This window comes from Misgurnus anguillicaudatus, chromosome 25 (assembly GCF_027580225.2).
Source record: "Misgurnus anguillicaudatus chromosome 25, ASM2758022v2, whole genome shotgun sequence".
In the NCBI taxonomy this organism is placed as follows: Eukaryota; Metazoa; Chordata; class Actinopteri; order Cypriniformes; family Cobitidae; genus Misgurnus; species Misgurnus anguillicaudatus.
In genome coordinates this window covers 23,396,808-23,512,918 of record NC_073361.2, presented here as the reverse complement: position 1 = coordinate 23,512,918, position 116,111 = coordinate 23,396,808, and the positions used below count along the sequence as shown (strand labels likewise).

General features: G+C 37.6%; 2 protein-coding genes and 1 long non-coding RNA gene across 6 annotated transcripts; 1 reads left to right on the top strand and 2 right to left on the bottom strand.

Moving 5' to 3' along the window:
- Positions 1-5,242: 5,242 nt before the first annotated feature.
- map3k15 (mitogen-activated protein kinase kinase kinase 15) lies at positions 5,243-48,186 on the bottom strand. Of its 4 annotated transcripts, none has more exons than XM_073863848.1 (30): positions 47,264-48,186; positions 45,727-45,866; positions 43,683-43,706; positions 41,351-41,428; positions 40,201-40,394; positions 38,622-38,790; positions 38,435-38,541; positions 38,133-38,303; positions 34,316-34,428; positions 34,076-34,235; positions 33,850-34,000; positions 33,648-33,755; positions 33,500-33,546; positions 32,574-32,669; positions 32,409-32,496; positions 32,204-32,337; positions 31,992-32,119; positions 28,708-28,838; positions 28,529-28,627; positions 25,446-25,610; positions 24,498-24,681; positions 21,709-21,886; positions 17,836-18,010; positions 17,377-17,562; positions 15,393-15,498; positions 14,595-14,826; positions 11,687-11,799; positions 10,738-10,856; positions 10,543-10,619; positions 5,243-6,404 (listed from the first exon to the last, which is right to left on the bottom strand). In XM_073863848.1, the coding sequence occupies exons 1-30, from the start codon at positions 47,568-47,570 to the stop codon at positions 6,308-6,310; spliced, it is 4,077 nt and encodes a 1,358-aa protein (XP_073719949.1). In that variant the 5' UTR covers positions 47,571-48,186; the 3' UTR covers positions 5,243-6,307. The 4 variants fall into 4 exon arrangements, with proteins under 4 accessions (XP_073719949.1, XP_073719948.1, XP_073719950.1 ...); XM_073863847.1 differs by having other exon boundaries at positions 33,500-33,549; positions 47,264-48,184; XM_073863849.1 differs by lacking the exon at positions 41,351-41,428 and having other exon boundaries at positions 33,500-33,549; positions 47,264-48,182.
- A 1,707-nt stretch (positions 48,187-49,893) lies between these two features.
- LOC141362176 (uncharacterized) lies at positions 49,894-58,019 on the top strand. Its single transcript, XR_012368184.1, has 2 exons — positions 49,894-49,967; positions 57,783-58,019. It is a non-coding gene; the product is annotated as an uncharacterized lncRNA (long non-coding RNA).
- Positions 53,128-115,125, bottom strand: sh3kbp1 (SH3-domain kinase binding protein 1). The gene is made up of 18 exons (XM_055181591.2): positions 114,794-115,125; positions 102,052-102,209; positions 77,298-77,421; positions 75,584-75,690; positions 75,349-75,478; positions 74,572-74,765; positions 70,101-70,176; positions 69,887-69,981; positions 68,596-68,697; positions 68,185-68,236; positions 60,436-60,507; positions 60,056-60,209; positions 59,136-59,206; positions 58,791-58,900; positions 58,233-58,370; positions 57,822-58,033; positions 57,635-57,698; positions 53,128-53,876 (listed from the first exon to the last, which is right to left on the bottom strand). Exons 1-18 carry the CDS (start codon positions 114,795-114,797, stop codon positions 53,838-53,840), a joined length of 1,902 nt encoding a protein of 633 aa, XP_055037566.2. The 5' UTR covers positions 114,798-115,125; the 3' UTR covers positions 53,128-53,837.
- Between the last annotated feature and the right edge of the window lie 986 nt (positions 115,126-116,111).

Below are 116,111 nucleotides of genomic sequence, written 5' to 3'. Positions count from 1 at the left end.
TCAACCCACCGGCTGCACTGTAAAAAAATTCTGTAGAAATTACAGTGTGACTTGCAGCTGGTTGCCGGTAACTTACCGTAGATTTAAATAGATGTTATTTACTGGCAACATTTTGTTCAAAGTTAAATGAACATTAAACATTTACAAGTCTTTGTCTTTACATACACTGTAAAAAAAATTCAGTAGAAATTACAATGTTATTGCAGCTGGGTTGCCGGTAATTAACCGTATAGATTTACATTTATGTTATTTACTGGCAAGAGTTTGTTCAAAGTTAAATAAATTTTAACAAGTCTTTATCTTTACAAAATAAAGCTATACAATAACAGCCTCATGCAAAGCATTCTGGGAACCAGAAATCATCATCAACCTTTTTCTGTTTTTTGCTTCTGATTTTGTTTCCCAGAATGTTTTGCTTGATGCTGTTTTTCTAGTTTTACTCTGTAAAGACTTGTAAATGTTTAATCTTCATTTAACTTTGAACAAAATGTTGCCAGTAAAAAACATATATTTAAATCTACGGTAAGTTACCGGCAACCCAGCTGCAATTTCTATGGAATTTTTTTACAGTAAAATAACAGCATCAAGCAAAGCATTCTGGGAAACAAAATCTGAAGCAAAAAACAGAAAAAGGTCGATGATGATGGTTCCCAGAATGCTTATTGTATAGTTTTATTTGATTTCATTCGTTTTTATAGTTTTATTTATTTTATTCTGTAAAATGACATAAATTTAAATCTACGGTAAGTTACTGGCAACCAGCTGCAAGTAAAAAACTGAATTTTTTTACAGTGTGGGCTCCTCCCTTTTTGACCCCTTGCTAGGTTGAAAATTACCCAGCATTTTTTAGAATGTAGCAAGTGATTTCTATATGATTTTATTAAATTCATCTTATTTAAGGGCCGATATTCCAAAGTAATTCGTATCACCTGACATTAAACGAAATCAGGGTTTTTACAAAGCTGCGGGGATTTAATGACTGACTGGATGTTTTTAAGTAACTTTAAACCTGTAATGAAATATAACACCTCAAACGATTCGGAAAGAATCTGACAAAGTAAACTTTAGGTTAAGAGAGCAGGAACTAAAGACACTTGTTGAGATCTGCAGGCCAGGTACTTTTGTGGAAATAACTCGAATGCCACAGAATCACATCCATAACAACTGCAAAAATACCAGAGATACTTTTACATCCCTTAGATACTTGTGTATTGATAGCACAATCTGTCCTGTAGATGATTTTTGGTTAACTCTGGTATGTTTGCATTTTTTTAATACTTTCATAGGCTCTACTATGTGCATCAGTGGCGAGATAAGGGCCAGAACTCAGATTTACGGTTGGCCTACCCAGTCAAAAGAAACAGAAGAAATCACACATAAATGATAATAATCTCTTTAATAATCCACATTATTCGGAAATAAATAACTATTTATCATTTGCATGTGTTTATAAACCATGCAAATGTTAACATTCAAGTCATTTTGAACAATTTAAGCGCAAAATGTTAAAGTGAGCTGTTTTCTTTGCGAACAGATGCGCATACACCTAATGAACACACTTATAAGCGCACGCACAGAGACGTGCTGTTAAAAAGCACGCCAACACAGAATCTCTATGGGCTTGACAGGACACATACACAAAAAAATTTCTTAAAATATCAGTCTTGGCAAGTATTCTCATAAAAACAGTCAGTTATGTCTTAAAGTGAACGCAAACAGTTCAGAAAAAAACTGATTTGTGTGTCAGTATACAGGTACACTATAAAAAATGGTGCTAAATGGCAAAAAAAGTTCGTAATCATAGGGAAACCATTTTCAGTGCTATAAAGCACCTATGAAGAACCATATGGGATGATATAGCACCACTTATGGTTCTACAGAGCACAATATGGATCTACACTGGTGCTACATATGGCACTAAAAATGGTTCAGATATTACAAGCCAGTGAATCACTTTTAGTGCTATTTAGCACTGTTTGTTTTTAGTGTGTATAGGTTTGTGCTAATATTTGGCCTTAAACTGGCAGAAATTTGAAAAATCACTTCTGTAGCTTTAAAAATATTTATTATATTTAATGTATAGAAAGAAGATGACATGTTATTGACTTTTTTATACTTTGATGGTCGTGGATGAATGGCAGAACATTTGGTCTCAGGATCTCGTCACGGTATCTCTTCAAAATGCAATCAATAAAATGCACCTGTGTTCGTTGTTCATAACATGTGCCCGCCCATAGCCTATAACCCGCACCCCACCACGGGCCATTCGATCCACAACGTTGACATCAGGATACTGCTTAGGCCTACCCACAGGACGTCATACATGTTGTCTGTCATCTGTCCTGAACAGTGAAAACACGCTCCCTCAAAACCGTGGCATCTGTGGCATTGTGTTGATGTGATAAAACTGCAGCTTTTAGAGTGGCCTTTTTTGTGGCTAACCTAAGGCACACATGTGCAATAATCGTGTTTTCTGATCAGCATCCTGACATGCCACACTTCTGAGGTATATGGGTTATCTCTGCAAAGGGGAGGTGCTCGCTAACACAGATTTATGAAAAATATTTGAGAGAAATAGGCCTTTTGTGTACATGGAAAAAGTCTTGAAAATGGGGCAAAAACAAAAGGGTTGAGTTTACAATTCTGTTCTGTGTATTTCAAAAGTTTTACACGCAGTGAGACGTACAACATAAATTCATGCTTTCTGCATTTTTGACTCGATGACAGAAATAAAACCATTATTGACGTGGATCTGACTGTCATGTGTCTGTAAACACGTCATTTTCACTGTACATGTAAATGAAAATCGTATCCTCATTGTAGTTTATGAATAAGGCTTTATGATGTGTATTTTGGCTAACACGTATGAATCCCTGGCATCCGTGAGTTAATGACTTTTTATCTTATCTCTTTATCTTAAGACCTCATCACTTGCACTCATATCATAACCCAACCAAACCTTACTGGAGCGCGAATGATCCCCCCTCCCTACTCCCTTCCTACTCCAGAAGCATGCATCCACAATTGACCGATTCGAGCCTGCGCACACTTTCGTCATTGGGAAGCGATTGTTTTAAAGAAAACAGAAAGTAAAACGCTTTTTTAACACTATCTTAATGTTGAGTTTGTTTGTTTTTTTATTCTGAATCATTTGGTGCGCACTGCCTTCTCACATGCCTATCATTTTAGTTAATCTGTCGCGTGTGCAGCTTAGATATTCACTTAACCCAATCAGAAGGTTTGGCAGAAGTGAGTGGTCACGCAATTGACGTCCCAGCTAACAATTTTTGGTTCCCAAAACGTTTTCCTAACGTTAGATTTTTGTTTTAAAAATGTTCCCCTAACGTTAGTTTTTGGTTCCCATAACGTAATTTTTTTAAGGTTTGTTTTTGGTTAGCCAGGAAAGCCTTCGATACAGAACGATATTTTGTGTGTTAGTTTAACGTTCCCCTAACGTTATTCTAATGTTATGATAACGTTATTTTTAGATTAGTTTAACATTCCCCTAATGTTATTCTAACGTTATGATAAAGTTATTTAATTTTAGGAGAACGTTATTTTTTTTTAGGTTCGTTTAACCTTCCCCTAATGTTATTTTAACGTTATGATAACGTTATTCTAATGTTATTCTATCGTTAGGAGAACATTATTTTTAGGCAAGTTTAACGTTTTTCTAACGTTACAGTAACGTTAGGGGAACGTTATTTTTAGGTTAGTTTAATGTTCCCCTAATGTTATTCTAACGTTAGAGTAACGTTATTTTTAGGTTAGTTTAACGCTTTTTCTAACGTTACAGTAAGTTTGAATAACATAACGTTCCCCTAACGTAATTCTAACGTTACTTGCAGAGGTGGTTCTTTGTGAACCACCTAAGCTGGCCAGGGCACGATTACTCAAACAAACCTCAAAAAACAACGTTATGAGAACCAAAAACCAACACCAGGGTAAAGTTCTGTATTTGCTGGGGTCTCTCTTTTTGAACCACCTCTGCAAGCCGGCCAGGGCGCGATTGCCCAAACTGCACACGGGCACAGAGTGATCACACTAATCAAACAAACCAGTTTGGTTGAGATAATGTGAGCGTGCCTTGAATAAAGGGGAACGTTATTTTTAGAGTAACGTTATTTTTAGGTTAGTTTAACGTTAACGTTATTTTTAGGTTAGTTTAACGTTCCCCCAATGTTATTCTAACATTAGAGTAACGTTATTTTTAGGTTAGTTTAACGTTCCCCTAATGTTATTCTAACATTAGAGTAAAGTTATTTTAAGGTTAGTTTAACGTTTTTTCTAACATTACAGTAAGTTTGAATAACATTAGGGAATAACGTTCCCCTAACGTTATTCTAACGTTACTTGCAGAGGTGGTTCTTTTTGAACCACCTAAGCCGGCCAGGGCACGATTACTCAAACTGCGCCCGGGCACAGTATAGACCAATCACACTAATCAAACAAACCAACACAATACTTTACAGTAACGTTAGAACAACGTTAGGGGAATAATGTTCCCCTAATGTTATTCTAACGTTACCGTAATGTTAGAATAACATTGAAAAAATGTTAAACTAACCTAAAATACCGTTCTATTTCTGTAAAGAAAACTTTCCTGGCTAACCAAAAACAAACCTTAAAAAATAACGTTATGAGAACCAAAAACTAACGTTAGGGTAACGTTCTGTGTTTGCTGGGGTCTCTCTTTTTGAACCACCTCTGCAAGCCGGCCAGGGCGCGATTGCCCAAACTGCGCACGGGCACAGTATAGAGCGATCACACTAATCAAACAAATCAGTTGGTTGGGATAATGTGAGCGTGCCTTGAATAAAGACCAGTTATGTACTGTTCAAATGCATTCAGTTTTCCACAACATGATAGTTTCCATTAAGAAGTTGCAAAATATTGAGAAAATCTATGCAAAACGTGTTTTGTGTGACTCTTTTTTCCAGCATGCATCATTGCGTCCTAAACACGCAAACTATCCTGAACGTTTAAAGGAAAAATACTTTCCAAATGCTTGCATAACTAGGTGGATTAAGATGAAATGTTAGAGCTTTTTTACTGTAGATCTTTTTGTTATAGTCTGATCCTAAAAAATGTATATTTCCGTTTTGACAGTGAAATCTTTCACAACTCAAACTATTTTAAACACCTGAATGGCGTCAAAATACTTGTCTGTCATGTGAGACAGTTCATGGATAAGCAATTTGCATGTTCTCATCTATTTAGATCAGATCAGGTGTACACGATGTTGCAAGTCTGAACTTTATTCACCCTGAAAGTTTTGCAGTTGAGTGAATCGAGTTGGCATTTCATTTTAGACACAGCCTGAATATCCTGTTCATGAAATCGTTTTTTTCCCAAAGTGAATCAGAGATAAGATATCCATCATCGTCAACATCACTTTCACACTGACATCAATACAAATTATAGAAATAACTTAAATAGCTTTGACAGAACAGTGGTGCTCTGAGTACAATCTTTCTTTGAAAAAAAAAACATTTCTTGAAATTTAAAAACATCACAGAAAAAAATCACAAATGAGAATGAAGTAAATCTGCAGAAGTGGGTCAAGCACATCCGAGTCTTTGGTCTATTATCGATCTTCAATTCATACCCCTGGGGCCAGTATCGTTTATACCAATTGCAAAAAAAAACAACATAATAGACTATTTCATTTTTAAGAGAATGACATGTCTGAGGAACATAAGTTATGGTGTATTAACCACAGCTATTTGTCTTCTTCAAGACTGGTCTTGCACAGATCTGTGACTGGTATGCGACGGTTAAACTACTGTTAAGCAGCTACTTCTGTTAGTAGCAAATTTGCAGATGTTTTTACGAATATTGTTGTACTCAAAAGCAAACCCCTCAAAAGGCGTATCTAAAACAATCTCCACGGTTCTGGTCCAAGAGGTCTGTGCTGACTTCTTCAGAAGTGTCACATAAATCATTTAAAACATATTTCCATATTCTCCATCATTTAAAACAGTTTGTCTGACAATAAGTCAGGTCGGTTCTGCGCGGCCTATTCCCAAATCGCTCTATGTCAGTTATAAGGGAAAGTACGGGAAAGCCTTTTCCTGGATCGAGCTGTTGACATCCTTGTTGGTTTTTCAAACGAGGTTAAATGGAAATGAGATGGAAATCTGAAACGGCATACTGAAAATGACACAAAAGCAACAGATGAGAGAATTAGGCAGAGTGCGTCAGAATTGTAAAGGTTTACACCATTACAGGCGTTTATATTTAGCCTCTCGTTACAGGGCAGTGTGTTTTATGTTGGCTCGGGTATCCGTAAGTATCTCGGATACTTTCATCCTTCCGAATGTCCCTCATCATTCTTAAGTTTTTTAAGTCCTCGGTTGCGATGTCTTTGAATGGCTCTCCAGATGCGGCACAGCACACCACCCCTGTTGTGCAGACATAGACACAAACATGTTAGACACTGATTGTGAATAAGTATGCAGTGTTAGGGTACACTGGTCGTTTTTGTCATCGAAGCCACAAAACTAATTTCACAGCATCACATAAAATATTAAAGGAAAACACCACCGTTTTTCAATATTTTATTATGTTCTCACCTCAACTTAGATGTATTAATACATACCTATATTTTACCACTGCGTGCATTCAATCCTTGTACAGCTCTTCTTATATGTGTTAGCATTTAGCCTAGCCCCATTCATTCCTATGGCTCCAAACAAAGTTTTATTTTGTGCCACCATACTTACTTGTGTAACTACTCATGGAAGTGTTTGGTGGCTTCTAAATTCATCCCTGTTTGAAGCCATAGGAATGAATGGGGCTAGACTAAATGCTAACACATTCACAACCAGCTATACAAAGATTAAAAGTGCACGCATTGAAAAAAGATAGGTATGTATTAATTTGTTTAGTTAACTATTACTTTGACACAAAATGAGGTTTGTAAACCACTGGTGGTTCGTGAGGGGAAAAAATATCATTTTTAATTACATCATAAAGTGTAAAAAAATAAAGGTAAAATAATAAAACCGAAACACAAAAATCGAAAACACGTATGAATAAAAATAGAAATTTTATTTGTTAATGTGCATGCCATGTGACAACACAACACTACATGAAATTAGCCTATATCAGAAAACTGAGAACTCATGCGACATGTACAGATAGGTTTTATGTACCAATAAAAGAAAATTACCAGATGATGGGCCAATAACAGGAGATAATAGCAATAAATATGTAAATTACTACTGATAAAAATGGATAAAAACTAGGGCTGTCAATAGATTAAAATATTTAATCGCGATTAATCGCATGATTCCATGAGTTAACTCGCGATTAATCGCAAATTAATCGCACATTTTTATCTGTTCTAAATTTACCTAAATGTAACACTTTTTAAGTTTTTAATGCTCTAATCAGCATGTATTTGGATAATATATATGCTATATGCAAATGTATGTCTACAACAGCCTGTTTACATTTTCAACAGAACCATCAGCCATAGTTTTATAAATGTTTTTTCCTTTAGAAGACCTTGTTCTTTCTCCATTTCTGTTTGCTGCTGCATCATTTTTGACCTGTGCTGGCAAATTGAGTTGGGATGAGCAAATTTTCAAACATGTGTCATTTATATTTTAACATTCTCTATTAAAAAACTTCAAAACAATTGGAACAATTGTTGGAATCTGACAACGCATGACAGAACTATACCTGTTAATGCAGAGCAAAAACAATATCAATATACATATATGTTTTTCTTTTATTGTTTAATTTTGACATTGAGACAGACCACTTTAAGATGGATAATGCAAGGGTTTAATATAATGACACAACAGATACTTTTCCTTAACAGTTAACCAAACATTCACTTCAGATTATAGGTCATGCCTGCGTGAATTCTTGTCAAAACAGATATTTTTAAACCTGTAATTTTGTGTTAGATGTCTATATATATCAGGGTCACGCACTCGCGTGTTTGTGTGCATGCGCTTCAGACGTCTGCGTCAGACATCGCTTTTGAGTCTTGTCACTCTTAATAACTCTTTTAACATCAATCAGATCCCGAACTTTATCTCTCTTAATAATTATTTTAACATCAAGAAAGTCCTGCAGTCTATTTTCTATAATTTCTGAATGCTTTTTAAAACGAAACTAAAAAGTGAAAGAAGACGCATCTTTATATGGATTTGGGACGGTACACCTCACAGAAAACGTGCAGATAAAGAAAACTGCATGTGCAGAAAACGTGCATTTTAGATGTTTAATGACCATTTAGAGCAGGGGTGACCAACCCTGTTCCTGGAGGGCTAGCGTCCTGCAGATTTTAGCTCCAACCCCAATCAAACACAGCTGAAGCAGCTAATCAAGGTGTTCAGGGTTGCTTGATAATTACAGACAGGTGTGTTGGAGCTGGGTTGGAACCGAAGTCTGCAGGACGGCAGCCCTCCAGGAGCAGGGTTGGGCACCCCTGATTTAGAGCATTGGATTCGCTAGACGAGGGCTTAATGTTCTTATTTTTATGAAAAGCTCCGACTCATCTAGACAGCGCTGGTCACTTGCTGCGTCTCAATTCATCCAGCTGTGGGTCAAACTGAAATTGCGTGTTGCGTTAATCGCACGTTAATAAAATTAGTGCCGTTAAAATGAATTTGCGTTAACGCGTTATTAACGCGTTTATTTTGACAGCCCTAATAAAAACATAAATGTTTAAAAAAATATATTTCAATATTTCAGGGGGTACTTCAAGAATAATAATTTAGGTCAAGGGGGTTCAACAAAACAACCAAAAACAGATTTTTTCTAATAAAGCCATAGGTCATTATTAGTGGATGTGTCCACTATAGATAACATAAACGTAGTTATGGTTTGCAAATGTGAGCTCACAATCTGGTTTAAAGGCATAGTTCACCCAAAAATTTAAATACTTTTATCATTTACTCATCCTCGTGTTGTTTTAAACATGTATGAGTGTTTTTATTTCGATGAACACAAATTAAGATAATTTTGTTGAAGGTACCACTTGAATTCCATCGTATTTGTTTTTCCTACTATGGAAGTCAATGGTTACAATCAGCTGTGTGCTTACCATCAAAATATCTTCTTTTGTGTTCATCATAAAAAAATAAATTCATACAGGTTTAGAACAACATGAGGATGAGAAGACAGAATTTTTATTTTTGGGGGTGAATTATCCCTTAAAGGGACACTCCACTTTTTTTGAAAATATGCCGTTTTCCAGCTCCCCTAGAGTTAAACATTTAATTTGTACCTTTTTGGAATCCATTCAGCAGATCTCCGGGTCTGGCGGTACCACTTTTAGCATAACTTAGCATAATCCATTGAATCTGATCAGACCAAACCAAAGACTTTTGATATTCTTCCTATTTAAAACTTGGCTCTTCTGTAGCTACATCGTGTAATTAGGCCGACGAAAAATTAAAAGTTGTTATCTTCTAGGCTAGGACTATACTCTCATTCTGGCGTAATAATCAAGGATATGGCTACAGCAGGCTTAGTGATATTACGCTCTGCCCGAAAATAGTCCCCTTGGTTACTTTCAATAGCAGTGGACTATTTCGGTCACTGCGCATTATCACCGCGCCCCCTGCAGCCATGTTACGGCAACAAAGTCCTTGATTATTGCACCAAAATGAGATCGTAGCCATATCGGCCTAGAAAATTACAACTTTTAATTTTCCGTCAGTCTTAGTACACGATGTAACAACAGAAGAGTCAAGTTTTAAATAGAAAAACTCTTGAAACTCTTTGGTTATTTTTTAGCGCAATGCTAATGGTCTAATCAGATTCAATGGATTATGCTAAGCTATGCTAAAAATGGTAGTGCCAGACCCCGAGATCAGCTGAATGGATTCCACAACGGTAAAAATCAAATGTTTAACTCTAGGGGAGCTGGAAAATTAGCCTATTTTTTTAAAAAGTGGAGTGTCCCTTTAAGTATGGGAAATTACTTTATACACCGCAACAAATATTAACGACAGAATATGATTTAAATATGCAAAACCCAGATAAGGAAAATATTATAAAAACTATACATATTTGATATATTGTAATAATTTATGATAATTGATCGTCTATTAGTATTAAGTCTGTTCAATATGCACAATTAACAAACTTGATCCTTTCACAGTTAAAGGCAAAACTTGTCCTTCTGCTTTACAGAGGTTACAAATGTGTGAAAAGAACTGAAAGGAATGTGAATTGGCATCATGTGACTGTGAATGTGATGTGTGACCGTAAAAGTGTCAAAATACTTTCGGTCAAAATTATTATTATCTTTGGCTTCTGCTTGAAAACAATCTGCTTAAAGGCATGCATGTCTTTAAAAAAACTGCATGTTTTGATATTATGCAATTGTGTAAAAAACCCTTTTATACTTTTTATATTATTTTATATTATTATTTTATATTTATATTATTTTATATTATTTTTTTTACATTCCTAAAAATATTTTCTGATTTTCATACAGTGTGATAAGGATGTTTTGCAAAGATTTACTAAATACAAATAAAGAGGATACTGTTAAAGATCTCATTAAACCCTCACCTGAGCCTGAGGCAGCGAAGGTCTTCCTTGGTAATATCACAAAGAACGTCGTTAAGTGTATAGTCTTCCAAAACAAACTGGCAGGGATAAAAACCACGAAAACTTGGCATGAATCTCTAGTCATTATTATTTAAAGAAATGAGTCAATTAGCATGATGTGAGAATGACAAGTTGTGAATAGATGATGTGTTTCACCTTGTCTATAGTCTCTGAGTCAGCACCCTGTTCCTTTAGCCAATCGTTGAGCTGCTTGTCAGGCTCAGGTTGTGTGGCAATCTGAAATATGGAAGGACCGGTCGTGTCTGGTACGAGAACTGGATGTTCAAATGACAAAATAAACATACAATTAAAACTCATTTTCACGACCGTTGGAGCTGTCTACCTAGACAGCAGCATCATAAAAGCATGTGGCGACACACAGGCTGTTCCCAAGGGTCCAGCTTGTTTTAACCAAATTCTGCAAATGTATCTGTCATGGATAAGGCAATCCCAGAATGCTTTGCAGCAAGCTTGTATAATTAAATATAACTAATTGAAACTGGAAGAGCTCAGTTGCAAAAGCTGCATAACACCACCTCCGTCAAAAAAATTTATAATGATATTGCGCAAATGCTCTTGGCACGTAATATACGTTCATGAAATACCTTCGCTTCAACTCTGCTTACTCCCGGCCCATAGAATACTAAGAAATATTGCTTTGTTGCCAGAACCCATTTAACCACTTTGATCACATTCAACTTGGGTCCTATGAGAGTACTTTTACCTAAATACAACCAGCTCCCTTTAAGGTATGCTTCAGTTCCTTCATTTTTACATTATTTGCAACGTTTCTAGTCGCGTATTTGGTGATTTTGCAACTATTTACTATGTCTTGTCAAAAGAAGTGGAGATTTTTGCCAAAAAACTTGCATGCACTTAAAGGGTTTTGCAGCGAAATCTGTTCAGGGTTCCCACACCTTAGTTAACTTCAAATTCAAGGACCTTTCAAGGACTTTCCAGGTCTAATACCTTCAAATTCAAGGACTAAATGTGGGGACACATTTTAAGTGAGAGGAAGGTTACATCATGTTACCTTTTAAGATACACTCTTACAGTTCCCTTTCATTTATGTGACTATGCTGGTTTTGCATTCAACACAACTGACCTGTGGGCTGATGTCTGATCCTGGTAAGCTCGATGTCATGCGCCCGCTGTTGGAGAGTTTGTCTCAGAACCTGCTGATACTCTCTCTCTTTCTGGATCAGTTCTTCAAGCAGCCTGCAGGGGGCAACATAACACTGTAACAGTCTCTTTTAAAAGGTGTTTTGTGTACATTTTTAGCGGCATCTAGTGGTAAGATTGTGAATTGCAATGAACGGCTCAGCCTACAGCTCACCCCTCCCTTCCAAAACGCATAGGAAAGCTATCGTAGCTGCCACAGGCCAAACACGTCATCGTCTGATACAACATAGTGCCAAAACGCACTCTATAAAACATTTTGTCCGTTCAGGGCTACTGTAGAAACATGACTGCGGCTTTGATGTAAGGAGAACCGCGGTGTATGTAGATTAAAATGGCACATACTGAGGTAATAATAACAATACATTTCATTATGTGAGGTCGTTATACACCACTGATAATATAGTTGTGTATATTATATTGCATTTCTGTCAAAAGATCCTTCTAAAAGTTACACAATGCACCATTAAATCATCCAAAGTATCATCAAAGACCCTTTACTAAATAACAATACAAGTAGGGCAACAATAGGACATGCACCAAGAAATCTATTTAAGATAAAAAATATATATACAAACTGCCTACAAAATAATTTTTAGCTTAGTGGAAAATTTCCCATTGAATACATACAATCTGGTACATTTACACTCACAGTTATAAATTTGGCAGAGCCTTTCCAAAGTGACCTGTGCATTACAAGTTAAAGGGGCCATAATACAAGACTTTTTAAAGATGTCAAATAAATCTTTGGTGTCCCCAGAGCACATATGTAAAGTTTTAGCTCAAAATACCATATAGATAATTTATTATAACATGTTAAAATTGACACTTTGTAGGTGTGTGCAAAAATGTGCCGTTTTGGGTGTGTCCTTTAAAATGCAAATGAGCTGATGAAATTCAAACACTGATCACAATGATGGTGGTTTGTTGCAATTAAAACTCAATTGTGCTTTTCTCTGCACTAAATGGCAGTCCTGTGGTTGGATAGTGCAGATTAAGGGGTGGTATTATTATAATATATGACACCAAATATCAACTTCCTATTTTTTCATGTGCTTGTAGAGAATGGTTTACCAAAACTAAGTTACTGGGTTAATCTTTTTCACATTTCTAGGTTGATAGAAGCACTAGGGACCCAATCATAGCACTTAAACATGGAAAAAGTCAGATTTTCATGCCATGGCCCCTTTAATACATTGATTTTATCAGTATCAGTGTGTTCCCGGGTTCAATCCTATGAATTTTTGCGTTACTACAGAATGCTCTAACAGTAGCATCACACGTACATTTTTCCTCATATCACACCATCAAAACAAAAATAAACGTGTGGTTACATATTTTGTTTTATCTTTCATCATTGTAGACTCAAAAACAATCGGCTACCTCTTGTGCAGGTATCTAAATATTCATGCAGCCAAACATGTGGCTGCAAAGCACTTCACAGAAATAAAAACATCAGGGACAGGAACTAATGTGATCTCTGTGGTTTTTACTTGTCTTGATTTGTTGGTGCCAGACCGACTAGTAAAATAAGTAAAAATACACTGTCAGAAAAAATTGGTACAAAAGTCACTGGGGCGGCACCTTTTCAAAAAGTACACTTTTGCACCTAGAAGTGCATATGGGTACCTCAAAAGTACACATTCGTACCAAAACGGACCTTTGTACCTTTATTTCTGAGATTGTCACAATTATAAAAAAAAACAACTTGTAATACTTTTTTTAGAAATCCGGATTAGCACATTCAGGCCTTGTCTACATTTAAAGGATATTTCACCAGAAAATTAAAATGCCACCTTAAAGGGATAGTTCACCCAAAAATGAAAATAATGTCATTAATGACTCACCCTCATGTCGTTCCAAACTCGTAAGACCTCCGTTCATCTTCGGAACACAGTTTAAGATGTTTTAGATTTAGTCCGAGAGCTTGTTGACCCTTTAATGAAAATCTACATATGGTATACTGTCCATGTCCAGAAAGGTAATAAAAACATCATCAAAGTAGTCCATGTGACATCAGTGGGTCAGTTAGAATGTGTTGAAGCATAGAAAATACATTTTGGTCCAAAAATTAAAAAAATACGACTTTATTTAGCATTGTCTTCTCTTCCGCATCTTTTGTGAAGTGCATGCGCGAGTATGACGTAACTGACGTGTTATTTGGTGCGCCCCAGCTGTTTTTTTTGTGTACTCGAGCTTCGTTTACAGTCTGAGGGAGCCACACGCTGTAAGTTTGAAGGAAAAAAACTACGCAAACATGTCTGAGGATAACACGTCATCTGAATCATTTGAATTTAGTCTCGCGCATGCGCTTCACAACAGATGCGGAAGAGAAGACAATGCTGAATAAAGTTGTAATTTTGTTATTTTTGGACCGAAATGTATTTTCGATGCTTCAACACATTCTAACTGACTCACTGATGTCACATTAACTACTTTGATGGACTTTTTATTTCCTTTCTGACATGGACAGTATACTGTACATAGATTTTTTAATAAAGGGTCAACAAGCTCTCGGACTAAATTTAAAACATCTTAAACTGTGTTCCGAAGATGAACGGAGGTCTTACGAGTTTGAAACAAAATGAGGGTGAGTCATTAATGAAATTATTTTCTATTCTATATTTTTGGGTAAGCTATCCCTTTAATGTCATCCTATGTGTATATGACTTCCATCTTTCAGACGTGTTTTATAATGTTTTAAGCATATTTAATTTAGTGCTTTATACATTGCATTTCATTGTTGGCACATCTAGATTAAAAATGGTGGCACACCGGCTTTATTTTTTGATACTGAACTGCTTAAAATGTAGAGTGTATACGTTCATATGTACCTGCTGGTTTCTTGTTTGAGGCGTCCGAGCTGGGCTCCCATTGGGTGCGGTGGGCGCTGAACCTCTTGGGATACGACCGAGCTGAGGGTGCTGACCCCAGAGGTGAGTGCTTGATCTTCTTGCGTCGCACGTGCCACGTTTGCAAAATCGCCGTCGTCTTCTACGTCGACTTCATCTGCGTCTTTATCTGCACCCTCGCTTTCGGAGGCTGGACCAAAATGCGTCTGTAGCTCTAAAAGATAGACAATGAAAAATTGGCTGGTTGCACATGGGTCCCATTTTGGATTTCCAGTGTAGCGGGTGTATGCATAAATACTTCCTGTTTAATTATAAGTATGTACAATACAGAGGTTGATAAAAGATATCAAAAGAAATTCACAAGCACAAACAAAAAGGGTAAACATCATTCCAGCAAAGTTAGGAGTTAGGAAATAACCTGATGTTAAAACGAATGCAAGGCGAGATGAAGCGATATGAATTTCTGACGTGATGACAAACATGACACAGTTTATGTATTTTCCCACGTTTTTCTCTTTAAGAATGAGTGCACTTCCATTGTAACGTGCGGTGTAACCCGGGCTTTACCATCGTCTTGTAGCAAAGCTTGTCTGCACTTAAATTTCTAGACGCTACAAGTGCCATCTTGTGGTGTATCCAATTAACATAAATTGATAGCTAATTAAAGTGTTTTTATTAATTAAATATTGCATTTAATATATTTTATATCAGAGCACACAAAATTGTTGTTGTTTAACAGAGTCTAGGTCCCTTAGTTTGTGTTTCCTTGTTGGCACAGACCTGGAATTAAAATCGTGACAGCAGCCTGCACAGCCCGTCTGATGATGTTGTCCATGGCAAACATCCAGTGTGGTTTAATGTGATGGTTTCTCAACACTTTATTTACCTAAGATACAAACAGTGATAACAGATGAGAATTTTAACATTGTCATCTAAAAACTAAACACAAGGGGGAGACAGAGAGCCACATGAGAAAGACATCAACATGATATTACACTGCAAAAAATGACTTTCTTACTTAGTATTTTTGTCTTGTTTTCAGAAGAAATATCTCAAAATTCTTAAATTAAGATGCTTTTTCTTGATGAGCAAAACGACCTAAGAAAATAAGTCTAGTTTTTAGACAAAAACTATACAATTTAAGTGAATTTTTGCAAAATTATCTGCCAATGGGGTGAGAAAATGTTGCTTAAATTAAGAAAACTTATTTTTAGATTTTTTTTCTCATCCCCTTGGCTTATTTTTTTGTTTGTTTTAAGTTTAAATTTACTCAAATTGTATATTTTTTTCTATAAACATGACTTATTTTCTTAGGTCATTTTGCTCATCAAGAAAAACCATCTTAGTTTAATAATTTTTAGATATTTCTACTGAAAACAAGACAAAAATACTAAGTAAGAAAGTAAGAATTTTTTTTTCATTGCAAAAATGATTTTCAAGAAAAAACTTTCTTAGTATTTTTGTCTTGTTTCAGTAAAAAATATCTAAAAATTCTTAAATTAAGATGCTTTTTCTTGATGAGCAAAACGACCTAAGAAAATAAGTCTAGTTTTTAGACAAAAACTATACAATTTAAGTGAATTTTTGCAAAATTATCTGCCAATGGGGTGAGAAAATTTTGCTTAAATTAGATTTTTTTCTCATCCCCTTGGCATATATTTTTGCTTGTTTTAAGTTTAAATTTACTTAAATTGTATATTTTTTTCTATAAACAAGACTTATTTTCTTGGGTCATTTTGCTCATCAAGAAAAAGCATCTTAATTTAATAATTTTTAGATATTTCTACTGAAAACAAGACAAAAATACTAAGTAAGAAAGTAAGAATTTTTTTTTTATTGCAAAAATTATTTTCAAGAAAAAACTTTTTTTTTAAACCAAAAATATCAAATTTAAGTGATTTTGTGCATAAAACAAGCAAAAAAAGTCTGCCAATGGGGTAAGCAAAAAAATATTGAACATTTTTCTTAAACACACTGCAAAAAATTATTTTCAAGAAAAAAATTCTTAGTATTTTTTCTTGTTTTCAGTAAAAATATCTACAAATTCTTAAATTAAGATGCTTTTCTTGATGAGCAAAATGACCCAAGAAAATAAGTCTAGTTTTTAGAACAAAAATATCAAATTTAAGTGATTTTGTGCATAAAACAAGCAAAAAATCTGCCAATAGAGTAAGCAAAAAAATCTTGAAAATTTTTCTTAAACACTAAATTCAAGAAAAATTAAAGAAAAATTTGCTTACCCCATTGGCAGATTTTTTTTGCTTGTTTAATGCACAAAATCACTTAAATTTGATATTTTTGGTCTATAAACAAAAAAAAACAAGAAAAAGCATCTTACTTTAAGAATTTTTAGTATTTTTGTCTTGTTTTCAGTAAAATATCTAAGAATTTTTTTTCTTGAAAATCATTTTTTGCAGTGCACTAAATAAATAAAAAAATCAAGAAAAATTTGCTAACCCCATTGGCATATTTTTTGCTTGCTTTAAGCACAAAATCACTTAAATTTGAAATTTTTGGTCTAAAAACTAGACTTATTTTCTTGGGTGGTTTTGCTCATCAAGAAAAAGCATCTTAATTTAAGAATTTTTAAATATTTTTTTACTGAAAACAAGACAAAAACACTAAGAAAATTTATTTTTTTTGTTTTTGCAGTGTTGCAGTGTAGATCAATAGCACCACACGGTTAGAGAAATTGCGGTTTTCTAGACATAATATATAAAAATAAACACAGAGAAGTAATAATGTAGTTAAACTGTTGACTCACAGAATCTTGAAAGCCGAACAAAACCAGCTGGATCTGATTGATGGAGGTGCTGTCGAAGTCCAGGTCCAGTTTGAGTTTTGAGATTGTGGTCGCCATGACGCGTCGCTCCGGGCATCGTATGAAGTCCCGCAGGATGCAGATGATCTGTTTAATGTGATCTACTGATAACTTCAGCTCTTCCTGGCCCTAAAATACAGACACAAGCCTCCATGTTAAATTCACTATCCACTATACCAGGTTTCCCCAAATCTTACCCTGGAGGGCCGGAGCACTGCAGAGTTTAGCTCCAACCCGGATCAAACACACCTGAGCAAGCTAATCAGGGATCACTAGAAAATCACAGAAGTTTGATTAGGGTTGAAGCTAAACCCTGTAGTGCTCTGGCCCTCCAGGGTAAGATTTGGGGAACCCTGCACTATACTGTGTAAACATACTGTAAACACAACGTGTCACACACACCTGGATGTGGTTTTCCATTAGGTTGGAGGTGACTTTATCTTGGTCCTCATTGAGGACTTTATAAAGAATGGCTCGTCTTTCACTGTCTTTCTTGAGGAGAAAGAGTCCAGAGTCACTGTTTTCAGAAGAGGCCGGAGAACTGCGATCTTCTGTTGTAGGACTCTCATCTGGAACACTGACACAACATAAACATGAATCTAAAAGTAGTTTTATGCAAATGTGACATTATGTATATTTAAAGACATACCATGGTTTTGGACAGCGCTTCTATGTTTTTTTTTTTTTTTTTTGTTATGTACTCTTTCAAGTTTTACTGAAGTTATATAAAAATGGTAATCAGTGAGTACCGTGGTAAGATGATATCATCATTTTACCACAGTATTGTTTTTTACAAGGTAGGACTGACAATAGCAGTACTCCATTTACTTCAATACAGATTATATAAACAGGCAATTGTTTTCGATTACCATTAGTTTGTTTAAAAGTAGACATTTCAGGCTTTCTTTAGATGTATCATGTTTGTATTCGTGGAGTTTACATTTTTTTGTAACATGTTTTGAAAGACAGCTGGCGGAGACAGAGATTCTGAATGTGCACCCTGTTTATTTTCTTTATTTGACAAAAACACAAAGATTTGTTGTTATTTTGAATGTTCACAAATTAAAGAAGACCCTTCACAGTTTCAAATGATGTCTAAAGCCAGGTGCACACTGAGATTTCAACCATGATTTAGCTGTCTGGGACAATTTTTGAAATCCTAAAATATTCTTGGAATCCTAGGCTAAAATTGGGTGTGCCTCATAAGTCTTGAAAAGTGAAGCCTCTGGATCTTTGATAGCCCCCTGGTGGCTGGCTGCAGTACAAGTCATAAACCCCACCCTCTCCATTCAAACGAATATGACTCTGCTCTAAATAAAAAATAATTTACACTTCCAATAAAAGCTTCCGAAAGATGGTTTTGGTTCTATCAGGTAGTTGATATAACGCTCATAAATGTTCAATTGTTATATTTTGTGATCAGTTTCATTTTAGCTAGTAATTTGATGCTATAGAAACGAGGAGTGTTGTTATGATTGGCGTGTTTGAATAGAGATAGAGCTCAGCGCATCATAACCTAAAAACCACGCCCACCGGAAGGATAACAATCCATCCGTCTCCATTGACTTTGTATTGCGAGAGGCTGCCACCTTGTCATTTCTGGCTTATAACAAAAAACATAATAATGCCTAAAAGCTGCTGTGTGACAAGATGTACAGCTAACAAGCAAAAAAAAACAGAAATACATTTTTATAAGCTGTCGACTCCAAAAAACAAGCGTTTAAAGACACAAAAGTGGAATCAGGCACTTTTCATAGTATTGCTATTAATAGAACTGCGTCCACTAGGGGGAAACGTAGTTGGCTATCCACTTTTTTCTCCTTAAAGGCTGGGTTTTACGGCTGGACAGCTTATAAAAATGTATTTCTGGGTTTTTTGGCTTGTTAGCTGTACATATTGTCACACAGCAGCTTTTAGGCATTATTCAGTTTTTTGTTATTAGCAAGAAATGACAAGGAGGCGGCCTCTCGCAATACAAAGTCCATGGAGATGGTTGGATTGTTTCCCCCCTGGTGGGCGTGTTTTTCAAATTTGCATAACTGCGCTCTGTCTCTATAGGTCGCGCGAGTGTTTGGGTGGAAGTTTGATACTGCGGCTCCGCCCGCTGGCTCCACGGACGATTTCTTCTGCGCATACCTTGGCTCCAAACTGACGTTTTTACGTAACACGGTGGTGACCATGGTCGAACATTTTTGGCTTCAATTCATTACAATGGAGGGAGGCGATGTCGTGTCGTCCATCTTTTTTTACAGTCTATGGCTAAAATCAGCTGTCTTTGATCGCTAGTTTAACATGTTCACAGACAGCCGACTAATGACGTTGCGACCAAAATTATCCTCCGACAAAATTCTGGCAGTGTCAGAAATTTTGAGACACAATCCTTTAAACTCGTACAGCCTGACATTGATTGAAACTGAGATCATACTGTGTGACATGGACTTAACTACGATCTTGGCAAGCAACAATCCTAAAGCACTATTTAAAATTGCGCAGTGTATGATTATTTATGAGGGTGTATTTTAAGTCGATTCTGCTATGATAAGCAGAAAACACGTCAAAACGCAGCGCCACATTTTTGGGCCCCAGGGAGATAAATCAATCGCTATTAATCGCATGAATTTTTGCCATTTTGACTCTTTCCCCGCCAGCATTTTTTTCAAGTTGCCAGACAGTGCCAGCATTGTTGATAATTTTCACAAAACTTGAAATATTTTGTCCTATGAATATTTAAACATACATTGATATGTTAAATGAAAGAACAGAGCATCTGCTCTGTTAATATTTTTCTAATATTTTAAGCAAAAAGCTAAGAAAATAGCATTTTTGTCAGACTTTGTCTATTGTACATGTGACCCTGGACTATACACTGTATGGGTCAAAATTATTGATTTTTCTTTTACGCCAAAAATGATGATAGGATCAAATATGATAAAATAATATTATAAAACTAAATAGGATATTATGTAAAGATCATGTTTCATGAAGATATGTAGTATATTTCCCACCATAAATATAGAAAAACTTTATTTTTGTGAGTGGATGCAGTTGTTAATGACTTTATTTGGACAACTTCAAAGGAAATTTTCTCAAATTTCTTTTGCACCCTCAGATTCCAGATTTTCAAATATATTTGTATCTCGGACAAATATTTTCCTATCCTAACAATCCATACATCAATGGAAAGCTTATTTATTTAAAACATTTTATATAATTTTTTTTTTATATTTTATATTAAAAAAAATACCCTTATGACTGATTTTGTGGTACACATATGATTCACAACAACAAAAATATTTGTATTTACTTGCTTTTGGATGTGGAGATATATATTCTGTACAACAGTGAAAGCATAAAGAGGCAGAAATCTCCATCAATGGCAGGGAAGGGTTAAAAAGAGTTTACTTGTGCTCCTGTATAGCTCAGTGTATATTAGCAGCAACAAACATCATGGGTTTGAACCCATGCAAATACACATACTGATAAAAATATACCTATACGTATACCTTGTAACGCACTGTAAGTTGCTCAGGATAAAAGTGTCTGCCAAATGCATAAATGTAAATTTAATTATTATGTAATCCCCTAGCTATGTTAAATGATTTAAATTGTGTTAAATAAATGAAAGATTTTGTTAATTTGATGTTAATGCGTTAAGTATCTATAAAGTCTGTAATGATAAACAAACCTAATGCATTTATCTTACATCACAGGTCCAGATAATTTATACAGAAACACAGGTGGATGTTTATGAATGTACAGCCTCTTTCAGCCTTGACAGGTGTGTGCGTGTGTTAAAACGGGGGTTAAGAAGTGGTCGGTAAAGTGTTCGTGGGATTATTTTATTAGCAGTCAGAGAGTACCTGCTGTAAAAGACATTATCTCATTACGCACACGTACATACACCTGCACAGCGCACCTGTCCTTTCATTCCTCTGTGTTAATTAAACAGCGTTTCCAAGGAGTCGAGCAGCCGTCAGGACGGACCCTGGAGAGCTTCATACCCGGAGAGTTGATTTACAGGTGGGCTGAGTGCCGTACAGACGGCGGACGCTCGTCTTCGTAAACACAGTCACGTCATTAACATTCCAGACACCGATTCAACAATCGCACAATTACACACTTAGTACCGCACGTGCCAGGGAGTACAACTATCAATGCAGATGAGGCCAATTTGGGTCTCAAGCTTGTCTAGACTGGTTTGAGAGCATTCATGTGGGAATTTTATAGCTACCGAAAGATCGGATTTATGAGAACTGCATCGTATGTTAAGCTCACCTCAGAAATGTTGAGCTGGTTGGTTTGATGAGGTTTTCAGAGCTTGACCGTTTCTTCTTATCGAAGAAAATGTCTTGCTTGGAGTCGCAGTCTGGAGACACGGAGCCTGGTTCACTGCTGCTGCTTCCCGTGGCCTCGGTTTGCAGCTGAACTGGCAGTGAAACACTGCGGATGTAGTCTGAACAGAGTAAAACACAAACACACATGGTCAAATCCAAGCAAGCAATAGCTGTCATTTTAGACCCGGCTATGTGTAACCCACTTCTAGCCAAAATAAACCTGAATCTGGTCGCTTTTCCAAAATAAACTTGTGAGGTGTACTGTATGATATTTCATCATGTACACTCCGGTCAACATTTTTGAAACAGTTGACTGAAATGTTAACAATTATCTTAAAAATCGTTTAATCCAAAGGTGTATACTTTTGAATTATAAATGATAAATAAATTATAAACTATAAATAAATTACATAAATATAACTATATTTATATAATTATAAATTGCAATTATATACAAAAATATACCTGTGCCAAACAGATTAATTTCTGTTATTGGAAAATATTAAATTAAATATTAAAAAATAATTTGTACAAATATTTTGTCAAATAAATGACTTACAATGCAAAAAATGATTTTCAAAAAAAAACATTTCTTATTATTTTTGTCTTGTTTTCAATAAAAATATTTAATAAATAAGAAAATAAGTCTAGTTTTTAGACCAAAAATATAAAATGTAAGTGATTTTGTGCATAAAACATTTCGTTTTGCTCATCAAGGAAAAGCATCTTAATTTAAGAATTTTTAGATATTTTTACTGAAAACAAGACAAAAATACTAAGAAGTATAGAAGTGCAGTGTAAGCTAATTTTTCTTGAATTTTCTTGAATTTAATGTTTAAGAAAAATGTTCAAGATTTTTTGCTTACTCCATTGGCAGATTATTTTGCTTGTTTTATTCACAAAATCACTTAAATTTAATATTTTTGATCTAAAAACTAAACTTATTTTCTTGGGTCGTTTTGCTCATCAAGAAAAAGCATCTTAATTTAAGAATTTTTTGATATTTTAATTGAAAACAAGACAAAAATATTAAGAAGTGTAGAAGTGCAGTGTAAGCTAATTTTTCTTGAATTTAGTGTTTAAGAAAAATGTTCAAGATTTTTTTGCTTACCCCATTGGCAGATTATTTTGCTTGTTTTATGCACAAAATCACTAAAATTTGATATTTTTGGTCTAAAAACTAGATTTATTTTTAGATATTTTTTTACTGAAACGAGACAAAAATATTAAGAAGTGTAGAAGTGAAGAATTTTTTTTCTTGAAAATAATTTTTGTAGTGTAGACTGAATATTAAAGAAAAAGCAGCCAATAAGAGCCCAGATTAAATGTAAACACCTTCAATGTTCAAATCATCATCAGGTGAAACACCAAGCCCTTTGGTTAAATTTTCCTTTTTTATGTATTTTTTTAGTCCAAGTTTCAGTCTAAGTAATTTGTTTTAAAAATATTTTTTGAATTTTAAAAAAAAAATTATTAACTAAAAATGTATCTGTTTGGCGAAGAAATAGTGTTGTCTACGAAATTTTTAAGATCATTGTTAACATTTCTGTATTTTTAAACATTTGACCAGTGGTGTAGGTAAAGTCAACAGTGATTACAAAGTGTTTTCATTTACTTCATTTATTTCATTTTATTTAAGATTAAAGGTCTATGGTATTAGGGCGGTTTCCCGGACAGGGATTAGACTAGTCCTAGACTAAAATAAATGTAAGAGCTGTCCAAACTAAAAAACAACTTGCATTGACATATCTTAAAATCAATCAGTGCCCTTTGTTTTGCCTCAAAATGCACACCAGTAATGTTTTTAGTAAGGCAAGTTTTTCTTAAAACTAGTTATATTTCCTAATTAAACTGAGGTCTAGACCTTGCTTAAGATAATCCCTATCCGGGAAACCACCCATAGATGTCTACTCAATTTTCATTGACAGCCCCAACATTGCCTTGTTTTAAGCTAGACGTCTGGACTACGTTTGGGCGGCTACTGGATGTCTTTTAAACGCAAAATTGCTTGCTTCTTTCACTGGGAAAAGAAAAATGAAAAAAGCAGAGTATGAGGAAAGATAAAAGACACAAATGGACCAAATCACAATCACCAAACACACGAGGAGACGAACTTTGTGACACAAACCTTGCCACACTGTAACAGAGAATCCAATCCAAAATGAGCCAATCGGATGACGTGAAGGGAAAAGGAAACGTGGAATTGTTAGTATCTGAGCATGCAAAAAAACGGGGCAAAAATTGCAAAGTTATAACAATATTTTTGACACACATTAGGTTATAATAAACAGCTTATGTCCTAATACAAAATTTTTGCGATCAACGGGAGAGAAATTTGGAGAAATTATTTGAAACTTAGTCAACATTTAAACTGTGGTTAGGTGAAGCTGTGCTTTTGAGATGTTTCTCATGCTAGCTGTTGACTCTTCTCATGCCCCTCCTCTGCTTCACCACCTGATGTTCCTAACATTGGTTGTATAAGTCCTATCTTGGCGACCGGCTGAGAGCAGTTTGGACCTGTTGCGAGTAATCCAGACAGCGGCGAGATGCAGGAATGTTGTGCTATGGGGGGTTTTGGCAGCTCTTGTGTGTTTGCCAGAGTGAAAACGCTCTGTGTGCATTCACAAGACCCAAACTGCCATGCGCACCATGGATATGAGCAAAAGGGTCACGCCAGGTCAATATTATCACAGCTGCGGAAAGCACGTTAGACTCGGTCGCAAATGTTACCTGAGGGTTTGAATGCGATCTTGTTCTTTTTGCCTTTGATGTTTTGACGCAAAAACTGGTCCTTGAGCAGGTCTCCGGCCATCGCGCGTTTATTGGGGTCCGGCTCGAAGCAGGAGAGGATGAAAGATTTTGCCTCACCCGAAAGAGACTCCGGGATCTCAGGGTGAATTTTAAACATCCCCACCTGGTACAAAAAGAGGACAAATGAGTGGAGAGTTAGCATAGCTTAGCATAATCCATTGAATCTGATTAGACCATTAGCATCCCGCTAAAAATAACCAAAGAGTTTCGATATTTTTCCGGTTTAAAACTTGACTCTTCTGTAATTACATCATGTACTAAGACCGACAGATAATTAAAAGTTGCGATTTTTTAGGCCGATATAGCTAGGAACTATACTTTCATTTTGGCGTAATAATCAAGGACTTTGCTGCCGTAACATGGCTGCAGCAGGCACAATGATATTACGTAGCGCCTGAAAAGAGTCCCCTTGTTAACTTTCAATAGCAGGGGACTATTTTCGGGTAGTGCGTAATATCACTACACCTGCTGCAGCCATGTTACGGCAGCAAAGTCCTTGATTATTACGCCAAAATGAAAGTATAGTTCCTAGCCATATCTGCCTAAAAAAATCGCAACTTTTAATTTTCTGTCAGTCTTAGTACACGATGTAACTACAGAAGGGTCAAGTTTTAAATAGGAAAAATATCGAAACTCTTTGGGTATTTTTTTGCGCTATGCTAATGGTCTAATCAGATTCAATGGATTATGCTAAGCTATGCTAAAAGTGGTACTGCCAGACCCAGAGATCAGCTGAATGGATTCCAAAACGGTAAAAATCTAATTATTAACTCTAGGGGATCTGGTGAAGTGGAGTGTCCCTTTAAAAGATCACATTAAACGTGGTGTAAACTAAATTTAATATCTATAAATGAATACGCTCTTCACCTTAAACATGGCAGCCTGTGGCTCTCCCAGCTCATGGAACGGAGGTTTGCCAGTGGCCATCTCTATGATGGTGCATCCCAGAGACCAGATATCAGCCGGAGCCCCGTAACCTCTGGGGCCTTTATCGATGATCTCGGGGGCCATGTACTGCAATGTGCCGGTAAACAGAGGTTTACCAGGGAAGAACTTAATAAGATAAGAATGTGCTGTCGCAAGATGTTACACAAAGGAGACATACAGAACCATGAAGTGATGATGATGAAGGTGGTGGAGGATGAGACGGTGAATGGATGACTGCACCTGTTCTGATGCTTCAGCAGGCACTAATGAAACACAAACAAACTCCCGTCTCAGACACTATGCTAATCTAATTACTCTTCCAAGGAAGACATTCTCACGTTACCAGTGACGGGACTCATTACTTTCACTTACCGCGGTGCAAGGTATGCTGTTTTGAGACGGGTAAAACAAGTTGTCAATGCCCTGGAAAGGTGACCTAGTAAACACCATTGGTTTGGTTGGCGAAAACCAAAAGTGTAGCAAAGTTGGTAGAGCATTGCATTAGCAGTGCAAAAGGTAATGGGTTCGATTTCCAAGGAACGCACATTTATGCATTTGGCAGGCGCTTTTATCCATCAATGTAAATGTAAAAACTCAAGACCGCATATTTGTTTAGGGTTGTGACTAGGTTTCAGTTTACAGATCAAAACAGATAGGGATGTTCCTGCTGAGAGGGCCTGGATATGAACAATATTACCTTTAGATTTAGTTGATAATTTTATCACTTAGAACTTATCTTTAAAGGATTAGTCCATTTTCCCAAAAGAAAAATCCAGATAATTTACTCACCACCATGTCATCCAAAATGTTGATGTCTTTCTTTGTTCAGTCGAGAAGAAATTATGTTTTTTGAGGAAAACATTGCAGGATTTTTCTAATTTTAATGGACTTCAATAGAGCCCAACACCCAATACTTAACTCAACACTCAACAGCCTTGTTCAACGGAGCCTCAAAGGACTACAAACGATCTCCAAACGAGGCACAAGGGTCCCATCCAGCGAAACGACTGTCATCCTTGACAAGAAAAACAACAAATATACACTTTTAAACCACAACTTCTCGTCTAGATCTGGTCGTGATGCGCCAGCGCGACCCCACCCAATACGTCATGACGTCAAGAGGTCACAGAGGATGATGGAAACTCCGCCCCAGTGTTTACAAATGTGTTGAAAGAGGACCGTTCCTACATTGTTGTATGTCAACTGATACTAATTAATGTCTTTGTGTCAGTTTATTGTTTACAATGGTCCGCAAATGTGCATTTTATATATGTAACACGTGACCTCCCTACGTCACTACGCATTTACGTTAGGTCGCGCTGGACCGGACCTAGACAAAAAGTTGTGGTTTAAAAGTACATATTTTTAATTTTCTTGTCAAAAATGACAATCGTTTCGCTAGATAAGACACTTATGCCTCGTTTGGGATTGTTTATAGTCCTTTGAAACTCCGTTGAAAAAAACTGTTAAGTGTTGAGTTAAGTATTAAATGTTGGGCTCTATTAAAGTCCATTAAAATTTAAAAAATCCTGCAATGTTTTCCTCAAAAAACATAATTTCTTCTCGACTTAACAAAGAAAGACATAAACATTTTGGATGACATGGTGGTGAGTAAATTATCTGGATTTTTCTTTTAAGAAAATTGACTAATCCTTTAACGTCTTTCCAGCATCTATGGCTATATTCACGGTGACAACTAGTTAATCCATACACATTACAAATTGATCCATACGTGTTAATCCAGAAACAAGTTGGGTGATGGGCAATTTGGCATCTTCAATTCACCTAATCTGCATGTTTTTGGCCTGTGGGAGAAAACCAGAGTACCTACGCTGACACAGGAAAAACATGCAAACTTCACACAGAAAGGTCACCTGACCTCAAACCTGCTGCCCCCATTTTATCACTTAAAGGGATAGTTCACCTTAAAATTAATGTTCTGTCATTATTAACTCATCCTCGTGTTGTTTTAAACCTGTATGAATTTATTTTTTCTGATGAACACAAAAGAAGATATTTTGAGAAATGATGGTAAACACAGCAGAGAGTGTCCATTGACTTCCATAGTAGGAATAAAAAAATATGATGGAATTTAATGGGTACCGACAAATGTGTGCTTACCGTCATTTATCAAAATATTTTCTTCATCATTTCTCACAATACTTCCAAAATATTTTTTTCCTACTATGGAAGTCAATGGACACTATGCTGTGTGTTTACCATAATTTCTCGAAATATCTTCTTTTGTGTTCATCAGAAAAAAGAAATTCATACAGGTTTAGAACAACATGAGGATGAGTAAATGATGACAGAATTTTCCTTTTAAAGTGAACTATCCCTTTAACAATGACAGTGATTTATTCATGCTTTAAAATAACCTGAATATAACTCTACATCCCTGTCCTCATCTACTATTCATGGGTCTATGCATAGGTCAATTAGTCCCTGCCCACAGCTTGGACTATAGATATGAATATGTGAATCAGTCCCTTCCTCCACTATTTCGCACCACCTTAGACCACCATAGATATATATGTACATAGATTCTTCATTCAGCAGTTGAGACATAGCTGCTAAGTCACATACGGTGGGAACAGCGTCTCCAAAACATTGCACATTTAATATTAAATCAATGTTGAAAAACCATCTTAAAGGCCCTCACATGTTTCTGTGCCACTTGCATCACTAAATTGTGTTAATCAAGTTTATGAATACTGAAGTCCCACAACCTTTCCTCGTCTTCCATTTGTCAAACAAAAAGATACAGATAGTCCCGCCCCAAACGCACATCATTGGTTGTGCCAGCTTTAAGGTATCTACACATTGTTTTGATGGTGGGGGTTGCCTGACATACGCACAGGATAAACAGAACTCCCTCAGATCCTGTTTGGTGAGTGACTGAACATTAACAAAACTAAAACTGTGACCTGTTAAGACCACCAGGATGCATGATGTATGACACACGACACAGGTCAAATGGAAAGCTGATGAAAGACAAAAGAAAAAAAAGATATACCGGTAAATGTCTCTGTGCAGGGATTGACTCCGGCTAGCCTCTTAGATGTTCCGAAATCGGAGATCTTCAACACGCCACTGTAGGTGTTGACCAACACATTGTCCCCCTGTGGACAGACACATGGTCAATGATTGGCCACCAAATAAACATGCAGAAGATTCGTCAAGGTTTAACAGTTATTCGTACCTTGATGTCCCGATGAACGATTTGGTTCTCATGCAAATAGCGGAGTCCTTCCAAGATTTGTCGGGTGTAGAAGATGATGGTGGCTTCTTTCAGCGGACCCCACTTTGAACGGAGCAATGCTGACAGACTTCCTGTGAAAGAGTGAAAGACATTAAAAGTCACGTTCTTCCTGATCCCATTTTTTAAACCCTAGTTAGTGTGTAATGTTGCAGTTATAGCATAAATAATACCAGTAAAATGATAAAGCTCAAAGTTCACTGCCAGGCGATATATTTTCTTTAACAGAATTCGCCTTTCAAAGCCTACAGCGAACGACCGATTTGGACTACAGCCCTCTATTTCCTGCTTTAATGACGTTAGTAGAACAGTTTTTTGACTAAACTCTGCTCACAGGAATACGTCAGTCGCCAGCTAAGCTAACGGGAAGCTAAGCTGCTATCGAATCAAAATGCACTAAACAAATTACACAATCAGAACTCGATACGTATTTCGTGTTTTGAGGACAGTGAAAACAGTGCTATACAGATAAGTAAATTGTGTAAACTATACCGCGTTTTTTCTTACACGTGAAACATGAACACATGTTATATTGCGCACTATAAACACCTTTAAGGGGCGGTTTCCCGGACAGGGCTGATCCTAGTCCCAGACTGAAATGTATGTTTGATATCATATCTTAAAATATATTGTTTTGTCTCAAGATGCACATCAGTATTGTTTTTTGTAAGATTTGTGTTTGTAAAAAACACTTAAATGTCGTAATATAACTTAGGCTAAAGCTCATTATAGTTGTGTGTACGTGTAGAATACGCGTCGGTTTTCATATATACTTCTGCTTTGTCGTCCACGTCGACGTGCAAACACACATGCAGTTTGAGGTAAATCACTCCTCAACATGGCCCATTTTGGTTCTCACCATCGCAAATGGAAATTTTTTTACCTGACGGGAGTGGTTCTAGTGGACCAATCAAAATGCTTGCGGTCCGTGTATAACTGACGCGCTGTTAAAAATTTGGTGAGGTGCACGTCGAGCTACGCAGAGCTACACAGAGGCTACTTATAACCTATGGCGTAGACCTTACGCACGACTATAAATTGGACTTTATTGCTGGATTCATCTAAACCCTGTCCGGGAAACTGCACCTTAATGTTAAAATAAAAAACTTTTCCTACGCTCATGTATGTGTAATACCATACAGGTTTTTCACACTTCTTATAACAATATAATGATCTTTAATCTTGTGTTTTGCGCTATTGTTTTGTTTATTAATCAATTGTCATTCTTGCTTGGGCTCACGACAAAAATTCGACAACAGAAAATTTTCTCTATTCGGCATTCAGTTGTATTAAAATACTGCATTTAATGCTACGCACAAACCAAACACGGGGCATCGCATTACTCGCTCTAGATTACTCGCAGGATTTAACTTCGTGTAATGCTAATTATTCGCTAGAGTTGAATATTTTCAACTTGAGCGAAGGCGCGTTTGAGGCGAACAGCGCATGTTTTCGCGGCAAACGCGCCACCCATATCGCGTCATTCGCATCGCCCCATGCGAGGATGCGTCTAATCGCGCCTTTGCATTGACTTTGTGTGTAATCTACTCGCGCAAAACGTTGAACTCTCGTCTGGTGTGAACCCACAGTAAGAGTTTAGAAAGTTAATTAGGCAATGACGTAATGTAGAGCCCTGCGCGGGACTGTTTTTTTAAACCCGCGCCCGCCCGCACCCGCTGAATTTATGGCCAGTCCCGCCCGCTCCCGCAACCTGCGTGTTCCACTCCCGCCCGCGCCTGCAATATTTGTGTCCACTCCCGCCCGCTCCCGCGGATTTTCTCGGAGCTTGTGAAAACGACACAAATGCATGTTCTTCATCGGTTCAGATTAACATCCAGAATAACAGACTTTCAACACTATTGTGTTTAAAATTAGGGATGTGCACGAATGGTCGAATATTTGATCTAAAATAATAATTATAATGGAAAAGATGCTATTGGAATGTTAGTTTGTTTGTTTTTAATGCGCCACCGCAGGGTGAATGCTACTATTCATTTAATGTTTCCACTTCATGTATTGTCTTTTACAGTCTTGTAAATATACATCAAATATAAATTATATATACATGAAAATGTATTTGTGTGTATATCTGATTGTTTTGGCAATTCAGATCGCAGACTAATTTAAGTATTTAGAGTTTTAACACCGGGTTGTTTGTTTTGTCCACCGGCTCAGGTTTAATTTTGACGTGCTTCTCCGCCGCATCAGCGCGCATCATGAGAGATTTGTTAGCGTCTTGTTATGGCTTATTTTATTTTGTTATTACAGCTAAACGGGACAGACATGGAAAACGAAATGGAGAACATTTATTAGCTATATGCGGTGCTCTATGTGGGAAATGAAACAGAACTGCAAATGCCTGTTTAAGCAGAGTTTTCTCCGCTGGCATTAAGAACAGGCTTTTTTTACCGGAGCAAGTAGGCTAAATATGGTTGTCTTTCTTCATAAAAACATGTCAAACCAAATAAAGAAAAAGATATTCATATGCCGACCGTGCAGTCTGTTATAGCCTATGTTTTTTCGTTTGCTCCGGGCTCTTACTTGGTGTTTCGAGTCTGGTTGATAGCGTACTTTGTCATGTCCTCAAACTTTAAACTTTGCTTGCGTTTGGTGTTAGAGTATAATAGTTGCTATATACTATAATTTCTATAAGATCAAACAGTACTGAATTCGTACTAATGACCGCATTGAAACCAATGATTTGACTCAGCCTTCGCTCTGCGTTGGGTTTTACGCAGTTAAAATGACATAATTTTTTAAGCAGTGTTTTGTAACATTAACCGTTAAAACAAAACCTCAGTTTTCAAATGTATACTGCATAATACACATGCATCAAATGATTAATTAAACAAACAAACAAACAGTTTAACTGTTAACAACCGGATTTGTCACTAGTGCTCACCAGTTCTTCCAGACGCGAGGCATATAGTGTATAACAGCATTGGGCATGTGCTCCCCGAAGTTGCCACGGTATGTCCCACATAATGTTTAGCTTAATTTTCTTTTCAACTTCATGTGTTGACCCCATTTCTATTACATGCAAAATCCCACCGGGACCTGCGGGTCTCCCGCAAAAAAATTCTGACCGCCCACTCCCGCCCGCAGCAAAGGTGAACCCGCCCGCCCCCGCGAGATTTGCGTTGGGTCCCGCGGGAGTCCAATCCCAATGCAGCCCTCTAACGTAATGTGACAACATATTTGTGGGAATCACTCCAATATGCACATACCTCCAGGCACCTGTTCCATGAAGATTTTGATATATCCATCCTCTGACACCGAACCCAGGTACTGAACGATGTTCCTGTGTTTCAGATACTTATGTAGAGCGATCTCCTCGTGCAAAGGCTGAGAGTATCTGTAAGCATCATTTACAGTTATGCATTTCGGAAATGCTTTTATCCAAAGCGACTTTGTTTTTGTTTTTTTAAGAGTTTTTTACCTGCTGTCCCTCTCTGGAATTTCTTTGATGGCAATGCGAACTTGGTTGCTCAGGTCTCGCCCTGCATACACAACTCCATAAGTACCCCTTCCGAGAACGACCCTGTCGCCATTCTCATTGTAGTCGTATTCGTACTCCAGAACAATACAGGATTTAATTTCAACAATCCATATACGAACTGAACATGAGACTGTGAAGTTCTCACCTCCAGGGTGTCTCCATCTCCCTCACCCTCGAGCTCGACTACATTTCCAGACCCGTCTGTGATTAACTCCTTCACCATCGAGCAAAACCTTTGAAGATCATGTAGGTTTCAACCATGAACAAATCAGTAAACAGAGTGCAGGATGCAAACTTTAGGAACACCAACCTGCCACACTGGTCCTCCGTGGAGAAGTAGATCTGGAAATCGTCCGAGTTATCATGCACATACAGAAAGCAGCAGCGTTCATCGAATTTTGAGATGCTGTGGTTTGAAAGGACATTTTGAGGATTTATTTATGAACAAATTTTTATTTAAATGTGATATTTAGTTGTGAACTTGGTAAGACAGAAGGTAGAAGCAGCTTTCTCTACAGATAGGGCTTTAAAGGGACACTCTACTTTTTTTGAAAATATGTTCATTTTCCAGCTCTCCTAGAGTTAAACATTTGATTTTTACCGGTTTGGCATCCATTCAGCAGATCTCCGGGTCTGGCGTTACCACTTTTAGCATAGCTTAGCATAATCCATTGAATCTGATTAGACCATTAGCATCGCGCAAAAAATAACTCCAAATAAGAGTTTGGATATTTTTCCTATTTAAAACTTGACTCTTCTGTAGTTACATCGTGTACTAAGACAAATGGATTTTTTTTTATTTTAGTGCGATTCTAATGGTCTAATTAGATTCAATGGATTATGCTAAGCTATGCTAAAAGTGGTACCGCCAGACCCGGAAATCAGCTGAATGGATTCCAAAACGATAAAAATCAAATGTTTAAGTGTATGAGTGTCCCTTTAAGCGACTAAAGGTGGGTTTCTGGTCTTTGATGTGTTAAGCTGGTTTAGATGTTCTCCCACTCTCCCCATGCTTGTCTGATTTGAAGATTTTAGAGGTGTTTTGCGAAATTAAACACCAGCTTGACTTGCTGGGAGTTTTTTCTTGCAGGGTTAGCATTAGATTTCCCACTGTTAGATGAGTGTTGACATTCAGTAAGAGATCAATGTGTTTTTGAACCATCGGACAGTCTTTTATCTCAGTAGGGAGCGAAAGAGAAAGTAAGAAAGAGAGAGAGAAGAGAGAGAGGGGCGCACCTGATGCCTTTGATGGATGATGCGGTGAAGTTCCACTCGTGTATACCCTTCTGTGCACAAACCGATTAGGAAAAGCTCATTAAAAAACACACTACAGTAACTACCTGTACAATATGTATCGTTACTTTATGGTATTGAGATCACTGACCGTCTCAGCAGGAGATACGTGCCATATAGAAACATTTTTCTCATCAGCTTCGCTGTTAATTGACACATATGAGGGCTGGTACACTTTAGTGGGCTCTAAGATCAACACCTACACAAGAAAAATTAATTGATGAGATTTCTAGAATGAATGGTGCTTGAATCCTTGAATAATACACTAAATGTGAGGTGTTGTACAGTATTACCGGAAACCGCAGGCCATTGGTTGTTCCCTGGGTGGCCTCCACAATGATGTCCATCCAGAAGTTAAGTCTCTCTCTCTGGGGTGAATGCTCAGTGTTTTGCTTCTTAAAATGCTGAATTAATTGAAGGTTCTGGACCACCGATCGCAGGTACCTGAATGTTAAAATCAATGCATGTGAGTAAGAATATAGGCAAAGGGATTTTTTTCTGCATTCTTTGTACATTTACCATATAGGTGGCTTGAGTTTGAAGAGTTTTTCTGCTGCCTGCACAGCTTTAGGAATGTCATTTGCCAGCATGCTGACGGTAAAGAACTGCCCCACATCCCAATAGTTATTCATCTTCTCCAAACTGCCTTTACGGCCCAGAAGACTATTTAACCTAACACCTATGAGAAATTGAAAGAGTTTCTTTAATGAAGTGAATGGACAAAGAGTAACAGTAGAAAGGAAACATGTTTCCCCTCACCGATCTTCCTGAGTTCCATAGAGGTCTCAAACTGCTGTCCGGAAACTATAAGCAGAACTGCCAAGTTAATACCTGAATAGAGAGTGGCCTGGAGCTCAAAGCCCTTTCTGTACCTGCAACACACATTCAATCAAAAATATACAGTGAAAAAGTTTCCACAAGATGGATGATGTCAGGGTGTTGCTACTACATATGTCATGCTACACAGCTACTGTCTCGTACATTTAAGGGGGGCACTTACACGACACAGTTTTTGAATAGCATAGTGTTTTATTAAGTCTAACACACCCTTCGACATTTAGAAAATAACGCTAACGTTTTGCACAAATGTATGGAAACACAGCTACTGTCTCTGCACATTTGGGGGGCGCTTACACAACACAGTTTTCGGATAGCGCAGTGCTGTATGAAGTCGAAGACACCAATCGACATTTAGAAAATAACGCTAACGTTTTGTTCAAATCTTTAATGAAAACACATCTACTGTCTCTGCACATTTGGGGGGTGCTTACACAACACAGTTTTCAAATAGCGCAGTGGCATATGAAGTCAAACACACCCCTCGACATTTAGAAAATAACGCTTACGTTTTGTGCAAATCTTTAATGAAAACACATCTACTGTCTCTGCACATTTGGGGGCGCTTACACGACACAGTTTTCAAATAGCACAGTGGCGTATTAAGTCGGACACACTCCTCGACAATTAGGAAATTACGCTAACGTTTTGCGCAAGTCTTTAATGGAAACACATCTACTGTCTCTGCACATTTGGGGGGCACTTACACGACACAGTTTTCAAATAGCACAGTGGCGTATTAAGTCGGACACACTCCTCGACAATTAGGAAATTACGCTAACGTTTTGCGCAAATCTTTAATGGAAACACATCTACTGTCTCTGCACATTTGGGGGCGCTTACACAACACAGTTTTCAAATAGCACAGTGGCGTATTAAGTCGGACACACTCCTCGACAATTAGGAAATTACGGTAACGTTTTGCGCAAATCTTTAATGAAAACACATCTACTGTCTCTGCATATTTGGGGGGCACTTACACGACACAGTTTTCAAATAGCGCAGTGGCGTATTTAGTCTGACACACTCCTCGACAATTAGGAAATTACGCTAACGTTTTGCGCAAGTCTTTAATGGAAACACATCTACTGTCTCTGCACATTTGGGGGGCACTTACACGACACAGTTTTCAAATAGCACAGTGGCGTATTAAGTCGGACACACTCCTCGACAATTAGGAAATTACGCTAACGTTTTGCGCAAATCTTTAATGGAAACACATCTACTGTCTCTGCACATTTGGGGGGCACTTACACAACACAGTTTTCGGATAGCGCAGTGGCGTATTAAGTCGGACACACTCCTCGACAATTAGAAAATAACGCTAACATTTTGTGCAAATGTTTGATGGAAACACAGCTACTGTCTCTGCACATTTGGGGGGCGCTTACAAAACACAGTTTTCGGATAGTGCAGTATGAAGTCGAACACACCACTCGACATTTAGAAAATGATGCTAACGTTTTGCGCAAATGTTTAATGGAAACACAGCTACTGTCTCTGCACATTTGGGGGGCACTTACACAACATAGTTTTCGGATAGCGCAGTGCTGTATGAAGTCGGACACACCCCTCAAACATTAGGAAATTACGCTAACGTTTTGCGCAAATCTTTAATGAAAACACATCTACTGTCTCTGCACATTTGGGGGTCCCTTACACAACACAGTTTTCGGATAGCGCAGTGCTGTATGAAGTCGAACACACCCCTCGACATTTAGAAAATAACGCAAATGTTTTGCGCAAATGTTTAATGGAAACACAGCTACTGTCTCTGCACATTTGGGGGGCACTTACACGACATAGTTTTCGGATAGCGCAGTGCTGTATGAAGTCGAACACACCCCTCGACATTTAGAAAATAACGCAAATGTTTTGCGCAAATGTTTAATGGAAACACAGCTACTGTCTCTGCACATTTGGGGGTCACTTACACGACATAGTTTTCGGATAGCGCAGTGCTGTATGAAGTCGAACACACCCCTCGACATTTAGAAAATAACGCAAATGTTTTTTTTGCAAATCTTTAATGGAAACACATCTACTGTCTCTGCACATTTGGGGGGCGCTTACACAACACAGTTTTCGGATAGCGCAGTGCTGTATGAAGTCGAACACACCCCTCGACATTTAGAAAATAACGCTAACATTTTGTGCAAATGTTTAATGGAAACACAGCTACTGTCTCTGCACATTTGGGGGGCACTTACACGACATAGTTTTCGGATAGCGCAGTGCGGTATGAAGTCGAACACACCCCTCGACATTTAGAAAATAACGCAAATGTTTTGCGCAAATGTTTAATGGAAACACAGCTACTGTCTCTGCACATTTGGGGGGCACTTACACGACATAGTTTTCGGATAGCGCAGTGCTGTATGAAGTCGAACACACCCCTCGACATTTAGAAAATAACGCAAATGTTTTGCGCAAATGTTTAATGGAAACACATCTACTGTCTCTGCACATTTGGGGGGCGCTTACACAACACAGTTTTCGGATAGCGCAGTGCTGTATGAAGTCGAACACACCCCTCGACATTTAGAAAATAACGCTAACATTTTGTGCAAATGTTTAATGGAAACACAGCTACTGTCTCTGCACATTTGGGGGGCACTTACACGACATAGTTTTCGGATAGCGCAGTGCTGTATGAAGTCGAACACACCCCTCGACATTTAGAAAATAACGCAAATGTTTTGCGCAAATGTTTAATGGAAACACAGCTACTGTCTCTGCACATTTGGGGGGCACTTACACGACATAGTTTTCGGATAGCGCAGTGCGGTATGAAGTCGAACACACCCCTCGACATTTAGAAAATAACGCAAATGTTTTGCACAAATGTTTAATGGAAACACAGCTACTGTCTCTGCACATTTGGGGGGCACTTACACGACATAGTTTTCGGATAGCGCAGTGCTGTATGAAGTCGAACACACCCCTCGACATTTAGAAAATAACGCAAATGTTTTGCGCAAATCTTTAATGGAAACACATCTACTGTCTCTGCACATTTGGGGGGCGCTTACACAACACAGTTTTCGGATAGCGCAGTGCTGTATGGAGTCGAACACACCCCTCGACATTTAGAAAATAACGCTAACATTTTGTGCAAATGTTTAATGGAAACACAGCTACTGTCTCTGCACATTTGGGGGTCTCTTACACAACACCGTTTTCGGATAGCACAGTGCTGTATTAAGTCAGACACACTCCTCGACAATTAGGAAATTGTTTTGCCTGTTAATTTAGATAACAGCAGCATTTTGGGGGCTTAAAAATGCTAAATCAGTGCTTGAAATAACATTTTAGTTATTAGGTTTGCGATACAGTTATCATAAGCTACAAAAATGTGAATTTGAACTAAAAATAAAAAAGTTTTATGCGTTTTGGCCGTTCAACAGCGTTTTTGGGACCTGAAAAGCCAACTTATTAAAACAGGTTTCAAAGTGCAAGTTTTTAAAAATGACACCATTATCCTCTCCATGTAAACTACAAAAATGTGAATTTTTACACAGGTGATGTCATGCATATGTCACGCATCCATATTACTCGTTCAGACATCATGTGACATTGCCAACTACTGGCCAACTACTTATTTGTTTTCATAGATCTGTGTCAACAGAGATTGTTATGACAATGTTGTCTGTCTGCAACTTTGCATCTTTGTCATGTAAACATGCCCTTAGATGATCTTAAAGACGTGAGATTCTGGTAACACCTTCACCACGCTTACCACTGGATGGCGTTGTCTCTGTTCTTAGTGTCCTTGCAGTCTGAGTCGAGGAAGATGTCTTTGTAGATGCGGCCGCACAGGCAGAACATGTCGGGTGCGGGATGTTCACAAGACTGAAGAACCTGCAACATCACACGTAAAGCCTGCTCTCTGTCCCCGGGACTGTTTCGCCTGTACACAAACACACAAATCCATTTGTTCTTCAGATCAAAAGGCTGCACTAAAAATAGCACCAAGCCTAATGTTTGTTTGCCAAGCATATGAATAGCAGAATATACCACACAATGCAGATTTGTGGTCACCTATTAAGAGCAAATGCATAGTGAAACTGGATCATGGGCTGGTTGGCCAAGTCACAGGTGGGCAACATCTCAATCGTCTGTACCAGTTTAACCATGGCGTCGTAGTCCTACAAGACATACCATTAATACATTAGACCAAAATAGAGCTTTGTAAATCAAGAATCATCTACTATGCTTTGCACTGTACCTGTATATCTCTGTAGGAGAAAAGCAAATTCATCACAATGTCCTGAGTCAAAACCTCTGTGTTGTCGATGCGAAGTTTGATACGGGAAAGCTCCTTGGCCAGTTCCTCACCCTGGTATTTGTCTCGAGCTTTCCGGATGTCGTTCAAGAGCGTGTCCTTGTATGAAGCACTATCAAGACAAGAAAAAGTTTAATAATTTGGTTTATGGAAACGTACGTTCGTGGTTTGTTTAGCAGACTTTCCCTGGTGCACCACCTGGTAACCAAGTTGTGTTTACAAGGCACTGGCTTGATACCCTAATATATTGTCCTTAAAGGGACACTACACTTTTTCGAAAATTTGCTCATTTTCCAGCTCCCCTAGAGTTAAACATTTGATTTTTACCGTTTTGGGATCCATTCCGCCGATCTCCGGGTCTGGCAGTACCACTTTTAGCATAGCTTAGCATAATCCATTGAATATGATTAGACCATTAGCATCGCTCTAAAAAAATAACCAAAGAGTTTCGATATTTTTCCTACTTAAAACTTGACTCTTTTGTAATTACACTGTGTACTAAGACTGACAGAAAATTAAAAGTTGCGATTTTCTAGGCAGATATGGTTAGGAACTATACTCTCATTCTGGCGTAATAATAATCAAGGACTTTGCTGCTGTAACATGGCTGCAGGACGTGCTATAATATTACGCAGCAGACGAAAATAGTCCCCTTAGTAACGTTCATGTAGGGGACTATTTTTGGGCAGTGCGTAATATCACTACGCCTGCTACAGCCATGTTACAGCAGCAAAGTCCTTGATTATTATTACGCCAGAATGAGAGTATAGTTCCTAGCCATATCTGCCTAGAAAATCATAACTTTTAATTTTCTGTCAGTCTTAGTACACGATATAACTACAAAAGGGTCAAGTTTTAAATAGGAAAAATATCCAAACTCTTTGGTTATTTTTAGCGCAATGCTAATGGTCCAATCAGATTCAATGGATTATGCTAAGCTATGCTAATAGTGGTAGTGCCAGACAGGGGTTCGGCTGAATGGATTCCAAAAGGATAAAAATCAAATGTTTTACTCTAGGAGAGCTGGAAAATGAGTATATTTTCAAAAAAAGTGGAGTGTCCCTTTAAAGTCTGTACATATTGTCTGCCTGTTTTCTGTGCAATTCTTGGAAAAAAGGCTGCAAGCCTGTTTTTAGGTTACTGAGTGTGCAAATCATTGCGCTACAATCTGTATTGGTTCTTTTCTAGCATGAAATCTGAGCTTTATGTGAAAGGACACTCTGACACTTGTTAGAAGATACAGGAGTTCGCAATAAATCCCACATGCACTTGTGTGTGTCTGTCTTGATGACATAATCTAACCTCTGATCTTCAATGCTGCCCATCCAACCTAAATCTAATTACGCCCTAACAGAGAAGAGATGCACTCTTGACCATCATTTGACAGTACAGATATCTGATGCAATAACAAACACAAGCTACAGAATTTCATAGCGCTTCGAATGACTTGAATGTGTGTTTATAAAACCATGATAACTCTGCATCCTGCCAAGAATGATCATAAAATGCAGTCATACAGTACCATGACGTGACGTGAATGTCTTTGAGCAGGTTGACGAAGCGATCCACCAGCGGGACACAGAGTGGACCCAGAAGGTTGTCCCAGTTGGGCTGCATGTACTCTGATGCTCTACGCTGGGCCACGTTTTCACAGCACAAGTACTCATTGTTGGGAGTCATCAGATATGGGATGAAATAATAGTTGCCGCTGGAGGCCTGAGGAAGAGGGAGAAACGTATTAGATCTAATTAAGTGTATTCTTCATTTGGCCTACTTTTTAACACAATAGTATATACTGTACATGTGGCGGCCGGTGACTTCTTTTTTCGTGGGCGCTCGATGCGAAGTTCGTCACAACATGTATGTAGCCCGTCATGTGTGCGCATCAAGTGATCTGTGCATCACGTGTTTTGTTAAAATAAGTGCCTGCTGCATATGCGTCTAAAGGGTTTATGATAAAAGAGACGCTCGCGTTTGCCAAATACTCGTATAATCTAATGCGTAATCAGAGTTTACTGTTAAGGGAGTGTCTTGCGTGTATTTTGTGAACGTGAGCGTCTCTTTTATCATAAACGGTTTTGACGCGTGTGCAGCAGGCACTTATTTTGACAAAACACACGATGCACACGGTTCACATGACGCAATAAACATATTTTGAAAACGCAAGCAACACACATGACACTCCAAACACTTATTTTGAATTTGCGCCCCTCGGATGAGCAGTCACAAGCCGCCACTAGTACATACTGTGTATTACTTCAACAATATTACTGTACTTAGCTGGCTGGCACTCTGCTGGCACCATACAAATTGTGTTAACACCTTTGAACATATGCTGTCCCAGAATTCCACAGTGGCAGGAGCGCCACATCAACACTTCAAATGTAAAAGGTCACCTGCCTGCACCTTAATTCAAGTCTCCGCTAGACTATTAAAATGATTGTGGTCTAATCATAAATGCAAAGCGCAATTTTAGTCGTGGGATTCTATGTCTCCAACCAAAGCCTGATATGTATTGAAACCCATCACGGGAGAAAAAATTAATTAAATCATAATGACTATAACCGTACCAACATGTCTGTCAGAATGACAGGATCTGAGTCAGTAGTCACTCTGATTGCCAAAAACATGCAAGTGGATTTTCCCAGCATGCACCAGCACGCAGCACCTACTTTGTTCCTTAGGCCGGAGCCTCTGTATTGAGGAGGCAACTGGACCCATGGGAAGCCGATTTTAACCGGCCTTGCAGCCTACTCCAGATAACACAGAACAGAGAGAGAAAGAGAAAGAAATGAAAGCAAAAGAATGAAAAGAAAAACAAGAAGAGAAAAAAGTGACAGATATAGAAGTACACTATAAATGGAAACAGAGAAGAAAGTATCGAGTAAACAAGACTACAGCATGTCAACATGAAACAGTAATCTATTAAACTGCTATAATGAGGTATACCAAACTTCAATGGATCATGGGTGTCATTGGATACATGGGTGTTTCATAATGGAGACATTATGCGAGAATGCAATAGATTGGTGAGAATTTTACATTTACCCTTAGGCACTTAGCAGACGATTTATTCGTTGTTATTGCTGAAATATTTCTTACATTAAGGTTTGATGCATTAACCACTGGAAGGGCTGGATTACATACAACAATAACATAAAAATGAAAAAAAGCCATAAAGCTATTTGGCTCTTATTTAACAATAACCAATACTTATACTGTTACTACAAAACCGAAAGTTATTCAGATATTAAAGGGACACTCCACTTTTTTTAAATATGCTCATTTTCCAGCTCCCCTAGAGTTAAACATTTGATTTTTACAGTTTTGGAATCCATTCAGCTGATCTCCAGGTCTGGCGCTACCACTTTTAGCATAGCATTAGCATAATCCATTGAATCTGATTAGACCATTAGCATCATGCTCATAAATAGCCAAAGAGTTTTGATATTTTTCATATGGAAAACTTGACTCTTCTGTAGTTACATTTTGTACTAAGGGACCTGAAAGGAGCAATGATATTACACAGTGCCCAAAAAATAGTCCTCTGCCATTGAAAGTTACTAAGGGGACTATATTCGGGTGTTGCGTAATATCATTGCGCCTGCTGCAGCCATGTTACAGCAGCAAAGTCCTTGATTATTACGCCAGAATGAGAGTATAGTTCCTAGCATATCAGCTAAGAAAATCGCAACTTTTAATTTTCCATCAGTCTTAGTACACGGTGTAACTACAAAAGAGTTAAGTTTTAAATAGGAAAAATATCGAAACTCTTTGGTTATTTTTGAGAGCAATGCTAATGGTCTAATCAGATTCAATAGATTGTGCTAAGCTATGCTAAAAGCGCGATGCTAATGGTCTAATCAGATTCAATGGATTGTGCTAAGCTATGCTAAAAACGGTACCACCAGACGCCGAGATCGGCTAAATGGATTCCAAAACGGCAAAAATCAAATGTTTAATTCTAGGGGAGCTGGAAAATGAGAATATTTTCAAAAACATTGGACATTATGACATACTTTTTTAGTGAATCTTGCACATTGATAAATCACAAACATTTAAACTATATCATATATAAAGGAAATGAATAGGGTTGATTTTGATTTCATGTGGACATAAAGTTGAGAAACCACAGAGAAGAGTTCAGTTTAGTGATCAGAAGACGGGTCAATGGAGGATTTAGGGCGACGTATGGTCCACTTTTTACCCGAGGGTCCGCGTACAGTGTGTGTGTGTGACGCAATTTTCGTCATCAGAAGAGTGTGCACGTTTTAAAAACCCTGCGTACATGGTACACGTAGGTCTTGCATGCGTGTACATGAGACTGTAGTATGTAGAGATGCATTGCATTCGCAATTCGCATGCGGCGAACGTCTACTGTATGTTCAAGTCAAATAAACTATCCTGTGCAAGGCTGTGCGTTCGACTGTGCACGTATATGTAAAAAAAAACAGACAATACTCCGGGCTTTATAATCCAAGACTCACTTCCTAAAGAATATCATAGTACTGTCTCCATTATAATTCAACAAAACTGATAACATATTTGTGATAAAACTGAATCAGAATTATTTCAATGTTTCATGTTGCTCCTCCGCAGACATCTATTTACAGACCAGTGACCAGGACGCAGATACCAACGGCCAGCTCTTTTATTACAAACCACTTACTGATTTTCTAAATGGGTTGATCAGAATCATCAATGGCCTTTCAGCTGACATCTCAGAACCTTGTGTCCACACATAACAGACTAGTTGTACGGTATGTGCATAAAGGAGAGTTCAGGAAGCAAACTACACACCATGTAATATGTGATAGATGTATTTTAAGGCCCTGGCATGGATTAGCATGTAAACCAAAGCATGGTGTGTCATAAGAACTCCGAAAATACACAAAGCCCCTGGCACACAAGAGAAGACACAGAGCCTACTTGCACTGCAGGCAATGTCCTAAAACCTCATCACATTACCAATCTTTCAAAGAGAGACACTGATTTAATACTTACTGTGTTTTTCTGTGACACCATGTCCTGGATAAAAAGAGAAGAAAGGATTATTTTACTACTGGATGATGAAATACATGTATATACCAATGCAATACTGAAGTATATTATAAGTTGAAGTGTTTAAAAATCTTTAACAGGGACACTCCACTTTTTTTGAATCCATTCAGCTGATCTCCCGGTCTGGCGCTACCACGTTTAGCATAGCTTAGCACAATCCATTGAATCTGATTAGACCATTAGCATCGCGCTAAAAAATAACCAAAGAGTTTCAATATTTTTCTTATTTAAAACTTGACACTTCTGTAGTTACATCGTGTAATAAGACCGCCGGAAAATTAAAAGTTGTGATTTTCTACGCAGATATGGCTAGGAACTATACTCGCATTCTGGCATAATAATCAAGGACTTTGCTGGCCTAATATGGCTCCAGGAGGCGCAATGATATTACGCAGCAGCCGAAAATTGTCCCCTTATTATCTTTTAATAGCAGGGGACTATTTTTGGGCACTACGTAATATCATTGCGCCTCCTGCAGCTATGTTACAGCACCAAAGTCCTTGATTATTATGCCAAAATGAGAGTATAGTATATTTTTGAGCACGATGCTAATGGTCTAATCAGATTCAATGGATTGTGCTAAGCTATGCTAAAAGTGGTAGCGCCAGACCAGGAGATCGGCTGAATGGATTCCAAAATGGTAAAAATCAAAACTCTAGGAGAGCTGGAAAATGAGCATATTTTCAAAAAAGTGTTTCTTTAAAAGGTGTTATTTTTAAGATTTCCTTATAGATATTTAGCACTGGGTAGCTGATAGGTGGATGTGTATTGGGGTAAATCAAAATCTTTTCTAGTCCCCGAAATGTCTAAAATATTTTGGAATTTAGTCCATAAATCTCAGGTTTAAAAAAATATGAGGATTAAATTTGTTTCATAATTAATTTCAACATGATGCAATAACTTTTCTAATGACACAATCACAGTTGCACAAACGCAACTTGTGACGCCCCTCCCAATGTGCGACTGTTGCTGCGTCCAACAGTCTTTAGCTGTGTCCCAATTCAAAGGCTGCGACCTCCGAAGGCTGCAAGACCGATTGCGTCACAGCAGCACGACTGAAGGCTGTAAAAAGTTGGTTTAATCTAAACTTACTTCAATTTTATTGAAGGTTATTCAACTTACATTTTTCACCTTAATTGAAGCTAAAGTGAAATTTTAAGTTGAAAAAAATATTTTTTTAGGTGTGTTACCAATTGAAGTATTTTTTTAAGTTGTTCAAACTTAAGGCCGTCCCAATTCGAAGAATGCTTAAAATTCAGCCTCAAAATGCTTCTTTCTTTCCTCGAGCAGCGAAGGACAAAACATATCGATCCTTCACATCGGCATACAGTAGATTAACTGCGCTCTCATTGCCTTCGAATTAAGGACACGACCTTCGAAGGATTCAGCCTTTAAATTGGCACCCAGCTATGATCTCAGTGCACTAAAGCACACATGACTTCCAATGTCTCCTTGTCGACACAGCTATGTACAGCTGTCCCGATCACATGCCTGAGCTGTAATACAGTGCGTGTTGTCTTGGCAGCCACCGTTCAGTACCCAGAAAAGAGAACTGCTTCCTAGGCTAAAAATAGCAGGCCGACCCTGATAGTGGGCGACCCCTTGTTCAGATGACAAAGACGCTAAATGTAAATCAAAGAGCCTACGGGCCACAAAGTCTAACCTTACATAACCTTTGCTACTAGCGTTCATAGGCGGAGCTTAGAATAAGGCAAATTAGCCAATCGGGAGCTCTGTTAGGAACCTATGCAATTCGGAAGTATCTGTTTGTGTTGTTTCCAAGTTAACAAAAATAAAGAATAAAAAATCACTGCTTTCAATTTGATAGTCCCCACCCCGAAACTAATACCATTGGTTGAGCTTTAAAAGCATTTTATAACCTTATATTTGATATTTTTAATCAATCAATGGTCCATAATTAGATCATGAGATCTAACAGACAGGGTCACTTATATTTTGTGTGTGATTTTAAGACTTGGAGTCTTACCTTTAGGGACTGTGCTGTGTCAGGGTCTACGTCGTGGTATAGGATGACATTGTTGGCCATGTCGAAGCTCTCACGCACACCAAGGTGATAAAACAAGGAGGGCTGTCTGAACACATCGCTCATGTCCACTACTGCAATATCTGCAATGGGTCAGGGACAAAGTGAGCACGCTCAAAACAAAAATATAAACTGTATATATCACAAATGCCGTGCAAAGTGCTGCATTTACAAAAGTCATCACGTCTTTATGCAGATCCAAAGCAACGTCGTGTGCATTTATTTCAAGCTGTACATTTTAGCAGTATGCATGTTCCCTGTCATCGAATAACCTTTTGCACAACTATCAAAATGATCTACCAAGTGAGCAACAGGAACGCCATTCCTTACGCAGACCAGTTGACAGATGGCTTAGTTTTGCATTCCAAGCATTTTAGGAAAAACTAACACAGGGCCTGCTCATTGAAAAGCATGCTTTGTTTGTTTAGCATTACTTGCCATGACATCACGGTATATATTTTTTTTACATATATAACCTTTATCAGTTTTGAATACTATTTATTAGCATAGGTATATTTGCTTTGATCTATTCAAACACAATTTTCACATTCAGTATTATACAGCTGTTTGCACAAGCTGCTGAAAGAGTTAAAGCGCAAACATGCAATAGTGCAAAATACAAGACCAGACTTGTGATGTGACTAGAATCTGATCACAGAGGCTTACTGCAAATGTATGTGGGCGTATATACGTCTTTTCTACAGATAGATTGTATTGTTTAAAACAAATTGCTTAACCTTGAAATTTTAAATTAAACATGCTTTTCTATTGAGATATTTTAACGCTCACTGCACAAATATGCAAATTCAGATTCTGCATAGGCTACACACAAAAACAAGTATAGGACAAGTACAGAATCCCTCCCCAATCAAAGTAACTCACATGTGTAGGTGTGCAGGCACGCCTGCAGGCCATACACTTCATACTAAACCTAACCTACAATTTCCGAGAAGGGAATGTGCTTGAGGCAAATATCCCAACTGCACTGAACTTCTTTAAAGGATCCTATCCTATGGGAATGTATTGGCAACACTTCACACCCTTAACTTAAGAAATATTATCTGAAAAGGACAATAAGGTATAACTTTATCTCTAAACCATCATCAAGTAAAATGTTCCATGATCCATCCTTAAAACTACACTTTGAATGGTAGCTCAATGATAAAAAATGGTGTTAGCAGTGTAAAGGGTTGTGGGTTCAATCTCATGAAACACACATACTGAAAAAAAATGTATTTTGTAATGCACTCTTTGGATAAGTGTTGGCCAAATGCATGAATATAATGGATGGGTCAAATATATATTTTTTTTAATTAATTTAATCCAACATGCTTGTCCACAACCATGCATTTTAGCGTAACATGTCAAATACATTTTGCCAAACCCCTGGATAGATGCATCCTGCAGATAATGCATAAGGTATTTGGCTCAAGCATGGTCAAATGTGGATTAAAGAGACTTGCGCATCCGTCTAACTCACCTGCGTCATAAAAAGTATCAAGAACTGATGTCTCTCCAAAGTCTAATCGTCCAAAAGTAACAGTGGTTAATATTGCGCTCTCCGCGTCGCAGGCGCGCTGGAGACACTGCAGCGCGCCGGACTCCGGGCTGTTCGCAGCAACCGCCTTCAGTCCATCATTCAACACATAAACTGCGCGCAGGGACCTCTGTTTGGTCACCGGACTCGGACTGGCCACATCGGCTCTGTCCACTCCCGCAGACATAGAAACTGCGGTAGTGTGATCTCCACCGGCCTCTCCAGTAGGTTGGCTGTGCATGATCTCCATAGCGCGAGTAACTGTCCTCCCCTGTGCGCGTCCCCTCTTTTCTTTCCGAAGTTAATCAATAATGAATAACCAAAGTTTAGCGCGCACCTGTGGCGAGGAGAGACGCGCGCCTCTGACGTCCAGCGTCTTACAATGCATTAAAGCAGCGCACATCACTGCATATTATAATAGAGCGATGCCAATCGACGAGTCCCAGTCCAGTTTTATCTCGTTTGCGAATGCAGTTATGCAATTTAACGAAACGTAATCCCCCTGAAAACAAAGTCAAACAACAAACTTTACGTTGAAGAAGCGCTGCAAGACCTCTCGCCAAGGCAACGCGTAAAATCCTATTTGAGGAAGTTATTCCCCTCCTTCTCCCCTCTCAGAAAACGACACAATCCGATCATTTCCTCAAACGCGTGTCCTTCCGTTGTATCGTGGGTATACAGAAGTGTCGGTGTGTTTCAGAAATTGTGCAAATTGAGGGGAGTTCTGCCTTTTCTTCAGCTTTCTGCGTCATGCCGCTTCATGTGCAAACGCTATTCATCTGAGGTAAATGTCTAAATATAAAACGTGATGCTAATGGGCGCCTGGCAAATACAGTTACACGGAGGACAGGCTCGTCAAACATTTTACTGCTAAAAAAATGTGATTTTAAATTAATTGGAAGATAAGTAAACAATGTATACTTCGCATACACGTACACCTCTGCAGAGATTTTTGGCTCATATTCGCGTACAATGCAATAATCCGGGTCATATTACAAGATGGATGCCTCTTGTGTACCTCAGGTGTGAATGCAGAATAGCTGATTAGTGTACGTAGATACATTTGTCTAAATACTCAGCCGAAATTTAAAACATTTATTTTAAAATGTAAGAATGCATTGCATTTTATTTTATTTTATTTTATTTTATTTTATTGGGTTTTTCACAAACCAGATGTTTGTAAGTTCAAACAAATTGTAAGAAATCAAATTGGCTATGAAAGTCATCAAGTTTCTATAACTTATAAAAGAAAATTGTTAAAGGGGACTGACTTTTTATGTTTAAGTGCTATAATTGGATCTCCAGTGCTTTTGTCAACCTAGAAAATGTAAAAAAGATCAACCCATTAACTTAGTTTTGGTAAACCATTCTATGCAGGCATGTGAAAAAATAGCTCATTTAAATTTGGCTCCCCTTGTGATGTCAGAAGGAGATAATACAGCCACTTACTCTGCACTACCACGTCACTCCCATTTAGTGCAAAAATCAGCTCATTTGCATTTAACAGGACACACCCAAAACAGCACATTTTTGCTCACACCTACGAAAGTGACAATTTTAACATTATAATAAATTATCTAGATGATATTTTGAGCTAGAACTTCACATGTGTACTCTGGAGACACCAAAGATTTATTCGACATCTTAAAAAAGTCTTGTGAAATGTCCCCTTTAAGTTAAAGCAGTGTTTCTCAAAATGTGGGGCGAGCCCCACTGTGGGGAATAGGAACATTACAAGTGGGGCATGAAATTTTTTCATTTTTGTGCTTATCTCTATTAATTTCTTTATTTATTGACCATACACTCAAAACAACATAAGCCTAACTTAAAACAATATCAGGAACCATAGCCTACAAGAATTAATTAACGGGGGAATGTTAATTGAAGCAGAACAAACATTTTAATGTGGAGAGGCGGTATATGCAGTAGCAGGTATAAAAGTTATCAATGGATAAGTTTGTGACACGGAATGGAAAGAAAAATAGAGATTCGGCATCAGTAGAAAAAAACAAGAGAGACAGTGTAACCAACCAAAAAGCCAGCCGAAAAGAAAGTATGATGACTTTTGTCAGAGAAAAAATGCAAGCAAAGTTACATTATTATTATTTACTTTTGAACAAAGTCGTATTATTCATGCAAAGTGATAATATAGACGGTTTCAGCAGTAACGACATAAACAAGCGGCTGTCGCGGTCCGCAGTAACTTCCGGTAAACTCCGCTAATAATTAATAACAACAAAATACTTTAAACGTAGTTTATTTATATAACAAGCAAAACAACAACACATAGATTACATAGGAAGCCAAAACATTTGTTATTTTTGACGAGGCATTTGTTCAAGAGATCAGTTTAGCAACTACTTAGACCATTAAAAAAACGAAACCGGAAGTAAGGTTCGGATCCAGACGTGTATCACGTGCGTCCGATGAAACCGTCTATATGCAAGTTTATTTTCTCTATTGAAAGTGTTTAATGCTTTTATGTTTTCAAATACAGTATGATGTGATTAAATACATTTCAAAAGTTAAACTTAAAGCCTACTTGATAACCATTTTGTTATGGCCATTGGGGACAGGTGGGGCTCTGAACCCGTATACCTCCAAAGTGGAGAATGGCAGAAAAAGGCTGAGAAACACCTGAGTTAAAGTAATGTATATTTGTCTATTCAAACAAATCATTTTTTCAGCATGTGCCCTTTCTTTGTCAGCATCTAAACTGCCTTTGTCTTTCTGCTTTTGCTTCTGCGATATCTGACATATGATGCCTGGACACTAACATCTAAAACAATTTTGAGTTTTCATGATTTTATTAAGAATATACAGAAATCATGAGCATTTCATTCATCACACCCTCACTGAAAATACTACACCTATTAAATATTAATAAAACGTATGACATAACATTTTCCTTCATCTGCATCACACTGTTGATAAGAGCTGAATGATGTCACATATGGGTGGGGTTTAGATTTTTATGGGTGGAAAATGGTCTGGGTGGCGGGGTTGAGTTTAAACTCAGGGAAAAATAATGTATTGCCCAGGGGTGGGCATTTTCTGGTCCTGGAGGACCACTGCCCCTGCAAAGTTTAGTTTCAACCCAAATCAAACACACCTGAAAAACCTAATCAAATACTTGGTATGACGTGTGTTTGCACTGCAAAAAATGACTTTCTTACTTAGTATTTTTGTCTTGTTTTCAGTTTAAATAAAAAAATCTGAAATCAAGATGCATTTTCTTGATAAGCAAAATGACCTTAGAAAATATGTCTTGTCTTTAGACCAAATATATTCAATTTGTGCTTAAAACAAACAAAAAATCTGCCAATTGGGTGAGAAAATTTTTCTTGAATTAATTGTTTAAGAAAAAAAGTCAACTTATTTCAAGATTTTTTTTCTTACCCCATTGGCAGGTTTATTTACTCGTTAAGCACAAATTTACTTAAATTGTATATTTTTTGTCTAAAAAACTAGAATTATTCTCTTAGGGAATTTTGCTCATCAAGAAAATGCATCTTGATTTAAGAATTTTTAGATATTTGTACTGAAAACATGACAAAAATATTAAGTAAAAAAAAATTTTTTTTCATTGTGATTGGAGCTAAACTTTGCAGGACAGTGGCCCTTTAGGATCAGGAATGCCCACCCCTGTTAGCCGGTTTTGTATAAAATAATTTTAGTTTTCTTTTGTTTACAAGAAAAGACCACAAAGAAATGCTTAAATTATTGCCAAAAATTTCAGTTAAGTGCCTCTGGGACATGACATAATACCTGGATTTAAGGCAACACTATAAAAAATACTTTGCTGCCTTAAAATTTCTTGTTTATTCAACTCAGACTTACAAGTCATGTCAACAGAAGAGAAAAGTCAACTTAATTGTATAAGTTATAATAACTCCCTTGTAGTTATAACAACTAATCTCTAGTCAAGATAAATAATAGTAAGTTGAAATGACTTGTAAATCCGAGTTGATTCAACAAAAAAATTTAAGGGAGCAAAGTATTTTTACAGTAAAAGATTAGACATTTTTATGATAAAAAATTATCTAAATCCAATAATTATTACACTGTAAAAAATACTTTGCTGCCTTAAAAATTTTTGTTGAATCAACTTGGATTTACAAGTCATTTCAACTTACTATTATTTATCTTGACTAGAGATGAGTTGTTATAACTACAGGTGAGTTGTTATAACTTATAAATTTAAGTTGACTTTTCTCAACTAAGTTGTGACAATTCATCTTTGTTGACATGACTTGTAAATCTGAGTTGATTTAACAAAAAAATGTTAAGGCAGCATTGTTTTTTTACAGTGTATTAAACGTTATAATGGATATACAAAAGTATTGTAAAAAGCTTTTAACCTCTCATTTTGATTAACTACAACTTTTAAAAAACTGCAGCATGACAATTAAACAACTTAATTATGTAAGTCAATTCAACTTCCTTTTTTAAGTTTTAACCTGTGATAAGTTGATATAACTTTAATTTTTTTTAAGTTAAAGTATTTTAACTTAAGTTAAAAAAAATTAAGTTAATATATCTGTAACATGTTTATGATTTAGTATGTATGTAAAACAGACATCTTACAGATGAACCTGTGCTATCTGGGATATGTTGCAACTGGAAAAAATATTTTTAAGGTTTATTTACCTACATTACAATTAAAAGGCAACTTTTATATAAAGACCTCTTGAAACATGATCATTACAGATACCAACGATGAAGTTAGAGATACCACAGACAGACATTTATGTTGTCACAATGACACCATGAAATATTCAAATGAGTAATTTCTTCAGACATCTTTGTCAACTTACTGGCATCATCGACGGGGTTTGAATCTGAAATGATGTAGGTGTTACACTGTGGTTTCTTCGTGGTCAGATCCCGTGTAGTGGCGTAATACTGCATTGACTTAAGCTTGCAGTAGTTCCTCATTCATACGAGTTTATGCAAACATCTCAAAGATGCCCACGTGACTCATTGTGCCTGGTTTTACTACTGTGTAAAGCATTCGGAAATTCTCATCTCTCATTCTGCAAGTGTACCAGGCCTTCCCGAGAGACTGAGCCATCCGGTAGAGACGGCACTCAGGAGACCTCGTACTCAATTACCAGATCAAATACCATAAGAAGGACGGATTTTAGTGAATGTCTTGAGATGCGTCCATAAGTACATTAGTACCAGACAGTGTTTATTTATAAGTGTGTATTTTTGTTGGGGTTAACCAAGGGATGGTGGATCCCAGTGGTTTTCAAACTGGGGGCCGCGAGATGGTGCCAGGGGCGCCCCAGTTTTATGACATTTTATGAAATACATTAATTTATCATGAATTATGTGTAATTAAACCTAAAAAAAAAATAGGCTACTTACCAAAAGCACTACTTTTTTGTATAATTTAATGTTTTTTTATTAAAATGTTAAGTTTTAGAACAGTTTTTGTCACAAATTTTCTTTGGGGGACCGCATAGGAATGCACCGTACACAAGGGGGGCCGCACGCTGAAAAAATTTGGGAACCACTGGTGTATCCTATACCCTGTCTATGAGTTACATCTAAAATGACCATCTCATAAAACATCCTACAAATATCTGACCTTTATCCTTTATAGCATTATGTAACAATTGCTTTGCACCCGCAAACATATTTCTAAGTATTTGAAATATGATCATATATCAAACTACATAATATGAAAGGATTTTAGCATTCACTTCTTTCAAAAATGTGTACTAGATCCATACAATGAGCTTTGAGTAAATGTTTATAATGATGCGCCACCTTGTGGTCAAGAAAAAAAGCACTGCAGCAACTTTTTCAATGATTTTTTTTAATAAAATCTGCACACATAATTGCATTTAGTACATTAAAATATAAAAGTATATATAGATTTCGAAGAAAAGAAAATGTGAGTTTTCTCATTGTCATGATGACCAACATAAGTGAAACAGAAACGAAAGAAAAGTTTGGAACGTTCCAAATAAACAAGGCCTCAGTGTTGGGTTGCTTTGAAATCCGCAAAAGGTGTGAATTTAAACGCACCTTTGCATATAATAAAATAACAGAAGGCCTCATAGGCTAAAGAAACGAAATTAAGGTGAACAGTATTTGAAATGCACCGATCTCTCTTCATTTGATTCGATCTCTTCATTAGACGTTTTCTCTGATTTACGTTCAGAGGCAGTACCAGAGAGAGTACTGGGGTAACTGAGTCATTGTTGTGCAGAAGACCAGCTAATCCCCACGGCAACCAACATCACCTGTCTTCAGGTGCGGGCCCTCATCACCTTTGAGTCACATGACCCACAGTAAGGCCACATCCAGGCAATGGGTCAGCGAATCAGTGCCCGGTTCGAGCATAACGCGCAAAAAAACAAGCTTCTTTAAACACAAGCACACAAACAAAAGTAAAAGTGAAATGGGGGTTGTTTTTAAGCAGTTGTTCTGATAAATGTTTGTTCTTTTTTGGCACAGTCAGAGATCTCAGCCCAATCCTTCATGTCATTTCTTCATCCAGAGTTCATTTGGACAGGGATTTCTTAATCTGCTCCACTTCCATCTGCAACAGAATAAGCATTGTATGAATAATAGTGCTGTCAAAATGGCACATTGACTGATATGGGTTTTTGTAATGGCCAATGCTGACACAGACAGCTAGAGAGTACAATACACAACATGAATAATTTACTATAAACTAAAAGATTAGTAAAATGTTAACATTAAACAGCTCCAGCTAAAATGAATGCACATGCTGTAATGTGATATTCACATCAAAATATGAGGTTTATGGTACAAACACTAAACTTTAAGGAATTTATAGACAAAACCATTTGCAAGAAAGGCAAACCATCAGTTTTTTTATATACAAAAGAACCAAAAAATCTCACAGGTTATGCAGAATACATTAAGTCTCATTCACTAATAATTGCGTACGTTTTCGTATTTATATGCACACTTGAACTTCTCGCGAAAACGTTCCGCCTAATTCACAACACGTGCGTACGGACATGAGTGTGTTCTTATACTCGTTCTTACGTTAGTGAATTTGAAGTGTTTTACATGAGCGGCCACATGCACAAGGTTGAGAATTTGCATAAAACACGACCAACCAGTCCATATAAGGGTTTTACGCAGCGCAGCGATGGTCCATAGAAAATTTTAGAGCAATTTTTCATAGAAGCAAAAGAGCTTGAAAAGAAATCCATAATCATATTTATTATCGATAAAAATCTGCTTTGCATTTTTTATTTGGGAGGTTTTGGTGTTGCTGGAGGAAGCCAGTGCTGTAACATTAAAGAAGTATTGGATGCGTTAACAAATATGACATTTAATTAATATGACATAGATGCGCATCTGTATCTAAAATAAAACAGACAGGAGATCAAGTGATTGATGTTTGGACTTCTCATTACTTTTAGATGACGTTTACATGAGGCATTACGCAGACGCTTTTATATAGAGATTTAAAAAGTAAGGAATGAAAGCGTGAATATTTGTGATTACGTGCATCTTCTTTATATGTGTAGATAAATAAGTAGGCTATAATATAATGTATATAATAATAATATAGATCATGCACTGCATAAAATGATTTCCAAGAAAAAAAAATTCTAGTTAGTTTTGTCTTGTTTTCAGTAAGAATATCTAAAAATACTTAAATTAAGATGCTTTTTCTTGATGAGCAAAACGACCCAAGAAAATAAGTCTAGTTTTTAGACCAAACATATCAAATTTAAGTGATTTTGTGCATAAACAAGCAAAAAATCTGCCAATGGAGTAAGCACATTTTTCTTGAAATTTTCTTGAATTTAGTGTTTAAGAAAAATGTTAAAGATTTTTTGCTTACCCCATTGGCAGATTTCTTTGCTTGTTTTATGCACAAAATCACTTAAAAAATATTTTTTTAATCTAAAAACTAGACTTATTTTCTTGGGTCGTTTTGCTCATCAAGAAAATACATCTTAATTTAAGAATTTTAAGATATTTTTACTGAAAACAAGACAAAAATACTAAGAATTTTTTTCTTGAAAATCATTTTTTGCAGTGTGTATAATATATATAATACAGAAAATATTACAATATAAAATATAATCATGTAAATTTTATATATCAACATTATTATAAACGTTAAATTATAGCCTGGTATGTGGTTTAGTGTGAGTGTTTTACATTTTGTTGAATTTTTGTGTACATTTTGAAGAAATTTTGATACGAAAGTTTTTGTTGAATCACGATTTGTTCGTGAAAACATCCGTTTTCATGCTTAGTGATTGAGACCCATTGACTACAATGTAATCTATTGTCGGTTATTAATATTTATTGATGCTCTTTTGTGGTAACATTTCATAGTCATTGTCCTGTGCTATGTCTTAAACTTTGCATACATGTTAGGGGTGTGGACGAGATCTTGTGCGACGAAATTAAATGTGTCTCGCGAGATTAAATGTGTCCCACGAGATTTTTTGTGGAGGTGAAATGCTGGCCGTTTCTCAAATAAAAGACTGCATCCTTCGGAGGTCGCATTTTTAAACTGCATTTACTTCATAAAGACTGTCTTATTAGAGACTACTAACAATTATAAAGTTTACTACTTATTTAGTTAATCGCAAATTGTTGTAATATGCTCACGACTTGCGAATGTAATGCTCAGTTAATGATCTGAAATAAAACTTGAAGTATGCAGCCTGCATATGCGACCTCCGGAGGATACAGCTTTCTGTTTGAACCTTTGTGCATGCATTATATTTGTCTTTTACTGCGTTTGCTTTTTTTGTTTGGGTTTCCAATAATGTTCGTTTGGGAGCTCGTGTGAAGTCTGAGACGCGTTGTGTTTGTCTGTTGATCAGTGTCAGATGTGAAGTCTCAGCAGATTAAACCCTCACACAGAGTTTACATGATTTAATGTCGGCATGTTCTCAAAAATGACAGTGGCTGTATCATTTCTAGTGTAAAGAAATTGACATATATTAAATATTAAAATGGATTTAAACATTGTTTGGCTAAAAATAAGCGTTTCTCTCAGTTTAAAGTGAAAGTGAAGATAGCGTCCGCGAGACGAGTCCTCTATCGCCCCCTGCAGGCATTTGTTATAATACATACATAATGCTTTTTATTTATAGGCCACAAATGTAATGTGTTTGTTAATGTTGTTTAATGTAACTTGGTTTTAATACTTTATTTGAACCAATTATTATTGCATCTTCGTTATTATGTAATTTTAAATGCTACTGCACACTTGGGTCTATTTTTATTACCCCAAAATATCAAATTACTTCATTATCAGTTAGCAAAATAATTGTTAGGGACAGTCCTTTATTAGTTAAAAATATTTTTAAATATTTAAACATTTTAAATATTTATCATTTAAAAATAACGTGATTTCAGTTTCTTATTAATTTATTTAATCATTGAGGATTTCTTAAAAAGTGTAAAAATCTCGTCTTGTCTCGTTCTCGTGAACCCAATCTCGTATCTCGTCTTGTCTCGTGGATTAAGTGTCTCGTCACACACCTAATACATGTTGTAAGTTTTTTGCCAAGCCTTTTAAAATTCTCTTTAAATTCTTTAATAAAATATTTGAATAAAGGGCAAAGATGTCGAATTGTTCAAAGTTGGACATCACTTTTGACCACTGCTGTATTCGTTTTAATCGAGGGGCAACCTTCCAATCTCTCCGATGAAGCCAATACAGAAGTGACTTACTGTAAACTACTAATTAATTTCAATTCCCGTAGACCCCCATGTTAAAATACCCAGCTTTACAGTAGAAAATAATATGTTTACAGCCTGGTACAAAAAGTGTTTTTGGTCTATATAGCAATTTTGCTCTAACTGTGAGGGTGTGAATTTTTTGTAACTCATCTTGTTTAAATTATATTAAGCCTTAAAGTTCTGCATAATTAAGGGCGTGGCCACTTGAGTGACACTGCTGTCACTACCGTCGAGCTAGGTGGGCGTGGTTTCAGCCACCTTAGCTTCCCCACGTCCCCCCTCTTTACTTATTTTCGGTTATTCGGAGTGATGCGTGACCAAAATGGCGATGGCAGGCTTCACCAACTATTGGCTTCAAAAAAGCGCTTTACAAACCTATGGGTGATGTCTGGGCCACTACGTCCATTTTTCTTTACAGTGTATGGTTTAATACTTAAGACTGTTTAGACTGAATAAAAGTACCAGCACACACACAGCGTACTGAATAGTTTTCAGTGCCATTCACCTTTTTTCCCAGCATGCACCTGGGCATGAATAAGTAATACAGTTGCTTTTTACTGTGCAGCACACTGTGTTCTATATGTGACAGGTCAAATGTCTCCTCACCTGCAGTGATATACGAATCCTCTTTTCTTCATCCAGCTCACTAACCAGCTGCTTGATTTCTTGTCTGAAAAAAAAACAGGTTTGAGAATTACACACATTTAAAATCCATCAGCAAATATTAATAACAGTCTCTTCTGTGTCTTTTCAGTCTATCTATCTTTCAGTCAACCCGCCACCCGGTTCATACTTGTGCTGGCTCTTCATCAGCTCCACGGTTCCTCTCAGCTCTCGTAATTGTGCTTTGAGTTCCTCCAGTGTGGCGGCGCCCTGTTCGTTTTTCCCTCTGGCATCAGGAGAATGGGGCCGTAGACTAGCGATGCCCTGTTGGAGAGAAGGACCACTGGAACCGGATGAGGATGGAACGGTGGGCTTGGGAGGCAGAGGTGTTTTCTCGCGTGCCTGTGAAAACCCCCACAATCTATCAGTATCAAGTTTGTCAAAACACCATACAGTTTTGGCCTCACAATCCAGTTTGGGCCTCAGTCTCCTTGTATGTGTATGTTAGTGTGCATATGTATGTCAAATTCTTGACTAGGGTGCTCTCTTGTGGTAGGACAAGGATATGCATGCAAGGGTGACAGGGAGGGGCGGGGCTTACTGTAATGACTGGCACTGCCTTGGGCATCTTCTTGGAGTTGTCAATAGTTTTAGGAGTGAATGGGTCATGTTCCTCCTTGTCTCTCCTCTCCTCCTCTGGAGATGGGGAGTCCAGGAGGTCAGGACTAGAGAGAGAGGACTATGAAGAAGAAAGAGCTTTAAATAATTGAGGCCGGACTCACAGATCACCCACAGACAGGCAGAGCGGGATAAGCCCACGTGACGCAGGTCACACATAGCAAATACAACAATCAGATCTGAAAATATATCAATGTTGCCAGTTGATTGCATTTGATAGGTGTGAAATCAATCAAATGTGATTGGCTCAGCACTGACTGGATAAAGTAAAAGTTAACTTAAAAAATATTAAAAAAAAAACAAGTTCTCATGTTGTCCCATATGTGAAAACTATTGTCCATTTTTCTATGTATTTTTATTTATTAATTTGATTTAATTCAAAGACTTCAGATATAGAACAACATAAGGGTGATTAAATAAATGTTATTAATTAAATAAAAAAAAAAAACGTGGTGCCCATGCCCGTGTTTGAATGACTCACAGACGCGAAGACCTGCGACCGTGGCCGTCGGTCCGTCACACGCGGACGCGATGCCGTCGGATGGCTCAGCTTCTCTGTGGACAAGATGATGGAGTCGAAGTCTTCTACATCTTCATCCGAGCACAACACAGATACAAACATAAACACACGGGACCACGTATATATGACACAGATATGACATCACAAACATTGTTCTCAGCACATCAGACATCTCCAGAAATACAGCGAATGGTACTGAATGAAGCGTGAGATGGACAGAGGGCTCTCAGTCATGTTTCAATCTTATTAGAAATGGATTATGTCTTATTAGACATGGTAAGGTTGTCGTGTATTAAAGGGACTCACCAATATCTATGGGTTTATCTGTGGAGCCTCGGTCAGCGGTTACACTGCTTTCAGACTTTGGACTGTCACATCTGTACAAGAAAACCAAAGAAGAGTTTTTTAAAGCAAATGTATCACGTTGGTGTCCCTAACTGATATTTCATTTAGCCCATGCTTAATTTTTTGAGGAAACTCCACTTTTTTTTAAATACTCTCATTTTCCAGCTTCCCTAAAGTTAAACATTTGATTTTTACAGTTTTGGAATCCATTCAGCTGATCTCTGGGTCTGGCGGCACCACCCTTAGCATAGCCCAGCACAATCCACTAAATCGGAGACCACTAGCATCGCGCTAAAAAATAACCAAAAAGTTTCGATATTTTTCCTATTTAAAACTTGACTCTTCTGTAGTTACATCATGTGCTAAGGCCGACGAAAAATTAAACGTTTCGATTTTCTAGGCCGATATGGCTACGAACTATACTCTCATTCTGGCGTAATAATCAAGGACTTTGCTGCCGTAACATGGCTGCAGGAGGCGCAATGATATTACGCAGTCCCCTGCTATTGAAAGTCACTAAGGGGACTATTTTCGGCTGTTACGTAATATCATTGCGCCTCCTGCAATATCGAAACTATTTTATTATATCTTTTGTTATTTTTGGGCGCAGTGCTAGTGATCTAGTCGGATTCGGTGAATTGTGCTGAGCTATGCCCTGGGGTGGTGCCGCCAGACCAAAACAGTAAAAATCAAATATTTAACTCTAGGGGAGCTAGAAAATGAGATTATTTTCAAAAAAGTGGAGTGTCCATTTAAGTTTCAAGCATGGCTAGACTGGATATGAGACCCTAGATATGAAGTACAAGACCACTGTCATACAAACATAAACAACTGTGTTATAACTGTGCGAGATTGCATGTGTGTTTGCGTGTGACACTGACGGTATATTGGGCACTGCTGGTCTCTCCGGGCGTTTGGGCGGCAGAGATGCCGGTCGATTGGTAGAGTTGTTGTTGTTCTTCGGTGGGAGGGGCTTCTTTGGAAGGACAGCTGGAAGGGAGGGCTTCGCAATCTCTGGCAACTTCGTCTCATCACCTGCGTGTGAAAATGATCATCATTAAAGGTTATAAAATGTCAAGAGCCGTCATATGTAGTTGTTAAAAGGAATGGGGAGAAAATAAGCAGAAAAAGCAGGAAGCGCTAAGCCAAACTAAACCTTTCAGAGAAAGGCAGCACAGAAAGACTGGGTTAGAAGTGAAAGGTCAACATAACAAAATTAGAAGCAAATGCAGAACCAGAGATCATAAGAAATGCCATTTACTTTTATCTTCGGATCTGTGTGGGAGAAATTCGGGCCGTTCTGGTGGGACCTTTTTCGCCTCTGTCTTTTTGTCTGTGAACAAAGACACAGAATATGAAGGTTAAGTCGAGCTCAGCTGATGCAATGCTAAGCTTTCAGCTGCACTGACATAGTGACAAGGTTAAGGGGATTTGCCGCAGCCACTGAATTCAGAGCTAGCTATGATCTATATTAGCTTCTCAATGGTCATGCTGAAAGCAATATTATGAGACCACAGCACCTAATGGATGAGATAATGATCATTTATCCTTTAGACCACAAGAAGAGATGTGGCAAACAGCAGTAGACAATCATACAGACTATATTTTACAGTTAAAGGGATAGTTCACCCAAAATTGAAAATTATTTCATCATTTTCTCATCCTCATGTTGTTCTAAACCTGTATGAATTTCTTTTATTTTTGATGAACACAAAAGAAGATATTTTGATAAATGATGGTAAGCACACAGCTGATGGTAACCGTTGACTTCCATAGTAGGAAAAACAAATATGATGGAATTTGATGGGTACCATCAACTGTGTGCTTACCATCATTTATCAAAATATCTTCTTCATCATTTATCACAATACTTCCATAATATTTGTTTTTTCTACTATGGAAGTCAATGGTTACGGTAGCTGTGTGCTTACCATCATTTTTCAAAATATCTTGTGTGTTCATTAAAATAAAACTAAACCAGGAGTCTTCAACGTTTTTCGGGGCGGGGACCCCTTAGATGAGAGAAGCATGGAGCATAAAAAATGTGTAAAACTGAGATATTTAAAGGAATAGTCTACTTATTTTCAATATTAAAATATGTTATTACCTTAACTGAGAACTGTTGATACATCCCTCTATCATCTGTGTGTGTGCATGTAAGCGCTGGAGCGCGCTGCAACGCTTTGATAGCATTTAGCTTAGCCCCATTCATTCAATGGTACCATTTAGAGATAAAGTTAGAAGTGACCAAACACATTTTTCCTATTTAAGACGAGTAGTTATACGAGCAAGTTTGGTGGTACAAAATAAAACGTAGCGCTTTTCTAAGCGGATTTAAAAGAGGAACTATATTTTATGGCGTAATAGCACTTTTGGGAGTACTTCGACTCGCCTGAAAAGTCCGCTACCCTTCTCACTCTCATAATGGGAGAGGGAGGGTGTTACTGCGCCGAGTCGAAGTACTCCCAAAAGTGCTATTACGCCATACAATATAGTTCCTCTTTTAAATCCGCTTAGAAAAGCGCTACGTTTTATTTTGTACCACCAAACTTGCTCGTATAACTACTCGTCTTAAATAGGAAAAACGTTGATGTGTTTGGTCACTTCTAACTTTATCTCTAAATGGTACCATTGAATGAATGGGGCTAAGCTAAATGCTATCGAAGCGTCGCAGCGCGCTCCAGCGCTTACGTGCACGCACATAGATGATAGAGGGATGTATCAATAGTTCTTAGTTAAGGTAATAACATATTTTAATATTGAAAATGAGTAGACTATTCCTTTAAGTAAGCAGTAAGGTACAAGATGCCGCTTTTTCGTATAAAGCACAACGCAAAGTGAAGTAAAGTATAACTATTGACCAATCAGAATCAAGGACTGGAACTGGTTTTATAAATAGAAACAAACCATATTGTCCCACAGCCATACTATATTAAGACAATACATTAACACTATTATATAAACTGAAAAAAATTATTCATTCAATTCATACACTTTATTTTAGCTACATTTAAACAAAAAATATTAGTAAAGTAAAATAAAATAAAAAACTTTTGTTTAAATGTAGCTTAAATAAATTGATTGCAACCACTTACCTTAAAAAATTGAGTAAACTGAATGAATCATTTTTTTCAGTGTTGTTTTTGTACATGCATCATTTAACTAGATTTAGTTTAATTATTATTTTAAGGTATTTGCAGTGTAATACATTTTAATTTTACTGTAAAATGGACAATTACACATTTACCTGAACCTGGGCTTTCAGTTTATAAAGATGATGGGGATAGGGGTTGTGCTACTTTATAATTCAGAGGTTTGTTGCACTTCTCGTGGATCATCATTGTCACGAGTTCGAGTAACGCAGATTTTTATTTTCTTCAGATCATCATAATATCAGACTCAGGAGAACAACATGCAACAAGTCCACGCGCATCTCTTTGGGGCAACTTTTTGAGAGGCGAGTTTCAACCTGACTGCATCTTGCACCAAGCACCATCACGACGTGCGTTTTATTAATTTTTGAAATCCCAGCGATATTTTTGTCACAGTTTTTTAATATTAACATTCTGAAAGAAAGACACACATGCCTATAAGATTTACCTGTTTTATGATGCCTTTTCTGTCGCTACTGCTGCTTCCTGAGTGGACATTTATAATCTTTAGATATTTTATTTTGGTCCTCTGGCTAAACTGAACGTGCGGCTTCAAGCCTATGCGACTATGCACGTGCACAACTTAAAAGGGACATGTAATGCTCTGTAATGTTTTTAGCAAAAATAGCTTGTGGTTAAACATCATTTGGCGGACCCCCTGACCCCGGTTGAAGACCCATGGACTAAACTATCCCTTTAATATTTATAATATACACCTTATGAAAAATTTGACTTGTTTTTTTTACATTAATAGCACTATGAAGTTAAAGGCACAATATGCATGATTTGATTTTTGCATTAAAATAACCTAAAACCACTAGCACAGTGTTTCGTTCACTTGTGTACTTAAAGTACATTATCCCAAATGTTTTCAACAACTTTGAATCCATAGAGTTTAAGGTTTAAGCAAGAGCAACTGATTGATCGATCTGCGCAGAGACGTATAGACGGTTTCAGTAGTAACAACATAAACAAATGGCTTTCATTAAACAAAACTCTGCAAAGAATCAATAACAATAGAGTCCTTTTTTAAAGGAACAGTGTGTAAAAATTTATATCAATTAGTAATAAATGGCCCTGATATGTCACTATACATTAAGAAATCATTTTCATTTCAAATACTTGTATCACTGATAGCAGTGGTCTGGCCAGGATATTGTCATTTAAAAAATGGAGTTGCAGTCCTCAACTGAAGTTTATGTTGTGATTTTGTGTATTGGCCACCAGATGTGTGATTGCAGTACCAGTTTTAGCCACAATTTTTGTGATTGCAATATCAGTTTTGGCCACAATCCTACATACTGTTTATTTAAAGTACTTTATTTCTGATAACAAGCAACATAAACAAGGTAGTAGAATACCTTAGTAACTTCAATTCATAGTTCAAATCATAGCTAAAGCATATCAAAAACTACACTAAGCATACATACAAACCTACTGTATAGACAACTATTTAATAGTTAGTACTGCTATGAAAAATGTAATACACATGCTTGTTTAAAGGTCACGTTATTCCTGATTCCATTTTCTAAACCCTAGTTAGTGTGTAATGTTGCTATAATAGCATAAATAATACCTGTAACAGGGCTTGACATTAACTTTTTGAGGAACTTGTCCTTCGGACAAGCAAATCTATGTTTCACTTGTCCATGCACAAAAGTCACTTGTCCGGGTAAAGATTTATAATATAATTTATTTTTTGTGTTTTGCTAATCAGTGGCGGAGCAAGGGATTTTTCATAGGGGTGGCCAGGCAGGGGCCTGCAGTTACTCTGGGGTGGCACATAAAATCTCTATCATCCAACCTTAAAATACTACCTTAAAAGTATTATAGGTGCATTAATCACAATGATATATAACATACAATTGCTAGAATACTTGAATTTTAACTAAAATGAATTGAGATTAACATACAATTTATAGTCATAATTCAACCTCATGTTTTTTTAAAGGGGCCATGGCATGAAAATCTGACTTTTTCCATGTTTAAGTGCTATTATTGGGTTCCCAGTGCTTCTATCAACCAAAAATTTTTGAAAAAAATCAACCCAGTAACTTAGTTTTGGTAAACCATTCTCTACAAGCACATGAAAAAATAGGTCGTTAAAATTTGGCTCTCCTTATGATGTCATAAGGAGCTCTTATTATAATAAAGGGCGATTTATAGTCGTGCGTAGGTCCTACGGCGTAGCTACGGCGTAGGCTATCCGTAGCCTGTGCGTAGCCTGACGCGCACCTCACAAATTTTCTAACAGCGCGTCGGCTCTACGCGGACCGTAAGCGCTGTGATTGGTCCACCAGAACCCCTCCCGTCAGGTAAAAAAACTGCGTCATAGGTATTTCCGTTTGAGACGGTGAAAACAAAGACGAGCCAAGTTGAGGAGTGATTTAACTCAAACTGAAACATAAGTCGCTGTTTATTTACTTCCATCATTGCTGGTCTTCTCAAATTATACACAACAAGTTGCTATTTCTTCTTCGTTTGTGGGTTTACTTGCTTAGCTTCTTCTTCTGTGACGACTTCTGCTGCTACTGTGGTTACACGCGTGATTACTGCCAACCAGCGGTTTCGCGTGTGTTTGCACGTCGACGCGGACGGCGACACACAAGTATAAATGAAAACCGACGCGGAACCTACGCCGTCGCTGCTACGCCGTAGGACCTACGCACGACTATAAATCGCCCTTTATACCACCCCTTAATCTGCACCATCCAACCACAACACTGCCATTTAGTGCAGAGAAAAGCACAACTGAGTTTTAATTGCGACAAACCACCATCATTGTGATCAGTGTTTGAATTTCATCAGCTCATTTGCATTTTAAAGGACACACCCAAAACGGCACATTTTTGCACATACCTACAAAGTGGCAATTTTAACATGCTATAATTAATTATTTGTATGGTATTTTGAGCTAAAACTTCACATATGTGCTCTGGGGACACCAAATATTTATTTGACATCTTAAAGTCTTGTGGCATGGCCCCTTTAACTATTTATTCAAATAAAACTTTTGAAATTTACTTTGAAACCAGAATTTATATCTCCCATTGCTGGAAAAAAAACTATAGAGACCAGAAAATCATGTGAATTTTGTAGGCTAGTCCCTGAAATGTATTTTACTAAGATTCATTTGGCTGCTTCTTGCTACTCTTTCTGAAGAATGATGTTATATCTGCTGCCTTTCTCTTAATTTTTCCTACATTTTAATGATTGTCTGACATTAAAACACTAAAGCAAAACATTAAAACATTACCATGTTTTAAAAAACTTATTAGGGTAAATGTATCTAGATTATCTGTTATATATAAAATCAAATTATATATAAAATATATAATTTCTTAATATATTAATTTCTTTATATATAAAATCTTAATCCTAGCATTTAAGCTGTAATGTTCAGAGGTGGAAAAAGTACTAAAATATTGTACTCAAGTAAAAGTAAAGTTACTTTAATAATATTTTACTTAAGTAAAAGTTAAGTTACTTGTCTAAAAATCTACTCAAGTAAAAGTAAAAAGTAAGTCATTTTAACTTTACTCAGAGTAAAAGTTACTTTTTTTTACAGCGGGGAGAGGTGGAGGATTCTGGTATAGTTCAAAAACGACAAGGGAATATAAATCTCAAACTAGTTTTTTTTAATTGTAGGAACATCTTTACAATTAAAGTGCAATAACAAAAAGTTAATAAAATAAAAAGCTTTTTTAAAGTAAGAAACATTTATGGAATTATTTAATGATTTTTACATGTGAGTTATGCACTTTTGAAGGTGGTCAGCAGCTTGTAAATACAATCACTATAGTAAGGTTGTAATTGATGTATTGCTGGTAACATACATTATTTTATTAAACTATATATCTAGTTTAAATGAGCATATAATGAGATGAGTGCCATGTCTATATACATTTGACACGTTTATTATCTTCTTACTTCCCTGACCTGGGTACCTGATGACATTTATTCTTCTCTCTCTCTCTCTCTTGCTCTCTCTCTCTCTCTCTTGCTCTCTCTCTCTCGCGCGCGCGCTCTCTCTCTCTCTCTCTCTGCAATGTCTAATGACCTGCGCATTCGAGGACGTTTTGAAGTTGTGTTTGACTTGACGCGAAGCTGCTAGACCTCGGAAGATAATGCGCATGGTATTAAAAACGCGTCGTGCAAGTTCGTATTTAAGAGCATGAATCCTACCTTTCATAGAAACGAAACACTCGCTTCGCGTCAGTGGTCGCTTAAATATGACCAGGGGTTTCTTTCATAAGATTTGAACTGAGGCGGGCTGCATTAGCGCGCGCCTGTCTCGTCCGTCTCCATCTTTTTGCGCGTTCCCCGGGCCCCGCCCATTTACATCCGTTTCGCGTCTTTATCACTTTGCTTTTTAAAATATTTTTTTACTCAGTAACGGATATGATTTAAAATGTAGCGAAGTACAATACTTTAAATAAAACATACTTAAGTAAAAGTAAAAGTACAGATTTTAAAAACTACTCAAAAAAGTAAAAATACACAAAAAAACTACTCAATTACAGTAACGTGAGTAAATGTAATTCGTTACTTTCCACCTCTGGTAATGTTTGTGTGAGATTTTTCAATATACAGTGACGAACTCTGTCAGATTCAAATCGGCTGTCGTGCAATGCGCACACACAAATAAGCGAGAGATTCTCATTATAAAACAGATTCTTAAACAAGATTTTAAGCCCATTTTGTGTTTTTACCAAACTTTAGAAGAGAAAAAATACTGACTATAATCGGCTTTTTTGAAACACACTGATGAAAACGCGGTTGAAGTGTCTGTCATTTATATTAACGCCGGAACATGAAGAAACATCACCCTCCACTCCTGTCTTTTTTGGCATCGTTTTAATAACTTCCAGTTGCAGCTACCGAAAAGGCAGAAAATATGACGACTCTCCACTCCGTGTTCGGTGATCAGTTTCATGCGCACGCATCTTGTTTAGTAACAATAACAGTGAGGTGTAAACGTTTGTGTGTGTGTGTGTGTGTGTCGGCGCGCTGCGCTCTCTGTTCAATTTTCAGCTCGGTTTTGCGATGCGCGTTCTGCTCTGTCATTAACGGCACATAACGTTAAGTTACATGCCATTTTATTTTGTTTGAAATTTAACTTGTTCAGTCGGACAACTAATTTTCTCTTACACTTGTCCTACAAAAAATCAACTTGTCCCGGACAAGCGGACAAGCCTTAATGTCGAGCCCTGCCTGTAAAATGATAAAGCTCAAACTAAGTTCACTCCCAGTCGATATATTTTCTTTAAAAGAATTTGCCTTTCAAAGCCTACAGCGAACGGCTGGTTTGGACTACAGCCCTCTACTTCCCGCTTTAATGACGTCACTAGAAAAGTTTTTTGACTAAACTCCGCCCACAGGAATACGTCAGTCGCCAGCTAAGCTAACGGCAAGCTAATCTGCTATCACAACACACAAAACAAGCTACACAATCAGAACTCGTTACGTATTTCTGAAGGAGGGACTTCATAGAACAAGGAAGACATCAGACCGTTTTGAGGACAGTGAAAACAGCACTATACAGATAAGTAAATTTGTGAAAAATAATGTGTTTTTACACGTGAAACATGTTATATTGCGCACTGTAAACACAATCAAAGCTTCAAAAACACAGAAAGAACGGGACCTTTAATAGCACTATGAATTAACAGCATGACTATTTCTGCAGTTCGTATTGTTAATTTATGTATTTTGCACTATTCCATACATTACATTTGCATTTTTTTTTCATAAAGCTGCTTTGCTACAATGCAAAATTGTGAAAAGCGCTATAGACATAAAGTTTAATTAAATTCATAAAACCATTATAAAATGAGATTAGAAAAGAAGAGATTTACCTGTGATGTGTTTAGTGGTCGGTGCCGCTGGTGGAGGGGGTTTCTTAGGTCTCTGTAAGCACAAATAAAGTTAAAACACAGTCCACCTATTAAAACACCTAGTCATGAACACACAGTTGGGCTATTAAAACGAACACTGAAACACACAGCTAACCACACACATTATTAAAAACACAATCCCTGTAGGACAAACAACACTATAACATCAAAAGATCTGTTGTCTAATAAAGCAAAGGGTTAAATGGGAGGTAAAGGTACACAGAGGGGAGTGTTTTTGCGTGTTTTTGTGTGCGTGTTTGTTTCACCACCTTCCGTCCAATCAGAGACTGAGGCCCTCCGTCACACAGACAGGAAGCATCCTGCTGACAAAAGCTGAAGTTTGCGTCAGAGCGAGAGAAATAAACAACTCACCTCTTTCTCTACTTCAGGAATAAATAACTTCACAAAGTTGTCCGGAAAAACTCCCTGTTTGCCGTTCAGCTCTCCAAGCCACCAACCGGCATCTGCGCAATCCTACACACATACAGAAGCTGTGATTGATATTGATCAAAACGTAATGGTCAATGTTACACTAGGGTGACCGGACGTCCATGTTTTCCCAAAAAAAAGGGGAAGTAAGGAACCTTTAAAACGGAAGTATAAATTAAGCGAAATGCTAAAAGCAGCTTCCTCGGGCGAAAACAACACAACCATTGACCAAATGTTCCCATGTATTTGATTAATGAAAATAAAGATGAATCTTAACTATTTTTTTATTTATTTTGTCAAAATATTTATTTATACTCATTGTTCACCTCCCCTAGAGTTAAACATTTGATTTTTACCATTTTGGAATCCATTGAGCCGATCACCGGGTATTGCGGTACCACTTTTAGCATAGCTTAGCATAATCCATTGAATCTGATTAGACCATTAGCATCGCGCTAAAAAATAACTAAAGTTTCAATATTTTTCCTCTTCAAAACTCCACTCCTCTGCAGTTACATCGTGTACCAAGACCAACAGAAAATTTAAAGTTATGATTTTCTAGGCAGATGTGGCTAGTGACTATACTCACATTCTGGCGTAATAATCAAGGACTTTGCTGCCGTAACATGGCTGCAGCAGGCACAATGATATTACGCAGCGCATGAAAATAGTCCCCTGCTATTAAAAGATAATAAGGGGACAATTTTCGTCTGCTGCGTAATATCATTGCGCCTCCTGCAGCCATAATCCCCTTGGTTAATCCAAGGGGATTATTTTCGGGCAGTGCGTAATATCACGGCGCATCCTGCAGCCATGTTACAGCTGCAAAGTCACTGATTATTACACCAGAATGAGAGTATAGTTCATAGCCATATCTGCCTAGAAGATCGCAGCTTTTGATTTTGCGTCGGTCTTGGTGCACGATGTAACCACAGAAGAGCCAAGTTCAAAATAAGAAAAATATCCAAACTCTTTCGTTATTTCTTAGCGTGATGCCAATGGTCTAATCAGACTCAATGGATCATGCTAAGCTACGCCAAACGTGCTAGCGCCAGACCCGGAGAACCGCTGAATGGATTCCAAAACGGAAAACAATCAAATGTTTAACTTTAGGGGAGCTGGAAAATGAGCATATTTTAAAAAAAAGTGAAGTGTCTCTTTAATTTTCAAGTTTATAGTACATTCAATATTGAAGTTCCTCCACTATAATTCATAGTTTGACAAACAAACCTACCTTACTGATAATCGTAACAACATCTCCCTCTTTGATTGTCATCTCATCTTCGTTCTGAGCATCGTACGGGAAAATAACTTTGCAAAACTCCTTGGCTGTAATTTGAAGATTTTACAGTTAAGTCGTGAAACAATTCTCATGGTGTTTGCATAAAATTTGGGTGCAAACACAATAAGCATTTAAATAGTACACAGTTGCGATCCAATCCGCTTACCTTTGGTCTTGTTCTCCGGCTCTGCCTTCATGGTTTCCTGGGCAATGGCTGGCGCCACTTTCTTCACCATTTGAGTCTGTGGGGTAGAGAAAGATTTTATTTAAATATTGTGAGAATTATTTTTAAAGGAATTTTCATATTCATATTATGTGGACAACTAGCAACTTTGCTTTCATCTGAGCCATGTGATCAAAACGTCCCACAACTTCCCCCGCAATTCACTTAAATACGCAAAAATGTAATTAACATTCATTTGCAGCAGTTTATTTTTAGTACCACTTGGGATTATGGGATCATGTCTGCTCAAGTAGGCGTTTGTCCCCACCCATAAAGATGTTTTCTTGGGCCCTGTTAGTTCAAGTGACAGCTCTGCGTATGTGTGTGAATAGCACACTGTATTTTGACCGTGTATATCTGGCCTTTTTCCTACGGGGAGCCACAATCCTTCCACAAACATGGCGGAAAATCAATCCATCCTGACATACAAGTAGCTCTTTAACACTTCATGCTCCCTATGTGGCCTTCACACACATACCCGGTCTGTTTGGGCAGGAAAAAGACTTCTAACCTACTCTTCCTTCCTCGCTTTCCTCTCATTTACAGCCGTCATGATGGAGTCGGACTAACAAGCACCATGTGGCAACTGAATGTTACTTCGACAATAGAAACAACATCTGGCTAGCCGAACCCCTGTGGACTTCCCTTCTCAGACCTCATGCTATCTCTGTGAAGACCCTACAGTCTTCCAATCCAGAACATGTAATAACCGAACACATGAATCTGTGCAGCTTCTTCACCGTCAACCTAGACAAGAGATAAATTAAAATAGAAAGAGGCCATTTATTTACCTTTCTCTCTGTAGACTTGACCAAATGTCTGCACAAAGGACTGGCATCAGTGGACACATTCAGTATGAATACCTTACTGTCCACACTGCAAAAGGGACCTTCAGCTAGCTTTCGATGTAACCACGGTTCACTCCCCCCTGAGTCATAAAAGTGTCTTACAGACATGCAGTACTTCTGCTTTAGAAGTGAACTGAAGTCAGGAAACCAAAGAGAGAGAGAGAGAGAGAAAGAGAGAGAGAGAGAGAGACAGGAAGAGAAGGGCTGGATATGGAAAGACTGTGTTGTGTTGGGGTGTGGTAAATTTGTATATGGGTAAACCTACATCTTTTAAACGACAGGGAGCATTCCCATAATCCAATGGGCGATTGCTTTGTAAAGTGGAAAACTTTCTACGCTTGTAGCCATGGAAACAGTTAAGCCAAGCACTGGACTATATGATAGTAGACAGTGGTCCTAAAATGTACAGAAAATATACTTTTTTTCAATTACTGTAGTGCTGAAATCATTTTACCGGGTGTCAGTAAGTCTTACATTTGCACATGTGTCATAACAGAGTAACCACAGGTGTAGCATCACAAGAATTATGGAAATGTATAATTTGAAAACAGACTAACATGGTGAAATGTATTGCTTGAATGGGTTTTGGTGCTTGGATAAATGACATAGACATTCATGTATGCGAAGTAAGTATGAACCTGGAGAGATTTCATCATCTTTCGATTTAAAAAAGTACATGGGCGAAAATAAGGAGACAAAGTGCGGAAGACGTCTCAGACATGACTTCCTGTCTGTGGCCAACAGTACTAAAGTCTGCTCTCTGTGCGCCATCTACCTTTAAACACTTACACAATTGTTGCATTTATTACTTGGATTAAAATAGAATACTAGTTTACTGATACTGTGTACCGTAGTGTATACTATATATCATCTAAAAAATTGTATGTGACACAAAACACATTTAGCAATAAACATTATCACCTGACCTCACTATATAGAGTTATATGACACATTATATGTGATGACAATCAAATATGCAAATTAGCGAATGCCACCCAATCATCATAAATATAGTTGTTTCACATTTAAAATGACTATTTCTATAAAAACAAACTTAGTCTGAATAAACAGTGAGTCACTAAAAAGAAGTTTAAGTTAATTTATGTAAATTAAATGGATAATGGAAAGAAAGCTAAGCGTCTAAGCTTCCAAAAGATATATTATAAAACGGCTCGTTCTGGTTCTTCATTCTGATTGGTTGAAATGCGTTCTAAGCCGTGATAAAATACCCCAGTAACCAAATGTAGTAATTTTTCTACATTTGCACAATTATGGCGATATCCAGATAAATGTCAATAAATATTGTTGAGTCATTTCGTCAATAAAGAGAAAATGTTCTCCGAGTTGTTTTTTTCTTAAATTGATATTTCCGCTATTATCCACTAGATGGCATCTTACCCCACTTAAACACAGACGCAATCACTCGACACAATAGCGTTGTGGTGGATTTAGCGTGACATTTAAGTTTTGATGGCTCTGAATCTGATCTCTTACAAAAGTTCTTCACAAAAATGGAAATATCTCCGCTTTTAGCTAAAAAATATTGATATTTTATGTTTATTTAAAGAAGATAATTTTTTCTGTAAGGCATTAAACTAAAACTGGATGGCAACTTAAAAAAAAACGCTGACGGGGAAAGAGTTAAGCATGCTTCCAAGCATATTTGATCATCACTTCAACAGTTGCACGATATAAATGTTAATGTATTAAATTATATGAATGTTGATTTATAAAATAAACACCACAGTCTTAAATCATATTTTCATCGTGTCCTTGCTGCGTCTGTGTTAGTTGTGAACTGCGCTCTGTTGCAGCCACACTTGATTCTGAGGAACTACTTTGTTTGGCGGAAGACTAACATTTGTACTCATATAATTACAACTTATTTGTGTTTTATTTTATGAAGTCCTGCTATGTATATGAAGTAACCGTTTTATAAAAGCAATAAGTCCCGCGCCGTGCCTAACAACGCCCCTTAGCTGTTATAAAATGCACTGGCAACCCACTGCTTCTTGGGGCTTATTGCTTTAATATATGTTCAGTTTTGTGCTCCACACAACTTATCACTTTTTTTAATAAATGTGATGATGCAATATTCAGGGGGGGGGGGGGGGTAGAGTTTAAAGGGACACTCCACTTTTTTGATATCAGTCAACGTAGTGATATTACGCACTGCCCGAAAATAGGTTACTTTTTGGTTACTTTCAATAGCAGAGGACTATTTTCGGGTGCTGCGTAATATCATTGTGCTTCCTGCAGCCATGTTACAGCAGCAGTCCTTGATTATTACGCCAGAATGAGAGTATAGTTCCTAGCCATATCTGCCTAGAAAATCACAACTTAAATTTTCCGTCGGTCTTTGTACACGATGTAACTACAGAAGAGTCAAGTTTTAAATAGGAAAAATATATAAAACTCTTTGAATATTTTTAGCACGATGCTAATGGTCTAATCAGATTCAATGGATTATGCTAAGCTATGCTTACTGTGAACATTACAAATATACAGCCAAAATAATAGTAATATAGCAAAACGTTATTCCAAATATTATTTGTTCGCTAGGAATTTAACACCATGCCATTTCTATAACAAATTTTTTTTACAAAAGGGTTGTATTTGTTAACATTAGTTAATGTATTAGCTAACATAAACTAACAATGAGCAATACTCCTACAGCATTTATTAATCATACATAGTTCATGTTAATTTCAGCATTTACTAATACATGTTTAAAATACAACTGTTAACAATAGTTTATGCACAGAGTAAACTAACCTAAACAAATGTATTGGCATTAACTATAGCATTTACTAACGTTAAATGAAAGGTATACATACATACACACAGCCACAGTTTCACACCTGTGGGCAAGACCCTCGGGGTTTTTGCAATTTAACACAGTTTCCATCATAAACACACGCACACGCACACCCACACACACACACTATCACCTTTAACATAACACACTGGACGTTTGAATAAACAAATAATGCAGAAATATAAAATGTGATTATTACTAAAGCGTGAAGACGGATAAAGAAAAGCAGGAAGGATGTATAATGTTTGCTGTGGGACAGGAAGACAGGAAACTTTTAATGAACAGGAGTTTCCCTGATGAATGTAGGGGACCCTGATGCGTTTTAACCAGACATCATTACTGAGGAAGAGAGCCATAAAATAAATTAAACTCAAGCCTAAGGGTCTCCATCTGAAATTACCAGAGGGCCACTAGCCAGGCGCTGTTCTCCATTGGAGGTCACCTTACCATGAATGTTAACTACACAGGTATTAACATTGTAATACAATTATTCATGCATGGAAATGTTTTAATGGAGAAATAACACTGCCTGATATTTCTGTGGCTCAATGGATAAAGCACTGCATTTTACCAAGGCAAAAACTCATGGTTTTGATCCCAAGGAGCCCACATATTGATATAAGCTATGTAGAGATTGAATGCACTGCAAGTCGTTTTGGATAAATGCATGTGGCAAATTCATAAATGTAGAATGTAATATTGCATTGCCTTCCAATGCAATAAAGCAGAAATTTGAAAAGAAATTCACCTTCTCTGCCTCACTATCCATGTCCATGGATCGTGGACGGAGTTTGATGGGTTGATCTTTGAAGATGTCCCCGAAGCCAAACCCCCGAACCTTTTTGGGTTGAATCTCAGAGGCTGAAGACACGCTGCCAGTATCAGACCGTAAACTGCTAGTTTCCCCGCCGTCACTCTCTGAACCAGTGCTGTCCTTTATACCTGCACAAATGGATGCATTACAAAAGGTGTTTGCATGCAACTTTGCATGCAGCATTTTCTTGACAGCTGATAATAGCAATGCCTAAAGTCCTGGGTTCGAATCCGAGTGCATTGAGCAATGCACAGCTTGAATGCACTGCAAGTTGTTTTTTTAATAAATGCAAATCTGTCGAGTGCATGAATGCAAATGTTTTTTAGTGGGGTAGTAGAGATTCCCTCGCATTTTAAACCTTATAACATAAGGCAACATATAATCTTGTGAGTGTTGCCCCCTAATGTGACTCATGATCGCTGTGTGAACTTTAAACTGTTTGCTTGGAAAACAGTTTGGTGGAAAATCACGTAGTAATAAACCCACTTCAATAAGTCATATGAATAGTAGGGTGCTGCAGGAATTATATATTTTTGTAGGCAAACCCTGAACGCGAGTTGACATGTTAGCACTTCCTGTTCAATCTTCACAAAGTCAATTTTTTTTTATGGGATTTTGGTTAAACATCTTAGTCTGGATTACACCCACAGGGTCACATGAGGGAATGGTTTTAGATACGATGAACTAAAAATGTGATTGATGCAGACTGACTGGTTTTTGTGCTTCGGGAGTCGTCCTGTGGGGTCAGGTCCTCTGTTTCATTGAACAGCTCCTTGGTGAAATTTGAGGGGAACATTCCAGTTTTGCCATCCAGACTGCCTTCCCACCAGCCCTCCTCCACCTTAACCAACAAACACAAATCAAAGTTCATTTTAATGGTGCTTATTCACATCCATGATCTCCTTAAAAATGGCACATTAAAGCAATGGTCGTAAAAAACACCCACTTCTCCCAGAATCTCAATAACATCTCCGATCTTCAGCTCCAGCTCATCTTCATTCTGTGGCGCGTAGCTAAAGGCAGCTTTGCAACGTCGTTTTCGTATCGCCTCACCTGCAAACAGAAATATAATATTCAGTCTATGAACAGATTGTAGTGCCATCTTTCACCACAAGATGTCTCTCTAACCCTGTAAGCAGGCTGAACAATCTGACAAATGTATTTAATCTAATAATAGAAACCACCAGTTTCAGTTCTCTAAAAAGAGAAGGGGTAAGGGTCTTCATACTGTATTGACATTTGTGCTACAAAATCATTTCAAACAATAAACGCTGTTCGGTTACAATGAGAGGTGACATATCTTTGTTTTGAGAGGAATACCCCACAGAATACATTTTTTGGATGCCCACCTTATCTGATTAACTACTTTTAGGTTTTCGATTGTTCTACCAATAAGCTGAGATGACCTTTTGATTTTCACAAACAACATCTAATAGGATTTTCGATGAGACTGATTCATGTCTTATAATATTTTAATAAAGAATTCCTATTAAACTAAATCTCTGTGGAATGATAATGGAAAACCAATTCTAATTGGGCAAAACCTTAATCTTACCAGATGATTCACAGCGGTGATGATAAGTAAAGATTTAATTATTGCAAAAGAAAAATATTTTAAAATGTTTTACTAACAAAATTTTAATAACACACGCAGTACCTTGCAGCATCAACACACACATGCAAAGATAGCATAAGTAGTAGGATGGTTTCTGGGTACAACTTACATACCTAAAATACTCCTAGACCCAATTATAGGCTTTAAGATTCTTTTTTTGCATGAATGTTTACATATTTATTCTCACTTTTAGCAAACCTGACCCAGATCTGTTTAATAAGATCTTTAAAGGACAAGTTGGGTATTTTACACTTAAAGCCCTGTTTTTAGATTGTTTATGATGAAATAAAACAGTTTTGACTGAAATTTCGACATATGATGCTGGCCTGAGAATTTTCGGGTGTTTTTTTGTATCACCTCCCACCTCTATAATGGCTGTATAGGTGCACTGGAACAATCCTTCCTAAAATGCATTAAACTTTCGTTTACAAAGACGTGAAACCCACAGAGTAGCCAGGGGTGCTCACCGACACGCCCACACAAAAATCGCTGCAAAAGATGCCCTCCAACAGCTGTTTTATCATTCATTGTAAACTTGTGGACCTATTTTTCCAAACGCCTCACACCCGTACATTCTTCCGTTGAGAGCTTGAATAATAGACACTCCAGCCCAGTTGGTGGCGATAATCCACCTTTGCCATTTGCAAGAATACCGTACCTCACAGCACTTCTAATACAAGTCAATGGAGTTGAACAAAACTACAATAAAACCTGTTGGAATGCGTATCTTGCAGCGATTTTTGTGTGAGCATATCAGTGAACACCACTGACCACTCGGGGCCATTATAGAGGTGGGAGGTGATACAAAAGAACACCCGAAAATTCTCAGGCCAGCATCATATGTCGAAATTTCAGTCAAAACCGTTCTATTTCATCATAAACAATCTGAAAACAGGGCTTTAAGTGTAAAATACCGAACTTGTCCTTTAATCCAGGGGAACTAAAGTCAGCCTTAAATGTGAATTATGGGTTTGCATAGGAGTCAGTTGTGCTGAATAAGCACTGGACTAGTACTGAAAATGAAGAAAGGGTTCGATAGCCATACCTTTCTTGGCTGATCTGAGGCTCGGCTCTGATTTTGGGCTGGCACTGCCATTGGACAGGTCTGATTTGGATCCGGCCAAACTCGACTCCTTCTTTACCTCCTTTTTAGAGTCCTTTTTAATCTCCTAAAATAAGAACACAATTAATGTAGTGAAACTGTATGTTTGATACTACCTAGTATTTTTCTAGTTATGCAATTTACATAATGTATGCAGACAGACAGACAGGCAGGCAGGCAGACAGACAGACAGAGATGTTGGTGTCAGAGTACTGAGCCGTGCACTTCCTGCATGGGCCGGGTGGTACAGTGACTCAGACATCAGTCAACCATAAAAACACATTGGCCTTGATACACCTCTCTGACTGTATCTTGGCATTAATAGACACTCACTCTGTACCTCTCTCTCTCTCTGTATACAAGGAGTTTAAATTTAAGGGTGCTTAATGGGTAAAGCATCTCTTGGCTAACACAGATCTGTCATTCTTTCTCAATTTCCTGCATGTTATCTGTTTACTGCAAGATCTTTCTGTGTGCATTACTTTCTCTTTTGCTTTATCGCACTATCAATCTGATACAGTTTTATTTATTTAGAGGACAAGACCTGCTTCCTGGATGTTTTACTCTGGCAGATTGATTTTTCAGTTTGCGGACAGACAAAACGTACAACTACATTACAAACTTGAGCTAGGTACACAAACCCATTTGTTTTTCTATAATGACAGGGACTTTTCTTTGACATTTATTTCTTTTAAACAGAGCTACAGTAATTATATTTTTCCCCAAAAAACTATATCCTACCCAAAGAAACCTCATTGCATTTCTATTTCATAACATTTTTTTATGTTTAATACGTCCCACTGTGGGGAAAATCTGTTTTTTATTGTTGTTTATGTGTCTGTGTGGTGTTTTAATGTGTTAAGACAAGCTATGTGCAAATTTTCCATAAAATTGAAGACAGTCTCATTCCCACAGTTTAAAATTGCCTTGATTTCCAACGTCACAAACATTTAACCAATCCTATCAAGACTTGATCGCATGGATAAGTATTTTGAATCATAGATATTAAGTATGAATGTTAGTGTTGGGTGATATGGCTGCACCCTTAGGACGAATGTGTTAAAAACAACATCTCTGTGTTATTATTGAACTTGTGTTTTATTTTAATACAAAATCAACACAAAATGACACACAATGTGCTAAAATTACACATGTGTTAAAAGCTTAACACAAAAAGATGTGTAAAAATGTAACACATCCTTTTTAAGAGTGTGTCATCAGCCTGTGAGATCCCGATACATTATAGTTAATTTTTACTCATTTATGACAAGCCACTTGATTAGTGATTTACTCTAAGGGCAACACTGTCACGACCGCAACCTTCTTAAAACTGATACCGTTAATCAGTCCTTCCAGAAAAACGTGTAGTTTTTTTGTGATTGTTGCAGGCAAAAATTTATCTTTGATCTTACGTCACGTTTTCTTAAAAAATGTGATGGAATATGCGGGATATTTATGCAATTTTATGCCATGGAATATGCGGGAACTTGCAAAAACTGCGGCAGCTTGCAAAAACTGCGGCAGCTTGCAAAAAAACTGGGCAGCTTGCAAAAAAACTGCGGCAGCTTGCCAAAAAACTGCGGCACCTTGCCAAAAAACTGCGGCACCTTGCCAAAAAACTGCGGCACCTTGCCAAAAAACTGCGGCACCTTGCCAAAAAACTGCGGCACCTTGCCAAAAAACTGCGGCACCTTGCCAAAAAACTGCGGCACCTTGCCAAAAAACTGCGGCACCTTGCCAAAAAACTGCGGAAGCTTGCCAAAAAACTGCGGCAGCTTGCCAAAAAACTGCGGAAGCTTGCAAAAAACTGCGGAAGCTTGCCAAAAAACTGCGGAAGCTTGCCAAAAAACTGCGGAAGCTTGCAAAAAACTGCGGCAGCTTGCAAAAACTGCGGCAGCTTTCAAAAAACTGCGGGAGCTTGCAAAAACTGCGGGAGCTTGCAAAAACTGCGGCAGCTTGCAAAAAAACTGCGGCAGCTTGCAAAAAACTGCGGCAGCTTGCCAAAAACTGCGGGAGCTTGCAAAAACTGCGGGAACTTACTGCGGGAACTTGCAAAAACTGTTTGCAGCTTTTCAATGATGTTCATGTCACATAATCACGTCATTTCATAATGTTCCCATGGCAACAGGGGACATGGCTGCGGTTGTGTGAAGTAATGCAACATTTTTCAACTTTCTGCTAAGATATGTGATTTTTGCTACAAAAATGCGGGGATTACGAAATCATGCAAGCCCTGCATATTTTGCGCACGGAAATCTGCAATTTACGCTCCGAAAGTGCAGCGTATTTGAAAAAGAGCAGCCCCTGCATAAATATGCGGACTTTGGCTGATTATGCGTTGAATCATGCGATTGCATAATCACGTTTTCTGGAGGGACCGGTCAATCCTGCATGAAATTTCCTACATGTCAGGGAGCGGAAACAACACTGGTTTTTAAAAACCCCTGCACGCCTAACAACATCTCTAGGACATGACACAGCTAGGGCTGTGACGGTTATAATAAACACTGCACAACAACCGTGGTAGAAAGTGCGACCTGCAGTGGTGAAGTGGGACCCGCGGTGGTGTGCTCGTCACAAAATAATTAATATCGGACAGCAAGACGTCTTAAAGTTCATGTGAACGCAAACGGCCAACAGACTCGGAGTTAGTACGCTATTTCAACACTATATCAATGATGCCTCATTGTTCCGCCCCCAAGCTGCGAGTTAAGATATGCTCTCTTCTTGGTCACTCAAGGTTGCGAAAAAGTAACCGCCGTTTGTAAACACGCATGTTTGTTAGAAACATATATCTGATCCTCGTTTACATTTTTATATTGTAAAATATATGTATTGCATTATATATCATCCTACATATAAGCCATCAATGCGCGCAAGCCGCATATACTTGGTGCTGCAATGATTGCAGTTCTGCTTCCGTGTTGCTCACACATCCAGAGTGGTGTGACCCGTTAACATCAGCACTTCAAAGATTAGTGTTGGAAATGTGCAGTTCATGTATGCATTGTATGAAACCCAACTTAGCAGTTTTGTGTCTGAAACTGCAGAATGTAGCATATTTTTACATATATATCTATGGTCCGAGGTGGTGGGAAAGAGTGGACGTGGGGACTAATTTGCATATTCATATCTATGGTCCAAGCTGTGCGATTAAATAGAGGTGGGAACTAATTTGCATATGCATAGATCCACGTATGAGGCATGGGTGTAAAATTACATTCAAGCTGTTTTAAAGCATGAAGAAATTACGGTGACAGGTAACACTTTTACATATGCTATTATGATGCTCAAAGTTGAGTTTTAACTGATAAATTTCTTAACTACAGGAAGACTTTAAGATGTTTGCTTATAGATAGCTGCTTCCCACAATGTTTGCAAAACACGATGCTTGATCATAAAATCAATGAAACCAATGAATCAACATTGGGATCAGCAAAGTGACCATTAATAAAAGTTCATATAGTTCATATGTAATGGTTTGTCTTACTTAAAATGCTTTTGATTTAGTAAGCAGACACATCAAAACTGACACAAACCAGGAAGTGTCTCTCAAACAGTGTGGAAATTTTTCCTTTATTAATTCTGTGCAGAAATATTTGATTACAGCATTAACCGCCAGGAAATTAAACAAGGTTATAGTAGTTAAGTTCATGCAGACTTCTTTGCACAGACATTGTGTGTGTATGTGTGTGTGTTTGTACATATGTGACACAGCGTGAAAAAGATCAAGTGTTTATGTGGATGAGCTTGGTTAAGTGATAAAACAAGAGATATTCAACCAGAAGGGCTGTGTGTATTTCGTCATTGTGCTTTTAACATCCGCTTAGCAGACCACACAAAATGCAACACACACACCCACACCCTCAAATGCAAATAAAATTCCTTGAACGCACACAAATATCACTTAAACATCAAATCAAATGCAATTCTAAAGCATTTGCCCATATGCAAAACGGTGCTAAAACTGTCAGATGTTAGGGCGACAACTGGCAGATGCTTCCGCGATATTTATGCTTCACAACATAAATCCGCTCTTTTGGTGTTTGTATACTTAAAATAGAGCACAATACTTTCCAGATGATGAGTTTTCCACATATGTCTTGGCGAGGTGTGTCAGTTTACAGAATTTGCTTGTTGCTTTCTAGAGATTTTACAGCAATATTGCATATTAAAGTCTGTAAATGTGAGCGTGTTTTTACAGGCGCTATCATAGGAAACATAAGTGAGAAAAGTAAAATGCTACACGGATCTGAAGATTGGGAGAGAAATTCACACAAACAAACACATCTGCAAGGAAAGCAGGGAGATACGCTGAAAGCACAGAACCATTAACAGAAAATAAAAGCTGACCTTGAGCAGTACATGACATGCCGAATACTTTAAATGAGGGTATTGGCACACATGTTTGTCAATAAAATAAAAGGTTTATTAAAAGTTAATAAAAAGGTTTAAAATTCAAATCACTTTATTATTGTTATTATTATTATAGTTTCACATTAACATGCACATTGCGTGCTTTTCTACGCATGGGGGTTTGTGGGCTTTACTTTACGCGAGAGAGCTTGTAGAGAGAGAATTCCTTCTTGCACGCAGATAGACCAATGCGCGCGTCTCAGACTCCTATTATCTGAAATAAAACCGGTGCGTCATAAGCAGCTGCGCTTCTCTCTGTCTCACGTGCATGCGCATCTCGCATCTGTCCAAAGTCTAAACATAAACTAAAGTAATAATCCTTACGTATTTGTTCAGTATTATGCGTTTCATGCGAGCTGAGGCAAACTATACCTTTTGTTTAAAAGTAAACCCGCTGCATCTTGGCGGCTCTCTCGTGCACGTGCAGAGAGCTGCGCTCTGTCCGAAGGCAGATCACTAGGTAGTAATCCTGTTTATGATATGCATTTCATGGAGCAATACATCCCTCGTGTTTAAAATTTAAATTGCGTTCCGCTGGATGGATGTTTTTAAAGGCACTTCTGAGAGTTTATTTTCCCCCACTTGGCAAGCCGACCGGACGTGACATGGGGGCGTGGCAGCATCGACGATCCAATTTTTTAATTCGAAGTTCGAGGTTGTGACTTAATTTCGATCGATTTCGATTTAAAATCGAAATCGTGACACCCTTAGTAATAAGAGTTTGACGTCATTCAACTTTAAAGCAGTAGTCCGTAACTTTCCTCTCTATCGCCATCTCTGTTTAAACTATAAAATTGCTGTAATTTTCTGTAAAACTTCTGTGCACGGATGAATCTGATGTCTGTAATAATTGCAACATCAAAGCGGATCTTTCATTATACATAGGCCTGTCATGATAGCAAAAATAATGGCGATAATTGATATTACTTTTATTTTAATTTTGTGTCACTGACTATATAACAATAAAATTACATAATAAAACTAGTACATCCTTTATAAGAAAACAACTTTTAATTTTTAAGAATATTAAGACAATGAAATTGGAATTAAAAAAATTATATTAATAATTTAAACAAACAAACAAATAAATAAATATTATAAAAGGTATATATACCAGTCATCAGTTGAGCTGTATTTGAATTTAAAACCGCAAATAGGCGTTTATTGGATGAGTGTTACTCTGATCGCATCTGTGAATATCAGTCCCTCCAGAATGATTCAACGCATAATCAGCCAAAGTCTGCATATTTATGAATTTTTTCAAATACCCCACACTTTCGCAGCATAAATTGGAGATTTCCGTGCGCAAAATACGCAGGGCTTGCATGATTTCATAATCCCCACATTTTTGTGGCAAAAATCACATATATCTTAGCAGAAAGTTGAAAAATGTTGCATTTACAACACACAAGCACAGCCATGTCCCCTGTTGCCATGGGAACGTTATGAAGTGACGTGATTATGTGATGTGAACATCATTCAAAAGCTGCAAACAGTTTTTGTAAGTTCCCGCAGTTTGTGCAAGTTCCCGCAAGTTTTGCGCATAAAATTGCATAAATATCCTGCATATTCCATCGCATTTTTTTTTAAGAAAGCGTGTCGCAAGATCAAGGATTTTTACCCGCAACAATCACAAAAAAACTCTGTGTTTTTCTGGAAGGACTGGAATATGCGCCATTACACACAGTTACATTTATATTAGCTAGTATAATTCATCTCAAATACAAACACTGTATGTTATGGTTATGTTTCAGATGACACTTTATTTGTTATTTGCTTTTCGTTGCCTTTGTTTTTGAACAAAGTTGACATGCCGGCTCGTTTACGTTAATTTTCTCTCTTCACATCTCATTCACGTGGGAGTATTCATACGAAATTAAAGCTCGAGTAATGCTTTCCCTTCGCCTGTCACCGTCCGCTGTGTGTGGACCATGAGCTGCGTGGGCCACTCCTCCAACACAAACAGAAACCACAGAGGCAGCGCGTGATCAGCTAAAATATTAATGCCATTCATTTTATGCACATGCAAACACTATGGCAATATATTGGCTAAAAAAAGTGTATTGTTTGTGCTATAAGTCGATAAAGTAATTATCGCAACTGGCCTAATTATACATCGAAATGACAGTTAGAAGTACATAATAAAAGTCATATAATGAAATGTTACCTAATCACGTAATCACGTGTAATCAGACCTTTTTTTTTTATTCCAGCAAAATCAGACCCGACCACTGAAATTATAAAGTATTATTATAGGCTTATGATTGCAAATCAGGGTAAAAAAAAACTAACGTAAACTGCTATTTTATGTTTCAAACAGAGATGGCGATAGTGAGGCAACCAGTTTCCGAGGGTTCATTTTCAAATACCACAATTCTGTTATAAAATGCTTAGGTAAATGCTAAACTGAATTACTTTAATCAATTAACTTAAATCACTTTTTATGCCAATAATATGCATTTTATTTAACTACAGATGCACAGTCACATGTCAGTCACAAGCCATGCATCACAACCATTCTTTCTTGAATGCATTTAGCCTTTACTTTTATTCAGTCAATCAGATTTGATTTTACCCAAATAAATAGCTGTTTAGCATACACCATGTAGCATTTTGTTTTGGATATGGTAATTGTCACCTAGCGTTAAAGGTTAAAGCTTGTTAAAACCACTGTTAGCAAAGCTTGCCATCTTGATAATGTCCATCAGACCCATCAAATAAACTACAACCCCAAACTCCACTTCCTGTTAACCACTTCCTTTAGTTTAAACACAAAATACACAACGACTGACTAGCAGATTGATGTTTTCTAATCTTTTTTGCTATTTACAAAGCCAGGATCACTGACGAAGTGTGATTTTCTAATTTAGTGATCTCTGGCAAATAACAGGAACATTTATGCGTGGGAAATGGTGTAAAAGCAGTGCTGAGGTCTCTCAGGCAGTGTGTTGGCAGACAGACTGGGGCCAATGAAAAATCAATAGGTCATTTCAAGACACCACATTTTACAAAGTCTTACTGTGTTATTCAGGTCAGTCAGTGTCAGTCTGAAGCGATTAACTCTTAACCGCAATGGGATGTTGGGTTTGGAATGAACAAGAGGAGGAATTCACTGAATTGCATTTTAAAGAATTACAGCAGTCATACATTGAGAACACAAAAAAAATAAAGTTTTTTTTTTAAGTTGTATTGTTATATAAAGAAATTTGACAAAATGTGTATATTAACTACCTGATATGCAAAATACAATTCTTAAAATACTGTCAAAATTAACACTACTAACAGATTTAAAATTCACTACACACTTTGGATACACATTCTTTCATAATTTACTCCGTCCTCATGTCATCATCACGTCATCCCATCTGCCATACCTATGAGATTCAACGTTATCGATGTTGCCATATTAGAATTTACCGCACAAATATGTGTGTTTTTTGGACATGTGAACATGCTAAATTATCTTAAAAAGTCGCCATGAAATTGAAATTAAAAACCTTTTTTAAGGAATTTTGTGATGTTTTTTAATAAATTATTTATTTGAAAGCTTCATTTTTTTTAATTAACGTGTCCTCAAAATCTTTAATCAATCAAAAACGCTAATCTCCTCCCGTCCTCAAAACAACCTCTCTTTAATTCATATCACGAGGAATGGTGAGAGGGCGGGGCCAGAGAAAAGTTTGCAGTGATTAGCAATTACCAACTCAACTTACAATCAGTTCTCATTGGACGAAATTAAGTCCCGCCCTACCGTTTTTCTCATTACAGATGCCGTTTTACTAGGTTATATGTCATGACCGGGAAAATAAGACAAGCGCTACTTCCATTTCATGACGACATAAAAATACTAATCGTTTTCTTTCACAAACATACGATTTCTCTTTAAAAGACATATTGACCTATTGGAGACAAATGGAGTACCTTAACCCTTTCCCCGCCATTGACGAGTTAACTCGTTAATTAAGAGACAGCGTTTCTCTGCCAATGATGAATTTTTTTCCGGCAATTCGTATTTCCACTATTATCCACAAGGCACTCTTACCCAGCTAGAAAAACCCAGACGTATTCCCTTAAGGCAAACAGTTCAAACTCGTGTATGTTTTGAGGATCTCTCTGAATCTGATCTGATCTGAGTTAATGATGGATGGATGTGCTTTTTGGAGCTTCGCCACATTATAGACCCCTTAAAGGTTTGTAAACATTGAATGACTATCGGGTGCGTGTGCAGCATGGGGTCGAACTGTTCATACCATTTAGGCTTTATAATTTAATCTAACAGGGCTGAAAATGATGACTTACCTCTAATGAAGTGAGCACTACAAACACAAGCCTCTTTGATATTTGCATTGTCCCAGTCTGCACGTTAATTGCTTGCAGACGCAGATGTTGTATTTTTTTGTTTTTGAGATTCTGCATGAATCGCGAAAACTTAACGGACGACCTGGTGCGATTTTCACAGCCCACGACGTAAGTAGGCATTTTTGACGATACCGAATAATACGCAACTCAATCTGCTGTAATGACTTTTCTGACCCCGACATGCGCAGTGGGAACCGCCTGTGACGTGAACCGTGAAGGGGTCTATGCTTCACATGGTTCCCACACCTTAGTTAACTTCAAATTCAAGGACCTTTCAAGGACTTTCCAGGTCCACTACCCTCAAATTCAAGGACTTAATGTGGGGGCACATTTCAAGTGAGAGCAAGGTTACAATGTGTTTCCTTTTAAGATACATTGTTACAGTTCCCTTTTGAGGGAACTCGCGCTGCGTCACTGCGGTGACATTTTGGGACTTCTCCAGGGGTAAGTGCGTCTGAATGTGTATATCAAATTCAACCAATGGTGAGACTTAACGACAAAGACAGGGTGACGAGGGAGCCAGGAAGTATATCACTATCTGAAATATTGCCAAAAATGGCGTTACAGGGACGCAGGAAGTATGGCAAAGGAGACGCAGCGTCTCGTTCCCTTCTCAGTGAACAAGAGTACATACGTAACCCAAGACGTTTTCATGTGGCAAACACAACTATGCAAAAAAGCATTTTGGTATGAATCAGCATTTGCATACAGAAGATATAAGCATTTAAAGTAAACAGTTTGGCACGTGTTCTTAAAAGGCTAGAAATTGTATGATATTATCCTACACTACACAGGAAATAATATGGATTTTTTTTCCAGAAAACATCTTGCATAAAATAGATTCCAGCACTTTCAATGACCTGCGTATATTTTCAAAAACTTCCCAGGGCCTTGAATTCCCCCCCCCCAGATTCACAAACTTTCAAAGACACGTGGGAACCCTGGCTTCATAAAAACTGATGCTGTCATTTTAATATAAAATGATTTTTTTGTGTTCAACTAAAGAAAGTTTATTAGAAAGTTTTATACTTCTTCCAGTTAATTTGCTACTACTTTCCAAAATCCACATCTGAATTACAGTTCTGCATCCCATTGGCTACTTGAATTGGGAAATTGTAGTTCAATTATGAATGGTGCATAATCCTGACATCGTAACACAATCACTATCTCCAACGAACTAAAGTTTGGTTTACGCAAGTGTGATGGTCTACCAGCATACCTTATGGTGCCGCTGTCATGGAAACGCATTAAAGACTAGGCCCCTAGGGACCAAAGTACAGCTGGGGATCACAGAGACTAGGTCAAACATTGAAACTTGAGCAAGAAGAACTGCAATCACACTTTAGAGCAAAAACTCGAAGCAAAAGGAGCATTTTGTTTAATTATTTTATATCTTAATATATTAATCTCCTAAATTGAGGTAACTGTGGTGTAAAGAGGAGAATCACAACCCCTTGTTTTTACTTTCAATCTCTTTTATGGCATGCAGCTGCACAGCTCACTCTTTCAAATACACGCTTCCTGTCAAAGTCTAAGACTTCGACAGAGTCAAACCACAGTGTGTAGCTGCAAACTTCTGCAGAGCACCCCGTCTAAAGATTGTGTGTTGACGCCTATACTGTACAAACTTGGCGAGACTTCTTCCTTTTGAACTGTAAAAATAGACATGCCAACAAAAACAGAGGATTTGCCATGTACTGTATAAACACCAAAGATCTACTAAGACTCACCGGATGGACTGTTTGTGTATCAGATGATCAGCTATACAACATGTCCTAAAGATGGACCATGCTATTAAAACACAAAAGCATCAGTATGGAAGTGATGTTGGATGATGTGGGTTGGTGTTGCATTGTACAGTAAGTAGCTTTGGATAAGTGTCTTACAAATGCATAAATATTTCAGCAAATTCGATATCGTGCAACACTACCAGACAGCATTAATCATTTATTTTTAATAAACCTTGTTTTATGTGCAAGACATTGGTCGTGTTTAAACATAAAAAGGCCCTGTCCTTCAACAAATCTTTGTCTAAGGAGACTGCATTATGGTGATTATACAGGAAGCTGTACTAGGGGTCTCCACATATTTTTGGCCATGCATTGCACATTGGTTCTTTCTTTTATCACAGGAAGCAACAGACTAACCTCAAAGCCAATTCGGTTGACCACGCGCACCAGTTCTGACATGGTTATTCTATTAAGACACACACACGCACACATCCAGATCTGGGAATCCTATTTGCTCTATCACGAGACTCTCTTTCACTGACGTCCTGTTTGCAAGAGCATTTGGAGAGCTCTGTGTGTGTGTCAGTGTGTGCGATGTACATTCCTCTCCCCCTCCCACTGGTTTGCTCCAGATGGTCAATGGTTGCTGGTTTCCATAGCGTTCCATCATTCCACTGCAGATACACTGACTCTTGCACTACAAAGGAAGAAAAAGTCATCATGTGCTCCGGGGAATGACGACCCATCACACACAACACAACAGTGTAAAGCGACCTTGGTACGGTTAGTGCAGCTCTCTGATCAATGCCAAATGCTTGTACTATGCGCCAGGCTGGTCTGTCATGTGACTGAAACCTGTAAAATAGATTTTATATTTAAAAACACAGGAAGTCTGGGGTAAGCCCAGTCTCAACAGCTCTCAACAAGGTTTGGTTACGTCATATACCAGCAAGGGATAACTGGGCCATGATAACCAGCCAAATTCCTGAATGGAGTATCTTTAAAGGGACACTCAACTTTTTTTGAAAATATGTTCATTTTGCTCATGCTCATAATGATATTATGCACTGCCCAAAAATAGTCCCTTTGGTAACTTTCAATAGCAAGGGAGTATTTTCAGGTGCTGCGTAATATCATTGCACCTGCTGCAGCCATGTTACAGCAGCGAAGTCCTTGATTATTACGCCAGAATGAGAGTATAGTTCCTAGTCATATCTGCCCAGAAAATCACAACTTTTATTTTTTCGAATAGCAAGGGAGTATTTCAGGCGTTGTGTAATATCATTGCGCCTGCTGCAGCCATGTTACAGCAGCAAAGTCCTTGATTATTACGCCAGAATGAGAGTATAGTTCCTAGTCATATCTGCCCAGAAAATCACAAGTTTTATTTTTTCGTCAGTCTTAGTACACAATGTAACTACAGAAGAGTCAAGTTTTAAATAGGAAAAATATCAAAACTCTTTGTGATGCTAATGGTCTAACCCAGCATTTCTCAAAGTGTGGGGCGGGCCCCACTGGTGGGGAATAGGAACATTACAAGTGGGGTGTGACAAACGGGAGGAAATTTGGTCACAAAGTTTTATTTCATGCAAAAGTGATAATAAATTTGCACGTTTATTTTCTCTATTGGAGGTGTTTTAATGTTGTAATGTTTTAAAATATGATGTGATTAAATACATTTCAACAGTTAAACTTGAAGCCTAGTTGATTACCATGTTGTTGGGGCGATTGAGGACAGGTGGGGCTTGGAACCCTTTCCTACCTCCTAAGTGGGGAACGGCAGAAAAAGTTTGAGAAACACTGGTCTAACCAGATTCAATGAATTATGCTAAGCTATGCTAAAAATGGTACCGCCAGACCCGGAGATAGGCTGAATGGATTCCAAAATGGTAAAAATCTAATGTTTAACTCAGGGGAGCTGGAAAATTTGTATATTTTCAAAAAAAAGTGGAGTGTCCCTTTAATGTGTCTGGTAGTCGTCACAAAGCATTTGCTGCTTATAGAGCTAGTTGATAAAATTCCTATCTTTGTAATTTGGTGATGAATGGCGATATGCAATATCCTACAAATTTCCTACAAAGTGGAATAAATGTTTACATGGAAGTCAAAGCCTAACAATCACCTTTATTTTGGCCCATATTATGCAAAATCCACTTTTACAAGGTGTTTGGACATAAATGTGTCTTGGCAGTGAGTGAACACAACAATCCTATAAAACAATCCACCCACTGCTCCTTTTTAAATCCCCATTAGGCAAGGCAAGGCAAGGCAAGTTTATTTGTATAGCACATTTCATACACAAAGGTCATTCAAAGTGCTTTACATAGAAATGAGAAAACAAAAATCAAAGATACATGAATTTAAAATATCAATTAAAATAAAAAATAAATGTGATTTAAATAAAAACTGTTTAAATGTGTGAAAAAGAATAAAACAGGAATAAAAGTATAAAACAATTAAAAATATGAATAAAAACAAGAGAAATAGAACATAATTAAAATAGTGCATATATAATATAGTGCAATCAGTTCGGACGCAGCATAGTGCTCATTCAGTAAATGCATAGCTAAACAGATGTGTTTTGAGTCTGGATTTGAATGTGGCTACTGTTGGAGCACATTTGATCTCTTCTGGAAGCTGGTTCCAGATGCGACTGGCATAATAGCTAAAAGCTGACTCTCCTTGCTTTGAGTAAACCCTTGGTATTTCCAGCTGATGTGATCCTAATGATCTGAGTGATCTGATAGGTTTGTATTCAATGAGCATATTAGCAATGTATTGAGGTCCTAGTCCACTGAGTGATTTATATACCATTAATAATACTTTAAAATCAATCCTAAATGTAACTGGTAGCCATTGTAGCGACCTGAGGACTGGTGTGATATGTTCATATTTTCTGGTTCTGCTCAGAATCCTGGCAGCAGCATTCTGAATGAGCTGGAGCTGTCTTATGGTCTTTTTGGGAAGGCCAGTGAGGAGGCCATTACAATAATCCACCCTGCTGGTGATGAAAGCATGCACAAGTTTCTCTAAGTCTTGTCTGGAAACAAAGCATCTAATTCTTGCAATATTTTTGAGATGATAGTATGCTGATTTAGTTATTGCTTTGACATGACTACTGAAACTGAGGTCAGACTCCAGAATCACACCAAGATTCCTGACTTGATTTTTAGTTGTTTGACCCCTAGCGTCAAGGTATGCATTCACCTTGAAAACTTCATCTTTGTTTCCAAACGCAATGACTTCAGTTTTCTCTTTGTTTAACTGAAGAAAGTTTTGGCACATCCAACTGTTAACTTCATCAATGCATTTGCACAGGGAGTCAATGGGGCTATAGTCATTAGGGGATAGAGCTAAGTATATCTGGGTGTCGTCTGCATAACTGTGATAGGCAATTTTGTTATCTCTCATTATTTGGCTTAGTGGGAGCATATACAGGTTGAACAGGAGTGGCGCAAGAATTGAGCCTTGCGTGACTCCGCATGTCATGGATGTCCACTCAGATTTATGGCCACCTATACTTACATAATAACCTCTCCCTTCTAAGTATGACTTGAACCATTTCAGGACCATCCCAGAAAGCCCGACCCAGTTTTCCAGCCTGTCAAGAAGTATGTTGTGATCGACAGTGTCAAAAGCAGCACTGAGGTCGAGTAGCACCAGCACTGATAGTTTGCCTGTGTCTGTATTGAGGCGAATATCATTTATTATCTTTATGAGCGCTGTCTCTGTACTGTGGTGTGGTCTGAAACCAGATTGAAAAATGTCAAAGTAACCATTAGAAATTAAGAATTTGTTCAGCTGATTGAAAACAACTTTTTCAATGATCTTGCCTATGAAAGGAAGATTTGAGATAGGTCTGTAGTTGCTCAATACAGTGTTATCTAGGTTGCTCTTTTTCAGGAGGGGCTTAACAACTGCAGTTTTAAGGGACTTTGGAAAAGTGCCAGAGTTAAGTGATGAATTTACCACTTTTAGGAGATCTGCTTCTAAACAGTTAAAGACACTTTTGAAAAAAGATGTTGGGAGTGTGTCAAGGGCGCAGGTTGATGTTTTAAGATGCTGTACTATTTCTTCCAAAATTTTACCATCAACTGCTTCGAAATCAGACATCGTAACTACTTTCTGATGTTGTGGTCTGATTTGTCTGACCCCGGCGCAGCTCAATGATGTGCTGATCACCTTTCTTATATTATTGATTTTCTCAGAGAAGAAGTTAGCAAACTCACTACATTTGCTGTCTGAGAGCATTTCACTTGGAATGTGACTTGGGGGGGTTGTTAGTCTCTCTATAGTAGCAAAAAGAGTGCGTGTGTTATTTATGTTTTTGTTTATAATATTTGAAAAGAAAGTCTGTCTAGCTTTGCCTAGTTCCACACTGAAAGCACGAAGGCTGTCTTTATAGATTTTATAATGGACTACAAGTTTTGTCTTCCGCCACATGCGCTCAGCTTTTCTGCATTGTCTCTTCATATTCTGCACCTCTGTTGAGTTTCTCCAAGGTGATTTTTGCCTGCCATTCTTCTTCCTGACTTTTACAGGAGCAATATCATCGATTGCACTCTTAACTTTCAAATTAAAGGAATCAAGGAGAAAATCAACAGAGACTGCAGATATGCTTGGTGTTAAAGATATAGCCTTCATAAATAGCACATTGGTGTTCTCATTTAAGGATCTCTTTTTGACAGACACAGATTTAGTTTCAATAGTAGGAGAGATTAATATATCAAAGAAAATACAGAAATGATCAGACAGTGCCACATCCTTAATAACAATTGATGAGATGTTTAAACCCTTACTGATAATTAAATCTAGAGTGTGTCCACGATTGTGTGTGGGTCCATGTACATGTTGAGTCAGATCAAAAGTATTTAAAACAGCTGTGACATCTTTTGTCATAATGCTTTCTGGCTTATCTATGTGAATGTTAAAATCTCCAGCAATAGCAAAACAGTCAAACTCTGAGGAAATCATTGATAACAGTTCTGTAAAGTCCTCAACAAATGCTGGAGAGTATTTTGGGGGCCTGTAAATAATGATAAGTAGAATGCGTGGGATACCTTTCAACACAATACCTAGATGTTCAAAAGACGGGTAATTCCCAAATGACACTTGCTTACATTGATAGACATCTTTAAAAAGAGCAGCTAGACCTCCCCCTCTCCTATCAGTTCTGCAAAAACTCATATAAGTAAAGTTAGGAGGGGCTGTTTCATTAAGGACTGTTGCACTGTAGCTTTCTCCTAGCCATGTTTCATTTAGAAACATAAAATCCAGGTTGTTCGTGGCTATTAAAGGCGGAGTCCACGATGTTTGAAAAACGCGTTGGAAAAGGAGACGGGCCGACTACCAAAACACACTTATAGCCAATCAAATCAAATCAAATGCCGGGTTGCGTATGTGTGGGGCGGGTCTATCAACAGAAGGTCCAGATTCTATTGGGGTAGGAGCGTGTTTGTTTAGGTGATTTCAAATATCAACATTGACTTTCAAACATCATGGACTCCGCCTTTAAGTTGCTGACTAGAAGTGATTTGTTTCTAAGTGAACAGATATTTAAAAGTGCTAACTTAACAGTACAATTTTTTTCCCTAACAGAGATCTTAGTTTGACAAGTCACAGGCAGCAGATTAGATTGATTTGCCACACGATTTGATCTAGCCTTACACTTTCTATCATGTACTAAAACAGAAATAGAGAAAGATATATTAACCATTAACCCAGAGCAGTCTCATTAGACATGCTGTTTTGATTCTCTTGTTAATGTGATGTCACAATAACAAAGCCCCACCCATGGCTACTCACTGACTGGTTAATATTACCCAAAATCTTTCCTAAAAGGGTTTGTTAGACTGCTGTAGCACTTATGCAGCTAAAGATAATATTTTCCCAGACTGTATTCACAGACATCAAATCTATTTTAAACCTGAAAATAGTCCCCTGCTATTGAAAGTAACCAAGGGGACTATTTTCGGGCAGTGTGTAATATCACTACGCCTGCTGCAGGCATGTTACGGCAGCAAAGTCCTTTATTATTACGCCAGAATGAGAGTATAGTTCCTAGCCATATCTGCCTAGAAAATCGCAACTTTTAATTTCCATCGGTCTTAGTACACAATGTAACTACAGAAGAGTCAAGTTTTAAATAAGAAAAATATTGAAACTCTTTGGGTATTTTTAGCGCGATGCTAATAATCAGATTCAATGGATTATGCTAAACTATGCTAAAAGTGGTACCGCCAGACGCGAAGATCAGCTGAATGGATTCCAAAACTGTAAAAATCAAATGTTTAACTCTAGGGGAGCTGGAAAATGAGCATATTTTCTAAAAAAAAAAAGTTTAGTGTCCCTTTAAAACAGATTATGATGAAAATTAAACTAAAAGGTTTTCCTTCCTGTTTGAAAATATACACCTGCATAACATGTGAGCTGCTGTATACAGATGTACTACCAAAACTCCATATACTACTCAGCCCTATATTAGACCATAATGATATAGACGGTATTGTCTCATCCTGTATCCCGCTAAAATATACCAAAACTAGATATATTGCTGAGATATGAATTTTGGTCAGTATCGCCCAGCCCTACATCACAACTCAGCTATTGGGAAATTCCAAAAATAAGGGAGACATTATAAAATCTTACAAAAAGATAAACTGTAGAAAAGACCACAAAGACATAATAAAAATAGTTTTAGTGGTCTGGCAAGAATTTGTAATAGTTAATCATGTAAAACTAATAAAACAGTACATCCCACTAGAATCAGTAGGTTACACACTTTTACAAACCAGTTACATCAGCAATTGGGTTCAGGACATGGAGCGATGTATTTCAGGGTGTAATGCATCACTGGTTACGACACAGTTTTGCAAAGTGCCGCCCGTGGATTATCAGGGCACTGGAGCGAGAGTAGAGCGTCCCCTCCTACACATGCATCCCGAAAAGTAAAAAAAAGTAGAGTGGAGCTTACACGAACACAAAAAATGTATGCTTGAATACAGACACATACACATCAAGAGAGTGCGATTTTGAAGAAATCAGACAGACAGCTTAAAGGCAAACAAGTGTACAACGCCGCCATTGAAGAAAGAGAATGGGAAATGAAAGGGTATAATGAAACAGTTCACCCAAAAATAACCCAGTTTCATACTAAGGAAGAGAAAAGGAAATATGTTGATTTACAGGCTCAAAAACTACCACAAAAACACAAACAGAAAAGCAGATCATTATGATTTAACATAATCTCTCAACTTCCATGTAAAACAAAGCTGGTCGCCTCAGGTTAATCCACAACTTGATGCTTCCTATAAGAAAAAGCAAGTGCCGACTACATGAGTCCAGACACGACTGAGTGTTTGAGAAGAACGGATGTCTGTTTATTCTAAATTACATTGCTCATTTAATCACACAAGAGTTCAAATTAGCACATTAGCAAAACAGGAAGCATGCCTGACTGAACCAATCTGCCGAAGAGGAAGTCACTCATACAAGAAGTGACCAGCCTAGCACAGCAATGACAATTGTAAATCAATTATCATTTTTATAATAGCTTCTCTGTAGCATGCAGTCTCTGCAGAACCGAAATCTGATTGAGCTTTGCAAAAAACGGATTTAAGTGGCATAGTAAAAGATCAACATTGTGATTTATTTTGTGGTAGACCTCAAGCAGGAAACACCTGTGCGTGGCACTATGTTTATCATTTTGCCCCTTACATTAGCTTATGAAACATTTATAGACCCTCAACAGTTACAGGAAAAAGTGCACAGACAATTTGTTTATAAAATCCGCTGGTTTTTAAGTTGAAGTTGAGTGAATCCGAATCATTGGTAAAAAAAATGCAGCAGTGTCAATGACATGATGTGCAATACTGTCAAGTTTGCGATCAAAAGTTACAAATTTTAATATGAATTTACGACCCCCTCTCTTTTAGACTCTTTAAGAAAATTTTGTAACTTCCTGTTTTCTACATAAAATCAACCTTCATAATGTAAAGAACCATCTGTAAAATATAAACTTGACATCTTTAACAAATTTATTAGAGATTTTATAGATCGATACTTTTGTATGACCCTATACTATTTCTTCTAAGGAATCTTATGGGTTAAATCTAGGGCTGCAAAATGCAAAATAATATACATATATATATATATATATATAAGTGATGCACCGATGTATCGGCCGCCGATATTTATCGGCCGATATTTGATGAATTTGAAACCATCGGCATATCGGTAATAGCACGAGAAAGGCAGATACTGATTGATTTTTTAATTAACCACATAAAGGCAATGAGTTGCATGTCTGTTGTTCAATTAAAATGATTTAATGTTCTGGTGTGCAGTGCACTATACTTAAGCACCGACAAAAAACCTTTGTTGAGCTGGCTCAAATGTCTTGGACAATAAAAGAAACAGACAGCACTTTAGTGGGGGAAAAAAAGTCCAACTTTTTTTGAAGTTGCAATAGCACTGGCATTATTTATGTTTATTAAAGAAATCCATTATATGTAAAAAAAAAAACGAGTTAATGTTGTTAATAAAAGAAATTCTGAATAGCAAAAACCACCTTTGAAGGTTGTCATGTTGTCGTCTTATATTTGTTTTAGATTAATTTGTGCCTCTCTTTTTATGTTGGTCAGTTGACTGTTAATTAGATCCAATCCATGTTCAGTAAAAATACTTTGATGCAGAAATAAACTAGCTAATAGACCAACTGTATAGTATTGTTTACAAGTGTTTAATATTGGTATCGGCATCGGTCAGAAGTTGTCTGTTTAAATCGGTATCGGCCCAAAAAAATCCGATCGGTGCATCCCTAATATATATAATGAATATAGTCTTTTTTACTTGTTGATTTTATTTTGGTATTTTTTATCATTGTCTAAAATGTTATAATACATTAAGCTAATATATTTTTATAAGCTAATATAAAAAATGTATAAATAAATATTAAAATTGAGACTATTAATAGAATGTGCTTTGGCGGGCAACTCGCAGACTCTGTGCGGGCAACCTGGTGCCCGCGGGCATCATGTTGAAAACCACTGCTGTATATGATGCAACAAAAAGATTAGTTGCGATTTACAGCCCTATTAAAAATAAACTCCATTACTTGCATAAAAAAATTCAGACATACAAACATCACATCAACCTGCATGCTCGCTCACACGAAATGTTTATGGTCAAAAAGCTGTTAAACTTTGCACATGGAACGTGACTTCTGTTAGCGTAATCACAAAAACATATTCTAAAATGTTTCAACCTCATTCGGATGTTCGGAGATCACTGTGAGCCGTTAAGGTGTAATATGACTCACATGCTTTGCTGATGCTCCAACTCAGCAGAATCCAAACCCACAGTGAGAACGAATAAGACCGGCCTTGCATCAGTGTGCAGGCACCATCAAGCACTTTACTAAAAAAAACTCCAATGCACTAAAATCTGATATTTAATACAGACTTTTGAAAATTGATATGAACACGTAAATCCATTTGAGAATCCATTTGCCAGGTTTTATATAAATTAAGGAGTTCAGATTTAAAAGCCACTAAACGCCAAAATGTCTGTCAAAAATGAAAATGATATTAAACTAATGCTCTCGGCACGTATTATATACGTTCATCCAATACCTTTGCTTCGAAACTGCTTGATCCCGGTCTCAGGCAATTCAGAAATACCGGTTTGTTGGCAGAATCAGAGTCTGATTAAAAATGCTCATTTACAAACAAACATGTCATGAGCACTTTTGCACCTGAGCTCTTTAATTCCTTTAGCGATGCTTCACATAGTGTTTGGAGCATTGAAATTATAATGGTATAGGAAGAGCATTCGTGACCCTGCTTGTAAAAAAAGAGTTAAGTCATTTTAGTGTTTTTATTGTTTTCTACGTAATATAAAAGAACATGCTGTGAAAATATAACCTTGATATCTTTAATATTGACTGAGTAAGGTCATGTCATAGATTATGGGGCATTTCCTGGCTACGATTTATCTTAGTCCCAGACTAAAATGCATTTTTGATCTGCCTTACTTTAAAAACATCTTGCACAGACATATCTTAACATATATCGGAGCCAATGTTTTGTCTCAAGATGCACACCAGTATTTTTTTTTTTTTTGTAAGGTTTGTTTGTAAAAACCACTTAAATGTCTTAATATATATCCACCACATCCATAACAAAGTACCATGTATATCACTGACACAATAACCCGAAAGCCACATTTAAAGAGGACATATAATGAAAATCTGACTTTATGTTTAAGTGCTATATTCGGTTCTTTAGTGCTTCTATCAACATAGAAAATATGAAAACGATCAACCTAGAAAACATGAAAACGATAACGAAAACGAAAAAATAGGTCATTGAAATTTGTCTCCCCTTGTGATGTCAGAAGGCTATTTTCAGATCTAAGCCTATCTTACGAGGAATGTTGCCTAATAGAGTGCAACACGATAAAACCAATGGAAAAAAAAGGCACCTTCAGCATGTGTAAAAGACACACCTAAGGCAGGTCTAACTCACTGTGTGCGAGAAACCCCTTGTATGTTCTAGAACAAACGCAGCAAAGATATTTAATGCTTATGTACGAGGCATATAGGCCGTCGCTGAGTTTTATTCATTTATGATGAGGTGCGTTCTATGTCAGTGCCGGCACCTTCATGCACAGACCGGTTATTATATTCTCTGGTATATTTGCTTTTTATTTATTAAATACATGCAATTGGTTGATGAAACAATCATTAAAATTAAGATACAATTTATACAAAACGAAATTCACTTTAAAGAATGCTTTCTACAAAGCAAAACTTAATCAAGTGGTAGAAATCATGTCTGAGGATTTACAAAAACAAAACTTAAGCTGCACTTTACTGTTAGCCTAAAAGACTTAAATGTTAATAAGTTGGAACATAATCAGGAGAAACTTTGATTGTAATTATTTTATTGCTGTATTTTATTTACTATTCGAATGAAGGAATTTACCGAAAAAATAGCCTGTAGCATTTACTTTTCGCAAACCTTGTGAGCATACGAACCCAAACGCCCTGACCTCGCGGCAAATGTTTTTAAATTGTTTATTAAGTAAAAACAGGAGAGTTATGAAAAACTGAGTGTGAGGGATTTGTTCACTTCTCTCAAAAAGATCTTGGAAAGAGATGACTAACTGTAGTAGCGTTTAGTCCACTGTCTATAATAGCCTAATTTAGAGATCACTTTTTTTTAAAACAACAACTTTGACCGGTTAACGGTCAACCATCGGTCAAACGATCATCGGTTAACATCCCTAGATAATACCGCCCCTTAATCTGCACTATCCAACCACGGCACTGCTATTTAGTGCAGAGATCAGCTTATTTGCATTTAAAAGAAAGGACACACCCAAAAACGGCACATTTTTGCTTACACCTACAAAGTGGCAATTTTAACGTTTTATAATAAATTACCTATGGGGTATTTTGGGCTAAAACGTCACGTATATACACCAAAGGGGACACCAAGAAATTATTTGACATCTTAAAAAAGTCTTGTGAAATGTTTCCTTTAAGTCAACCATTTTTACTGACTTTCATAAAGTGTCTTAAAACATCCAGCAGTGTTTCTTGAAAGCTTGTGTTTGGAAAGCCCATTGGTCATGCTCAAACTGTCAAAACACATTTGGATTGCACTCACTGACTTTTTCAGCACCTTTCTGTTAAGCGTTGACCCTGCCTAGACCATCAGAGGAAGTATGCACTTCCCTCTATCATGTGCCAAAGAAAAGGAAGTGACCTCACAACAGAGACTCTCAAAAACAGTGTGAACAGTCAGACAGTATCTATGCATGAACTACTGTATATCATGTCATCTTATTAACAACTAAAAGATAACTTTTATATAGTTTTACAACTGCATACTATAAAGTCACAAAACTACTTATATAATATATCAAAATAGGAAAATTCATAATTTACTCTCACTTACAGATCAACTGTAAAAAAATTCCGTAGAAATTGCAGCTGGGTTGCCAGTAACTTACCGTAGATTTAAATTTAAGTTTTTTACTGGCAACATTTTGTTCCAAGTCAAACGAACATCAAACATCCACAAGTCTTTGTCTTTACAGAGTAAAACTAAAAAAACAGCATCAAGCAAAACATTCTGGGAAACAAAATCTGAAGCAAAAAAACAGAAAAAGGTTGATGATGATTTTTGGTTCCCAGAATGCTTTGCATGAGGCTGTTATTGTATAGTTTTATTCTGTAAAGATAAAGACTTGTCAATATTCAAAATTGATTTAACTTTAAACACACTCCTGCCAGTAAATAACATAAATTTAAATCTACGGTAAATTACCGGCAACCAAGCTGCAATAACATTGAAATTTCTACTGAATTTTTTACAGTGTATCAGCATGTTGAAAACACAGAATCGTCAATTGATAAACTATGTCTTAAAATTACAAACCATTTAATTTTTACATATCGTCGCTGTCCAATGAAAATTGTGTATGTCCATTTTGCCGATTTTGAGATTTTTCAACGAATTGAATGTCCAGGTTCATTTCCGTATACAGTATGCTTCACATATCTAAATGGCCAATGAAAAGTTGTGAAATCATGTCATCTGATTTCACGTATATCCATTTGGTGTCAAAGCTGTCAATCACGCCGCATATCTCCCGCCCTGTTGAAGCATCTCGCCAGTCTCGTGAAGTTTCATCGAAGCTCAGCACTGGATAGCCGAATAAACATAGCCTGGTGAGACAATGACTTTCCTTCATCGAGGTAAACTTTTTCCCTCGACGCCAGACATACGTCTAGAAGTGACAAAATTACGATAGGACTGTGCAAACAAAGTATCTGTCTAGCATTACCATGTCAGTGTATTGATTCATTGTCCCTTTATAGTTTGCAAGAGACATTTAAAGGTGCTCTAAGCGACTTCCACGCATTTTAGACCATAAAACATTTTTTGTTACATACAGCAAACATCTCCTCACTACCTGCTTGCTTGCCTGTCCGCTGATCAAACTGTAAGAAAATGCGATCTCTGTAGACAGCCTAGGCTCCACAAACTGCAATAAAAACACAGTGGCCAAACCTAGCACCACGAAACAAAACAAAGTGTTCCAGCCAATAAACGACAAGAAGGATTTTGGGGGGGTTGGCGTTCATGAAAGCATGGAAGGGAGGGGGAGGAGTTAGCTAGGCTCCGTTTGTTTGAAAACAGTTCAAACATCAACAAAAAGTGACTTCTCACAGATTTGCTTAGAGCGCCTTTAATAAATGTATAATTAATATTAAATAAACTACGCGTTTTTAATAAACTGAGACGTAGGCTATTTAATAAACTGAGCGTATACATCTGTCAATATGAAACGCGACTTGGCCATTCTAATTAATGATCGGAAGAACGCGTATCGACCACCGTTACTGTAAAATATGCACGTATGTCCATTTAAACTCAATTTTGGTCAAATTTGGATTATATCATTACACTGGCAAGAATATGGTTACGTGTAAAGATGTCGTACCAAGTATGACAACGCTACATTCAACTGCTTTTGAAATACGTTCTTTTTTACTTCCTGAAAAGTAACCGTTTTGGACATACGTGAGTTTTATCGGGCAGCAACGATATGTTACCAGATACGACATCATGTGCGATTCTGAATTCTGAAAACAAGTCGATTTACAGTAAAACATAAAAACTAGCAAAGCAAGCATATAACAAGTACTTTACTGAGAAAGTGTGAGAATTCTGGGAGTGTTCCCACATCACACTTTGCTGGTGCTAACAAGCATGAAGCGCTACAACACCAACAGGCTTCCATGGGTTCCTCACACCTGAATTTGTGAGAATCTGCTGGTTATTCACAGGATCCCTTGCGCAATACGGCCCTAAAGTACTGCTGTCATTTCAGCGCATGTGTCAAAAAAAAACAAAAAAAAAACACACACAATCTTTCTTTCTTTCTACAGTGCTGCTAAAACACAAAAAACACAAGCTCTCCATCCTCTGACAGTCAGCGGTTAAAATCGCCTGCAGAGTTTAGCACAACACAAACACCCACACTCCAAAGTAAGTGATGATAGAAACTCATTCATGCTAAACCGAAACAAAGGTCCAATTTCCAGCTGTGAGCCGCAGAGTCCTTCCACTAGTTCCTGTTAAAAGGTCATGGGTGCAAAGGCTGAGCTCGGCACTTACCCTGACGAAATTGTCGGGGAAGACACCCCTTCGACCGTCCAGCTCCCCTTCCCACCAGCCCCCTTCATCCTTCCTGATGTTGCTGATGATGTCACCGACAGCGATGGTCAACTCGTCATCGTGCTGGGCCTGGTACTCAAACTCCACAATGGCTTCCACTGAGAAAAAGAGAGAGAGAAATTTGAGTCCAGAGAGAATGGAGCTTGAAAGCACTTAGGACATCAGATTTTCACTTAGCAACGGGAAATATCTTTTAGGTGAGACAGAGGCAACAAGATTAAGGCATAAGTCTGAGAAATCAAAGCAATGCTCGTAGCTACTTGACACAGAGCCTATAACAGCCTATAGAGATTCTCTGTGCACTTTGGTGAACTCCAGCGGAGGTGCTATATGCACTCCCGAATCCTGTGGCTTTAAATCTGATGTTGAGTGTTGGCATGAGGTCATAAATGGGAAAGCAGGGAGTTAACCTTGAGGATGGGCGTGAGAGATAGAGATAGAACATCGCAGTGATGCGTTTATGAGTCATCAAACTGTGCCACACAAGCAAAGATCACGCCTACACCCTGCAAGATGCCCTGCACATGCAAAAACGCATTCATTGCGATGCAGCAAACATCCTTTTTAACTTCTACGGCTCAAGCTTTGTGCCGCAACTCATGTTGTTGACTCGAAGCATGTGCGTCAACAGCACGGAGGAAAAAACATTTCATAATTTCAGTGCAACCAGACCTCAGCTCAAAACCGCCCCCCTTGTACAACTTAAAGGTATAGATGGCCGTACGTCAGATACTTTGAGATGATAGTGCATAAAATCGCAGACCACAGACACAGTCTCTGCAGTCTTGTTAGGAAAGTTCTTAGCTATGCAGGGAAAGATGCATGATGAGTTCGTATAATTGCGATCGTTGAGCCTGCAGCCATAACAAATACAAAGGTACTGAAGACTTCCAAACATCTGGTGGAACATCTACATACACACACCAAACACCTACATACACAAACCCACACACACAATATAAATACAGAAACCCTGCAGTTTTTATTGTTAGACAGAGATTCAAAGAGTCATTCATCATCCTAAATGGCTGATGGAGCCCAGACACAAGCTGTAGATTTTTTGTCTTTCCTGCATTGATCACAAGGCCAAAATAGACACAATTTGCAATGTTCATTTTTAGGTTATTGATCATCTATTGTTCATAAGAGACCCTGCCTGGGAAATCCAGGGTAAAGTCTTATCATATAAGCATGAGATTAAGAGCATTAAAGTAGGGATGCAACGATAGGATTTTTTGGGCCGATACCGATTTAAACTTCTGGCCGATACTAGGCTTGCCGCGATGGTCGGTGAAACGGTGATAACCGGTGCTTCAGCCTCTCACCGGTTAGATCACTTGCCCACCGCGACACCGTCTTTCACCGTCGTTTTGATATTTTCGTGTAATTACATCATTTAGTTTCGTTAGAGAAAGCAAACACTTACAACTGAAAGTGTCTGCTGACTGAATTTAGCGGAGCTGAACGCGCGTCACGTCACAGAGAGCAGCAGGTGTCAGATTTCATTTATTCCTGTCAGAGTGTGCGAGGCATGCTGACTGACCAAACGAAGGCAGAAGCCGCGTGCTTACTAGTTTTTGTTATAATATACATAAATGATGTTTAATATAACCAAGATCGTTTTGTTCTTGTGTTTTTCATCAAGAAAAATAATAAAGCCATCATTCAAGCAGCGCTTTATGGAGAAGTAGCCGGTTTGCTCTGCTTGGGACTGACAGGTTCTGTGAGAATTACCTGGGCACATTGACTCAAGCACTTAAGTAAACCAGCTGTTTCACTCGCATTGCACGCAATTCATATGCGATTTAACGCAGCATACGCAAGCACTGCATTTAAACAGTTGCGTAATTCAAAAGTGAAAGTAAAATGTGCACGTCTGCATGCGCATTTATAAGCCCCTCCCACCCGGTGAAACCGGGATCACCGGGTTTGTGACGCGCCGATTAACCGGTGAGAAAATTCTGTCACCGCGGCAACCCTAGCCGATACCGATACTGATTTAAAACACTTGTATACAATACTATACAGTTGGTCTTTTAGCTAATTTATTTCTGCATCAAATTATTTTTACTGAACATGGATTGGATCTAATTAACATTCAACTGACCAACATAATAAGAGAGGCACAAATTAAGCTAAAACAAATATAATAAGACAGCATGACAACCTTCAAAGGTGGTTTTTGCTATTCACCATTTATTTTATTAACAACATTAACTCATTTTTTACATATAATGGATTTCTTTACGCAGTTAATTAATAAACAATCGGTATCGGCCTTTCTTGTGCTAATGCCGATATTCCGATAGTTTCAAATTTCTCAAAAATCGGCCGATAAATATCGGTGGCCGATACATCGGTGCATCACTACATTAAAGTTTGATTTCAGTCACTGATTACAAATCACCTTTCTAAATATTAAACTGATTTTCCATTTCCTTTGGTGTGTAAGTGTGTATTAGTACATGTAAACCATATGGAAAAGGTGCATACACTAAACGATGATGCAAGTTATCGTTTCCAACTAGGGGTGTAGCGATACATCGTGCAATTCTGCTTGCTTTGCTTCTAAATGAATTATGGTGAAATGCCACCACATCCAAAAGCCAGATGGCGCTCTCGTGCAGAAACTCAATATGCGCCGCAGAAGAAGAACCATTACACAGGCAGCTCCAGGAAATGTATAAACATACTTATATCGCTGTTCTTCAAACATATATTATGATTATGTTTGATGAGTGTTGCTTTTTCAAATGCATGTTATAAACGACTAAAACTGTGATTTTAAATTAATAAAGACTTTGTCAAATAGCCATAGCACATGAAAGAGTTGCGCATAATATCGCTATTGCGATTCCGAATCAATATTGGACAGGTATTATAGTGTGTATAGTGAAATATCGCTACACCCATATTTCCGACGTAAATCTCTTTTCTTGGACTACAACAAACAGACGGATTGTAGGCAACAGTTTACTTCCTGGGCCGGTTGACGTGGACAAGACGGCATTTTCATAATTCCTAATGCTTCCTAATGCTAAGTTAACTCCTGCTAGCATTGCATTTTGAGCTAGTCTTACAAATATGGTAAGGAGCGTTACAATCCAGCTGACATCAAAGGTATTCAGGCCAATCACAACGTACAGATTAGCTGGCCAATCAGGGACACAGCGCTTTTCAGATCGATGAGTTTTGTACAAAATCAGTGCGTTTCAGGCAGAAAGGGATATCTACAAAAATGTATGGTATGCGGAAAATAATGTTTTTTGAACCATAAATCACGAAAACACATTGTATTATACCAAACACACAAATTTATGTTGTTTTTTTGGGAATAAAATAGGTGCCCTTTAAAGATATCAAGGTTATATTTTTACAGAATGCTCTTTAGATTTTGTAAAAAGATTTTTTATGATGATTTTATGTAAAAATTTGTAAATCACAAAAAAATGACTTTCAGGGTTTCCAGCAGCACTTTGCAGTTCGGGCATCCCGCCTAAGATGGGAAACCCTGCCGCCTTAACAAGGTCATCCAAAAAAAAAAAAAATTGCTGCACAAAAGGCCGTCAAGTGCATCTCGGGGAATAGCGCAGACGCGCTTTACACCGCGAGTGGGCACGCGCGCCACACGGCCAAATGAGAGAAAGACGTGGTCCGTCACTGTCTGGAGGATAACTAGTAGCCAGTTGTTAGCTGGTGATTTTTGTTGTTTGAGCAACCTGCTAGCTAGGTTGCATGTGTCTGTTGATTCGATGTAATTGTTAAGCGCTCTTGCTCACGTTATTTATGTGCATCATTTACATGCTACAGTAGTTACACTCCTTTAAGATAATGTAATTAATAGTGGGAAATAATCAGTTTTTACAATCTACGCGCTATCTATCATCGTTTGCCAGACGTTCTACAACATCTGCTTCAGTTTGTGTTTATTAACCCTTTAGTTTCACTTCATCACGCAGCTATTCCCGTTGGAGGTATCTGTTAAAAACATTTAATCATTAATAATCTAGTATGTGTTAATTTTCTGTCATAGTTTCTTCAAAATGAAGTTTTATTTGAGTGTTTTAAATAAAAATATTTTCATTTTCATCATGACGCGTACGCCCCTTTGATTGCCACGGCCCCTGGCCACATATCAACTGACAAATTTTCTGCGGGAAACCCTGACACAATTATAAAAAACAATTTGCGTTAAAACCTTCTTAGCTTACCACGATTTAAAAGTTACGCTTATAGTTTTTTTTTATTATTTGAGCTGTCAAAATATGTCTGTTTTTCAACAAACACAAAGGCAAGTAGATGAAGTAACCTGCTATTTTATATTTCAAACAGAGATGGCGATAGAGAGGCAATAGTTACGGATTGCAGCTTTAAAGGTAGTCATTTCTGACAATTGTTTCTAAACACATTATAAATGTTAGAAATGTTTAGAAAGACTAAACTTTGTAGTACTGAATTGTGGAGTTATACCATTAAACAGTTTTTCATCAATTCTGAGTTTAGAATTATTTAAACAGGGTTAAAAGGGTGACGCACTGGAGCCACTGAACATAGCCCCGCCTCTAACACAATCTTGAGCATCCATTCCGGTATTTGAAAGTTGAGAGAGACGGCAGCTTTCCCTCTAGTGGGCGGGGTTTCAGCGGATATAGATTTTGATAGCTTGATTTTATTTACTTGTGGTTTTTTCAGCATTAAAATTTAGGTGGGTGGTTAATAACGCCTTTTTCTTATGGTGTGAGAACACATTTAATATTGGACTTCACACTGACTTTCCATAACTCTTAAACATCATGATCATTCATTCCTTAAAATTTTATTCTAGGCTTTGATGACATCATACGCGCATCCTGTGTCCTCTCTCCATCTTGTCTTCCAGCTGTTTGAGGTTTGGATACAAAGGAAAAATGTAACATAAAACACAGCTGCCATGGTTCACAGTGAAACATCTCCTTCACACACATACGCCCCCGCACCCAGAGTACTGAATCTGTCATGCCCGCCAAAGTTTTGTTTAACATTTTTGTGTGACCTTTTCTCAGCAGGCCCACACACAAACACTCAGATACACCTTATAGTCAGACCAAAATATAACAACAAAGCAAGCCTTCTACTTCCTGCTTGTTTGTGACTTTCTCCTTTCGGTGGTCCAACTTTGCTGTGGCCCTTTGCTTAAGAGCAAGCCTCTGACTCAAAGTACCAACCTTTGGCATAAACGTGTTTAACATACATCAAACGTGGACCTATTGACTAAGCCCAGTCAGTAAAAACCTAGAAACCATCCAGAACCATTCAAGTATGTGTGTATTAGTACGTGTTAATGATGTGCAAAAGCTACAAACCCGATGACACAAGTTATCATTTCCAACGTAAATCTCTTTTCTTGGACTACAACAAACACACTGAAGCTACAAAAATGTACGGTATGTGGAAAATAATGCGGAAACCACACAAACGCATTGTATAATACCAAATACACAAAACAACCTTGTTTTTTAGCAATGAAATAGGTGCTCTTTAAGGCAAAAATATGGATAATTTTTTTACACATACGCGACGGTCCGTGTATAGTGCGCATAGCGCAATTTTCATCATCAGAAGAGTGCGTGCCGTACTGTATGCGCACAGCTGGATTTTTGAAATCCTGCATATATTTTACACGTGGGTCACTCATATGTGTACAGGAGAATGTAGTACGTTTTATTTTATTTATTTTGTTATTTAACCTTGATGCAGTGAATTTTGTCACAATGCGAATGTGTCAAACATCTGCATACAAGTCAAATAAACTATGCTTTGCAAGGCTATGCGCTTCACTGTGCACATATGTTAGAAGACCTCAGTGAAAACATGCCACACTTTTTTTTTTACGTCAGCACAACATTTAAGCTCATGCATTAAACATCAACACATTTAATCTATAATACACAGTGAATTTGTGCATGCCCGATCAATTACTTATGTTACATTAGCATTGCACCCATATTGCACTGCACACTGCTTGCATGAATCTTTGGAGGTCTATTCTAATTTAAGAAAAAATTATTAGTGCATTTCATGCAAATTTTTCCCTTTTTGTAGCTCAACTGCTAGAGAATGGTGCTAGCACCAGCGAGATGAAGGGTTTGATATCCAGGCAATGAATGTACTGATAATATGTACATTTATTCATTTAGCAGCAGACGCATTATCTGAAGAGACTTACAAATGAGAGCACATTTAACACTTTGTAAATGTACATTGTCCATTGTATTGATAAGGACCACAACCAATTTTTCAGCTAATGATGTGCTGGACCTGAACTAAAGTCCATTTTCTTTCCTTGTCTATTGGGAGCTTGTTACTTTAAGCAGGTTTAAATTGGTACCGTTTAGACGAGTTCTCGCATATCGAGTCAGGTTGGCTGCCTCTCCCTTATGTAATCTGTAAGGCTAAGCAAATGTACTGTATTACTGTGGATTGCATTAAATAGGCCGACATAAACATAATTGAAATAGGTAATTCAATAAAGCGAGAGCTAGCACAGTTTAGGCCCATGTCCGACCGTGGAGTATTAGGTGTGATAGGCTCACACAAGATGCAACACATACTGTATTTGGCTGAGGTGATAAACATATGCAGGTTTTGCTTTTATTTGTTACAAGACAAACTCTTCTGCAGCTCAGAAGATCCAGAATTAAATTTATGTTGGTCTGATACTTAATATTGGGTTAACAGTGTGGCAGGCAATATTGAACATTGGATATTACCGAGATAACTGTGCTGAATTTGAAGGCGGCAGCCTCCACCAAATTTCATGCCGCCTTTGGCTCTTGACGGGTGTCTTTGTCACGTGTCTTCATGGAAATCACAAATAATCGACACTCTTTTTTTAAACAGATTCGTTTTAATGAACGTTAAAACAATTCAGTCAATAAGTGAATCAATCAGAGCTCATTGAATCAATCAATCAAGAATCAGTGAGAGAAACGCATAATGAAGGACGTAAAATAGCCTTTTTTGGCATCTAAATAAGACTTATTAGTAAGACTTGGCACAAATTATTTTAAACGTTTTATGCAAATTATTAACGAAGAAGTTAATGCTTAGTTCATTATTTATTCACTTAGTCATGAATCAAGATTCATATAAAAGCATTAATAGATGCCAGAGCTGCTAGTTTGACTACAAGAGACTAAAAATACATAATAGGAGAGGTGAAATATTATTTTAAGCATCAGAATTTTATAAAAATCCCTGGGGTCAGCCCATGAGCTGTGTTTGACAGTCGGAAAATAACACAGCTGATATTCTTAACAGCCAAACTATTTTACGCCACCTTAGTTAATTACACACCTCTGAACTAAGCCCGCCCGAAACTAATCCAGCTATGGATGGCAGTACAAACATCACAGGACAAAAAAACTATCTAATAATACCCCTCCCAGATACATCATACATTACAAAATATAACAGAATCTAACAAAAGCATACTACATTCACAACAGTACTGTGATCACTATTATTAACCCATTTCAGACCATACATTCCTCTACTATCTTCAGAGCTGTCTGGTTAGGAGGGGGGGGGGCACTGTCCTTCCATCTTAGCTTAAGTCAGCTCTGTTGTCAAGGCAACAGAGAAAATAACAATGACATGAATATGCATGAATCAGCTGATTCTGTGTGGGCGGTCCAGAAATTGCAGACTCTCCATTGTACCTGACTGCAGAAATGACTATTAAAGCACACGGTGTGTTATCATTGCTTGTCCTAAATCTGTCCGGTTGCCATGAAGTTAAAATAAGATGTCTGTTAAAGGTGCCGTAGAATGTAAAACTGTATTTACCTAGGCACAGATGAATAATAAGAGCTCTGTACATGGTAATGACATATCATGAGTCTCAAACGCGATTGTTTCCTCCTGCTTATGTTAACCTTGTGCATGCAAAAGACAGCTGGAAAACAGGCCGATCTCGACATAACACCGACTGTGACGTTACAGTCACAATGTACGACCCCAACATTAAATTTAGTACAATGGTGTTACAATGGTAAAACAAAGTTGTGACTGCTGAGTTAGCGCTATATACTAGTTAATGCTATATGCTTGCGTTTAGGCTAAAGTTCAACTATTGACGTTATAGTTGCGTTTTGCAGATCCATACTGAAAAAAAAACCCTCAAATTTACCACTCAGAAACAATAACAATCTCTAAACAATTGATTATTCCTCAAATTCTGTATCTTCGTCTGATACAGACACAAACATAAGGTCTGTTTACTTACACATGCACGTACGCACACACACACACGTACACACACACACATTCTGGTTTCCATGTTTTGTGGGGACATTCCATAGACGTAATGCATTTTATACCATACAAACTTATATTCTATTCCCCTTACCTAACCCATTCCCTAACCCCAACCATCACAGAAACCCTTCTGCTACTTCAAATTTTCAAGAAACATCATTTTGTTTGATTTATAAGCTTGTTTTCCTCATGGGGACATCAAAATGTCCCCACAAGGTCACAAAAACACTGGTATTCCTATCTTTGTGGGGACAATTGGTCATGGGAGGGGTTTCTGTGACTCCGTTCGCTTTCTGTAATCACATCACTACTAGAGCAAGCTCCTGTTTGGTTAACATGGCGCGTTTTTCCACCAAAGTTAACATTTTTCAACTTGCGCGTTTCCATCGGCAACGCTCAATTCGCGCCATTCGCACGAACTAGACGCGTGTATGAGGTGGAATCTCGCCTACCGCGCCGCGCTAAACGCCTCATTCGTGCCGCAAGACCTCCAGACGCGCATCAACACGTCTTCACATTGACTTCCAACATTGAAATCATTTGCGCTTGACGCATCTACTGTGGCTGGTCTGAACACAGCATAAGAAACAGAGCATTAAAAGCCAATCAGAGCATGTAACATGTAAAACCATCTCTCGATAATTTTGGCACTTAAAGGAAGTGCTTGCAAACTAAGTGCTCTTCCGCCATACAATATAGTTCTCATTTTTGATCTGCTTAAAAAAATCGGCACATTTTATTTTGTGCCATCATTCTTACTCATGTAACAATCTTTAAATAGAAAAAAAGAAGTGTTTGGTGGCTTCTAAATCCATCCCAGTTTGAATCCTAAGGAATGAATGGGGCTAGGCTAAATGCTAACACAGTACATGCATTGAAAAAAGATAGGTATTCGTCTAAGTTGAGGAAAGAACATACTGTCTACGTAGATATCAGAGAACAATTGAACATATTATTTCAATGCATTCTTTGGCACCTTTAAGATTAGAGATGCACCAATGTATCGGCTGCTGATATTTATCAGCCGATAACTGATCAACGTAAAACCATCGACATATTGGCTATAGCATGAAAGTGGCTTTTGCACCCGAGCTCCTCATATGTAACATTATTAAATGAAACACCTGTAAATGTTGTTTCATGCTTCCTTAAAGGCGCTCCAAGCGAATCTAGGTAACATCACTTTTTGTTCATGTTTGAACTGTTTTCAAACCAACGAAGCGTAGCTAACTCCTCCCCCTCCCTTACGTGCTTTCATGAACGCGCCCAACCCCCACCCCCAAATCCTTCTTGTCGTTTATTGGCTGAAACACTTTTTTATGTTTCGTAATGGTAGGTTTGGCCACTGTGTTTTTATTGCAGTTTACAGAGATCGCGTTTTTACAGTTTGATCAGCGGTCAGGCAGCAAGCAGATAGTGAGGAGATGTTTGCTGTATGTAACAAAAAATTTTTTAAAACGCGTGAATTCGCTTAGAGCACCTTTAAAAGCTTTTACGTATAAAACAAAAAAATAAAATCTTGAAAAGGATCCTCTGTGACCACATGCGAGTCACCATGTATGTTAAGTTTCCAAATCATTTCAGCCAAACCTCTGATTATTCAGGTTAAAGTTCATTCCCGCTGAGAAACTCTTGAGATACAAGAACATGACTGGTGCAACACACCGAATGGTTAACTTCTCTCAGATGCACAACGCATATGGTTTGTTAAAAAGAGCTCCAAGTGAGACATTTTACTAAATGATAAAGATCTTTGTGTCTGTAAAGCACTTTGAAGTTTGTATGCTATACTGTGGACATATGATGCATCCAGCAGTGCTCAGATTTTGTGCAGTTTTATTACTATGTAACTGTGTGGTTTACGGGTATGTGGGTCAGTAAATATGAGAAACCGTACATTATTATCACTGAAACTGTTGCATAACATCATACAAAATCTTAAACTAGCTTTCGTGGATTGCCAGTGGAAGAGAATTTAAAACACAGGCATATGATGTTCATGAAACAAATTTACATTATTTCTTAAAATAAATCTATTTTGTATTAACGCTCACATTAAGTCAAAAACTTAAATCTTGAATGAAGCAATAACCTGCTTAAGAAATCAGTGGTTACTCCGAAACATATCATTCCTCTTTTAAGAAAAACATTACACTAAAAAACAACTTCTATTGGCCACATTCAAAAAACATATGGGATGCTATAATGCTGCACATTTTCCATCAGTACTGAGCAGATAATGATTTCACTTACGTGTGTCTAAACAACTGTCTTTTGGTATACCAGTATAAAGCTCATTTGATACTACGATGCAATATAAAACACACAAGCCAATATCCAAACCTGGTGTCTTTCGGGAGAAAAGTCTTGTGATATACCTGCGGTAAGAAAATTATTATTTTTTTGCTTTCACTGGCAATAACAAAACAACTATCACAACAGGGTGGAAACTACGGAAGATCTGTAAATACGAGGAACTAAACGCAAACATGCATTTAAGTACTTCCCCGTTGTATGCTGAAAGGGCAAAGAAAGAGCATGAGACAGCAACCGTGATAGTAAAGAAACTGTAACATTTCCAAGAATCCAAAGCTTACCACATCACTGGGGAGTAAAACCACTGCAGATATGGGTTTAATTAACTTGCATGCAATATGAAATTCATAGGGAGTCCCCATAAGTGCAAAATTCACTGAATTCAAAACTGAGGCATGGGACATGGAAGCAAAGTAAAGCTGTCGTTCCAGCTGGCCATTGCTGAATCAGAAATAATCGGTGAATCATGTGTACTAGTCTGAAAGGTTTTTTTATACTTGGCCCATTATGATTTCATTCCTAATCACTTTACTTTACATGGTTTTGTATCTAGTGTCTCATGATGCTAAAAAATGCTAATTCAAAATGTGTTTAATCCAAGCTAGGCACATGAAATGTTCACTTTTTCAGATCTGGTTTGCATTTATAATGCATGTTTTACATAGTCTACACACAGCTGGCCCCCGGATCATTATGATCTGTTACGTCTTGTATATTTACACCGATGGCCTTCCTCGCTAAACAATGTAAGCAAGCACCGGTATGTGATGGGGGGTTTGCTCAAAACCTTCATCATGCTAATTATATTTTCAACACGTAACCCTGCTTATCTCAAGGCTTTGATGACTTTCCCCAAAAGATCTGAGAGACGGGTGCACGAAAGAAGTGTTTTGTCAAAGACAAGCCCGAATCCCTTGATAAGCTCATCGTCTGACTGAAGGGATCTGTTTTATCAGGGCATAGCCTGATGTCTGCCTACTTTTAATATGTTAATAATGCAAATCAAGTTTAAAATAATTTGCCACTGTGTCTTTAATATGCTTGGTAATATGGCAAGATTTGAGAAAGTGGATTTGATTTTGCAAATCAGGCAAAATGTTAAAAGCGCTCTCATTCATAAGTCGCTTTGGAGCATCTGCTAAATGAACAAATATGTTCATACACCAAGTTCCTGTAGCTCAGTTGGTAAAAGCATTGCTTTAACAGTAAAAAAGGTCATGGGTTCGATTCCACGAAAATATAGACCTTGAATGTTTGGGATAAAAGCATCTGCCAAACCCACAACTGTAAATGCTTACAACATGACTTTCACATCCCTGTGTTACATGTCAGTGTAGATTCACATTATCTGTCAAATCTAAAACAAAACCGATACTCAGATATTTTTACTCAGATGGCAAAAACTGCTGCTTCCCAGCTATTGAAAGTGTTGTGCTTGTGGGCGTCAGGGGAGGCCTTCTGTTTAAAAATATATAGGTAAGCATACAAACAATACAGATAAACCAAAATATTTTGCCTACAGAACCACATGATGCACTGTCACTCTCAAACCACCCGATACTATTTAACAACCATTTGATTTTGGCATAAACTACAACAACTGGTGTTCAGAAACATTTGAAGTACATTAACAATTCCAAACTGTGAAATAATATTTACACCAAATTGAACGCGACGCGCTATTACGTCATTGTCATAGATAAATACGCAATTCATTATAACCGCGACCGATGTACTGTAGCCACATCTGTGTAACGGGCAGCTGGAGGAGAGCAGGAAACCTCAGCGGGAAATTAAATTCAGTCTTTAACTCTTCATTGGCTCGGAGACAGCAAAGTGGAAGAAAAAAAATACGTAAACGTGTCCACATCTTGAAACGATCAGTTTCATCTTTCTAACACCGTTGCAAAAATCATCATGAAACACGAGCGCGACGGGCGCGTCATGCAAACAATGTTTAGGATTCCATCATCTTAGTTTCATAAATGTTTTGTGTCACATCGATAGATATCTAAATGCAAGATCTGGGTCAATATACATTGTCTTTCAACAAATCTGTTGCACTTACCCATTTATGAACTTGTTTACTCGACGCGTTTGTCTAGGAGAGCGATATTTTCAACGTTGAGAGAAAGAGAGAAATCCGCTACTTTCAGGAGATGCGAACCCGCTGACTCAAGCACTGCCAACGATCATTTACAAGGAAGGAACGCGGGCTCTAAGCATATTTCTTTAAGATTAGTTTAACCCTCATTAAAAGGGCAAAGGGGGCAGGGGCAACAATGAAAAGGGGAATGAGATGATCTGGATGTTGCCCCAGCCGCACGGCGCCTAGCAATTTTGCCTCCGTCGCTTTACGAACTCCAGCCTGCCGTCACTGCGCTCAGTGGGCGCTATAGAACCGAAAGATCTCGCGAGAAGTGGATGGCTGCCTTTGATAAGCGAGCCCATCAAACGAGATTTTCTATCCGCTAATTTAAATGTGGGCTAATTTATATTTTTATAAAAAAGTCTTAAGGATTTGATCTACTCGAAACCTAACATAAAGAATATAACATAACATAACAATTATAATTAGTTTTAAGAACTGTGGGTGTTTGTATGAAGGAAACATGCAAAGAATTGTACAAAAATGTAAAGTTTTAAAACATGTACTTATTGTCAAGAAACTTAAAATCTAGTAATTATAGATAAAGCGTTAATAACCCGTATTTCTATATTAAATATATCTTTCTTTCTTATTATGAATAAAAATATATGTACAAATCCCTCTACAAATTAGCCATATACTACATTTGTTAAACAAAATTAAATGCAAATCATCATTTGGTAAAACTAGACATAGGTTCAAATATTTTGTCATACCTCTCTCAATAGTCACTGCTGCCACCCAATGGCCATATGCCACCAATGCACCTTTGAATTCATTTTTACTCACGCCTCCTTAATGAATACACAAAAATAAAATAGTCCCTTTTTCCATCTCTCATATTCCATTTGATTTATGTCTACATGCATGCTTTTGGATTTACCCCTATTGTGCTTTAATGGACTAACTGCAATAAAACTTGGGATATTGGAATGGTTACAAATATCACATACAACCAGAAGAATGTGCTTAGACAGCAGAACGTGTAGTCAGCTTGTAAGTAATGGTGTGGAAAGCAAAAGAAAGCAAACCGTAAAAGTCACAACACACAAACAGGAAACAGACTTTTACTGCATATTTTTGCCACAAGAGGGTGTAAGCCATGACTTATAAGTATGATTCATTTTGTGATTTGCTGTTTATCTTGTAGAAACTTTAAGGGCCCTATAACTTTACAATCCAATAGAAAATTGTTTTATTACGCAACATGTCAAGGAGAGAGATTATGAACAGACTA

What these genes read in the sequence shown, in the direction of transcription:
- sh3kbp1 (XM_055181591.2), bottom strand. An exon ending in AGGCAGTGCCAGTCATTACA is followed by an intron (nt 58,034 to 58,232) that starts GTAAGCCCCGCC and finishes GGGTTTTCACAG; the next exon opens with GCACGCGAGAAAACACCTCT. An exon ending in GGATTCGTATATCACTGCAG is followed by an intron (nt 53,877 to 57,634) that starts GTGAGGAGACAT and finishes ATTCTGTTGCAG; the next exon opens with ATGGAAGTGGAGCAGATTAA.
- map3k15 (XM_073863847.1), bottom strand. Translation starts at nt 47,570, where the DNA reads ATGGAGATCATGCACAGCCAACCTACTGGAGAGGCCGGTGGAGATCAC. An exon ending in CACAGGCTGCCATGTTTAAG is followed by an intron (nt 24,682 to 25,445) that starts GTGAAGAGCGTA and finishes TTTTTGTACCAG; the next exon opens with GTGGGGATGTTTAAAATTCA. An exon ending in TGTTCGGCTTTCAAGATTCT is followed by an intron (nt 15,499 to 17,376) that starts GTGAGTCAACAG and finishes TTTGTATCTTAG; the next exon opens with GTAAATAAAGTGTTGAGAAA.